Raw genomic sequence first — 120,863 nt, 5'->3', positions numbered from 1 at the left:
AAAGTTGAAGCAGCCCATGGGGGGGGGGGGGGGGGGGGGATCACCTGACAAAAATATGGTACGCTTAATTTTTAATTACAGCAATTTGAACTCAATGAAGTCCCACCCAGACATGGACCACAATGCTCTATGCATGGCTCTTTTCTGTTGTTATGTTAAAAAGAAATATTACTTTTTATTTAATCCAAACATTATCATATAATAATAATAATAATAATATGATACCCTCCCCCCACCGGATGCAGATAATCAGAAATTAAAAGAAATTCTTTCTTTAAAATAAAATCTTTAAGATTTTCTTTATTATAAATAATTGATGAGGGGAATCAGAAACAGATGTGAGGTGAGTTGTAGAGTATAGTACAGAGAGAATCCTCTCTTTCATCATCAAAAACTGACCAGCACCATTATTTACTGTTTTATAGCTCAGACTGTAGTTAAGAGTAAAGACAGTGATTCCCGTGAACTTTATAGCCTGCGTTGGCATCATCATCATCACCACCACCACCTCCTCTTTAACTTTCCCCCCTCAATTCATCAATCTTTTGGTCTCTCTCTTTCTCTGCATTGAAATTAAAAACCTCTGTACTTCCCGACCTTACCCACCTTCTCAATCTCTCTACACAAGGAAGAGCTGACCTTACTGGGTCTTGTCAATTGTCAATCACGAGCTAGGAACAATCCATAATTGATATTTCCGGCTAATATAAAGCACAATTTTAGAAGAAGGGGGGAGTGATAATGCCTTCGTTTTTAAGACAACTGAGTGGTAGAGAAGTTTGGAGATCAACATCGAGGAGGTGGGGTGGGAAGAACAATTACAGTAACGGCGGTTTTAGAGGGGAGAGAAGATTGAGCCAAATGGAGGGGCTTGGTGGTGACAACAACAATGGTGGCTTGGTAATGAAGAAGAGAGTGATGGTTGTTGTGGATGAAGCATCGCATTCTAAGCACGCTATGATGTGGGCATTGACTCATGTGGCTAATAAGGCTGATTTGCTTACTCTTCTGCATGTTATTCATCCTGCACATAATGCCTCCCATGAGACTAGTACTTCTTCGACGCCTAACCTTGCTCACTCGCTTGGCTCGCTTTGCAAGGCTTGTAGACCTGAGGTACGTAAAATATATGCTCATGAGGAAGTGGGTTTTGATGGGTCTTCAATGCTCAACCGCTAAATTTTCTGTTCCTCCCCACGCTTCCCACCAAGTTAAACACTAGTGTTCATGGTTTGCTCTGTTTTTTAGGGGTAATTATACAATTTGCCTACAGAAAACATGCATTTTTTGTTGTGTTTGATAGATCCCAGTTGATCCCTTCTTTCTTTTTTTTTTTTTTGGCGAGAGGCGGTATCTCTGGTTATTTTATGTTTTACTATAGTTTTAACCATTCCTTTTCACCTCATGTTACTGCGATTCTATTCTTTTGAAGGGGGAAGTGGGGAACAACTTTACCAGTTTCAGTTCTTTTGATCGTTTATCTTTTACTTTCCAGAACCCAGATTTATTTTTTTTTTTTTAATTTCTATCTTGCTTTTTTAAAAAGGAGCTATATATATGTATAGTATGATGGTGATGTGGGTGTGCTTAATGAATCTGATTATGTCCTTGACTTCATCTTTTACTTGGGTAATTCAAATGTTCAGGTGGAAGTAGAAGTTTTGGTCATCCAAGGACCAAAGCTGGCGACCGTGATGAGCCAAGTGAAGAAACTGGAGGTGTCTGTACTGGTTCTGGGTCAGAAGAAATCCTCTGCCCTCATCAACTGGTGGGTCTCTCCTCCCTACTTATGCCATCTTGCATTCTCCACCCCTAGATCTTAACTCTCCTTTCATCTTGACCATCATCACTCTCTTAATGCAGCCTCTGTGGGACCAATAGGTCGGAGGAATTTGTACAACAGTGCATCAATGGTGCTGATTGCTTGACAATAGGAGTAAAGAAGCAGAGCAAAGGCATGGGTGGTTACCTTATCAGCACCAGGTGGCAGAAGGATTTCTGGCTGTTGGCTTAGATGGGTTCAAAGCAAAAAGGCTTTGGAAGCATAAGATAGTATTTGGGAAAATGGCCTGTATTATTAGTTTCTAGTCTCATCCCCACCTTTAACTACTAACTACAACTTTCTTCTTTCTATATCATTGATAAGCAGTGTATAATTAATTACGACTGTTACTATTGATAATCCAGATGACTGAAGGCAGTAAATTATAAAGCTGTTACTGTAGCAGCAGGGGTCTGTGGGTAGCAAATTAAAGCTGCCATTAAAGAGTGGCAGAATTCACCTAAGATTTCTTGCAATGAGGTCCCTGCAGTAATTGCCCTGATTGGCAGACAAAAGTTTCACGGGTGCTATTATGGTGTCCCCAAGTAGCATGCGTTGAATTAATTTTCTAATATTTCATAATTATTTAATAAATCTTGGCTTCTAAAACCCAGAAGAGTATTCATAAATTCACAGCATGCTACCGTTGCAGACTATGTTTTGCACTCTTCTAAAGCTGAATATGCTGGATGCTACAAGTGATCCCCAGACCACGGACATGAACAAATTAATCCACAGTTTTTTTAGTAGATTCTATAAAGAAATGTCCAAATATTAAATTATGCATCATAGAGACAATCATTATGGAAAATACGGGCGTTTCATATTACTCGATCAAGTGAATGCTAAGAAGCCAAGGGATTCAGATACCGCCTAGAACTGAATCCAAAGTGTATCACACTGCTGTGCTAAAAGCTATACTCCACCCCTGCTAGCAGTTTGTAATTATCATTTGCTAGTATATATTTGTTAGAAGGCAATCGTGAGTAAGACAAAAAGGACATATATTAGAAAATTTTTGAGTAATCTGATGGAAATTCACACGTAAAGTGGCTCCCTCCTTCACAAGACTCCCCCCCCGTTTAAGATTGTATCAATGACCTCCAACAGCAAAGAACCTCAAGCCTCAGGCACCTCTTAGTTAGACTTTATCATCCAATTTATCATTTACAAGGGGAAGTAGCTCGATCCTATTCTTTGGGGTCCTTGGTGTTCGAGGAGTGCCGGGTGGTTGTTGGGAGAGCATGTGTCTCACATACCCATAGAATGTACATCCTAAAAGTGTGATAGCACATCCAACAGCATTTAAACTTGATATCGGGTTCCGGAATATCAACCAGGACACCAAAACAGCAACTGCAACCTGCACGGAATAAACATAAAGCCAATAAGCAAACCTGATAGACCAGGAAATAGATTAGCCAGATACAATTCCAAAACAGGCTATGAAGTCTGCACAATCTAATAAGATGGGATGGAACCACAAAAATTAAGGGTATAAACATTTTACCCAATTAATTGAAAAAACTGTATGCTCAGTAAAGAAGAGCAGCATAAGTCCAGTCGCATTCAACAATGATAAACATTAACTTAGCATAGTAATAATGCTAAGAATCTGATGTCTCACCTTAAGGTTTCCAGCAACGTTAAAGGTAACTGCAGTTGTGGAATGAATAACATAGAAGATGGAGAAGTTGAGACAGAAAGCCAGCACCCCAGAGCTGAAAATAATGATAAGAGATGACCAAGGAAACGGGTGGGCATGAAACCAATCCAGAACTCCATTGCCTTCGAGTAGCATAGCCGGCACTCCCAATATTAGGGTTGCAAAAGGTGCCATGTAGTATACAGTGTTTATACTACACAAGTACACACCAAAAGGAAAAGAAAACTCAGTGAAGTATGAGGTTATAAGTCATGGTTAAAAGTTTCATCCATGCATGGATGCACATGTTATACAGCATTCATAGGATAAGAGATATACCAAGTAAGGCCCACACTATTCCAGAAGTCAAGCTAAAGCAATTCAATTTCTTGGCATAATTTAAGTTGTTGTAAATGAAAGAATTAGAAAGAGATAGCATCACCTATGTCAATTTTTAATATGGGCTTCATGCTCAAATATTATCACCTCCGCCTTCCTTCTCACAGAATGAAGGCATGTCTACCTCATTAAATATGAGAAAGAAGAACCCAAGGCAAACCCAAGAGAGAGGGGTTATCTTTTTTAGTTCCATGACATCCAGGACAGAATTTAAGGAAACATCTGGTCAAGAACACAGGCATAGAATCAAACATAACGTTTGTTTTAAAATATCACACCGGACTTAAAATCTTAAATACGTCGCTATGGTGTTAGACTTGATGAACATATTAAACCTTAACAGATAAGCACCCATAACCCCGATCAAGTTATCCAAGGCAGTAACCAGAAATTGATAAACAATGGCTCCTATGACAAAACAGGACCAAGAATCCTAGCTGTCCTCCCACACCATAAGCATATTGCATACAATAAGCACAAACATACTTCCCTTTTTCCCTAATCCAAGGTCGTTAGTCTTGTAATATGTGCGAAAACAAAATGGAAATCTAGAGCAAAAGGCAATTCCCAGTCTACACCAAAATATAATTGCCTGACATTAAAAACTCTTGGCAACAATCTTGAACCGCACTCATAAGTCAGAACAACTGGAAACAGTACACTTTATACTTAAAAAAAAAAAAGAACTGGAAACATCCTCAGTGGCCACTAAGAAGATACAAAGTGTAATATACAATTTTAACAAAAAAAAAAACTACTGACCCAAAGGCAACATAAATGGACGAGCCAGATGATCTAGTGCCACAGAACTTTCAGTTCTATTTGTTTAAGGCTTGGTTTAGAACGATTTTGTCAATGTTAAAAGAACAACTTCTATGGAACAAATGCACAATTAAATTTCATTTCATTTGTCGGGAATTGAATCAGAAATTTATTTGCAAAGAAAAATTAATTTTGATGCAAAATGACGATTAGAATATTTCATGGAATACCATTGACTAATCATATTTGGAAAGGAAAATAACTGTCACTAGTTCTTGGAAGGTGAAAAATCCTCCTACATTTAAGGTTTCCATTTGGACTACTATACTAAATTGGATTAAGAGTAAGTATTTGCTGCAAGCTCGCATACTTAATGGAGTGTTATTGCTGAATGTTAGCATGTTGTGTTTCTGGAGTTATGAATCCAATAGCCATTTGTTTGTCTCTTGTAATGTGCCTTAAAAGCTATGGAATTGGCTCTGGTAGTTTTTTCTTCGGAGTTTTTGGATTTGCCCCTCTACCCTAGATGTCTTCACTTGTTCAAATACTTGAGGATTTAGGAGAAGAGGTGAAACTAAAGAGGTTATGGAAAGGGGCTCTCTTTGTTAGGATATGGATTTATGGTTGGAAACAAGTGCAAAAATCTTCCAGATCAACTCCTATAATGCCATTTCACTTTGGGTTAAGAAACATTGTTTGCTTTCAAAGGGGTTTCTTTCGCTTCTTTATAATGGGACTGAATTGCCATGTTGCATTTCAGGACATGTCGCTTTATGTTCCTTTCTTGTCTTTCTTGTTCTGGTTTTTGTAGAGGAGACCTTATTTTCTTCTATATAAATTTGTTCTCTTTTTTCTGTCTAACAATATGTTTGGTAACATGTGATTTTCAAAGTCCACCATGTTTAACAGAATTAAAGATGGACTTCCTCAATTCAAAAAGAATATTTCAAAATAATTTCCATAACTTGGAATGATCTAAAAAAATTGTAATTTACAAATGAACTCCATACTTTTTTGTGGAAATCATTTGTTCCAGATATATGTAAACTAAAGTATCATAATTATGGCCAGGCAAGTTCATACCTTCAGCATTAGCTGATGTAAACAATTATCTGCCTACATAATTTCCCCAAAGCTGCCTATCCTGCTTTACAAACAAGATAGGCTGCCAACCAGGCTATTCTACGACGTTAACAAAGAACCTAATTTGCAAAAACTCATCCATATATAAACTTCAAGCAATAAAAAGTTAAAAATTTAAACATATTGGCTAGATTAAGACTCTTGCCATCCTTTTTATCTGACGTTCACATAATTCTATTGTGGCATTCATAATAATGAAGCAAAGCTATAAGAATAGGTAAAGACAACAACGACGACATAGAAAATACCTATCGAACTTGTATCCATGCAGTAAAGACTCAGCAAGGATAGTCTTTGTAGAAGTAGCCAAACATCCAAACAAGGCAGCACAGAATCCGAACATATTAAAACTAAGCTCTGTAACAGATGTCAGGAGTATTCCTCCAACAATGGGCACCAAAGAAGCCCAAATGCGCCAGTCAAAGTATTTTCTCCAAACAAGCCACTGCAAAACAACTGTCCAAATGCATTGAGGTCAGATACAATTGTGACACTAGAATACAGAATGAAAGAGATAGCTTGTGTTGAGATCCTGAGCCTGACCTGTAGTTGCAGGGGTGAATGACTTTATTGTCTGCATAAAAGAAACTGGAATATATCGTAAGCTTACATTCCCCAACACTATGTTAATACAGAATACAAAAGACATGGGAAATATCCTCCTCCAACGATCTTCTGGATCAACCACGATCAGTGGTTTAAGCTTCAGTACCTTGATTACCATATATGCTCCAATGGATGAGCAGATGAAGTGAACGCATGATACTGACAGAGGAAATTTGAAATCCAATTTCTATGGAAGGTAAACAAAGCAAAATTTCAGAGACTAACCATACCCATGCACATCAAACAACTTCATTTAACAGTAATCAGTTGAAATAAAAATGTGGTGAATGTTTAATCACCAATAGGGAAACAGTTGACAAATGGATGAGCTTAGGTATCAATTGAATAACTTAATAAGAAAGCAACTGCCAAGTTGATATGGGCTAATTATTATTCATCAGCAAATCGTTCAGAATGAAACTACATCATAGAATAGCAAAATAAGTTCAGTCAAAGGTCTCTCACTTTACTGGCACGGAACGCAATGTTTTAGCTCTTGATCAAACTATACCCTTGGAAGCCACTTATCAAAGATCAACAAAACTTTTTCAGAATCACAATTGATAACCCCATGCAGGTGAATCAGGGTTTGCCTGCTATTTAATATATCCAACAAAAACTAAATCAGACCTATCATTTGGGCCTAATGGCAGGTTCCTCCGTAAATAACTAAAATGTCCTAGAAAAATGTAGCTGACTAACAAAAATGATATACATAAAAGACAAAACAAGATACAGTTTGCCCAACATTTTCAAATTTTATTTCCAGGTCCAACAAACAACTAGAATCAAACCCTAAAGCCTTGAGAATTGGAACTTCATCTAAGTTAATACAACTGTAAGTTGAATCAATTTTTTTTTGTAAAAAGCCTTGAAATAGTTAAAAATATCAAGAGAACTAAAAATGGGCATGCTAATCCAGCACTCAATAAATAAAGTTTGATTAAAAGGGCCCTTCTGATTTTTCTTTTTCAAAAGTTAAAAGAAATAAAAAATTTTGTATATCTATTTTTCATCAGATAAACATAACTAAACTACTTATAAAACATATGTAGGAGATCATAAAGGAAAATAAAGCACTTAAGAAGATGCATTCAGCCTCTATGGTTTATTAGTTACACAATAACAAGGCAGCTGCTACATCATTAATAAGATTTTGACCACTTGACAGTCTCAAAAAAAAAACTCTGAACATCTGGGTGACGCATTAAGCCAACTTTGTGATGTGTTAAACTATAAATTCCCAAAAAAAGATTCATAGAACTCAAACAATTTATCTTCAGATCCTCCAAGTTTTCTTAATTAACTGTCATGACACTCAAGCAACCATTACCCCGAAGGCCCTAAGAACATTACAGACTGAAAAACTCAAGGTCTTTCAAATGTCACAGTACAAGGGTCAAGCTATATGTACACATCCGACTTTATATCAGCCCTTACAACCACTAGCTTGCCTTTCCCTTTCATTCATATGAACATTTTACATAAATGAGCTAATGTTATGGGAAGAATCCATCATCTAAACGCTCTCCACAGGCACTAAATGAATTGAGCATCATAAATATCCTTGGAACTTTTTCTTATTTCTCAAACAAGGGGAAACACTACATATAACTGTTTAAAGCCACAAGTATAACAGCTTTTCTATGCATTTCCTTAAACCAGTTCGACCTTAATGTGCTACAGTAGCTTAGTTTACGAAAACGAGGAATCAATTTCAGATTACCCAAAAAGAATGCATAAAAACAAAAAACTGACAGACTGTTACGCCCATCTAACCTGGCAGTCTCCTTATAATAATGTCAGGAAAAAGGGTTAAGCACCATGCATCAGTTGGCGGACACTGAACATTTACATTAATATACATTACTAAATTATTCATCTTTACTGCCGCCACGTGGCCACTGAAGAAAATTCAAATTCGTTAACAGCAAGAATGAGAGGAAGCTACAAATTGAGATTAAAAGAACTGATAATAACCATGGTGTAGATCGGCGTGGCCAGAATTCCTGGCGTTTGAATTACAGCAAAGAAGAAGTAGACTAAATTTGAAATAATAGTACTGGAATTCCCCAGCTAATGAAATCAATTAGATCAATAAAGGAAAACATACACAAAACGACCAAAACATTGTAAAATTGAATTTGCAATACAAAGAAAACGGCATAATTAAGCAAATCACAAATTGCCAACCATAAAAAGAAGAACACACCTGAAAGATCCATTTGTTCATGATGATCACAGTGACGTTAAATCCCCACCACTGGAGAATTGCCAGAAGAGATCTGAACACACTCCATTGACACAACCAACCCTCCTCCATTTCTCTATCTTTCTCTCTCTCCAAATCGCCAAAGGTAACAAATCAAACTAAAAGAAAGGAGAAGGAAAAAAAAACACAAACCCAACTCAAACTTCACGGGTTCTCGAGGACTAAATAGTGAGATAGAGAGAGAGAAAGAGAGAGAAATAGGAGAGAGGACAATTGAATTAGCAGCTAAGCAACAGAGAAAAAAAAAGAAAGAGACTAGAAAACCCTAATTAGAATTAGAATGTGAAGAGGAGAGCGTAACGGAGGGGGCAAACTCTTCTGCCATGTGGTTTGTTTTGTGTGTTTGTGTGAGGTTTGTCTGGTTGAACCTAAACGTCTCTCGTTTTCTCCCGTGCCATTGAAATCATGTGCTTTTCTCCTCTCTCTCTCTCTCTCTCTCTCTCTCTGCAAACTAAAACTAAAAAATGCTCTCGTTTAATTTTCTGTTCTTTTAATTTTGTTTAAACTAAGTGTTTTCCGTGTGCATGAGATAGTACACTAGTTTTTCTCTCTCAAGTGGGCCCCCACCCAACCTAGATTGAACTTCATACTGTTAGAGGCAGCAAAATCGCAGCCATTCAATGAATATACTTTTCTCCGACGTTGACGTTGACCCTAATTTCCTATCCATTTCTTTAAAAAAAAAAAATAGATTTCTGGTTCATTTAGATTTCCAAAGTTCCAGAGTTATATATACATACATACATATAAATAGTACCATAGACGTTCAGTAAATAAGAAATTTTACGGTTACATCGCATTATTGGATTTTGTGGGGTTTAATTTTCTGTTTCTATTCCATGTAAAACTGCTTTCGTACAGTTAAAAAAAAAAAGGTTAATTAATGTTGTAATTAAAAATCAATTAATGTGCATTTAAATTGGTGGGGTAAAAAAAAGATTCTCCTCCAATCCCCCCAGATGGTTTAAAAGTGTTTATTTAATTAAAAAAATAGAAGTAAAATGTAATTATTTAAAATTAGTGTTTAATTATATTTAAAATAGTTAATTATTACTTTTCTTCAATTATAATATTGTAATAATTCTTAATAAACTCATGTTACCAATATTTTAAAGTTGTTAATAATAATAATAATAATGATTAGCTAACAGTGAATCAATTAGACATTAAAGCACCCATCCTATTTCACTGCCGTGGCCCGTGGGTGTTTGAAAATAGGTAGAAAGTGTCCTAACCTAGACGGTAAATTACTCCCTGTTTGGGTTTTTTTAATTAAGGCGAATTAATGAGGTTTACTTGAAATAAAAAAATGTGTTATTTTTGTTTCGGCAAACTGACACCAAAGAATATGCCAAACATATCCTTTTTCTTCGTACGCCACGAAGAGTTTTTAAATTCTTTACTTAGCGAAAAATAAATATCATAAGGTTTTAAATCTCATGATTTTATATTCAACTAATTGTGTAATTAGGAACTAAAATACTTGTTTTATGTTATGTTACAACGTAAGTAAGAATTATATTTTATTATTTTATTTTTTTTAAACTAAACAAAAGTATGATATTTTATAAATTATTATAAACTACCCATCTGATCATTTATTAAAATTTAAAAAAAAAACACCAAATATGTGCTTAAAATGTGGTAATCGTATATATGACTAAAAAATGGGACAAAAATCGATACAACCAATAAGAAAGCAATAAAAAAAAATGATTTTTTTGTTCTCTTGTCAGTGATTATTTGTGTAGCTTTTGGGTAATTTAGGTAATAAATTGAGTGTGCTTTCAAAGAGTAATAATATACGTATGAAGTAAAAAATAATAAAATAAGTAATCGTGTTATAATAGTAAAATGCTTAATAATTTTTGTACACTACACCCTGCTAATTGAATGGAAAATATAATTTAAAAGCTTGGATGTAAATAAATGCATAGGGATCAACATCAAATTTGCGGTATAAGACTTGATTGGTAGTGTCATGAACTAAGAAAGAATTAAGTTATGGGGACATTTCCTTGAATCTAGTGATGCATGTGAGAAAGTATTATACATGTTTAAGCAGAGGTAGAGAAATGGGTTTGGCAAAACATGTTAGCACCACTTTGAGTAGGCATAAAGAGTTGAAGGTAATTTAATGGAAGCCAGAAGTCAAAGAGTAATGAACAAGTTAGTAAGTAATGATTCATCTGTCTTTGCCTTTTTAGGCCAAATGCTGCACAGAAACCAATCAATTAATATACCTTTTAAAATAAGTGCGTACGCCAAATTCCCAGTCACTTTTTGTAATATATATATATATATATTTGACTTTTCTCCTGTTAAGTATAACACTCCAATTAATCAAAATTCAATTATGCAGTTTAGTTTTGAGTCTAATATAACATTAGATGAGATGAAATAATTCAAAATGATATAACTTACACAGCCTTATTTTGTAATAATTTTAACACGAGCATCAACTCTTTAAACACGATCAAACGTGTGCGTGTGCGTATAAAGAACCCGCAAACCTTTGAGTTAAATGCATTTGAAGTAGAAAAACATTATCTGCATGTCAATGTTAAGGCGCCCAAGTTGCATACAAACAAAATGAGTAAGTAGTGGTCCATAAAATTTTTGGTTGATGCAGTGTCTTTTTCCTTTTTCCCAAAAAAGCTGTTAGGTTGGCAGCATGGTTAATGCAAAACCTCATACACTTTCTTTCGAGGTGCATATTTCAAATTAACTGAGACATGGTCCCTGCTGCCACGAAAAAACTAGCCAAAAGTGATTAAAGAAAAGAAAAGTTCTTCCTCTTGTTGAATTCTAAGATAAGGTTTTCTCGTCAGAATAGAAGCAAATTTGATTTATCAACCCACAACAACTCAGTATCACATGATGAATAGAACATATATAATGTAACTTAATTAATTATGGTATTTTTGGTGAATAAAATTTAATGGTGAATCGAACAAGATAAAAATAAAAAAAACTCTTAACTCTAAAAAGTGTTTTATAATGGTGTCTGTTGGTGTCATTTCTTTTCCAACTATTAGCTTTCTGAGTACCTTCCTTTTCAAAAGTAACTTCAACTATGAATCAAAATGCATCCTCTCCCCACCCACCCCCCCAAACAAAGAAATAGCCCAAATCTCCTCCTTCGCCAATCCTGGCCCAACCCAATTAATACCTAGAAACTATAAACCATAGGCCATAATTTATATATGACAGGACACCATAAGAGAAGATGATTGCTCGATTTGCATGAGTAACATGCATTCACCATTACTCTATTCCTTCTCATCAGATTATCAATAGTCAAAATGCACTTCCTCCCTGCCTCCCAGGTGAAGAAAGCAATTCTTGACGGAGCATGGACTTTCCAAATCTATTTATAAGGGAACACCATAGTCTCGTTACCATTAGAATTCATCAGCACATCATAAAATGATTTTACAGTGAATTGTCCATCTTGCTTTGGTTTTCACAACAATGTATTTCTATTCAAGGCCACATGAGCACAGGAGAAAAACTGAAGCAACGCTTCATATTCTCCAAACTCTCAATCATTCAAATTCTGCACCACATCCACATTCCACACCTCCCCTAACCCCTCACCTCTATAAAATTTTAAAATGTGAAATTTTATTTTCTCTCTAACACAACTACTACAACATATTTGTTAAAGAAGATGATATCTTAAGATATTCTGAAAAAACAAAATCAACATCAGGATTTGTAAGATATATGTTAGGATTTTATTCAGGGTCAATTGAATACCGTGAGCCACTGCCTGGGATAGCAATGTAACTATACTAGAGATCCATACTGCATTGGGTCTCAAAAATACGGTTTGAATTGAACCCCAGTTGTTCCTAGAAAATGCATATTAATGCCTCATAGGATACAGATTTTTTTTAAAAAAAAATAGATATAGTTCTACACAATTTCTTGTGTTCAGCTGACTTGAAACAATATATTCTGTACGCAAGAATAATGTGTACTTTTCATAGAAAACAATAAATTTGGTGCATCTACCATTTTGATGCCCATGAAACGGAATTATAGATTTAGAAAACAAAATCATGTTCACTAAACAATATATTCTGTACGCAAGAATAATGTGTACTTTTCATAGAAAACAATAAATTTGGTGCATCTACCATTTTGATGCCCATGAAACGGAATTATAGATTTAGAAAACAAAATCATGTTCACTAGTTAATTAGCAAACCTGATATTATTGCTAACAAAAGTGGCCAAAGTATTGAAGTGCTTACCTGGACTTCAGGAGCAGAACAATCTAGAGAACAAATAACCATGGCAGCCCTGTACAGTGTCAAGCAAAGGAGCTGTTTGGCAAGCATCCTCAGCTACACGGTCCATCCATTTTTTCGTCAGGACTTCAGCGACAAGAGAAATCTGATGCTGCATTACAGCTGCCCCCATTGGTCCTACTAAATTCAATCTTGTTGCAGCAGAAATAACATCTCTCATTGTCACAAACATGTAAGCTCTTTGAGAAGTTCCGCTATCTATCCCAAGAAGCCCACATATGAGTCCAAAGATAGGAGCATGATGAAAAGAAACAGCTCTTGATGTCAGAGACACATCCCTCATGGTTTTGAAGGAGGGGACTTCTGGGAAAACAGTAGCAGCCACTCTCATAAGTGCTGATCCTTGTGAAACTGATGCCTTTCGACTAACTTCATTTGTTAAAGTTGCATCCAACATTCTGTCAAGTTTGTGCCAGGTTTCTAAACTTGGAGACAGAGCCGCAGAGTAGACAAAGGGGAGCAGTAAACTCCCAGTGTTATCTAACACATGAGTCACATAGGTTTGAAGACCCTGAGGACACGAAACTACTCGCGCATGAACTGCTGCTTCCAGACCAAATGAATGAGCAAAACCACCTGTAGGGAGAATAGAATCAAGTAACTGCCACTGGCTCCACTGTAGAAGAGTGTTGGCAGATGCACTTACATCGCTTCCTCCATTCATTTCCATCAATTCCTCTTCAAGAATATGGTCAACACTGTGGTTTTAGCATCAGTGAAGGTTCAGAATCTTATCCTCAAGAAACTCTTTTCACAGAAATTAAAAAAGTACTTATATCCTTTGAATTCACAAAACGATGCAAGAGAACAATGCATAGCAACAAAAGTAAGATGAAACATAATGTTTGAATAAAGTTTAACAATGGTAAAATTCGAGCAGAAAAACCATATATAGAAGGGAGAGTATACAGATAACTCAAGCGCAAAACTGAGCATTCTAGTTTTGAATACTCCCATAACCTTCAGCAGAGTTCCAAAATCTAAACATCCCACCCACCCTTATCTATCCAAATTGTAAATTAATAGTTGCCCTACTAAATGAATATTTTGTACAGTGGGTACATGGATAAAGTATATCATTTCTATTAATAATTTCATAAAAAAATTACGGCATGATTTTTAGTTTTCGAGTCTGATATCTCTCAAACAATTAAATGAAAATGTGATATTATATTAAATAACTAATAAAGAAAGCCAAACAACCATCATAAACGATAAATAAAATATACTTATGATTAGGGATTCAGAGAGAGTGCTTGACAGACCAAAAAACCCAGACTATAGCAATCTTCAATGATCAGCAACAGCAAAGTCCCTAGGAGTTTATCAAATAGACTAAACTGGCAGACTAGTAAGCTAAAGCAGTTTAATATGGACAATCAAATAAAGAGACTGATATAAACAGGAATGAAACAGCATAATTGTGACAGAAAAGCAGACGTTGATTCAATCAGCAGAGGAAATTATTAGAATTATCAGTACCTTCTATTGTGTACGCTCAAAACTCAACTAATCAGGAAGGAGACCCAAAATCCGTCCTCGCTTAGGGAGTAATCTTTAGAAGCTGTAACTAAGCAAGAGAATGCGGAGGCAGACACCTCATCTTGCCCCCATCAAGGTCACCTGATAATCTCCTCCGCGGTCAAAACTGTGAAAAGGGTGTTAGAATCAGTTCGAAAATTGAATCATGAAAAATAAATTGTAAAATATAATAGATAAAAACGATTATTTTTTTCTCTTAATTAGAAAATCATTGCAAAGATTTCAACTGGACTCCGGCCCTCACTTCGTCAGAAGTTTCGGGCATAGTTAGGGCGAAAGCCAAACCACTGGAGAGGCAGCACCTCTTCCGCTGCGAGTATGACTGCTTAGGTTCATGGAGAAGAGCCAGATTCCAGCGTAATCTCGTCAAACCGGCGGACTATGTGAATGTTCGACGAATTATTTGCAGAAAGGTCACACTTTTTTCAATTTGAATTAAAAACCATAATTAGTAGTTAGTGATAAAAAGAGCGCAATTATGAATACTACATATTCTCTATTTCCTTCAAATGATATGAACTAAACTTTTAATATAAAAATTTTTATTCTGTTCTTATTATTTTGATTATCTTTGTAATTAATTGTTTTATTTTTATCAAATTAAACCAAAAATATTATAGCAATCATTTCTTTTCATTTATTATTTAAATAATTATTCAAACAACTGAAGTATTTTCTTCCATTTTCATTTTAAAAACTACTTTTCTCTTTGCATTTTCTTAATTCTTTATTCATTCAATATTGTTATCTAAACATAATGTGCAACTCTCTTAAACCACAAAATTGTTGGAACAACATCAAAGAAATCACTCTACCTATAACTTACCACACGTTTCAGACTAAAAAAAAGTTCATCAATACTTTTTACCATTTTCAAGAACAGTCTCGGTAAGAAACTGAATCACCCCATCATCAAGGTTCTTGCAAGAACAAGAAAAACTGAGGTTCTTTGCATCTTTGCAGAGTCCCACAGAAGGATTATTACTCTACCCCATGCCTGTGTTCCGTTCTGAATGCCGGTTAAGGTGGAGTTAAGATGTATCCCAAGTGCTTTTTCATCTCGCCTGAAATTTTTCTTATATGCAATCTACCATGCAATACTTGTATCTTCAAGAAGTATCAAATGTTCAGACTACAAATCTAGAAGCAGGTGATTTCACATCTTCCTTCCCTGCATCTCCTGGAATGATCATTAAACCCCATTAGATGACCCGTAATCTGGGAAACATATGTGCATAAATGTGTTTTCCCCATCAGTCACAAGCTGACATTCCATCTCAATGTCACTAAGCCAAGGGTCCAAGAGCAGGACTAATTTGTTGCAAAAAAAAAAAAAAAACAAGCTCCACTTGCATTAAGAAAATTGTAGAATTGGAAACCAGTAAGACATGTATTTGTGCCCGTGTGAGTGAGCAAAAATAAGTAAAGATGGAGAGTGTTACGGGCAGAGAATCCATAACATGCACGAAATGAATTAGCACAATAAATATTCTTTAGATCTGTTTCCTATTTCTGAAACAAAGGGAAGCACTATATATAACCATGTCTAAAGCAAACAAGCATAACCACCTTGCTATGAATCCTTTTTTTTTTTGGCAAGTCCCTAATTTTGCCACAATAGCTTAGTTTATGACATTAACGAATTAATTTCAGACTACCCAAAAAAAAAAAAGAAAAATGCATAAAATTTAAAAAAAAAAAACTGACAGACTCTTCCGCAGCTAACCTGGTAGTCTCGTTGTAATAATGTCAAATCGTGTTAACTACCATTGCATCAGTTGGTGAACACCGGACGTGTAAATTAATATAAATTACTAAACTATTTATCTTATTGCTGCCATGCAGCCACTGGGAAAATCCAAATTCATTAACAGCAAGAATGAAGGAAGATACAAAATTGAGATTAAAAAACTGATAATAAACATCAAGGATGGGGGAGGGGCACTTGGATTTAAATGCAAATGAAAGCTCAAAATGATGACTGGCTCAACAGGGCTCCGTGCCAGTCATCGTCACGGTAAGAGCTACTTAAAAATATTGCAATTTCACCTATTAATCCATCCCCCTTATTATTTGTGCAACAGGTAAAACTCAAAGAACCTCAAATACTTCATCATTATGTAGAGTTACTGCACCTATCACTTCAGCATATTTTATCCACAATACTATGCCCATAACACAGTTAGACTGACTTTCATAATCATTAATCACCAACCAAGGGTCAAGCTGCTTAGCATAACCAGAAGAAGCCTCAACCTCATCCATTTTGCTTGAATTATAACTATATTGACATTGTAAGGAAAAACCTCATTATTAGAAGTCAGTGAAAATCATTCTGCTGTGAGAAGTGCATCCTTAGAACAGGCAAACTTCAGCAACAGAGCCAATTAACAATGTCCCATATTAAATGATATTGTTTGGTTCAACTCAATTCTCAACCATTTTCACTCAATTACCATATTATGTTTGAAATTGCAGCATCAACCCATTTTCAGATTGATTCTCCTTTTGCTACCACTCGATTGTTAGATTTTATACAAAAATAGATTAACCAACGGGACAACAAAAACCAGCATCTTACAAACTTCCAACAGCATACCGTGAATGAAAAGCAGATTAGAGAAAAGCCACTCCCCATTTTTAATTTACAAAACCAAAATCAGAAAAGTAATTCTAAGCCTATGATTAAAATAAAATAAATTATAAATTTTAATTAAAATTAAAATAATGCAATTGGAATATTATCAAATTTGATATTCTTTGGTATAAGTATGAATTTCTAAATAGATTAGACAAAGAAAATTCGTCTTTTACAAATATTGCCTAAATGAACAGCACAGTATAAAAAAAAGAAAAAGAAAAGAAAAACAAGCGCATATAAACTAAATCGGCTAACCAATCGTGTGGAAATCTTATAAAACTCTTTGTACTTCTGGAATTACAACGAAAAAGAAAATAGTGCCGCAATTTCTGCTCATTACGCACATCAAAATCCACTTTCAGGACATTAATTACGTATATGTTTGTCTATGGAGAGAGAGAGAGAGAGAGAGAGAGAGGAGTACCAGATTGAGGAGTAGAGGCTTCGCCGTAAATAGCCTTGAGTTTGGATAGAGGAACAAGAGCGTTATCTGCGGCGGCGGTGGCTTCGGCGAACAGCTGCTGTTTCCAGTTCCACATGGCCTCCCTTATGGCCTTGTTGGACTTGATGAGCGATTCCTTTTCTGCTTCTAGGGCTTCGATGTCTTTTTGTTGGTTCAACGATCTCACGCCCAGTGCCAAGAACGATCCGCCCAGGAACACGTTTATCGCCGTTTTATTGTCAATTAATCTCGTTGCCAGTGCTCCAATTTTGTTTGCAGCCTCCATTTTTTCGCTGTTTGTTTTTCGGGTTTTGGAGGCAGATGTTTTGACTGTTGAGGCTTTAAGGATGGAATCGGGACTACAATTGGCTGACCTAACGAACTACCAGCGTAACAGTTTTTCGCAGTTGGTGCAGTCCAGCGAGCGTGAATTCCGCTGCATTTGTTATATATTACCATAAATATTTAAATTAATTTTCAAATGTTTAAATTTGTTATGATTTAATTTGTAATTGTTTTGGGTGAATAATTTTTTTTATTATGTTTTAATATTTTTAATTATTTATTTAAACTAATAATAATAAAAAATATGTTTAATATTATTATTAATTTATTAATTTAATTATTTAGTTAATATTATTTATTCAAACTAATTTAAAAGTATCCGAATATAATTTAATTATTTTAATTTTATTTAATCAATAAATTTAATAAAATTAATAGTAAAAAATAATTAAAAAATATTGAATAGTAAATTATTATGAAAAAATATTAAGAATATAACAACAAATACTAAATATTAAATTATAATAAATACTAAAACTTATGAACTAATTTTATAATTTATCCAACGTATCTAATATTGCATATTTCAAACCTTATCCTCATAAAATTTATGAACTATGTTTTAAAACATTATCACAATATTAGAATAGCTAATAATAATATTTATCTCATATTACATAGGATACTTAATTTTTTTTAATTAATGTAATAGAACATATAATACATAACTTATTCATTTATTATATACAAAAATAATATATTTTAATAAACAATAAATTATAACTGAAATATTTATAAATATAATATTTTATAAATTATTATATATTACTATCATTTGTTTTTTTTTAAATATATATTAAAATATACTTAAATGTAATCATCACGTATAAAAATATAAAATAGAACAAAAATTTATGCAATCAACAATAAATAAATAAAACATAAAATTTTATGTTCTATTATGTAAACATATAATACAATTTGTAAGTAACTTCGTAATTGATGGCATGCATTATTTGGTTTCCACCATAGGTTAGATGTTTTGCTTTCAAATATTATTCAACATATTTTCTCAATCAATAAATTGTTTCTTTTTTGTATTTTACACGGTAAATAGTTTGTAGAGTATAAATTGAATTGAATTTATATATACATATATTATTTAGTGAATATATGTATATAGTTTGTATTCTATATATATATAGATTAATAGGTATTACATGTTAAAATAATATATATATATCACTTGATAACTTAAAAATACATAAATTACTATATAAAACTATGACAATTTATCATAATATTATTTAATGTTTATAAGTAATTATATTTATTATATTAAATAGCTTGTAAAACAAGTAAATGCACGTGGCAACAATGTGCTACATTTAATACAAAAATATGACAAATAAACATCTTTACCTTGTTCTTAACAAATTATTATATAATTTTAGATATTATATCATAAAGTTAACAATATTATTCTTATAGTTTATCATTATTTTGTTAGTATATTATATCTATTACTTATTATTATATTTTTAATAACATAAGTTTACTATTTAAATAAAATAAAATAAAATTTTACTATTTATATTAAATATTTTAAAACATTAAAATAAAAATAAAGGACCGTAAAATTAAATTACCACACATAATTTGACCATTCTATTTGATGGATAAATTATATACAATACACAAAATTTATATTTATTAAATTTAGTTATATCAACAAATTAATTTATATTTATTTAGATAATTACAAAAAATTTCATACAATTTTATACATTATATAAAAATTACATTTAAAAAAAACAAAGAACTCTAAATTTTACAAATCATTACACTTTACATTATCCCATTAAATTTGAGTGTTAAATCTAACAACAATGTAAAAATTACTACCACGTCATCATTTGAAAAATAAAATGGTTGAAATAGCAACTAATATTATTGAAAATTATTTAAGTAATAGAAATATATAAAATATATTAAATAAATCAGGATAATATTAAAAAGGAAGAAAAGGAGCGAAAACATCGGGAGGCAATGATTTAACATTTTAAACATTGAATGATTAATACTTTAATTTTTATTTGTGACTATAAGGGTTCGAAACCGGGTCTACGTGCTCATTATCATCAGAGAAAAAAGGAAAAACAAAACTAGGATTTTAAAGTGGGGGCCGGGGGAGGCTGAAAGCGGGAGTCTCTTTTCTCTTAAAATTTCTGCGCTCTCAGAATCAGGAACTCCGCCCGCTTTTTTTGCCTGTTAGAGATTGTGCAAAAACTACCATCACCACTGAAGAACATCACTCTCTCTTCACTTCAATCGACTGTTTTATCTTTGAAATCATCTATAGATTTTCGCGATCAACCATTATCATCAAATGCAAGAGTCCCCGTTACAACTCGTCTCTGCAATCGGCGGCCAACTTGGCCAACTCACTCGCCCTAACAAGGATCTGCTTCTAAGATCGCTCCGCGTAAGTGAAAAATAAAAGACGGAGTTGAATGTAGTTTTGCGTAAATGTTTCTCTCACGATATTTTTCTTTTAATCTTTGCTTCACTGCAGTTTGGTTAAATGATTTTTCTATCGGTATTTCCTTTTTTCTTTTTCCTTTAAAATTATGAGGGTTAATCTCGAAATGTTTATGGAATTTTGATGTTCTCTTGCGTAATAATGACAATCGTTGGCCCATCTCCTTTGGACTGCACTTTACCTTCGACGCTGTTGTGTTTCATTAGATGGTTCTATTGGGTAAAATGCGAATACATTCATCGGATACTGCTGGGCATTTTCACATTTAGCTGTTACAGTTCAAGGAGGTTAAGGAGGCAGAATTTAAGCCGAAGTTGTATGGGTGGTTTTAGTTGTAACTATTGATTTATGGATAGAAGAATCTCTCTTGCGTTTTAAAGTTTATGATGGAAATCAGGTAGGATGCGCGACAAGAAATTCTAGGTGTTGTAATTTTAGAATCGTCTTATAAATTTACTGTAGTTTTTCTTTTGTTTTTGTTTTTGTTTTTTCCGTGAAGTTGGCCAGTTGACCGGAGGTTTCCATTACATGTTTGTTATGCCAATCTGCTGGAAGCTGTGTATCTATCTTTCCAGCAAATATTTCTGCCGTTTCTTATATTTCATACATTTTCTTTGCAGCAAGCTGCCAGTGCATTGTCACAAATGGAACCACCTTCGCTCCATGAAACTTCCAAGAAGCAAGAAGCTGCAAAAAATATAGAAGATGCTACAAAGCCTCTGAGAAAATCCATTATCAAGAATGGCCTCCATAAGCATGGTGATAAAGAAGTTAGGCTTTTGGTGTCCATATGTGTCAGTGAAGTATTTAGAATTCTGGCACCTGAACCACCTTTTGAAGATAAATATCTGAGGGTAGAGTATATTTATATGTTGACTAGTGGTTGTAGCTCTCACTACCTATTTTCCCACACATATTAAAGCATGGTCATGTGAGAACATGTCCGTATAAGTGTTATATAGATATGTGCATATATTGTAGTTCTTTTCATGTAAGAATACAGGGTGCATCTTTTCATGTAGACCTATGGTTTCATTGCCCATCTCAGATTTCTTTTCTGTAGCATCTAATTGCAAAACCGATTATTTATGAATTTCAGGACATCTTCCGATTGATTCTTAGCGTGTTTGTGGAGCTAGCAGATGCTACGAGCCCATACTTTTCAAAGAGGGTTAAAATTCTAGAGACTGTTGCTCGGTGTAAATGTTTTGTGATAATGCTGGACATTGACTGCCCCGATTTAGTTCTTGAAATGTTCAAAATCTTTTTCTCTGTTGTGAGGTGATGCTCCTTTTCATGCCTGTTATAAGAATATATTTTCGAGTATTCCTCCATGCTTGTTTTTAAACCTACAGTATGCTGTTTTTATATGTGTTTTTGTTAACTTGATCTTCCAAATTTTTTCTATTATCAAGAAAATTGGTTCAGAATGACTGTTAGATCATCAAGAGCTTCTTGTATTTCAATAGTATTTTCTTGATCCAATTATAATTTTATTCTTTGTAGTTTGGCCTTCTCAAATTCAAACCATGTGTTTTTTTGTAATACTTTTATGTCCATATGACAGTTAGTTAATATATATAATAATTACCTTTCTGGAGTATAATCTGCACATAACTGGATTTCTAAAAACATACATTTGAGTTTGCGGTTAAACAAGTCAATACTAGAAAAAAGAAGTTATAAAATAAGAACTTAAAAAAAATAGTAGTGTTGTGTTAAATAACTAATGACCAGATTTCAATACTGAATTGTGAGAAATAGATCTACAAATTTTATATCTGAATAAGGCTAAATTACAGAGGTGAAACTATATAGCTTTCTGTTCTGGCTTGATTAAAGTTGGAGATATTGTAATAAGTGTTGCAGATGTATGTGAACATTCTTGTTTAGACTTCTTTTTATGCTTTAATCCCTGGCTAAAACATAGAGTACTCTTAATTGGTTCAGCAAGAGTGGATAGTTTCTTTACTACTGTTTTTTATTAAAAGAAGTATTGGTAAGAAGAGCAGAAGAAAAAATTTCCAAAAAGAGAGAGGGGATAAGGCATCCTTGTACAGAAGAACAAAAAAGAAAACAATAATAGAAACTGGAAAAGCCTCAGCCAAAAAGAGCCTCCCAATTTCTTTGCAAACTAGAAAATGATATATTTCTGAGAAATCCTGTATTTCTGAGAAATCCATGTGCACAGTTGGTTGAAAGTTAGTCACCTATGATTGGAGCCTCTACTGGATTTTAATCAGTATAGATTTAGATTCAGTTCAGTCATTCTTTATTTTCTTATGGTAGTAAGGTGTTTTAGTTTTGAGCTTCCATTTACTTTGTTATACGTGTAACTAATACTAATAATTTTGCTCTAAAAGGATACTTTGTAATGACTGTATGATGTTATAATTTTCTTCTACAGAGAACATCACCAGCAGAGTTTATTCAATGATATTTCTTCTATAATGAGTGATATTGTAAATGAAGAATCTTCTCAGTCCATTATAGATGTTATTTTGCAGAATCTTGTGAAGGAAGGAAAGGTAAGTGTTTGTGCCAACTGTTCCCATGGATTCATGTTCATATGAAGCTTTAAACAATATTATCTTGCATTATGAATTATTTTAATACGTGAATGATATATAAACATTTATCTTGCATGGTTTAAATGGAAAAGGGTTGCTATTTGGTGCTCTCTTGACTGATATTGAGATTCTGTCTTTCTTCATCTTTCTACATTTGGTTATGCTTTTTTATTGTTTAGTTGATTGGCTCCTAATCATCTTTATGCACCTACTGTGTGATATAGTTACTTTTCCTGTTAGAGGAATTGTGATATTTTTCAAAATGCAAATGCAATGAGATTTGCTTCTTGAATTCAATTTTCTGCATGCATATCTTTTAATGATTTTGATATTGTTAACCATTCATATGCCATAAACTTGGAAAGGATAGACTTGAAGTTTAATCAATTATTATTACTATTATTGTGATTAGACTACATCTTCTTGCTCTCCTTTTCTCCCAATAATTTGTTTTGAAACATTTGTTTCCTAGCCCTGCAAGGTGAGTAGTTCTGTTTCCTCTCAAGTTTTCATGGATTTTGTGCAGTTTCCAGTTAAATTAAACTCTGAATTGTCAAGTTTTTGACTATAGCCTCTGAATGTTTATGGTTCTGCATGAAGTTAGAATCTCTTACTTCATTTTCTCTTAATTCCCGGCTTTTCTTGTGCTTAAATTGCAGAATGCTTCTGCTGCTTCAAACCTTGCTGTTTCCCTCATCCAACAATGTGAAGAAAAACTTGAGCCTTTCGTTTGTGGGTTTTTGACGTCTTGTTTTTTGGACGGAGATGTTGTACAGAGTGAGCTCAAAGAATCTTATCATGATATTACATTTAAAATTTTCCAGTGTGCTCCACAGATGCTTCTTGCAGTCATTCCAAGCTTAACCCAAGAATTGCAGGTATCTATTTATTGGATTTGAATACAACCATACTATTATTGTTCAGAATCTTCTTTTCTTTCTGCTGTTTTCTTTTGGTTGTAAAAGTAATGTCATATATATTTTTCATAGACTGATCAGGTTGATGTTCGAATAAGAGCTATGAATTTAACTGGAAAACTTTTGGCGCTTCCTGACCACCATGTTGTACAAAGATACCCCAATCTTTTTGTGGAATTCTTAAAAAGGTTCTCTGATAAATCTGCGGAAGTAAGAGTTTGTGCTCTACAATGTGCCAAAGCTTGCTATCTAGCCAATCCTTCTGGCACTGAAGCATTTGAAATTCTCAGTAAGTTGTTCTAAAAAAAAAATGTTTTTTTGTGTGTGCCATGCCCCTTGGTTCTGTTAATTCAAAATCTAATTAGTATAATGCTTGTATTCTTCATTTGTAATTGACCAGATGCACTTGAACAACGTCTGTTAGACTTTGATGATAGGGTGCGAATGCAGGCAGTAATTGCTGCTTCTGATATTACCAAATCTAACATGAAATTTGTACCACCAAAACTGATATCAGAAACTAGTGAAAGACTTAGGGATAAGAAGGTAATTCTGCTACAGAGGACTTCTGTTTTGCTTAAATTGTTTCTGCCTGATTCTCAGTCATGGTTTTCTACAAGCAGATTTGTGTTAGGAAAAAGGCACTACAGAAATTGATAGAAGTGTACCGAGATTATTGTAACAAGTGTTCTGAAGGCCACATGACAATATGTGATCATTTTGAGCATATTCCATGTAAAATCTTGATGCTTTGCTTTGACAAAGATTGTAAAGAATTCAGGTGTGCTTACTAACACCTTATAGATTATGAATTCGAAATTGGTATTTTAATAGCAATGAGACCAGTGACTCTTTAATTTTTCAGGTATGCAAATATGGAGCTTGTTTTGGCGGAGGAGTTATTTCCAGTTCATCTTTCATTTGAGGAGAGGACAAAGCATTGGATCCATCTCTTTTATCTTTTCAATCCTCTTCATGTTAAGGCACTGAATACAATTTTATTTCAGAAACACAGGTAATGAAGTATAGTTACGCAAAGATGAGGATTATAATAATTTCTGACAAAGATGAGGATGGTGATTGCTGGTTTCTTATCAGTTACACATGTTTTCAGATTTCAAACCGAAATGCAACTTTATTTGGCCTTGAGGAAGGAGAAGGTACATGCACCAAGTGTTTCTTGCAATTTATAAGAGGATAGTAGACATTCTACATTACTGCTATGTCTATCTGGTCCTTCCATTGATGAGCCACTTATGAAATTTGAGCCTCTTTATGCATCTATTGAGAAAGCATTAGAATGTCTGAGCATATCTAACCCTCGAATGAGCATTGCAGATATGATCTATATTTCTTGGTTATCTAGGACGTTTTCTTTCCATGCATCGTTGCTGTTTCTGGTATTTGACTTTTAGTAATTTCTTTATTTTTTGACATCTTATTTTGGGTATATATTAGAAAAATATATACATAATTACACCTTGGATTTTGTTGTTGATGTAGGACACAAAGAGCTTGAGAAAAAATGTTTGAGAGAAAATTTATTAAGAACCAAAATTGGAGATATTAGTTCCCAGTAATCAAATTAATTCAATATTCAACTAATGATCATGAATAATCTATCAATAATTAAGTTAGAGTGCTTTATTTATAGACACCAATATACAATCAAAACAGGAATTCTAAAGTCTTTATATTAATTCTACAAAATAGAAAAATAAGCTAATTAATTGGAATAACTTAAATAGAGAATACCTAAATACAGGAATTGATAAACTTATACCATTGATAAGTCCATAAATACTAGTCGCTAAATAAACTCAGTACCTCAATAATGCATAAACATTACAATTACGTAAATGTATCTTCTTATTGAAACATGTCCACCTTAGGATCTTCCTACTCTGCATCAGTTGTATTTGGTTTGTATTAGTGTATTGCAGGTACGTTGCTTATGACTTTCTGCTTATTGTTTCTCATATGTGATAATCTTTGATTTATGGCGTAAAAACTTCCTTGTGCAGGAGCATTCTTTGGAAGAGATGCAGAAGAGAATTGGAATTTCATTTACAAAGATGTCATCTTCCTTTCCAGATCCTTCAAAAACTGAAGAGTGCTTTCATAAATTGAACCAAGTTAGAGATAATCGCATTTTCAATTTCTTGGCAGGGATACTAGATGAAAAAACCTTTGCAAATGCCCAAACTGTCAGAGTATGTTGCTTATCAGTTTATTGTAACATCATTTTTTTTAATATTTTTATAATACTTGCACGTGGCTTCTTTAGTATCACTACATCTACAGTGCTGTATGTGGACCTGACATAATTGAATTATCTCTTGAAGTGTTTCATCCAGATCTGATATATTACTGCTTGTAGTAAATTATCAGATTCGGGTAATAATCCTCTTCATCTGACATCTTTCTTGCTCATATCTTATAGCTCTTTTTCTTTTTCAGGATAAATTTTTGAAAATGATAGGTGATAAACATCCACACCTTGAGTTTCTACGGTCACTTTCCTCAAAGTGCATGTGTAATATATTCAGCTCAGAGCATGTAAAATGCATTTTGGATCAGCTTTACACCAACAGCTTAGGAAACAAGTATATTGATGCCTCTTCGATCAAACTTCTTTTGGTGAGAAGAATATCTACTTAATAGTTTAATAAATTCAACAACCTCAAAGCTTAAGGGCTTTAGCCTGTTGGGACTGTAAAATTCTCAACTTTCCTTTTGCTTTTCTTTTTCCTACTTGTTCTCTAACATTTGATAATATCCAGTTCCTCATGATAGAATTGTCAATGAAGAATTGGAGGAAAAGAAAAATGGATAATGGAGATATCATTTGATGGTCTATTCAAATAATCAATAGTGCTCAATAAAAGTAGTTGTACATATGTTAAATTTCTTAAAAATATTTAAGTTGATCTGCTTAAAACCACTCTCGTGCACTGGAATCAGGGTGTTATCAACATTTTCCCCTCATTCTTGAGAGGTTCAGAAGAGCAGTTCCGAAGGTTGTTGGAGAAAAGGGATTCTCTACCTGATAAGCTGATTGAAGTTTTTGCAAAAGCAGGTCCACATATTTCTGTTGACTTTGGGTAATTTCTTTTGCTTCTTTCTGTTTAGTGCTGTTATATAATACTTCTTTCCACATGGTTTCTGGGACTAAGTTGTCTTTGATTTATGGTTATGATCTCAGGACTCTTTAATTCTTATTGAATATCATTATGTTCTCAATAATTTCAACTGTATCTATATCATGGATAGTTTATGTAAATGCTGAAAATAAATTTAGACTAATGGTGAACATATATTTTGCTGGTAATGTTCTTTTTGTTCTATATTGTCATATTTCGTTACCAATTACTTATTTGTCACAAACAGATAAATCTAGTCACCTTCTGATTTGCCTTGTCTCGAATGGGATCAAGTAGGGCCTTCACTCATTCTGATTAAAGACAAATGGTTGAAGATTAATGACTTTTGTGATAAAATTATTGAATAGTGGAGAGGGACAAGGGTGAATAGTAGAGTTAGTTCAGAGTTGCTCAAAAGATGATGGTAATGAAAACTGAAATAAAAAAGTAGAGCAAGGAGGAGAAAGATATTGAGACAATTGATAAGATGGAGGGGCAAAGATGTTTTGTCCATTGAAGAATTGGCTCGCGAGGATTCTTTAAAGTTTGAACTGACAAATAGATTATGAATGGAGGAAATATCATGGAGACGAGAATTGAGAGCTAGGTGGACTAAGGAGGGGAGTGAACATAAAATTCTTTTCTTGGTATGGCAAATTATCATAGGAGAATCAACTATGTAGAGGAAGTGGAGATTGATGGCCAGGTTGTGAAGGATGATGAACAGTCGAGGCAATAAATTAAAAAGTTTTTCTGTAAATTATATAGCAAGGAGTTTGAGTGGAGGCCCAAATTGGGTGGTATTATTGTCAGATCCATGGACGAGATAAGTCATGTCTCACTTGAAAAAGAGTTTGCTGAAGCGAAAATTTTTAAGGTACTCATGTTATGTAAAAAGGATAAAACCTCTGGTATTGATGGTTTCAACATATGTTTTTATTCAAAAATTATGACACGCAATGAAAGAGGGTATTGTAGAGCTCTTTAAGGAATTGTATGAATCTGGATCCTTTATTAAACCCTTAAACTCTTTTTTCTTAGTAATTATTGTTGAGGTGGAGGGGACAGATAATATAAAGAATTTTAGATCTAACAGTTCAGTTGGGTCCATTTACAAGCTTATTGCAAAGGTGTTAGTCAGAAGGATGACCAAAATAATGGATAAAGTGGTCGGCGAGTGTTAACATGCTTTTATGTGAGGACAAATTATGAATTTGACACTGGTAGCTAATGAGGTTGTGGATAATTTGTTATCCTGGAATAGAGAAGGAGCGCTATGTAAGTTGGATATGCAGAAAGTCTATGATTATATTAGTTAGGGATTTCTTGTTGATGCGCTTAGAAGAATGAGTTTCGAGGATAAATGTTGCAAGTGGATTAACTCTTGTATTATCACTACATTATTTGCGGTCTTAGTGAATGGGGGACCATCTTCTTTTTTCAAGGCCTTCGGAAGCTCGAGAAATGTGACCTTTTATCTCCCTTATTTTTATTGTTGTTACACAAGTGGTGAATAAAATGTTGATAAGTTAGGGAGATGGAGTTGTTTGGAGGCCTTTAAGTGGGAACGGGTGAGCATGTGGAGGAAGTAATCTATTTATTCTTTGCTGACGACAATTTTGTATTTTCTGAGCAAAATAAAAGGGGCTTTACTTAATTTTAGATGTGTTTTATTGGGATTCCAAGTGAATTCAGACGTAAATGTCAACCATACAAAGTCAAAATTGGTGAGATTAGAGGATAGGAGTGATGCTGCTAGGCTGGCAAAGTGTATTGGGATGTAAAAGTATGAGCAGCCGATTGAGTACCCAGGGTTGCCGCTGGGGGCCAATTGTAAAGATTTGAAGACGTGGGATCTTGTTGTGGCACGATTCTAGAGCAGGTTGGCGGGATAGAAAAGAAATCTTTTGACCAAAGAGGGGAGAATCACACTCATTAAAAGAATACTAGACAACTTATCCATGTACTATATATCCTTTTGACTACCCCAGTTAGTGTTGCAAAGAAATTGGACTCAATCCACTATAGGTTCGTCTAGGGTGATTCTGAGGAGAGGAAAAAATATCACTTGGTGACTTGAGATGAGGTCAAAAAGCCATTTTCACAAGGTGGTTTTGGTTTGAGGTCACTAGTTGGAAATGAATATGACTTTACAGAATAAATGACTTTTGAGGTTCATGATAGAGAAAGATATTCTATGGTGGAGAGTGATAAAGGCAAAGTTCACGACCGGAGATGGAGAATGGTATTCTAGAGATTTGTCAAGACCACATGAGAAGAGGACATGGAAACAATATGCATGGAAAGGATAAATTTTAGGAATGCATCAGGTGGAAGGTAGGCAATGGGGATAAAATTAGTTTTTGGAAGGACCCTTGACTTAAAAGGGGAGAACCTGAGTTTTAGTTTCTCTAGATCTTTACTATTACACGGCCCAAGGATATCTCAATTCATGAATTGTTCAGAGACGGTGGGAAGAGGGGATAGGGAGTGGCATGCTGAAGTGATAAGAAACTTTAATAATTGGCAAATTAATGAGTATGAGATTTAACTTAATAAACTCTCTGTCTTTATGGACGTGAGTAATAACCAATATATTTGGACCATCAATTCCACCAAAACCTTTTCGGTTAAGTCTTACTATAGTTACTTGGTTAGAAATGGCAAAATTAAGACCGATTTTCATTTTTGGTAATCTGGAAGGTGAATGTTTCATTCAGAATTGCTTTCTATGCGTGGGAGGTAGGGATATGTGTATTCTCACTATTGACAAGTTAATAAGTAGGGGAAAATTATGATGAATGGTTGTTTCCTATGTAAGAGGGAGGTGGACACTTACAACCATATCTTGCTTTTTGGGTGTTTGTTTTCGTACAAGTTATGCACCATGGCATACAAAATACTGATGATTTGTTGCACGATGGTTGGTATAGTAAGAAATGAGATCTGGGCATGAAAAGGTACTAGTGGTGGGATGAAATATGTGGTTCTCATTCCTCTCATTATATTTTGGATAGTATAGAAAGAAAGAAAAAAGAGAGCTTTTGAAGGAGTGGAAGATGAGTTTGAGAGCATTAGAGATAGATGGTTCTAAATCTTGGTTTTTTGGTTACGGATCAACCTCTTTACTATATGGAGGATCTTGGAGATCTTATTGATATTTTGATAGATATATAAATAAATTTTTTACATGGGTTGACATCTCCTTGTTACTTGCAAATTAATGAGACATACCATACTTTTTATTTAAAAAAAAATTGTCATTATCTGTTACTAATGTCAAAAAGCTCTTTTTTCATTTGCACTTGTTTCTGTTCCAATGGTTTATTCTTTCTCTAATGCTTATAAGTGTTTACATGTTTCGGTTGATATAGTGACTTTTACCCATTCCTGGAGAGAATGTGCTTCGTAGGAAGTCGTGCTCAAGCCAAATATGCTGTTTCTGCTATTGCTTCGCTGAGTGGTTCTTCTCAGCAATTTGTTTTTTCAGAATTATGCAAGGTCTATCTATCTTGACTTCACTTATTTGGATTCTCCACACATATTTGAATTTTTAATTCAATCTATATTTTCGATTATCCACTAGGGTTTAATTAAACTTTTCCCCTTCATTTGTTTTTCCTTCTTTGTTTATGGTAAAGTTGCATCTAGAGTATTTGTACTCCTTTCTTCTACCCGTAAGGTATTATGTGTGTGTGTGTAGTTTGGTGACAGTGAGGATGCGAATGGTATTGCATTTTTTTAAATGAATATCATGCCAGTTTTCTTGTACTTGATAGTAGTAAGCAAACTTGACCTTTTCCAAGATGTTAGATAGGACAAAATTGAGTATGAGGACTGGTTGTATGTCTGAAGCGAAGTAATCGGGGCAAAGATTTGGTTGGCTAGTTGCTTTTGTTTGTGAGAATGGATTTGATATTGAGTTTAGAGGTGGTTAAGATGCTGAAAGGAAGTCCACTTAAAGTAATAGGTGCCTATTAAGTTAATTGCTGATTTAGAAAGATAACTAGTTATGTACATAAAGATGGTTATTATAAAAGATAAGTACTTAATTTATGTTTTACAAAAGTAAATATGCTTGGATAAAGAAGTCAACTAAGTATTTTAAGTTGATGCAAAAAAGTTCAGGTTTGGGTGTGTGTTATTTTGCTGGTTAACGCAGCTCTTTGACATTTAATAAGAATCATGCTTATTATACTGCCAAATGGATAGAGTTAAACACGGTTCTTAAAGCTGTTTATTAGCACCAACAAGCAAAGATAAAAACTCCCTTAAGAGTTATTTAGACAGATGAATCCTTTGCGAATCTTTGCTCATTAGCAAGTACTTATATGTGGAGCAATTAATTACTTGCTCTATTTTTTGATTTGGTAGTGAATGTGCAGGCCGAATATACAAGTGATAATCAATTAGGCACATCAAAAAATCTCCCTATGTATGATCATGGGGGGAGGACTATCTTTTAGTTTATGAAGTTTGTATTAACATTAGCTTACATAAGACTTGGATGACAAGTGTTGCAACTATATTAGGCTATTATTTTTAGTTACTACTTACTATTCTTGTTCTTTGACAAGGAAATCCAAACTACATCGCAAATGTTACATTGTATAAAAAAAAAAAAATGTTACATTGTATCATGCTCTAAATTTTCATTCATATATTAGGCTATTATTTTTAGTTACTACTTACTATTCTTGTTCTTTGACAAGGAAGTCCAAACTAGATCGCAAATGTTACATTGTATCAAAAATAAAAAATGTTACATTGCATCATGCTCTAAATTTTCATTCATCTTCAATTGCCAATTTCCTTTTTAGTGCATATCTGTGGCAAGTAATGACTAAGCTTTTTATATATCTTCTCAGGAATTGGTGGATTCTCTGCACAATGGGGAAAACCTTCCAACTGTTTTGCAGTCTCTAGGCTGTATTTCCCAACATTCTGTTTCAGCTTTTGAAACTCAAAATAGAGATATCACCTCATACATATACGAAAAGATATTTAAAGTAATTTGGTTGGAATTGTAAACTTTTTTTATATCTCTATGTAGTTAGATTGTTTTGGATGATCAAGCTAGTTGTTGTATGGTGAATGTGAATTTTATCTGTTCCAGGTGGAATCATCAGATGATCTAATTACTGACGATGAGCCTTTAGCTTGTAGTTGTTCTTGCAAATTAAAGGTAAGTGTTGAATAAGGGAAGTTTGATTTTTTTTCTTTTGTTTATTGGTCAAAGGGAATTTGAGTTTCATGACAAAATCTTTTTTTTTGTAGTTTCTTTCTTGCGAAACAATTTTGTGTATGGTTGGCCTCCTCTTGGTGCACTGTGAATACATATGTATTTTTTCTTTTCAAACAAAATTTCCTCCCTTGCAGATATATGGACTCAAAATGCTTGTCAAGAGTTTTTTGCCATATCAAAGATCCCAGGTTACATGGAAAATTGATGATTTGTTGGACATCTTATCAAAAATGCTGGAAAAGAATGATGCTTTTAGTGCTACCAAATCAAGGTACTCTTTTGGGGATTGTTGGGATTAGATACCTTTGCTTTTAATTATAATATCCTTGGTTAATGTATTTTATTTTCTTACTAATATTAATTCTCCTAAAAAAACAGAGTAAACATTAGGGAGCTAATCCACTAAATTAATAAATTATCCTTTCAACAGACGTAACAATTCCCCTGTTCTTAATTAGAAAGAAATCAGGCCTGTTTGCTTTTCTGAAGGCCTGATAGGCATTTTCATTCAATTATTAGCATTATGTTATAGCATGTATGTGAGTTTAGTTGTTGCTTTCATCACTAAAAGCGAGAAAAGGATTGAAAGTAACAAAAAAAACAATTATGGCTGCATGGTTAGATGGTAGCAGGCCTGAATCTGAGGGTCTTATTGGCTGCATGTATAATTTAAAAATGCTCATGGATTTTAGTTATGCTTATTTGTATTCTGCTTATGATGTAATGAAGTGAAAGGGACAAGGCTCATATCAGATTAGCTGCAGCAAAATCCGTTCTCAAGCTTTCCAGAAGATGGAACTTGCATATTTCTTCTGAGGTTTTCTGCTTAACCATATTGATGGCAAAGGTGAGCAACTTCAATTGTGCTTGACAGAAAAGCTGCTAAGAGAATTCTGAAAAGATAATTTTAAGGGAAATTTGAAGGGAATGTTCTCCCACCTCGCGTGTTTAGGTTATATAGCTGTTATTCATAATGAAACCTAAGCTTTACTGTTGTGAGGAGCGCACATTCTTAATTTAAGTTTGATTGTTGTGAGGAGTGCTAATCCTTAATTTGACAGCATATAGCTGGTGCCTCTGCTGAAGTAACTTAACATGCATTTTTCCTAAGACTAAATTATGCAAATGAGGAATCTGTCTGACCTCTAAGCTGCCCCTCCACTTGTACAAACTTGGATTTTGAACCTATTATATTTCGTCTTCATAGGTGGGCTTCAAAATCGTAGCCTTGATGGTTGTGTTATTCTTGTTTAGGTACTGGCTCATTTTAGTTTTGATTTTTTAATGTTCATATCATATTCTAGGACACCTGCTCTTTTGTTCGGAGATCATTTCTTGATAAAACTCGTAAGCTGTTGAAGGAGCGTGTTATACCCAGTAGATATGCCTGTGTTTTTGCATTTTCTACCTCTGATTGCCTCAAGGATCTACAAGATGATGTATGTCTGTCTGCCTTTCAAGTAATTGTTTCTGATTTCATTTACTCTTTTCTAGTTTCTTTTTCCAATAATGTCCACTGACACTGTTAAGTTCAGTCATTTAAATATATGGCAGAATTTATCAAGGATTATAGTAGAGAAGCTCAAATCCACCAAACTTCTTCTGAGCAAGGAATGGCAATTACAGACTACCCAGCATATATAGTGGTGTTCTTGATCCATGTTCTGGCTCATAGTAAGGACTTTCCGCCTGAGGATTGCAAGGATGAACAAGTATATGCTCAATTCTGTCAGTAAGTGGGATTTATTTCTTCTTGCAGAGATTTATTATCTATTATGGTCAGGATAGTTCTTACTTTCTCTCTCTTTTACAGTCCTCTCTTCTCAATGTTGCAAGCGCTAGTTAATACTAGCATTGTTAATGGCGATGTAGATCTTGTGAATGACACTGTTGCTTCCTTGCTTTGTATTTTTCGTGCCATCAAAAGAGCTGATGATGCTATTGATGCTCAGAAAACACCTGTAAGCGTTGCGTTGTATTTATTTGGTTTGTAGGCTTAGATAGTTGTTAAAATTGACATGTGCTCAAAATGCAGAAGCTGCATCTTCTTGCTGACATGGGGATCTCAGCTGTTGGTGCATTAAATCAAATTGGAATCTCCTCATCACGCACACGTGGGCTGATTTTGCTGCCATCGTCACTCTATAGGATAAGTCTTACTAAGAATAGTGAAGAGGCAAGTTCTCAACAAGATGAAGAATGTCGGTTATATGTAAAACATCATATGATATCTTATATCTTTTTGTTGTCTGCAGGCTAACCTGAAGTGTCATACTCCACTCCCCTTTGAACAAAATTTTTTGGGGAGAATAATAGATATGTTTAAGTATCAGATCTCTTTGGTATGTTTCTAGAGTGTTCTTGTTAATAGTTAACCATATGCTTTGCATCCCTATAGTTCCATTCTTCTGTTAGTTTGTCCTTGACTATCCAAACAGCATTTTCTCTTTTACATTTCAGCCTCCTTCAACTCTTCTTAAACGAAAGCATCAAGAGAATAAAAGACCAGTTATTATCAACACTCAGTTGACTGCAACATGCAAGCAAGATGATGTGCCAATAAGTGGGGCAAATGAAACACATAAAGATGGTCCAAGGAAGGAAATCAGTTCGAGACGCAGCAGAAGACGTGTGTCTCCAACTGATGTTGGATTAGTTGCATTGCCGAAAAAATGTTCTACTGTCAAAAAGCACGTTGATATTCCTTCGAAACTTTCTGAAAAAAATTTGGAGAAGCAACTTTCTTCTGGTAGTTCCATCACTCTAAAAGTTTCTCCAACTGATCCAGAAGTTGTAGCCCAGAAATTGAGAAAAACTACCACTTGTCTGAATGGTATCAGGGCAAGTGGTAGCGTTACAGGTGAAGCTTCCAAAAATTCCACTGCCATGTTCCAAGAACCTTGCAGTTCAAAGGTGGATACGTACTCATATAGAGGATTTCCTTGAGATTGTTAGTTTTTTCTTTCCCAATCTTATGCAACCATAAATTTTTTTAAAGGATTTTTGCTACAAGAGTGAAGTGATGACTGGGAGGCGGATCAAATTACTGTCTCCAGTTGATGGATGGTAAGAATTTGTGTTTGAAGTAGATAATTTTGAGAACACGATGTGGATTTCCACTTAACAATTCTAATGGATTTTCTGCCAGCATCTATTTTGGCTCTGTGGACAGTTTTAACTCTAGAAACAATACTCATAAGGTAAATATGTATAATATGTTGTACTTGATTGTTTTCGTCGTCAGAATTTATATTATATTATAGAGTTCTTTTAGATACTTTCTTTTTTTTTTGAAGATTCTTTGAAACACATAATTGAGGGGTAAGTAGTATTATATTTGCTTTAGTTTTTGGCTATTTGATTTTGCTTTTCGCTAATCATTGTTTTCTTTTTGCTGGGGAAGTTTAGTTTCAGAATGGCACTAATAATAAATAATAACTAAAATGAGCATTTCTTGACTAGTTTCTAATTTATGTACTCTTCTTTCCATTACAGTGAAAATATGCATTTGGACTCATTTTGGAACTTAATTATGCATGTTCGAGATTGGAAATCAGATTTTTGTCTATAGAATCTCTATCAGTCCCCTGATTTTCTTGGATGTCTTACCAGTTATAAATATGTATTTCTTTTTTGTTTTTGTGAGATAAATTAACGGTATTGCTAACAGTAAGTTATAGCTGTCCATCAAACTATTCACTTGTGTATGTCATATACAAGTTCTTTTTGAAAATACATACAAGTTCCTATAAGTCCATTATATGTTGTTTTTTCGTATCTTTCCTGTTCTGCAGTAATGACCTAATGCTTTCAATTCTCTTCTGATTGTAGATAATTTATGACAATGGAGATGTAGAATTAGTATGCTTGGATAGTGAGAGCTGGGAGATCCTGAATGATGGTTCCTTGGAAAGAGTAAGTGGAATACAAAGGTGCCACGCCACATTACGTTTATGTACCAAAAGAATCTCTCAATTATAGATTGGTTAATGTGATTCAGGCTAGGATGAGTTCTATTTGGTCTGCAAGATTTGGCATTTTAGAAAAAATTACAAATAGAATTTCTTTGTTTCATTTCATGATCGCATATTTCTCTGGCACCTTGGGATTTTTTCAAAACTGATTAGCAGATAAGCGGAATAATGAATTTTCTTGCTAAAACAAACTTTTTTTAGGCAAAAGATGGGCAGTAAATTGTAATTCACAACTTTCCATTATTTCCCTCTTGAACTTTGCTCAGTGCTTGTTTTGTTAAAACTTGCATTGTTTAATATTTTGATTCCAATCAAGTTGACTAATGGTTGTTATGTTGCCTACTTTTGAGACCATAATTTTGTAACTGAGTTGTTTTCGTTATATTGGTATTAGGAGGCTATATCAGCAAAGGACTCGAATTCCTTTAGTTTGCAGGCCAGGTGAATTGTCAGTTAGCTAGTAATTTGACACATTGTGGATGATAATATTCTTTTGTTTCAACATTAATGTATGTCTTGTGTATAAATGATTCATACATACAGATGTGCTTGCATGTGTTTCAGGAATGCTTTGCCCACAACTAAATGGAAAACACATTATAAGAAGTTTGGGGAGAACTAAAATTGAGTGGCTGCCTTTTTGTTTATATAAAAAAATTAGATGTGTTTGAAAGAAAGCTTTCTTGGCAATATATAGGGTTGAGGAAATTGGGGTGCAATTCTAATGTCTTGATGAGGGAGCTCGCGTTATGTATTTGCATAGCTATTTTCTATTTTTCTATATAAAAAAGTTCTTGCTTGTCATATGAAGGAACATTTGCATATTAGTTGGCTTTGTTGTTCACAGAAAAAAAAAGCTGGATTTGTTGGTCATATACTCAATATTGCGAAGATGTTAGCTTTCACTCTTTTGTTGATGCCCAAACGTGTTTAAAATCTTTTGCCAAATATGATCTGTAAACTCTGTTTAAATTTATTTTCAGAATATAATGTATCATTAAAAGGAATTCTATTGATGGATTTTTGTATTGAAACTATCTTAGACGTAGTTAAGGGGATATCACTTCTATGTATCATTTGTTCTAATATTTCTGGAGGATTTGTAGCAGTGATCTCATAAAAAAATCTTCTTTTGATAGCTTAGAAGAAACTGAACTTACAAGAGCAAGTGCTGGTGGCCGAAAGCCCGAAACCTTATCAAAGCATGAAACGCAGAAGTTATGCAGCAGAACATTTCCTCTGGCTGGTAAACAATCTGCAAAATTGGTTCTCCTCTTGTTTATTCTATAGGCTGTCTTTGGGTACTGAAGTCAACACGAGCCTGCTTGCGTATTAATGCTTGTTTAGCTAGTATCTCAGCACCATCTTTTCTTTTCTAAGACATATACTCAGGGAAACACTAAAAGACTCCTGGAATTGATAACTCTAGCAGGCGCTATAGTTGGACAGTTAAGGTGTTGCAAGTGAGTCGCTGACATATATAACATATAAAAAAATACTTTGAGGTTAATTGATGGAGAACGAGATCTTTTTTTTTTTTGAGATAAAAGTAAGCAATAATATTAACGAGATTCCAAGGGGACGTATCTCATGTAAAAAAAAGGATTTACAGATCTGTGAGAATATCTACAATAGAACCAAAATCGTCAAAAGAAATAAGATTGTGGCCAAGAACAATGGAGCCAAAAAAATGCAGCCACTTATCCTTGATAGAAGTAAGATTAGTTTCTCTATTTTCAAAGATCCTATAGTCTCTTTCCTTCCAAATAATCCAGAGAATTGATTGAGAACAAGATCTTAATTTGCAATAAATTTTCTGTCAAAGGAACCTTTTGTAATTATTATTAATTTGTACTTTAAAGTTATATAGGTTATCTTAAGTTTATTTAAGCATTAAAATATTTTAGTGCTCTTTTAATAGATCTTAAATGTCATAGAAATTAGAATATGTTGGATATCATCTTTTATGCTTTTCCTTATCAATTGAAGTAATTATAATATTTTAATTTTCTTTTTTATATAGATTTTAAATGTTATAAGAATTAGAATTTTTAGATTTCCTATTTTATAATTTTCCTTATTCCTATTGCCCGAAACTTGGGATGGCCGGAACATCTCTAATGTAACAATAAACCATGTACTGCATGAAAAACCATGTTATTCGAACCAATAATGACAAACTCAGATTTGAGAAATCCTAATGCCTTTTTGGACAGTCTAGACTTCAGATTAGTGGATAAATCGGAAAAGGTGGTTAGGATTGGAATGTCACTCAAAACTTATATGCGACAAAAGAAGAGGGGATAAAGAGAGTAGCAACCACAATTACCCAAGGAGGTCGAGGGAGTCGGGGCGGAGTGACAGGGGGAAGCAGTAAACTATATAAGGATCGTTAGTTAAAATGTTAATGGATTGGGGATTGGTTTTAAGAGGAAGAAAGTAAAGGAAGTATTATCTAGGGCGTGCTCTGACATAGTATTTATACAAGAAATGGAAAAAGAGTCATCAGGTACAATCGTGATCTGCAGTATTTCAGAGTCGCACTTTGAGGATTGCGTGACGATCCTGTCTTTAGTTGCCTCAAGGGATTTTCTCATAATTTGGGATATTAGGACTGCTAGTATAGTGGATATGATTAAATGATCTTTCTCCTTGTCAGTGTTGTTGAAAATAAATGGTAAGGAACCTGGTGGATGATCAGTGTTTATGTGCTGCTGAACCCAAGCTATATGTCCCTCTTCTTGGCGGAGCTATCGTTCTTGTCGGGTATGTGCAATTTATGTTGGTGCTTGGATGGGGACTTCAATGCATTCAGATTTCCCCAGAGAAGTTAGATGGTGGGAGAGAAACAATGACCACACAAGGATTTAATGAATTTATCAGACTGCATGTTGCATAATCTCCTCCTTTCTAATCCCTAATTTACTTGGTAAGTAGAAGGCAAGGAAGATCCTCTTCATGCATTAGTTGCTTCCTGGTTTTGCACTTGTTGGGAGGATCTAGATTCGGTACAAGCGGTTTTACCTCAAGCTGTATCAGATATTTTCCCTCCATTCTAGAATCTTGATTGAATGGAGCCCTGCTCCTTTTAGGTTTGGAAATATGTTTGTACAACAAAGTAAAGGAGTGGTGGCAGGAAGGGCCAATGATATGTTGGCAACGGTAGTAATTTATGAAAAGATTGAGGTATCTAAACGATAGATTGAGGATATAGAATAAGGTGGTATTCGAAGACATGAATGAAGAAGAGGGAGATCCTGGAGGAGATGAAGGGACTAGACAAACTAGCATGAGAGGACAGCTTTGTTGAACCTCAAATCACTCGACTTAGAGTGCTTAAAAATGAGCTTGAGGAGGTCATGCGCGAAGAGGGGCGAACCTTGAGGCAAAAGGTTAGGATGAAATGGGTTCAGGAGGGGGATGCCAGTACTAGCTTGTACCATAGGGTAGGTAACGGTAGGAGGAGAATAATTGAGTTTAAGGAGTTAGAACTAGAGAGAGGGACTGTAGAGCTTGATAGTGATGCAATTGGGCATGAATCACTAACTTTTATCGCAGTTGTACAATGAAGAGGAGGTTTCTAGACCGTCTAAAAAGTATTCATTGGCAACCCATAATATTGTCAAAGCAAAGTATTCAGAGAGACCATTTGAGGAGGTTCAGAAAGCTGTTTGGGTGATGTGCATAGAGAAATCCCTTGGTCAGAATGGACCTGTGGAGCTTTTTCCCAATCATATTGGTGAATCATAAAGGATGATTTGATGAAGTTTTTTGGGGAGTTCCTTTTGAACACATACACATGTATCGAAGTATGAACTCCACATCTACTACTCTCATGCCAAGAAAGATGAATAAAAAATGGTACCGTCCTATTTGTTTGGTAACTAGTGTCTATAAGATAATTATTGAGGTGTTGTCCCTACGCTTTAGTGAGGTCCTACATGATACTTTAGCATCAAATCAAAGTGCCTTTATGAGAGGAAGACAAATTTTGGATGCATCCGTTATAACTAACGAAATTGTTGAATACATGGCCAGAGCAAAAAGGAAAGGGCTAGTTCTGAAGCTAGACTTATGAAAGCTTATGCTAGGGTGAATAGAGATTTCTTGGATGTAGTGATGGATGGAGAAAATTTTGGATATAGGTGGAGGATAAATATAAGGTTGTTTGTTTTCTGTCTCTTTCGAGGTTATAGTAAATGGTAAGGTTATATTTCAAAAAGAAATAGTAAGTGGTAAGGCCCATGATTGGTTTCAGGTTACCTGGTGTACCAGAGAAGGTGATCCTCTCTCTCCTTTTCTTTTTACATTGGCTGTTGATGGATTGAGTAGAATGATGATTTGGGGATTAAAAAAAGGGTTATAGAAAGATGTGTGGTTGGTAATAATAGAGTTTAGGTGTATTACCTCTAAGTCACTGATGACACAGTTTTGTTCTTGTCACATATCTATTATCAATGCGCTCATGTTAATGAATGTATCTAACTATATTTCTGGTTTCTACCTCAACATGAATAAGAGTGGTTTGGCAGGAATAAATATGGCAGATAGTACAGTGAGCAGCCTACCTGAGGCAATAGGGTGCAGGAAACTTGCATCTCCTTAGGTGGCAAATCTAGATGCAAGTCTTCTTGGGACGGGTGGTTTTTTTTTTTTTTTTTTTTTGTGAAGTATCTGGTGGTTAGAGAGTTGGATAGGTGGTCTTTTTTGATGGGGATAAAGTAACATTAATTCAGTCCTGTAGTTTTAGTATCCCTTTATATTACAGGTCTTTGTTGAATGTACCTATGACGGTGATTGAGAGACTAAAGGGGATGATGAGAACATTTTGAACAGGGGTTAGAGAGTAATGGAAATATCATTTGGTGAAATGCAAGGCATGTTGTAAGTCCAAAATTTAGTAATTTGTCATTATAGGTTTAGTGATTATCGCGTTTTCTGTAGGAACCAAATTTCTTGAGCATATAGTGACCAATAGCATCCATGACACTCTATGGAATGGGTGGGATGCAATTGCTGGAAGATCCACGTAGCACCATGGAAGCCGATATCCAGCTTGCTTCGCATTTACACATCTCTAACCCGTTACAATATGAAAGATGGCTTTGAGATCCTTTTCTAAGAGAATCATTGGACGGATGAAGGCCCCTCGTGAACTCTATGTCCTCACCTATTCGAATTTCCTCACTTCACAAAGCTCCAATCAATCAGCTTTTGTCTCTTTCAATGGTAATTTAAGCTTAAATTTTCACTTTTCCCTAACTTGAATGGCAGAGAAATTGAGGAATTTTTACCTTTTTGAGCCTTGTTGAATCTTTCCATCCTAACAATCAGATTGCAGGGTCTAGGACTTTGGAGCCAGCAGATATAAACACTTGTAAATCCTTATTCGACCCCATCACCAAACACCCTTACTGTCACCATAGTCTCATGTCCAGGGCATTCTGGCAAGTCAAGGTTCATTCTAAGGTGATGGTGTTCGCATAGACTGCAGTTCTAAATTGGTTAAACAGCAACTATTTGTTGCAAAACCAAAGGCCAATCATGCTCTATATCCAAACATTTGTGTGATATGCTGTAAAGGAGTGGAAACCCATAATGACCTACTCATTCGATGTGAGATGGTGTGGAGGCTATAGACAAGGTTTTCCGACACATCTCACTTACCTTGGACAATTTGATTATAAAGAAATCATTGTATTTTCCGGTTGATATGTTATGGGAGAAGATGACAATTTTGGTCTCCTTATGAGCCAATATTCATGGAGATTTTTTTGATTTCTCTCTTACTGACTGTAAGAAAACCATTCAAAGTCTACTATAGGAAGAAAGGTAAAATAGGCTAAGACTGGGTGATCAGGAAGTTGTAACTATCTGACTGTGTAACCATAGCCGCTTGCAGGCTGTAACCTCCATGCGGACCAAACAAATGGGCACACTTCTTCTTGCCAACCTTGGCCTATAAAAAGAGGTTCTGGTTTGAATGAAATCATTAAGGAAAAAAATCTCTTATTTCTGTCTTATCCCTCTTGACTAACTCTCCTTTTCCTCTGTTTCTTTTCCAAGGAGAAGTCAGGCTATGAGTAAGGTGTTTGACACTGACCTCCACAGGAGTTAGGAAGTCATAATCATGTGATCACCAGTGATTCCATTTTGTTCTTTGTGCTCTACTTATGTTATTTCTTTTATTTTGAATCATTTTCAACTGAATATGTTATCTGCTTTGTATTTTTTCATTCCTCTCTTAATAAAGATTATTTTTTTATCAGAAAGAAAACCATGAAATTCAGGGGTTTTTCTTGTCATTTTGTGAGTTCCGTTTGAGAGGCATGGAAAATGGCTTAGGAGGCTTCAAGGTGGTAACAGAATTTTATTCTCTGCGGATGACCATATTCTGCTTTACAAGCTGGATATAGGGAAGTGTTGCTGAATGCAAAAGTATTTTGGTGTGTCTTGAAGTAGTTTCTCAGCTGAAAATCAATCTTGGCAAGTCTGAATTAGTCCCATTGATCATTTCAAGGGTCGTGGTCTTACTTGTCTGAGGAACTAGGATATACAGGCGACCCTCCCTTGGTGTCTTATGTTATTTTGTTTGTCTTCCAGGAAAAAGCTTGTAGATTAAATTTTGAAAGACAATGAAGTTACCGTTATTAACAATGAATCGTGATGTCTTTCACAATATATATTCCTGAGGTCTATATCCAGATTTTCACTTGGTTTCTATCCAGTTGCCCTGGATAGGTTATGTCAAGCCTAGGCTTTTCATGGTCACTCTCCTTTCCCAAGAAGTACAGAGTTAGGGTTTGCACCAGTATAGATAGAAATGATACTTTAGGGTCGTGGTCTAAAATCGTTCCCTCAGTTTATGCCATGGTCTAAATCTTTCACTCTGTTTGGGATGGTTTTGAAGTTTATTGTTTTGATTTCTTGGTGCAGGGAAGGCAAAGAAAGGACTGAATGTTTTTGGCGATACGTCAGTGTCAGAACTTATTAACATACATGAAGATGTAAGTTATCTTTCTTTTCTTCTTGTTAGTTTTCTTCTTGCTTAGATAAAATAAAAATTTCACCGGAAAGAATGATTTGAAAAATTATGGTTCGTGAAATTCTGGCAGCAGTTTGCAAAATAAACCTGTCAATGAACACCATTATATCTGTACTCAATTTTACAACGAAAGAAAAATTCATAATTCCAGTATGGTTTTCCTCTTGGATACTACATTACCTTCTTTGCATGTCTTTGGTATCCCCAGAGTAACATAATAGTATATTTTTGCTTCTCAAATACTAATCCAAGTCCTGAAAAGCCAAGTAGAGCCTGAGTGAAAGGTCGCTTTGAGTTACATTTTAGTTTTGCTTGCCACTGGCGTGTACAAATGTTAAGCCTAACGGTTGGGTTGTGAAGGAATTCGATTTCTTGTTCCCACTCTATGTGGTTGGATTGCATGGAATAGGATCTTTCAGTAATACCAGTCTAGTTTTTTGGGGTTGAGTAAAAACATTCAAGTTTGGACTCGGTGACATTCTGGCTTCTAAGATCTTTACTTGATTAAAGGAATGAGGAATTGGGACAAAAGTAAAACGGTTCTTTAGGATTAGGCTCACTTCCCTCCTTACGAACTTGATGGAGTAATGGTTATATGTAAATTCATGCATGCATATGTATGCTAGTGCATATAAATGGAATCTTGGTGAAATAAGTGGACAACCTAATACCTGTGTCTGTATGCCTATGAACAATCCTGGTGACGGCGTATCATGCATGTAAATACACCCGCGTGAACAATCATTTTCAATATTTTTTTTAAAGGTATTACTGCTGTTTCTTTAATGTAATTGTTTTCCACACATTATGTTCAATTTAGGGAGCAACGAGAACTCGGAGTAGGCAGACTCAATTAGCCTCTTAAGGTCAAACGTGGTCACCCACGGTTTCAGACAGGCTGCTTCCAATTTCAGGCTTTTTTGTAAATCATTTATCATTTGTACAGTTTGAATGTTGCTAATTCCTTACAAAAGTATAGAAGGGAAAAAACAAGAATAAATTAGTAAATTAGTATTCCAGATACAATTTTTTTTTTTTTTTACTTTTAATTTATTCTTGTGTTTAAATTTTTTATTTTTTAACAGAAAAAAATTAAAATAGTGAAATTATGTTTGATATTTAAAAATTATTTTAATTAATTAATAAATTAATAATAATAAAAATAGATCTTTATTAATTGATTAATATATTAATTATATTAATTAATTTAAATTATTTTTTAACTGTTTTAAAAATGTTTTAAATTTTTGTCATTATGAAAATATAAGGAATTAACAGTTTGAAATAAGTAAAAAATAATGAGAATTAAATTGTAATAAAAAAAATTATAGATTAAATTAAAACAAGTGTTTAATAATTTATCTAAAAAAACAAATTAGATTGACTTTGAGCCCGATTTAAATTAAAATTCATAAAAAACAAACCTGTGGGTTAAATTAGTCTCTCTCTCCGCCTTCACACCCTCTGAAGACTGACGGCGACGGGACAAGCAACCAGCCTTTTGCTCGCGCTGCCGCCACTGCTCCAGTCTCCTGGAATCAGAGAACCGAACCGATCTGAGCCGGTTTTTGTTAGATTCTGGTCTTTAGGCAAAAAAACCGCCAGACCCGGTCCGGCACCCCTTCCTATAATACGGAACTGAAGCAGTTGTGCTTTTTCGCGAAAGGCGTGATTGTCCCGCAAGAAAGATGGCGGGAATAACTGGCGCCACCAAATCGAAAACACCATTCTTCTTCGCGGGCATTTTTCTATATTAAAACAAGAGTCTCTGCAATTTTTGCTCTCAAATTTTTATCTCCATTTCTTGGAACGCTAGCAATATTTTTCTAACTCGATCTCACAGGCTCCTAAAGATGACGCAATCAGAGGTACAGAACAATGGCATTGAAGTCAAAGAACCATCACCTAAAATCCCCAAGCTCGACCACAATGGCGTCCACGATGTTCCTCAATGCCCTCCGTCTCCACTTCGAGTGAAGAAGCTCTCAGATAAAGCTGTTTTGCCTTCTAGGGCTTCTCTTCTCTCAGCTGGTTACGATCTTTCCAGGTAAATCAATTATAATGCAATTTTCTGTCCGTAGATCGTCCTGAAATTTAGCGCTCAGGTTTTAGGGTTTCCTTTGCTTTGATGTAGTGCGACTGAGACTAAGGTGCCCGCTAGAGGGAAGGCTCTCGTTCCAACAGATCTGAGTATTGGCATCCCTGAAGGAACCTATGCCCGTATAGGTGACTTTCTCTCTCTCTTCCCTCATTTGTCCCCGAAATGAGTTTGGTTTATTCCTCAACTTACAAGAGGTAATTCACATAACTTGCAGCCCCGAGATCAGGTCTGGCATGGAAGCATTCGATTGACGTTGGTGCCGGCGTGATTGACGCAGATTACAGAGGCGCAGTCGGGGTGATACTGTTCAATCATTCTGATGTCGATTTCGAGGTGAAAATAGGTGATAGGATCGCTCAGTTGATCATCGAGAAGATTGTGACGCCCGATGTGGTGCAGGTTGAGGATCTAGATTCGACCAGTAGGGGCGAGGGAGGGTTTGGATCCACCGGCGTTTGAAGTCATGGTTGATCCACTGATTATTGTTACTAATGGGGGCCTTATTACGTGCCTGTGTAATTCCTCTGACTATATGGTAGGCAAGAAGCGGCTGTTTCGTTTATTAGACCTGGAATTTTAATGGCTGAAATCAAGTACTAGGGTTTAGGTGCTTTAAGTTGAAACTCCTCGCTTGCATTTTGGGAATTTCGTCAATATTTTAGATTTCTCAATATCCAATGCGAAGTGTGATTCTTTCCTCAGCATTTTCACTTACACAAGTTCAATTAGGAATTATAAGAATTTAGCGGACTTTTATTAATATTTTGTAGAGGAAGAATTTAATTGTGTTTGATTTAAAATTAGAAGATATTACAGTGACTTTGACTGAAATGCTATAATTAAAACTCATCAATCTATCCTTAGGGTGCGTAATTCGCAAGTGTCTTAATTATTTTGTTAATCAGTACTAGAAAATTTAGTAGTAGCCTCCTTTTTTGTGCAGTACTCCCACTCTGCTAGTTATTAGTGATGATTTGTGTTTTATAATATGGTAGTTGATGGATTTTTGGACCATAAATATATAAAGTAACTTAAAAAAATTTAGGGTGAAAATTTTAGAATTTGTTATAGTTTTAACTTATATCTGTTCGAAATAAGAATGTAGTATTTCTCTAGGTTATTTCAAATGTTACTTAAGCTCATAAATAATTGTTAATTCAAAGTTATTTGTTGAAAAATTTGTTACAGTAGCCGCCCATATAGGAGTCTTTATTAAATATTAGAGTCCACCATAATTTCAACAAAGCTGTTACATGAGATGGAACCACTACTTTATTGCTCAAGGAAGCCAAAATTGCACAATTCAAGTCACTCATATCTGGGGTAGAACTGTGGGAGGATCAGCTGGGACATCTGAACTTGCCTGAAAGATAAAATGACTTTCCAGTCACAGAGCAACACCATAAAACTAAACATCTCATTTAGGAAAAACAATGCTCAGACACATATTGCCATCAACAAATCCTGATGTTCGGATTATACTATCTTGGTTCTTGCCAATTATGGTTGCCAAGTAGAAATCGATAACCAAACCTACCAATTTAAAATTTAAAATCTGGATAAAGTAGTTCAAGTAAAATTGATTATTGTGAAAACCTGGTAATCGGAACATTAATAAGAAATCTAGTCTTTTTTGTGCAGTATTTTTAATGTCGGTTATAGGTATGAATTTCAATTTGTGTATTCAAGGGATATTGAGTTTTAAGAGAAAAAGTTTTAAGCACCACTTCAGTGGAATTTTAAAAGTTTCGATTAATTCTTCAATAATGTTCCTGTTTAGATCAAGAATAAGAGACACTACCGTACCTCCAAGTATCTCTTCAACAATGTTGCCGTGCTGAAGTTGAAGCCCTCAACTGAATCTCCTTTCTTACGAGATGTATGAAGTTGCTTTCTGACTTGAGTAGCCAGCACCTGCATTCACAAAGATTAAATAGATATTCTAGAAATTGACACAGTGATTACAAGGCAAAGCATAGTTTGAACAGCAAAGTTATTATCCTTGAATGGGAAGATTGCATGGCTAGAAATAGCCATCGAGGGGGTTGTTAAGTGAAAATACCTTTCCTAGCTCAACTCCCCACTGGTCAAATGAATTGATGCCCCATATAAAACCTTCTACTGCAATTCTGTGCTCGTAGATTGCCAACAACTGAAAAACACAGGAAAGGTTAATGTTAGGCCTCACAGGCATTGCATATAAAACAATACTGCAAGAAAAAAAAATCCTTTAACATGGTTCATGCCTAAACTTGTCGGCACTTGGGAGTTAGAAGATTTGTAATCAGGACAAAATTAGCATATGACTTGTTCAACAGCCAATTGAGTAAACAAACCAAATCCTTGATCTATTTTAGTCACTGCATCCAACTGGTAACCTCACAAACATGTGACTATTGTTTCAGAATAAATAATTTTGAAATCAGTAAAAAACACTGATGTTAACAGTTGCTACTCATAAGGACCAAGCATGAAGCACATGATATCTCCTAAATGAAACTCAACAACGAAAAATCTAATGGAAACATATAGCTATCAGATAAATACAGATTGCAAACTCCTCAAACAGTTATTTTCCTTTTCTTCTTTCTGCTTAACATATGCTTAAAGACTCAGATGAACAAACTTTTGTAGAAAGGAACTGCAAACCTGTCCAATATTGTAAACATTCAATGATGGAAGCAGGAGGCTAAGAGAAGGTCGGTTCCCAGAGAATGTCTGTGGATGATGTAACAGTTAACATTAGTAACCTGGCCCTAAACCAAACATCTGGTCGAGAGGATCAAAGCAAGTTACCTTGTGAGGAATAAGATGTTGTGGAACATTTTCCTTTTGCAGTTCCAGCGATGTCTGCACAAATACAATATCTAGTTAGATGCCAAAACCTAAAAGCAATAGCTTCATAAACCAGGTCTACAAATAATAATTATCTTTTCAATATAACACCAAAAGCATTTCTTCTTCTTCTATTAAAAGGAGTAATTTAATATCACAAAGTACCAAATAAAAATCATTCTTACAAAAAAAAAATTCCACTCCAAAAAGATCATTCGTAGAAAACAAGAAATTTGTCTCAAGGCTTACCTTTCCATATGCAAGAGCATCTGGCTGTGCGAAAAAGTTGGACATTAGCTCATCATGGTTATTTACCACTTCACCTGCAAAATGAAATGATAAAGCCAACATTAATTAATGAAGAGCACCGAAATCTGAAGCATTAAAGATCAACCTTCAACCATTAAAATAAGAATTTTTACTCAAAAGAATGAAGATATTCACCTTCTAGGTAAACAGGTTGCTGACTCTTCACAACGCCAATGAAGTCACAAGGAATGACACGTCCCTGGAGATTAAAAAGGTGAGTTGAAATACATGCACTTTACAGCACAATATAAAATGAATAAAAGCTTGTCCCAAGCACGATAAAAGATGAATGACATTTACTTTGGTAAAGTTATGAACCGCAAATTTGATAGGACAAATATTTATTATGTAAAGGTTGCCAGTTTCCATTTCCCTTTTTTTTTTGGTGAAGCAACTGAAGTTCCATAAAGCAAAGTCGACAGTCCTTTAAGAGATAAGAGGAAACTGATGTTTCCATTGCATATTTGAATTTCTCTTTACAACTTCAAGAGTACATGTCAACTATTTCTTTGAATCCATTGTACAACTTTGAATTTCTCTGTTACAATTTCAAGAGTATATGTCAACTATTCTCTTCAAAAAAGAATCTGTCAACTATTACCAACCCTTCTGTTTTCCTGACCATGTGTTGAATTAACTATTATACATGTACACACAAACATGTTTATGCACAACCAAAAGAAAAACAAAACTCAGTGACCCTCTATTAGAAATAATGGTTTTTAACTTAACAATGTAGAGTAGATGAGGGCACCCAGTCCAAATGTTAGTGTGCTCGCCTTTCTATATAGGAGGCTCAAGTTCAAGCAATGTATTCAACATTTTCTTCATAAAAGAGAGAGAAAGAGAGAGAGAACCACCAAAGTAAGGTCATGAAATGATTGAGGATCGGTTATGCTGGAATTTAACTACCTAATGCTAGTGCTTGGAGAAGTAACTATCTAGAACTTCAAAGAAGTTTTGAACTGCAGCTTGTCAATCAATTTAAAGTACTACAATCTTATCCTAAACAGAAATAATAACTTACGGATCAAGATTGACCTAATTTTGCTCAAAACTAAATGCATGGCGAGCACACAAGTTACCTGGTGAATTAATTGATAAAAGCTGTGTTGACCATTTGTTCCAGGTTCACCAAAGTCAATTTCTCCAGACTCATAGGGGAGTGGAACGCCATCAATTGAAACCCCCTTACCATTACTCTCCATGCTAACCTAAAGGGAAACAAGGCAAAAGTTTAAGGTACAACTAAACTCAAAAATAAAATTGGAAAAGAAAAGGATAAGTCCTGTAAGCCTGCCTGTTGAATGTGTGGGGCAAATTTCTCCAGAGCTTGGGAATAGGGTAAGATTGCCTGGATAAACATTGAAAGTATCATGAAATGACCAACAAACAAAAAGCATATGATGCATAATATGTAGTAGTTTGATTATAGTCTGGATAATTACTCACTCGTGCTGGATATCCGAAAAATGAGACATTCCACACACTCAACAAACCCAAAAGAACCTGAAGCACCAATGCAAATAATCAAATTTGTCGTCAGGGATCTCATAAAGCATATTCACAAATCAAGAAAGATATTGAGGATGGTCTATTTGAACAAATATTTATTAAATTTACAGGTGAAACTTCAAAGCCATCAATTAGGAATATATCCAAATAGAGAGACTTATGTAAACACAAGCAGAGGAGCACCACCAATGGATTATCGGACACGAACCTGTCAGTGACAAAGCATCATTGCTCATGTTGTTACAATGATTCTGTTTTCTTTTTGCAGAAAAAGTGACACTTACAGGTATATTTTTGTCAAAAGGTGCTGAAATGAAATGCTGATCGATGCTTGAAGCTCCCTTTAAGAATCTTCAAGATACAACATAGAACAAATTACATACAATCAAGCTAGATCAAGCTATAACAAGGAAAAGAAAGGTCAGACCATTTATCTAAATTGAAGGTAGATCAAGCTATAACTCTGATCAAAAGTGTCATATAGCATACAGCAAATAAATTGACATATACTGATGGAAAATTCTGAATGTTTCTTTTAGCCATTATGGATAACAATGTAAAATGTATACAGAGGAGGTCATGACTAACTGATAAGTATCCTAATTTGAAAAAGTAAACAACTAACCATTTATTATCTTAGCCTAAACATACAATGAGGATAAATGTTTCACAGAGATAGCATAACAGGTTTAGAATTCATGTTAAAGTCCATAGAGAAAGGCAAAATTTTCTCTACTCTTATATTCCTAATCCTCTTTAAAATTAATTCTAAATGCAGTATGTTTTTGCTTTTCCAGCTGAAAGCATAAAATTTTTTCAAATATATTAAATCTGCATTGTCCCATTAAACACAGCTCCACTGTGCATATAAGTTTTTTATGTTTTAAAAATGATGTGCTCATAAGTAAAATACTAGTATGAAGTGACCATACTTCTCAACTACTGAGAATCCATATTGGAGAGACAATGGCAACACCCCAACAGCACTGCAAACTGCAATAGCAATTTAATTATGAACTAAACAAGAATTTACCAGTAACTCTTCCCAAAAGACTGGAAAAAGTACTTACCACTATACCGTCCACCAACCCAGTCCCAAAATGCAAATGCATTATTAGGATCAATGCCGAACTTTTCTACAAGCTGTTTACATATAAGAATTTGCAAATGAGAAAAGCTATATCTTGGAGTATAATATTGCATGTATTTGCATTTATTAACTAATCTTTGTTGACCGATATATACATAGATCATATTTTATCAGCTTAAATTTTTAGCAACTTTAGATGTTCAAATAAATTATTCTACAAAGTATCAAAATATCAATGTCAATCAAGTTTAGCTGCTTGTTTATGTCTGAAATAGTAATTCAGTGTAAGATATGGTGGGTTTGTCGTTTATCCACATATTAAACTTGATGGACTTGTGCATAGGAGGCATGTTGAAGTATATAAAAAATTTTGTGCGTGTTGAGGGGGAGTGTTAACTATAAGAGGATGTTTTCCTCTATGGTATTTTCTCATAGAGTACTACTATTTTCTTATATAAATTTGTTTCCTACATAAGTTAGTAATATGGATATAAAAATATCCACACATACCTTTGCCACAAAATATATAACAAAGTCACGATATTCTACTCAATAGCTTCAAAACTTGAACTTTTTTCGTAGAGAAGAAATTTCAAAAACTAAATTCACTCAAAGATATAAAAGTCTCCAAATTAAGGAGAATAGAAAGAAAAAAGAAACACTTTATTGCCGTTAAACGAGGAGTTGAATTATGGTGAGCCAAAAGTCATCCCTAGGCCAGTCAATAGCAAGAAACAAATAGAACACAAAGCTAAAGAATGAGAGAACAGAAATCCTAAGAATATGCTACAGAAGAAAAAATGTGTCCATTTTAGACAATCTCAGATGCGCTCATTAATTACACCTGAACTAATTGTCAAAGGAAATAGTTTTTACACAATGCAAGATGATAATACCAAATATTAAGAGAAATAGATAATGTACCAACTAACTGAGTTTTCCCAATCGATATCGAACTTAGGAGAAGAAAATGCTAGAATATGAATGCAACAATAATACTTTTGCTCCTCTAACATAGCTGCCCAGGGCCCTTTCATAAGGCGTGGTAATTGTTCTATATTTATTTGACATTGTGTGTCAGGCTAAAATCTTTAAGGATCTGAGCTCCTATTCGTTAGTAAAGAGGTTCTTCCCTTTACTACAGCAAATAAAGGCATAAAGTGAAGAGTGACCAACACAAACTCTTCTCTACTTATTCATTATCTAGATAGCTAGAAAAATATTGAAGTAAACAAAAAAATTTACAATTAACTGCTTATTAATGAAAATTATAAGAGAAATAAACAATACCGCAAGATTAGTACTGACTGCCACCATGTGCTTTGCAACTGCAGAAGGCCTAAAAAAAAATCTTCTCGTGAATTCATGACCACAAACAAATGCATATTCTCACTACTTTCATTCTCCTATCCACAAGGATTTTCAGTTCCGATCACAAATATTAAACGATGCAATATCAATAATTCCAGCACTGAAACTACCATTGGACTCATATCGTGGAATGATTAGAAGTAATAGTACTAACCCGAGAGCAGAAGTGATCCATGCTCTCACTGTCCGGGCATTCAGCATGGTCTCAGCCGTTGTAAAAGTTTTTGAAACCACCACAACTACAATTAGAATCAAACAAAATCATAAATATCAAAATGATAATAAATAAGAAGTTTTCATGTCAAAAATCAGTGATACTCAGTGAAAAGAAATGCGTTACCTAGGGTAGTTTCGGGATTGAGTCCAGTGATATTTCTAGCCACATCAATTGGATCAACATTTGCAAGACTGCAGGAGATGCAAATTGGAGATCAGGATATTTACTCCCGAAAGAGATCAGATGAAATTTGAGAATGATAAGTTGCAACATCATTTGATAGAATCAATATATTGAGGGTTGTAACTAAAACTAAGACAACACTCTAGGCGAACCCTCAAACCAGGTGCCATGTGGTGGCTGACCAGATGAACAATATATATTTCCACGCTCTTCTAATATAAACAAAAGAAGAAGCATTTTGAGAAGAAACAAAGAAAAATTTCCTATATCCTCTCTTCTCTTCCATGCATCATGTAGTGAGATTCTTTGATAAAACCGGTTTCATTGTACCAAGCACATGTATCTATGTCAAAGAGATGGTAGAATGTTAATTAGTCTTCTTTTGAATGTTTGGAACAAGGTTGAAAACCATGGCAATGAATTATCAACAATTATTTATGCATGTATAGTTAGCATCCTGCTATTACAATACTGATATTAAAAATTAACTATGAAGGATGCAGTGGTGGATAAGCACTTACAAGCGTAGCTGGCGCCCTTTAGCACATTCACTAGCCTCAGGATCTGTGAATTGCCAACAATGCAATATTAGTTGTGTAATGAAGTTGAAATAAAATCACTCTAGAGAACAGTAGATTAAGTAATTTAGCATAATAACCTGTTTGAAGAGCGGTATGTACAAATAGGGGACCTAAGAAACTGCCACCAATACCAATTGCAATTACATCCTTCAAAACTTTTCCAGTGGCTCCAACCTACCAACATTTGCTGATAATTCAAGAACTCTGGCATAAGACAAACAAATACAGATTCATTAAGGAACTATATATTACCCAGGAACCACTGCGAACTTTCTCAGAAAATTCCCGGATCTTGTCCAGAACATTCCAAACATCTGGAACAACGTTCTTCCCGTCACTGTTTATGACGGCATCCCTTGGAGCACGGAGAGCAACATGAAGCACTGACCTATTTTCTGTGCTGTTTATCTGAAGGTGCCAGACATGCATTATGCAAAATAATCATGCATCAGTAAGCAACATCAAAACTATGCTATTCATATTCTGTTATTATTACAAAATGAGGACAAATCAGAGAAAACATTTTATAATAAAGGAGACTTGATTTCTGGGAGCACCGCAGGGCCGAAATAGAAGTTTAAGAGGTCATCATCATTGTCTCCAATTTACACAAAATAACTGGTGTCCTTAACATATATGAAGCATTTCCCAAAAAAATGTGTTCTGTTGAAGTCAATTTCAGTATTTGATATGCCTTCTCAAAACTCGATTAATAAAGACTTACATGCTCCCCGGCATACATGCTGCCAATTTTTTGTTTGAGATGTGCCGCCTGCATTTGGACACAACACAAGCAAGGTTTGTCAGGGAATTATGGCATCCATAAGGGCAAAGTCACTATAAAAACAAAGCAACTTTCTACTCTCTCAGTTCCCAAAATAGAAAAGATCAATATTCACCTCTGCTAATACATAGAGCTTATCCATGGTTGCAAGAGTGGCACGCTGCCGTGAGTAATCTAACAGCATCCCATCAAACTCCCTATAGAAAATCCAACCACAGAATTATTTTTAACATTTCCTTTAGAACTAACAGCCATCCCAACTAATTATATAATATCTGCCAAAATCTATGGTTTACACAATTAAACGGGGAGGATAAAATTTCATACACCATCATTGACTGGCATCGGCTCGTATCAGCCATGAGATCGCGTAAATGGGTGTGTTTGATTTCTTCCAGATGGCCCTGCACAAAAATGCGGCATTAGACCAAATTGGCGAGTTGCTACAAAATCAATACAAAAAAGTAGTTAGCGAGTTACCTTCAGGTCCTTCCAGGCCTCTGTATCGCAGATTAGAGTCGACGAAGCCATATTTGACTGAAACAAATTAGCTAACGGTTAAAATTTGTTCGGCAACAAACAATATAACCAGGAAACAACTGCGTAAGTGAACAATATTTTAGAAAGAAATTCCCTCTTTGGAATGGATTTAATCCTTACTGTGATTATTAATAAGATCAAGAATTACAAGAAGCAAGGAAATAACTGAGTCATAGGTTATAAATCAAGTTATATTGAGAAGAGATGAAGAAGGCAACTTCTGTGTTGAGAGAGGTATTGAAGAGATATACCTTTAGATAGGTTGACGAGGAGATTGAGAATCTTGATGGATAGAGAGAACTACTGGAAGTCCTTGATGGGGAAAGTGCGAAAGGAGAGACACTCACGTGAGTTGCGAGGTAAGGCCACGTGTTGAAGAAAGAGGGAAAGATCAGAGGAGGGCACGTCCAGGTCGAGTGATGCGGATGATCGGATGTGCTGGTGGTTTGGCGTTTTAACGGCTTTTCAGATTTGACTTTTGTCCTTTTGTTTTGTTTGACGGGGTGAATTCTGTGGGCTGGTGGTGGCATGCGCAGCCAGTGGATTCCTCGTAGTTCTAACGCGAGGTAGTCATCCGTCGAGTCAGAACCCAAAAAGGAAAATCACAAGGGAAAATATATTTAAAAATAATTCCGTTGCCGGGAATCGAACCCGGGTCTCCTGGGTGAAAGCCAGATATCCTAACCGCTGGACGACAACGGATTTGTTGTTTCATTCTCATAGTTTAATATATCATGATATTTCGAAAGAGAAATTAAAAAATTTCCGTTGCCGGGAATCGAACCCGGGTCTCCTGGGTGAAAGCCAGACATCCTAACCGCTGGACGACAACGGATTTGATATTCTGCACGCTATTACAAAAAATTCCATAAAGGTTTCCGACGGAACAGGCCAACAATGCTGACCGAAAATTTATTTTCTGATGAGACTGATCATGAATTTGATTGTTGTACATTGTTGGAATTAGAAAAAGTAATTTTCCCTAGTTGGTGTGCTGGTAAGCAAAAAAATTCAAGGGTGATTTGAGTCATATACTTAAATTGTATTAGAATATTTATAATTTCCGTTTGTATATTCATTATTTAAAAAAAAACTAAAAATAAAATCAAATCAAATGATTAAATAATTAAGTTTAATATATAAATTTGATATAATTATGCAAAAAAACATTATAATGCACTATAGATAGATTAAGGAGTTTAGTTGTTCACGTTTATTGATATTAAATTGTTTGTAATTAGAAGTTTTGGTTTTAAAATTTTAACAAGCTGATTAAATATTTCAATTATGTTATTCTAAATATGTTGAATTTTAGAATTTTCTTAGATTTATGTGTAAATGATTTAATCTAATTAATTATCGATTAACTACTAAAAGTAACACTTAATTAGCTATCACTCAGTAACAAATGCAAACAATGAACCGAGAAAAAACACCATTAAAGCAAACCACATGCAAATCTGTATAAGCTAATCTTACAATTATGTGTACTTTAAAAGATACACATATATATAGTTAAATTAATTACAGATATATAATAAATATGAAAAGGAAACAGAAGGCTGAATCTGATGCTAAAGGCAATAACTGAGAATAAAGTAGAGCCGCCCGATGCTTTTTATTCAAGTACTCCCAGCTGGATAGCTGCAACCGTCGTAGCCTTTAAGAGTTGAGAGAAAAAAGCTTAGTGTGCAATGACCAATAAACATACACTTCACATGTAGCATTAGGCTTAAATCTTGATATGGAAATTAGACTTACTGGGATTGTTAGATGAGAGAGTAGCTGTCTGAGAGAAATCGCAGTCCCATGGATTCCGACCAGCAGTTTGATAAAGCAGATTCATGGCAAATGCTGCATGTGATGCTATCGTGTTTGGCTCGAAACAAGCTCCGCCCGGTTGAATTGGACTGCAATCAAGGCCTCGCCCGCAAACATAATCCAGATTTGCCTGCAATTGGGCATTTGATACATCTGCCTTTGGCACGCACCATACAGGATTTTTCGGACTAGGTGATGGATTTGTTGGTGCTTTGGGACTAGCCGGGGTCTTCAAGTAAAAAGGTTCTCGTTAACACATGAAATCTAAAAAGTGTACTGCGAACCATGAGTAATGGGTAATTTCATATTTTATGAAGTTTTTGAGTTCGAGTTAGATTGAGTGTTTCCGAGTTTTTTTCCCAAAAGTTTGTGCTAATATAGATATTTACATGTCAAATTGATAAAATATATATTTTACCTGGCTGCTGCCACCTTTGGTCATGAGACCAACATCGTATGTCATTGTGAGATCAGGCTTAAAAAGCCCAAACGCTCGCTCAGAAGTAGGTCCTGGTTTCAGGTCCTCATCATATAAAGCAAACAGGTAAGTGTCAACTGGTTTTCCTGGCATCAATGGAGTTCCTGCCATTGACCGAAGGTGCGCAATCAAATTCCCATTATAAGCCTTGGCGTTCTCAACACTTGGCCCTACTTCATTGCTGTCTCCTTTGTAAGGCCACCCGGTCTCCGCCACCACAATTTCCACGTCCTTAAACCCCATTGAACTCAACGCAGAGTGCACAGCATCCACCTTCGAAACAAACCCATGATTCGTCAACACACAGGAAAACGAAAAAAAAAAAAAGAGAATTATTAAAACTTTGAGTTAAAGATTCAAATTAGAAACCCACTTGAGCGTCGAACATGTTCATGTAATTGATCTTGGTGTTGGAGTCGAACCGCCCTGCATTCGGTTGAAATAGACAGAAGGCGAGAGTTTCAGGTCTCGGGTCGCTCCGGTAGGCGAAGTAAGGGTATGGGTTGATGGCGAAAGGTGAACCGGTGTTCTTGTTGAACCCCAACAGTCCCTTCATCACGTCGGCAAAGCTAGGGTCGAATGATCCAGAAGACGGAGGTTCGGACTGCTTGAGCACCGCCATGGAATGGACGGTGGATACTTTAATCTTGCCACCGAGAGACACCGAGTCGAGGGCGTTTTGCATATTTTGCATAGCTGGCAAAAGCTGGTTCATGAGATTCTGGTCACCGGAGGTCATGACCTCGTTGCCGACGGTGATGAGGATGATCTTGCTCGCCGGATAGAACGGGGCTACGTTGGTATTAACCCAGTTCTTGGCGAAGTTCAGGTCGGAAGCCAGTGCAGGAATGGCGCCGTTGGCTGCTCCGATGACTATTCCGATTCCGGTGTTCGCCAATGCTTTGATGACAGCCGGGTCAGATCCGTACAATCGGACCTTCTGTATGGTGGTAGACTGGAGCAGTTTCACAGTCGCTGACGTTGGAGGGAGGTTGTCGGCGACTTGGCCGTAGTTAACGCCAATGAATGACTGGGAATCTACAAAACAAGGAAACGTATTTTTAGCTATTTAACTTAATTAATGCTACTAAAAAATCCTTGAATTAAAAAAAGAAAAGAAGAAGAAGAAAACAATTTTTCGTTTCTGTTCTTGTGGGTTAATTTCCCTCGTATTTTCTCAGCAGTCAAACTATTTTCTCTCTCCGAACGATTACGCACTACGGTGGAAAACGCTCGAAATCGTTATGTCAGAAAAGGTTACCAATATAATAATAGCAAAGCTATCTTTCTTCTCTAGCAATTCAGCAGTAGTGTACAACCGGAAAAATTTACAGAGGCCAGAAGAAATGAAACACAGAGAAAAATTATCAACATCTACCTTCGATTTGCATATAAAATAAGCAAAATTCACAGCAGACCTGAGTAAACTTACTTGCTAGGTTTACAGCGTGTAAGGCGGTGAGGATGAAGAGGAGGAAAACTGCATTATAAGGAAGCACCGCCATATCCAAAGACCTCACTCTGCTCTGTTTCCTCTGCATATATATTTATACGTACAGAGTTCTTTCTGATGGTGGTGCCAATAAATAGATGGGGCAAATGGGAAGGATGGCAAAAGCGTAAAAAGAAAACTTTGGGCGAGCAAATTTTCTTTTTTATAAATAGTACGAACATCAGACAAAGCTTATCCAGTGAAGTGAAAGCTGGAAGCTGGAGAGTGGGAATCTGGTACTCCTACTTCCTCACATGCAAGTGGAGCGTCGATATAATTCTTCACTTCGCATTATAAATCTTTTCTTTATACGGACAGATGAATTGACACGATCGCCCTCCCTCATGACCGTTGAGCTTGTTCTGTGGGGAGTGTGTCCTGATCCGAATTCAAAAATCTCCACACACTTCCCCAACTTCCAAGCCGATAATTAATCTGCCAAGCTTTCTTAGTGTCGTTGTAAATATTGCATGACTGTAGGCAAATGATCTACAGGATATACATCAAGTACCGACAAATTCACCTGCAATGTAGACAAAGAATCACAAACTTGCTGGAACTTACGAGTAGAAGTATTAGTTTGATGATCGTGTCTCTCTTAGTGTCTTTTGTTTTACTTTAACATGATACTATAATAATTAAAAATTTTTACGTTTTACTTGTAAATTTTGAATTTAAAATTTATTAAAATAAAATTTATTAATTTTTAAATATATATAAATTAAGCGTAATTGATTTATAATATTTAATTTAATTAAAAAATTATAAAAAAACATACGACTCTTTATAATTATTAGAAGATATTTTTATTGAGTGGATGATTAGAAAAGATTGGAACTAATACAAAGAGCTTTTCCTTCTCTACTAAGAAATAACCAGAGTTGGCATTGAACAAAAAAAGAGCTTATAGCTTTTGACTTAAAACAAATTGAGAAAGTAAAGCATATTCAAATATTAAAGGCAAACGCGATAAAAGAGCTTATTGCATAACATTAGAATATTGGTACTTGAGGGCAGAAAAGCACAAAAGCTTTGCCAACTTTAACAAGGTGGGTATAATTGCCTGCCCAAGCAACAACAAAAAAAAAAAAGATGTCTAGTGATTGCATGGTAGCCCGAGTTGGAATAAAATTTTGCATTATTTCTATTGTTCATTATTTCATTAGATATTCTAAAATTAACTTAACATTTATATTTCACAATTTTTTAAAATATATTAAAGAGCTTATTATAAACTTTGAAAAGTATTACATACGTTGATTCAACTTATATGTGTTTACCCATACATTAGCATCAAATCAACCTCAAAAAACTAGGCTCTAGAAATTAGTATTTGGGGAGAGTTTTATTTTCACGGTAGGGCGAGACCAATTTGCGCTTGAAAGAGCTGCTAATTAGGCCCAAGTTTCAGTCTACTTGTTGGTATTTAGGAGACTAGAAGACCCGCGAAGGCCCAAAAAGGGCCTGCCAATGAGGGGAGAGAGAGGGAGGAGATTTTTGAATCTCTTGTTTACGGTTTCATTGCGTTTCCACCTCTCTCAGCAGCCGGACACCAACTCATTAGTCATTGATCGTCGGTTGGAATTCATCTTTTGCCTTCTGGTTCTTGAGAATCTGCTGTAGACTGTTTGAACTTTTTCGAGCAATTAAATGATTGCGAATCCAATTCTAAGGCTCTACAACATGTCAACAGGTATGCCTTTGGCAATTATTGATTGGAAATGATTTCGGCCGTTTTTGTCTCACAATTCTCATAATTTTGGTATATGTGGGAATTAGATTATATCGAGTGAGGTTCAGAGTTGTTTAAATACATATCTACAGATGAGTCTACTTGCTACATTTTGTACAGACGGTAGAGGATCGTGTTTGGAATTGGCAGATGTCTTTAGTTTCTTTTTTGGAGTACAATTCAGTTTTTCCACTTGTTTGAATCAGAAAGAACTTTACAAAAGAAAGAAGCAGTGTTGGAAAAAGAAGCAAAAACAATTATATTTTTATGACAAAATCTTTACAAAGCAATGAAGCCAATAATCAAGCATTGAAACTCAGTTAAACTCCCCAACTACCTCGGTTGTACAACCTGTAACATAGAAACTTAGTAGATTCAGCAGTGTTCTTGTTCAATAAAATGAAAAATGCTTATATGCATGAAAGATCCTTGGCTAACTCATCTAGAAGCGCGTTGAAGATATGCCTCTCAACATCTCTCATAACATCATCTTTCTCAATGAATGCAAACACCTTATTGTTCCAACCCAAGTCCCACATGCAATTCACATCTGGCTCCATATCATGAACATCAATGTCAAGCATTTTAGGCAGGTAGGCTTCAATGACAGATTCAAGATTACCATTCCTACCATAAAGTTTCAACTTCTCAAACTCTTTATGTAATTGCTTAACCAAGTCGTCCAAGGATATTACCTTCACAAAAGTAATGGATAGCTTCATGAAAGGATGAACACTTAGCTCTTGTCGTTTACCCTTTCGTTTCGCAACTTCATACCCACAGGCTAATATGAGTTTGCTGTCTTTATCATGATAATCATGCTCACCAGCACGTGGAATGCCTATAGGAATGTTCAGTTTGAATAGTGCCTCTACGGTGTTAAGGAATAGTTGGCTTGTAATCAGGATCTGCTTGAGATGCTCTTCACTTTCTGTTAGTGGCTCTGGTTTCTCTGATTCAGAAATCGTCTGATGCTCCAACTGTGAGAGATGAAGAATTTCTTGGCTGCCTTCCCCACTTCCTGAAATATTTTAAGTAATGAAGTATGATTTTGAGTTCTTTCCCTCTTTACTATCTGGCAAACTTTCTTAAAATTGATGTTTTGTCAACATGCATTTCAGTGTAATTTTAGGCCAGGATGGGTGTATTAGGTTCTGATAAAGTTCAGACTCTATTTACTTATGCATGCCATCTATCCCTGCCATGGCATGTAGAATGTTTAGATAATTTTCACTACAAATGTCTCAATGACAATCCTTTAGGAAGACAGAACTATTTGGCAGATTTAAAACGAGGTAATTTACTGTAGTTGGAGGATGCCTGAGGTTGTATTAATTTGGGATATGATGATTGACTTTATTTACATCTTTAACTCTTCCAACAAGACAATAATTTGTGCTTTGCAAAGATAAGAAATAGAATAGAAAATGCAATCTTGGACTCACCAATTTGTGCATCAGATGAAATATTAAGAGATTTGAGTTCTTGATCTCTGCTGCAAGATGAATCTTGAAGTTTCTGATCATTTGTAGGTATTAGAATTTCCTTTTGACACTGCATAATGTTTGAATAACAACTTGAGCTCTTTATTTGGAAGTATTAACAAATTTCAATAGAGAATGATTATTTGTGTGAATTATCTTTTTTTTATAAATAATATCATTTATGATTCAGTTAGGATAACTTACACTGTCTATTGAAGCTGGAGTTGGTAGTTCTTTGAGGCTTTGGCATTTATCCTCTCTAGGGATGTTAACAGTTTGATCTTCAGGCATTCCTCTTCGAAGTTGTTTTATCATGGTTGAAGGTTGGATGGTTTCTTCTGATTTATGGGACTTGATGTTGCACACTTCTGCTTCTTTCAACCTGTTGGTTTTCCATTTATCAGCTTCTTCAGAACCATCAATTTTTTCCTGCCTTCTCTGTTTCACTTGCAAAATCAAATTCTGATATTTCAACGGCCTGGTTAAGTTCTCCAAACCATCATTTCGCCTGGTCATCACCTCATTTATTTTTTGAGGGATCTCAGTTTTGTGCACCTTTTCTTTTATCTTCTTCACAGCTTGTATATGAACAGGTTTCTCTTTCATAGATGACATAGTTTCAGTTTGTGCCAACCCAGGTTCTATTTTTTTCAGAGATGAATATTGGTGTGTGTTCTTCTTTGTGGAATCTTTCTGTTTGACATTTGAATTGGTTGCCTGTTCATCCCTGACAAAAGTTTCTTGGTTTCTCACATCAGGAGATCCCTTGGATTTAAGTGAATCACTAAATTCTACAGAGCTTTTCCTGCTAATAGCAGCTTGCTTCACATGTAGCTGCTTCTTCTTCACATTAACTGAATCATGGATGGGTTTTGATAAACGAACGATTAAATCACTTCTTTTTTGTTTCTTTACCTGCAACTTCTGTATCACACTCGTCTGACTCCTCTCTTCTGCTTGTCTATTGGTCTGTTGAGACTGAGTTCTTTCAACAAGGAGTGATTGTTGGGATCCAAGATTGTTTTGAATTTTACCTTGGTTTGTAATCATGAGCTTGTTTTTGTATCTGTTTTCTATCTGAAAGGTGTCTTTATCGTACTCTGATTCTTCTTGAGATGTTTGTCTTTTACGCCTCTGTGGTGCTATCGAGTGTGTCTCATTATTAAATAACTGTTCCTTGGCTTCAGCTTTTTCTATGCCTCTTTTCTCCCTGTGCTTTGTAGTATCATGTTTGCTTTCTTTTCCATGAAGATCTTTTTGGTTTCCAGTGTCATCATTCACATTTATCATGGTGCCGTCTTGCCTCTCTATTCTGATGGACTTTTGTGGCGAACCTGTCACTTGCTTCATATGTTCAAAGTCCTTCCAACCTAGTGCTTCATTATGGATTGCCACCTCAGTAGTGACATTTCTAGGAGGCAGGTTGTTTCCTGTGTGCAGCATACTGCCTTCTCGACTTGCTGAAGTCTTGCTGGCTTGTATTGCCTTCTGTTTAACTGTTGAAAATGCTATATGCTCTATATCTTCCGTCTTCTGTTCAGTCTTCTTGATGCTTGACTTTGCAGTTCTTTTTGAATCTATCCCTTCCATTTTCGGCTTGGAAGTAGAGTCTTTCTGTTTGTTGTGCTTTGAATCTACATTTTCAGGAAGTTCATCCAGACCCATAAGTTTTGCAATCACATTTGGAATTCTTGGTTTCTCTGCTTTTGATAATGGCGAACATGCACTGTTGGTTCTTTCCGAGAACGTGGCAAGAACTTTTACATTTGGGCCATAACTAATTGATCGCTTGTGAGAACTTGAATTTGAGTTTGGGAGAGTAAGAGCTGCTAGCCTTGCCTTGAGATCAGTCCTTGCAACTTCTTGGACATCATGATATTTTTTTGAGAGCTTGTCAAAGGAAAATCTTGGTCTATCCATTTTCTTTTGTTCAGCTATCTTAGCTGTGTTAGTATCATCATCTTCATCATTCTCAAGCACTGTGATCCTACTCTTTCTCTGTGGGCTGGTCAAGTAGTCTGATGCTTCTTGCAGGCTTACAAGCATCCGTAAAGAATCTTCCAAATCCATGGCACCTTTCAACAGTTCCTTTCCAATTTCTATTGAATACCTATCAAAGTTAAGACCACCAGAGCAGGCTCTCAAGATCTGATATAATTTTTGTGCCCCCTTCGATATTTCTCTTAGCTGCAGATAAGACATTGCTGGGAAGCTGCTGTTTGAAAGCTGATACCTATCTATACTACTATCCATATTTCCGTAGTCCATTGATCTCCTACCAAACTGATGGAGGAAACTTAACATTGAATTAGTGCCTGAGGATGCTATTCTTGTGAGTTTTGCTTCATTCTCGAAGGCAAATGCCAGAGCCATTGAAAGATCTCTAAACTTGTTTGAACTCTGGCCTTGCTCAAAAGGAATCAGCTGATTTGACACTTCTGCATTGTTATTACCTCCACTGAAGTTGGTTTTAGTTTTCCCATTTTGATTAGCAGTCTGCAGCAAATGAACTATTTTAATTTAATAAATTTTGTGTACTCCAATCTAACTGTTATTTTAGTGTATGATAGATAGACCCTGAAAACTTACCATATCAGGTGTTTTTATTTCCTTCAATCCTTTGTAAGTCCTCTTGGAGTATGTATATGCATCTGTAGAGCACATGACGAGCAAATACAAATGAGTATAAATATAAAAATTGTTCATGAGCTTGAAAGACCCATGTTGCTAGATAGCTGAACTTGTGTTTTATTGGATTCTGGATTCATACCAAATATGTGATGCAGAAATTCCAAATACCCAATTCAAATTGTTTATAATTTTCAGAATATAAGGTGGGGTTGGTGATAGATCAACCAAAAGAAGATATGTTTTTATTATATTAAGACGTGCATTGAAATGAAAATAGGAATTGTTGAGAAACTGGATGGGAAATGCGCAACAACCAGATGAGCGACAATCTAAATAGGGTGATATTTCTAGCAAACAGTCACTAGAGCATTTTAATTTGAGTGAAACTAGTTTTTGCCTGGTCTATAATATTTTGTGTTCCTAAATTGTAACTTGTAAGCATGCTATGTAAGATTTTGTGGGCTACCATTTAAGTGAGAAATTGTTATTAAGAGCAGAAAACTAATGAGACTAAAGCTAATTTATGGTCTAAATTTATTAAGGTCTACACAGACATTTTATTATATTAGATATGTACCAACAACTTAGTATAGACTTGTATGTACCTCATTAAAGGAAAGATCTTATTTGAGATTTAACCTAGAGTTAAGTCCTTCCCTTGACTGCTATAAATATAACTTGTTCTATTGATAATTGTCATTCTGAAAAGTGGAGGAGAGAAAGAACTAGCCTCAACTCTACAGAATTGGAAACACGTATTCCTAAATCTATGATTTTTCATTTAGATACATGTGTTCTATAGATCTTTATCTGATTTATTTGTATTTTAGATTTACGTAACCGATCGTAAGACTTTCGTATCATACTTCTGATCATGGCATCTTTGAATGAAAATGAGATGACGCGAAAGTAATATTTTTTGGTTCATTCATGCTTGCTTTTACAATATACGTTAGTGCTTGTACATGATTTCCTTACATGTCTATAATGTGACCTTATAAAAGTATGTAAAAGAGTTGCTTCTGTAAAAAAAACAGCTGATGCTTTTGCTTTTGTAATTACTTGAATTTGTTGAGTAAGAATTATAATCTAAAAAAAGGTCCAGTCTGAGTTAAAACGCTGATAACTTCAACAAGAAACTGGTAGCCGTCCCCTCCATTTCTTTTAACAGTTTCTAAGCTGGCTGTGTTTAATGCAGAGTTTTAAACAAATGCTTACCTGCAACCTTGGGGTTTGTCCTGTTTGAGCTCTGAGATGCAGCTAGCCGTTCCTTTCGCAGTCGTAGATCATCTAACAGCTTCTGTGCAAAATCTGATCTCTTTGCCATGTCTGTCCTGAAACAAAGGTTTGATCCCCAAACTTGTTTCAACTAGGAGGAAAATGTTAATGTCTTCAGATCATGTTTAGCCAGGCTTCTTTTCCAGATAAGAGAAAGGAGTATGTTCTTTTTTCTTTTCTGGTTGGGAGGGTTCTTTCCAAGTTGGGTGAGGTGGGAAGTATAGTCCATGGCACTAATAATCAAAATGACATTTGAAATTTTTACCCATCAAGTTTGTCGTGAACGTTAGCTCTCTCTCCTTTTCTCTCTCTTTCTTATAGAAGGTCTTAGGAGTTTGTAACATTTGGGGGTATCCTGACTTTGATTCTAATCCAAGTAATGGCAGAGGTTTGAAAGTGCTTTCCTTCCAAGCTTTCTTCACTGCCAGCATCTATCTCACTTTTCTTAATTTTTTTTTTTCTTAAATCAATAACTAAAACGCAATATATTAGTTTACAGATGAACTATCTTTGTACTTTTAATGTAATAAATCCAATTATTACAGCATATATATTAATTCCATTATGCTTTCATGATAGTTTTTGAGTGATGAGAGAATGGTGAACAGTGGTGATGCACATGGCTGGCTCGAAACTGTAGGTTGCAAGAAAGAAATCTAGCGAGGTGGCAATTGGGGAATGTAAGGACTAAAGTTACAAGCATATCATTTTGAGGTGCGACAGAAATCTCCATTTCAAACACACGTGCACTTGTCTATATATCTTTTTGTCATAAATTTCTTAAATATATATCTTTTTCTAAAATCTATTTCTTAATAAATTTAATAGTCAATAAAATCTAAAGTTCTATAACAAAACGTAATAAAAATTTATCATTCATAATATATTACAATAATAGAATGGTTTCAATCCACTTATTATTATTATTATTTCTTTGTAAAAAAAATTAATAATTTATATTTATTATTAGTATACAACAACATTCACTTATAAGGGTTAGACGAAAAATTATACTTTGCTTACCAAGTATACTTTTTGCAGAATAAAAATTTTGATATTACAATAGTCGATATGTTGGCGGAATCTCAAAGTAATAAAATCAAATGTCCAGATCATCTTACGTTATTTTAAATAAAGTAATTTTCGTAATATAAATTTTGACTAAACAATATTTAGTAAAAATTAAAGTTACGTTGACGTAATTGCAAAAATTCGATTATACTACAAGATTGAACATTTATTGGGAATTAATCTTTGTAAGTTTTTCTAGAGAAATTAATGTTTTTAATATTAAAAAATAATAAAGTGTTTGATTATAAAAAGAGATAAGGTAGAGGAATATTAATCTTATATTTTATAAAAATAAGGTAGATGAGAATACAATATCAAACTATCAAATCAAACAGAAAAATGAAGACTTAGAACTCCATATGGTAATTTCTATCCCCTTTCTTGGATTTAGTATGAAAAATGGGGACAAAGTGTATAAGTAGCAAATGCATGACATTGAGGAAAACTTTGATCCTTCCTTTCTAACTTCTACTGCTTTATTTATTGTCAATGATGTGTGTCTGCCACCAGTTTTTCCAACTATTCAACTTAAAACCTTCCAAAAGCAATTACTTGTGCTCATCCATAATTTCCTACTAGTCCGATATGTATAGCACAATGGGGCCTTCTGATCTCAAGTTGGAGACTTCGTATTTCATGTCTTTATTAAGCAAAGAAGAACTAACTAATGTATGTATGTATAAACCTCTTTCCCAAGTGTGGTTATGCAATACTAGAGAATATAAAATTCTTGTATTTTTATGTTTACCATAAAACATAATTTTATATTTTGAAATTTTATTAGAATATAATTTGATCGAATTTAATTATTCAAGATGTCAAAATTAACATTCAATTTTAAAATTTTAAGTGATGTATTGAATAAAAGATGATAAGTAGCACGGGATATAGAAAGGGTATGGAACAAGGAGTAAAAAAAGATATTTGGTAGTTAAGTTAATTAGGAATTCAACAATCATAATTAACCACAAATTCTGGTTTCATCCTACAATTACTAAATATTTAGATGTTAATTCACTCCCCAAATCATTATTATCAGATGTTAAAATTATTTACCTTGTTTTTTTTATATAGTGTGTTAAGGTTATACTATATAATTTTTAATACTCTCTATTAACTCTTTAAACTATTTTAAAATATTATAAATGTTATGTTCCTTCAACTATCAGTTACATTTCATTAAATTTGAAATTTATTATTTTTTTAATTATCTTAACAGTTGAAGTGTCTGATATAATAAATTTATAATTATATTTTATTCATTTTGATAATTTAGTTAACGTAAGACAATTTCATTTATTAATCATTCATAATCAAACTTAACTGATTCTTATGAAACAAATCTCGTTATAAATAACACTTATCATATTTTATGGCCTTAATTAAAATTTTCAAAATTAATCAATCTACTAAATTATTATAAATTATAGTATTAATAGACTATACAGGTAACGTAGATCTAATGTAATTATAATAATAATTATAAATGAAAAAATAAACTATAAATTTGTTTTATTTTTATAATTAAAATCTACTATATAGGTAATTATAACTATGATTCTCATAATCTCCATCAAAATATTGATACACAAAAAAATAATAATAATAAATAAACATCAAGAAGGAATTGAACTTTTACCTTTAGGATGCAAAGGATCTATGAAACTCTTGTACACGTATAATAAGCAAACATTTCAATCCATGCATTGCACTAAAAGGAGTAAATTCAATTCACGAAAAGGAAATTTCATAGTGAAAATTTTTAATCAGTCAAAAACCAAGTAAAAATTTGAGTATGAACATAAAATATGAAAATAAAATTATATTTTTATATAATTTATTTTTTAGTTAATTAGAAATTATAATTGAAACTAATAATTTGTATGTATGATAGTATATTATTTAAAATAAAATAACATATGTATTAAATAAATAATAATAAAAATTATAATTTATGAAATTACATATATATATATATATAATTTTCGTAAATAATTTACAATAAGACTTTATGATTTTATTTGGTTTCATATTTCTACTAAAATTATTACAAAATATTCAACTCCAAAATGTGTAATTTGAAAATTATGTATTGGAATTCTTTCAATGATGTGTTATTCTTAATTTAAAATTAAAACAAGTGTATATAAATGCACAAAAAGGAGATAATGAATAAACGTCTTTAAAGAAAATAAAAATTATTAATATCGAACAAAAAAATATGTGAACGTATATGTATTTAAAAGTTTCATACTTTGTATGTAAATATATTCTATTAATATTAAAATTATTTAATGCTGATTATTCTACATTAACAATAAATTTAGTTGTCTTCTAATTATATGAAAATTAACTTTTTATCTTGTGTTAAACATAAATTATAAGTTTTATTGATATTTTTAATTAATTGTATAATTTTATTAGATAACTGATAAATTTTTTTGGTTAAGTTAAAAATAATAAAACTATAATTAATAAACAATTAAACATATATAATGAATAAAGAGATTGAAAAAGAAAATTTGTATATAAATAATAATTTTATCAATTGGATAATAGAGTTATCTCATTTTAATAATATATGCACTTTAAAAAATTATAACATAAATATTAAAATAATATAAAAATTTTGTTATTTTTATATTTAAAAATACCTAATAAAAGCGCCCTTCTTTCTCTTTTAGGCGGCAACAAGCGCGCACATATATGTATATATGTATATATATATATATCTTCAACCTCTGTTTTCCCTTCGACGCTCCCTTCTCTTTCTTGTTCTGTCTTCTTGCACGGGCGCACCGCGTTTATCTTTCTCCTCTTTCTTTCCTTTAAGGAGAGGATTCCGAAGCAGATTGCCTCACAAAGAATTTAAACCCAACACGACGAAGACGAAGAATGTTTTCAACTATCACCGACAATATATTCTCTCCGAGAGCCTGCCTATGGCGGTATCTCTTTATCCGGAAAACATTATCGGCGTTCATGTACTCAACATCTCTCTCTCCTTTGCTGATTGCACAAAATTTCCTGAAAATCCTCGATCTGTTCTTTCAGAAGCGCGGTGTAATATCCCGAGAAAAAAAAAAGGGAATAGAAGAACCAAGTCGAAGGAATCTTGAAAGGAAATAAGAAATCGAGGGGTCCAGATCTCATCCCGTAATGGGGCTATGATTTAATTCCACCATCTATATAAAGGGCACTGTTTTTACGCCAAAAAAAAAAGAGAAGAAGAAACCCTAAGAGAGAGAGAGAGAGGCCGCCGACGGATGGAGAGGGAGCAAAATAGAAAGAAATTCGGGAAGAGAGGAGAGCACCCTAGCAGAGAAGCATCGTCGGAACTAAAGAGAGGAAGAGAGTCAACGCGATTATTTCCGTATCGCCAATCCGAGAGGTAAGTTCATTTCTGCCCCTTTTTCGACTTGAATCTGAATTATAGTGCATGTAAATTCATTAATCGAACGAGTAGGATTGAAATGAAAGTTCGGAAGACGGAGGGAAGCATGCTGTAAGTGAATTTAGCAGTGAATGTAAAATGCATACACGTGCATTGGCATGCGTTATAATGTCTGGTTTTCAATATAATCTTGGGTGAATGATAGTTGGAGGGAGAGAGCTCGGATGAGGCTGACAGAATGGGGTTCTGGGTGTAAATTCTGGGTAGAGATAATCATAATATAGAAGTGGATTTTTGAGGTGAATAACAGCCAGGGAAGGGGAAATATGGGGATGAACAGAGTAAGCACCGAATGAGAGATGGGTACCGCTGAGAGGAAAGAAAGAACAATAAAATAAAAAAGGGGTTCCGGGTAGACTTATTTATGAACAAAATCTGATAGCTGATACAGATGAGAGACTTGCTGGATAATAGGTTTAGCGGAGATTGAATAGAGATGAGCTGAAAAATTTTCAGGTGAATCTTACTTCTGTTAAGTGATCCAAACAGTAAATGAGAGTGAGGACAGAGTAGAAACAATCACAAATGGGCATGAAAAGAGCGGAATATGGAGTCATAAATGGCATGGATGGTAGTGTGGGATAATGAGGACGTTGGTGACAGAAGCTAGAGAGTAAATATTAATCAATATTAAACTGACGCTAATTCACATTTTTATGTATGCTGTTTCTTATTATGTGGTGTTTGTGTGTGTGGCCTGTGCTGGCCGGAGTGATGTGAACCAGCTGACTAATGATCAGTCAGCGGAGTGGACAACAAAGGGTCCGAAGGGGAGTGAATCTCCCGGATAAGTTTTAAAAGCAAGTTAATAAATAACAAATTGTCTGATACCTTAAAGCAATTGCTGTTTTGAAGACTTGAGCAAGTCTCGTGATTATCAGCCCTATTTTTATTAGTCTTAGTCAATGCATTACCTTTATAATTTTCCAAGTGTCTATGATAGCTAACGTTCTTGGACCCGTTGGATAACTAATTATCAATAGGGTGTCTTGGTTCATTATTTTGAAAGTTCAATTTTCTTATCCTTTGATATGAAAGAATCTCTTCTTGATGGCTTGTAATGAAAGTAACAATATCTGATTTCACCGTTACGAAAGAGAACTTGTTTGTTCAACTTAAACACATTTTGTCGCTAATGCAAATGTTTTTTAATTTCTGGGGCCAAAAGAAAATGGTGCGCATGTTAAAAGTGTTTTAGTTTCAAAATTGAGGCTACTTGATTCATAGTTTTGAATAGTAAAAGTTTATAATATTTTGCTATAAAAGTGAGTATGTTGATTTATTGTTTTAAAATAAATGTATTTGATCTTTTAAATTATTGTCCCTTGGCACCTAAGTAAATGCTCCTTCGGCTTAGTGGAGCAAAATAAAACTGCTTTAGTTCATGTGGTTGTCCCCTGTAAATTGTTTGTTGGTCGAGGAATATGGATGTCTTGGTTCATGATTTCAAAAGTTCATCTCATCTCGTTCGTTGTGAAATAATAGTTTTTCAGTATCCCATATTGGAAGTATGTTACTCTCGGAACTGAGAATGGATCAATTTATTATCCTTTGATATGAAAGAATCTCTTCTTGATGGCTTGTAATGAAAGTAACAATATCTGATTTCACCGTTACGAAAGAGAACTTGTTTGTTCAACTTAAACATATTTTGTAGCTAATGCAAATGTTTTTTAATTTCTGGGGCCAAAAGAAAATGGTGCACATGTTAAAAGTGTTTTAGTTTCAAAATTGAGGCTACTTGATTCATAGTTTTGAATAGTAAAAGTTTATAATATTTTGCTATAAAAGTGAGTATGTTGATTTATTGTTTTAAAATAAATGTATTTGATCTTTTAAATTATTGTCCCTTGGCACCTAAGTAAACGCTCCTTTGGCTTAGTGGAGCAAAATAAAACTGCTTTAGTTCATGTGGTTATCCCCTGTAAATTGTTTGTTGGTCAAGGAATATGGATGTCTTGGTTCATGATTTCAAAAGTTCTAGTCTCATCTCGTTCGCTGTGAAATAATAGTTTTTCAATGTCCCATATTGGAAGTATGTTACTCTCGGAACTAAGAATGGATCAATTTATTATCATTTGATTTGAAAGAATCTCTTCTTGATGGCTTGTAATGAAAGTAACAATATCTGATTTCACCGTTACGAAAGAGAACTTGTTTGTTCAACTTAAACACATTTTGTAGCTAATGCAAATGTTTTTTAATTTCTGGGGCCAAAAGAAAATGGTGCGCATGTTAAAAGTGTTTTAGTTTCAAAATTGAGGCTACTTGATTCATAGTTTGGAATAGTAAAAGTTTATAATATTTTGCTATAAAAGTGAGTATGTTGATTTATCGTTTTAAAATAAATGTATTTGATCTTTTAAATTATTGTCCCTTGGCACCTAAGTCATCGCTCCTTTGGCTTAGTGGAGCAAAATAAAACTGCTTTAGTTCATGTAGTTGTCCCCTGTAAATTGTTTGTTGGTCGAGGAATATGGATGTCTTGGTTCATGATTTCAAAAGTTCGTCTCATCTCGTTCATTGTGAAATAATAGTTTTTCAATGTCCCATATTGGAAGTATGTTACTCTCGGAACTGAGAATGGATCAATTTATTGTTTGGAGGGAGATATCACTTGATCCATTAATGCAAAGTAAGTTGGTTGTTTCCTTTCAAATTAAATGTATTTTTGCAGATAAGTAAGTGTTCCTCAATTTCATGAGTCGAAATAAAATTGTTCTACTTCCCTAGACAGCATGTATTAGCATGTTTTTCTTTCCAAAATAGAAGTTCTTTGGTTTATTGTTTTGAATATAAAAGCTTCACAAGATTTTGGTTGGAAGGACTTGGCTTTTGATGCCTTATATTGGAAGAATTTTCGTTTGGAGTTAAAAGTTTGTCCATTCAATGTGTTAAAACCGAAAGTGTTATGATTTATTTTTTCGGGATGAATGTCCATTTTTTTTAAATTAATGAGCCATGACATCTGAGCAAATTTCGTTGATTCCGGGGCAAATAAATCCTATTTGTTCATTTGAATTGTCCTATGCTAGTAGTTTCTTGGTTCCAAAATAGGTTGTCTTGGCTCATAGCTTTGAAAGCTCAATTTTCTTATTCTTTGATATGCAAGAATCTCCCCTTGTTGGCTTATAATGAAATTATCTTAATTATGAAAGTAAAAATATCTGATTTTATTGTTACAAAAGAGAACTTGTTTGTTCAACTTAGATTTATTTCGTCGTCTAAGCAAATGTTCCTTAATTTTTTGGGCCAAAAGAAAATGACACCCATGTTAAAAATGTTTGTCTCAAAATAGAGGTTTCTTGATTCATACTTTTGAATGCTAGAAGTTCATAATATTTTGGTATAAAAGTGAGTGTCTTTATTTATTGTGTATTTATTTATTGTGTCAAATTAAATGTACTTGATTTTTTAAAATTATTATTCCTTGGCACCTAGGCAAATGCTCCTTTGGTTTGGTGGGGCAAAATAAAACTGTTTTGGTCCCTTGGGTTGTTCACTGTAAATTGTTTGTCGGTCCACAAATATGGGTGTTTTGGTTCATAGTTTTAAAAGTTCAAGTTTCTTCTCGTTTGGTGTGAAATAATAGTTTTTCAGTGTCCCATATTGAAGTGTGTTACTTTCAGAATTGAAAATGGATAAATTTACTGTTTGAAGGGAGATGTCACTTGATCCATCTCTACAAGGTAAATTGGTCTTTTCTTTTAAATTTAAATGTATTTTTGCAGCTAAGCAAGTGTTCCTCAGTTTCTTGGTACATAATAAAACTGCTCTAGTTCAGGGCAACATATATTAGCAGTTTTTTCTTCCCAAAGTATGAGTTCTTTGGTTTATTGTTTTGAATACAAAAGTTTCACAAGATTTTGGTAGGAAAGACTTGGCTTTTGGTGTCTTATTTTAAAAGAACTTTAGTTTTGAGTTAAAAATTCATCCATGCAATATCTTGAAAGTGAAAGTATCATGATTTATTCTCAAATGATAAATGTTCTTATTTTTTCAAAATGAATGTGCCATGATATCCAAACATATTTCATTGATTCTGGGACAAATAAATCCTCTTTGGTCATTCGGATTGTTGCATGCTAGTAGTTTCTTGGCTTTAAAATAGGGTGTCCTGGTTCATTGTTTTGAAAGTTCGAGCTTCTTTATCCTTTGATAGGAAAGAATCTCTTATTGATGGCTCATAATGAATCTATTTTAATTATGAAAGTAAAAATATATGATTTCATCGTTACGAAAGAGAACTTGTTTGTTCAACTTAGATGTATTTCGTCGTCTAAGCAAATGTTTTTTAATTTCTTGATCCAAAAAAAAATTGTGCCAATGCTGAAAGTGTTTTAGGCTCAAAATAGCGGCTTTTGATTCATAGTTTTAAATGTTACAACTTCTTAATATTTTTGTATAAAAGCAAGTGACTTGATTTATTATGTCAAAATAAATGTACGTGCTCCTTTGGCACAGTGGGCAAAATAAAACGCTTTGGTCCTCGGGTTGTCCCATGTAAATTGTTTGTCGGTCGAGAAATATGGGTGTTTTGGTTCATGATTTTAAAAGTTCAAATCTCTTCTCGTTTGGTGTGAAAAAATGGTTTTTTAGCGTTCCATAGTGGAGATGTGTTACTTTCATATTTGAGAATGGATCAAGTTATTATTTGGAGGGAGATATTAGTTAATCAATTATTGGAAAGTAATTGGTCTTTTCCTTTTAACTTAAACGTATTTTTGCATTTAAGAAAGTGTTACTCAATTTCTTGGATTGAAATAAAACTGTTTTGGCTCTTCAGACATCATATATTAGCAGGTTTTTCTTTCCAAAATAAGCGTTCTTTGGTTTCTTGTTTTGAATATATAAGTTTCACAAGATTTTGGTATGTAAAACTTGGCTCTTGGTGTTTTATATTATAAGAACTTAAGTTTGGAGTTAAAAATTCCATCAATTCAATCTATTGAAAGCGAAAGTATCATGATTTATTGTCTTAGGATAAATGTTCTTAGTTTTTTCAAAATTAATGCGTCATGACATGTAAACAGATTTTGTTGATTCTGGAGCAAATAAATCCTCTTTGGTAATTTGGATTGTCCTATGCTAGTAGTTTCTTAGTTCCAAAATAGTGTGGGCTGGTTCATGGTTTTGAAAACTCAATTTTCTTATAATTTGATATGCAAGAATCTTCTCTTGATGGCCAATAATAAAACTATCTTAATTTTGAGGGTAAAAATATATGATTTTATCGTTACAAGCGAGAACTTTTTTGTTCAACTTAGACATATTTCGTTGTCTAAGCAAATTTTCCTTAATTTCTTGGGTCAAAAGAAAACGGCTGCTATGTTAAAAGTGTGTTAGTCTCAAAATAGAGGTTCCTTGATTCATAGTTTTGAATGCTAAAAGTTCATAATATTTTGGTATAAAAGGGAGTCTCTTTATTTATTGTGTAAAAATAAATGTACTTGATCTTTTAAAATTATTGTTTCTTGGCACCTAGGTAAATGCTCATTTGGCTTGGTGGGGCAAAATAAAACTGCTTTGATCCCTCAGGTTTTCTCCTGTAAATTGTTTGTCGGTCGACAAGTATGGGTGCCTTGATTCATGGTTTTAAAAGTTCAAATCTCTTCTCGTTTTGTGTGAAATAATAGTTTTTCAGTGTCCCATACTGAAGTATGTTACTTTCAAAATTGAGAATGGATCAATTTATTGTTTGGAGGAAGATATCACTTGATCCGTTACTGCAATGTAAATTGCTGTTTTCCTTTAAATTGAAATGTATTTTTGCAGCTAAGTAAATGTTCCTCAATTTCTTGGGTAGAAATAAAATCGCTCTAGTTCTTCGGACAACATATATTAGCCGTCTTTTCTTCCCAAAATAGGAGTTGTTTTGTTTTTGTTTTTTTTTTTGAATATAAAAGTTTCACAAGATTTTGGTCGAAAAGACATGACTTTTGGTGTCTTATATTGTAAGGACTTTAGTTTGGAGTTAAAAGCTCATCCATTCAATATGTTGAAAGTGAAAATGTTATGATTTATTGTCTCAGGATGAATGTTCTTATTTTTTCAAAATTAATGTGCTATGACATCTAAGCATATTTCGTTGATTCCGGGTCAAATAAATTCTCTTTGGTTATTCAGATCGTCTTACACTAGTAGTTTCTAGGTTCCAAAATAGTATGTTTTGAAAGCTCAATTTTCTTATCCTTTGATATGGAAGAATCTCCTCTTGATGGTTCATAAAGAAACTATCTTAAATATGAAAATAACAATATTTGATTTCATCGTTACGAAAGAGAACTTGTTTATTCAACTTAGACATATTTTATCGCTAAGCAAATGTTTTTTAATTTCTTGGGCCAAAAGAAAATGGCGCTCATGTTAAAAGTGTTCTAGTCTCAAAATAGAGGCTACTTGATTTATAATTTTTAATTGTAAAAGTTTTTAATATTTTGGTATAAAAGCGAGTGTCTTGATTTATCGTCTTAAAATAAATGTACTTGATCTTTTAAAATTATTGTTCCTTAGCACTTAGTTGAACCCTCCTTTGGCTTAGTGGAGCAAAGTAAAATACTTTAGTCTATCGGGTTGTCCCTTGTAAATTGTTTGTTGGTCGAGAAATATGGGTGCCTTGGTTTATGGTTTTAAAAGTTAAAGTCTCTTTTCGTTTGATATGAAATAATGGTTTTTCAGTGTACCATACTGGAAGTTTGTTACTTTCATATTTGAGAATGGATCAATTTATTATTTGGAGGGAGATATTACTTGATCCATTATTACAAAGTAAATTGGTTTTGTCCTTTCAACTTAAACGTATTTTTGCATCTAAGAAAGTGTTCCTCAATTTCTTGGGTCGAAATAAAATCGTTCTACTTCTTCAGACAGCATATATTAGCAGGTTTTTCTTCCCAAAATTGGAGTTCTTTAGTTTATTATTTTAAATATAAAAGTTTCACAAGATTTTGGTAGGTAGAACTTGGCTCTTGATTTATAATTTTTAATTGTAAAAGTTTTTAATATTTTGGTATAAAAGCGAGTTTTTTGATTTATCGTTTTAAAATAAATGTACTTGATCTTTTAAAATGATTGTTGCTTGGCACTTAGTTAAACCCTCCTTTGGCTTAGTGGGGCAAAATAAAATTACTTTAGCCTATTGGGTTGTCCCGTGTAAATTGCTTGTTGGTCGAGAAATATGGGTGCCTTGGTTCATGGTTTTAAAAGTTCAAGTCTTTTTTCGTTTGGTATGAAATAATGGTTTTTCAGTGTCTCATACTGGAAGTTTGTTACTTTCGTATTTGAGAATATGGGACAATTTATTATTTGGAGGGAGATATCACTTGATCCATTATTGCAAAGTAAATTGGTTTTTTCTTTTCAACTTAAACGTATTTTTGCATCTAAGAAAGTGTTCCTCAATTTCTTGGGTCGAAATAAAACCGTTCTACTTCGTCGGACAACATATATTAGCAGGTTTTTCTTCTCGAAATTGGAGTTCTTTGGTTTATTATTTTGAATATAAAAGTTTCACAAGATTTTGGTAGGTAAAACTTGGCTCTTGATTTATAATTTTTAATTGTAAAAGTTTTTAATATTTTGGTAAAAACGAGTTTTTTGATTTATCATTTTAAAATAAATGTACTTGATCTTTTAAAATGATTGTTCCTTGGCACTTAGTTAAACCCTCATTTGGCTTAGTGGAGCAAAATAAAACTACTTTAGTCTATCGGGTTGTCCCGTGTAATTTGTTTGTTGGTCGAGAAATATGGATGCCTTGGGTCATGGTCTTAAAAGTTCAAGTCTCTTTTTGTTTGGTGTGAAATAATGCTTTTTCAGTGTTCCATACTGGAAGTTTGTTATTTTTGTATTTGAGAATGGGTCAATTTATTATTTGGAGGGAGATATCACTTGATCCATTATTGCAAAGTAAATTGGTTTTGTCCTTTCAACTTAAACGTATTTTTGCATCTAAGAAAGTTTTCCTCAATTTCCTGGGTCAAAATAAAACCGTTCTACTTCTTCGGACAGCATATATTAGCAGGTTTTTCTTCCCAAGATTGGAGTTCTTTGGTTTATTATTTTGATATAAAGGTTTCACAAGATTTTGGTAGGTAAAACTTGGCTCTTGATTTATAATTTTTAACTGTAAAAGTTTTTAATATTTTTGTATAAAAGCGAGTGTTTTGATTTATCGTTTTAAAATAAATGTACTTGATCTTTTAAAATTATTGTTCCTTAGCACTTAGTTAAACCCTCCTTTGGCTTGGAGCAAAATAAAACTACTTTAGTCTATTGGGTTGTCCCGTGTAAATTGTTTGTTGGTCGAGAACTATGGGTGTCTTGGCTCATGGCTTTAAAAGTTCAAGTCTTTTTTTGTTTGGTATGAAATAATGCTTTTTCAGTATCCCATATTGGAAGTTTGTTACTTTCGTATTTGAGAATGGGACAATTTATTATTTGGAGGGAGATATCACTTGACCCATTATTGCCAAGTAAATTAGTTTTTTCTTTTCAACTTAAACGTATTTTTGCATCTAAGAAAGTGTTCCTCAATTTCTTGGGTCGAAATAAAACCGTTCTACTTCTTCAGACAGCATATATTAGTAGGTTTTTCTTCTTGAAATTGGAGTTCTTTGGTTTATTATTTTGAATATAAAAATTTCACAAGATTTTGGTAGGTAAAACTTGGCTCTTGATTTATAATTTTTAATTGTAAAAGTTTTTAATATTTTAGTATAAAAGCGAGTGTCTTGATTTATCGTTTTAAAATAAATGTACTTGATCTTTTAAAATGATTGTTCCTTGGCACTTAGTTAAACCCTGCTTTGGCTTAGTGGAGCAAAATAAAACTACTTTAGTCTATCGTGTTGTCCCGTGTAAATTGCTTGTTGGTCGAGAAATATGGGTGCCTTGGTTCATGATTTTAAAAGTTCAAGTCTCTTTTCGTTTGATATAAAATAATGTTTTTTCATGAAATAATGTTTTTTCAGTGTCCCATACTGGAAGTTTGTTACTTTCTTTTTTGAGAATAGGTCAATTTATTATTTGGAGGGAGATATCATTTCATCCATTATTGCAAAGTAAATTGGTTTTTTCTTTTCAACTTAAACGTATTTTTGCATCTAAGAAAGTGTTCCTCAATTTCTTGGGTCGAAATAAAATCGTTCTACTTCTTCAGACAGCATATATTAGCAGTTTTTCTTCTCGAAATTGGAGTTCTTTGGTTTATTATTTTGAATATAAAGGTTTCACAAGATTTTGGTAGGTAAAACTTGGCTCTTGATTTATAATTTTAAATTGTAAAAGTTTTTAATATTTTGGTATAAAAGCTGAGTGCCTTGATTTATCGTTTTAAAATAAATGTACTTGATCTTTTAAAATTATTGTTCCTTCACACTTAGTTAAACCCTCCTTTGACTTAGTGGAGCAAAATAAAACTATTTTAGTCTATCAGGTTGTCCCGTGTAAATTGCTTGTTGGTCGAGAAATATGGGTGCCTTGGTTCATGGTTTTAAAAGTTCAAGTATCTTTTCGTTTGGTATAAAATAATGCTTTTTCAGTATCCCATACTGGAAGATTGTTACTTTCGTATTTGAGAATGGGTCAATTTATTATTTAGAGGGAAATATCACTTGATCCATTATTGCAAAGTAAATTAGTTTTTTCTTTTCAACTTAAACGTATTTTTGCATCTAAGAAAGTGTTCCTCAATTTCTTGGGTCGAAATAAAACCGTTCTACTTCTTCGGACAGCATATATTAGTAGGTTTTTCTTCTTGAAATTGGAGTTCTTTGGTTTATTATTTTGAATATAAAAGTTTCACAAGATTTTGGTAGGTAAAACTTGGCTCTTGATTTATAATTTTTAATTGTAAAAGTTTTTAATATTTTGGTATAAAAGCGAGTGTCTTGATTTATCGTTTTAAAATAAATGTACTTGATCTCTTAAAATGATTGTTCCTTGGCACTTAGTTAAACCCTGCTTTGGCTTAGTGGAGCAAAATAAAACTACTTTAGTCTATCGTGTTGTCTCGTGTAAATTGCTTGTTGGTCGAGAAATATGGGTGCCTTGGTTCATGATTTTAAAAGTTCAAGTCTCTTTTCGTTTGGTATAAAATAATGTTTTTTTTCATGAAATAATGTTTTTTTAATGTCCCATACTGGAAGTTTGTTACTTTTTTTTTTTGAGAATGGGTCAATTTATTATTTGGAGGGAGATATCACTACATCCATTATTGCAAAGTAAATTGGTTTTTTCTTTTCAACTTAAACGTATTTTTGCATCTAAGAAAGTGTTCCTCAATTTCTTAGGTCAAAATAAAATCGTTCTACTTCTTCGTACAGCATATATTAGTAGTTTTTCTTCTCGAAATTGGAGTTCTTTGGTTTATTATTTTGAATATAAAGGTTTCACAAGATTTTGGTAGGTAAAACTTGGCTCTTGATTTATAATTTTAAATTGTAAAAGTTTTTAATATTTTGGTATAAAAGCTGAGTGTTTTGATTTATCGTTTTAAAATAAATGTACTTGATCTTTTAAAATTATTGTTCCTTCGCACTTAGTTAAACCCTCCTTTGACTTAGTGGAGCAAAATAAAACTATTTTAGTCTATTAGGTTGTCCCGTGTAAATTGCTTGTTGGTCGAGAAATATGGGTGCCTTGGTTCATGGTTTTAAAAGTTCAAGTATCTTTTCGTTTGGTATAAAATAATGCTTTTTCAGTATCCCATACTGGAAGTTTGTTACTTTCGTATTTGAGAATGGGTCAATTTATTATTTAGAGGGAAATATCACTTGATCCATTATTGCAAAGTAAATTGTTTTTTTCTTTTCAACTTAAACGTATTTTTGCATCTAAGAAAGTTTTCCTCAATTTCCTTGGTCGAAATAAAACTGTTCTACTTCTTCGGACAACATATATTAGCAGATTTTTCTTCTCAAAATTGGAGTCCTTTGGTTTATTATTTTGAATATAAAAGTTTCACAAGATTTTGGTAGGTAAAATTTTGCTCTTGATTTATAATTTTTAATTGTAAAAGTTTTTAATATTTTGGTATAAAAGCTGAGTGTCTTGATTTATCGTTTTAAAATAAATGTACGTGATCTTTTAAAATTATTGTTCATTGGCACTTAGTTAAACCCTCATTTGGCTTAGTGGAGCAAAATAAAACTACTTTAATCTATCGGGTTGTCCCGTGTAAATTGTTTTGTTGGTCGAGAAATATGGGTGCCTTGGTTCATAGTTTTAAAAGTCCAAGTCTCTTTTCATTTGGTATCAAATAATGTTTTTCAGTGTCCCATATTGGAAGTTTGTTACTTTCGTATATGAGAATGAGTCAATTTATTATTTGGAGGGAGATATCACTTGATCCATTATTGCAAAGTAAATTGGTTTTGTCCTTTCAACTTAAACGTATTTTTGCATCTAAGAAAGTGTTCCTCAATTTTTTTAATCAAAATAAAATCGTTCCACTTCTTCAGACAGCATATATTAGCAGGTTTTTCTTCCCATACTTTGAGTTCTTTGATTTATTATTTTGAATATAAAAGTTTCACAAGAATTTGGTAGGTAAAACTTCTCTCGTGATTTATAATTTTGAACTGTAAAAGTTTTTAATATTTTGGTATAAAAGCGAGTGTCTTGATTTATCGTTTTAAAATAAATGTACTTGATCTTTTAAAATTATTGTTCCTTGGCACTTAGTTAAACCCTCCTTTGGCTTATTGGAGCAAAATAAAACTACTTTAGTCTATCGAGTTGTCCCGTGTAAATTGTTTGTTGGTCGAGAAATATGGGTGCCTTGGTTCATGGTTTTAAAAGTTCAAGTCTTTTTTCGTTTGGTATGAAATAATGGTTTTTCAGTGTCTCATACTGGAAGTTTGTTACTTTTGTATTTGAGAATGGGTCAATTTATTATTTGGAGGGAGATATTACTTGATCCATTGTTGTAAAGTAAATTGGTTTTGTCCTTTCAACTTAAACATATTTTTGCATCTAAGAAAGTGTTTCTCAATTTCTTGGGTCGAAATAAAATCGTTCTACTTCTTCAGACAACATATATATATTAGTAGGTTTTTCTTCCCAAAATTGGAGTTCTTTGGTTTATTATTTTGAATATAAAAGTTTCTCAAGATTTTGGTAGGTAAAACTTGGCTCTTGATTTATAATTTTTAATTGTAAAAGTTTTTAATATTTTGATATAAAAGCGAGTGTCTTGATTTATCGTTTTAAAATAAATGTACTTGATCTTTTAAAATGATTGTTCCTTGGCACTTAGTTAAACCCTCTTTTGGCTTGGTGGAGCAAAATAAAACTACTTTAGCCTATCGAGTTGTCCCGTGTAAATTGTTTGTTGGTCGAGAAATATGGGTGCCTTGGTTCATAATTTTAAAAGTTCAAGTCTTTTTTTGTTTGGTATGAAATAATGCTTTTTCAGTGTCTCATACTGGAAGTATGTTATTTTTGTATTTGAGAATGGGACAATTTATTATTTGGAGGGAGATCTCACTTGATCCATTATTGCAAAGTAAATTGGTTTTTTCTTTTCAACTTAAACGTTTTTTTGCATCTAAGAAAGTGTTCCTCAATTTCTTGGGTCGAAATAAAACCGTTTTGCTTCTTCGGACAACATATATTAGCAGGTTTTTCTTCCCAAAATTGGAGTTCTTTGGTTTATTATTTTGAATATAAATGTTTCACAAGATTTTGGTAGGTAAAACTTGGCTCTTGATTTATAATTTTTAGTTGTAAAATTTTTTAATATTTTGGTATAAAAGCGAGTATCTTGATTTATCATTTTAAAATAAATGTATTTGATCTTTTAAAATGATTGTTCCTTGGCACTTAGTTAAACCCTCCTTTGGCTTGGTGGAGCAAAATAAAACTACTTTAGCCTATCGAGTTGTCCCGTGTAAATTGTTTGTTGGTCGAGAAATATAGGTGCCTTGGTTCATGATTTTAAAAGTTCAAGTCTTTTTTCGTTTGGTATGAAATAATTCTTTTTCAGTGTCTCATACTGGAAGTATGTTATTTTTGTATTTGAGAATGGGACAATTTATTATTTGGAGGGAGATATCACTTGATCCATTATTGCAAAGTAAATTTGTTTTTTCTTTTCAACTTAAACGTTTTTTTGCATCTAAGAAAGTGTTCCTCAATTTCGTGGGTCGAAATAAAACCGTTTTACTTCTTCGGACAACATATATTAGCAGGTTTTTCTTCCCATAATTGGAGTTCTTTGGTTTATTATTTTGAATATAAAAGTTTCACAAGATTTTGGTAGGTAAAACTTGGCTCTTGATTGATAATTTTTAATTGTAAAAGTTTTTAATATTTTGGTATAAAGGCGAGTGTCTTGATTTATCGTTTTAAAATAAATGTATTTGATCTTTTAAAATGATTGTTCCTTGGCACTTAGTTAAACCCTCATTTGGCTTGGTGGAGCAAAATAAAACTACTTTAGCCTATCGAGTTGTCCCATGTAAATTGTTTGTTGGTGGAGAAATATGGGTGCCTTGGTTCATGATTTTAAAAGTTCAAGTCTTTTTTCGTTTGGTATGAAATAATGCTTTTTCAGTGTCTCATACTGGAAGTATGTTATTTTTGTATTTGAGAATGGGACAATTTATTATTTGGAGGGAGATATCACTTGATCCATTATTGCAAAGTAAATTTGTTTTTTCTTTTCAACTTAAACGTTTTTTTGCATCTAAGAAAGTGTTCCTCAATTTCTTGGGTCGAAATAAAACCGTTTTACTTCTTCGGACAACATATATTAGCAGGTTTTTCTTCCCAAAATTTGATTTCTTTAGTTTATTATATTGAATATAAAAGTTTCACAAGATTTTGGTAGGTAAAACTTGACTCTTGATTTATAATTTTTAATTGTAAAAGTTTTTAATATTTCTGTATAAGAGTAAGTGTCTTGATTTTTTGTATTAAAATAAATATACTTGATCTTTTAAAATTATTGTTCCCTGTCACTTAGTTAAACCCTCTTTGGCTTAGTGGAGCAAAATAAAACTACTTTAGCCTATTGGGTTGTCCTGTGTAAATTGTTTGTTGGTCGAGAAATATAGGTGCCTTGGTTCATGGTTTTAAAAGTTCAAGTCTCTTTTCGTTTGATATGAAATAATGCTTTTTCAATGTCCCATACTGGAAGTTTGTTACTTTTGTATTTGAGAATGGGACAATTTATTATTTGGAGGGAGATATCACTTGATCCATTATTGCATAGTAAATTGGTTTTTTCTTTTCAACTTAAACGTTTTTTTGCATCTAAGAAAGTGTTCCTCAATTTCTTGGGTCGAAAGAAAACCGTTCTACTTATTCGGACAACATATATTAGCAGGTTTTTCTTCTCATAATTGGAGTTCTTTGGTTTATTATTTTGAATATAAAAGTTTCACAAGATTTTGGTAGGTAAAACTTGGCTCTTGATTTATAATTTTTAATTGTAAAAGTTTTTAATATTTTGATATAAAAGCGAGTGTCTTGATTTATCGTTTTAAAATAAATGTATTTGATCTTTTAAAATGATTGTTCCTTGGCACTTAGTTAAACCCTCATTTGGCTTGGTGGAGCAAAATAAAACTACTTTAGCCTATCGAGTTGTCCCGTATAAATTGTTTGTTGGTCGAGAAATATGGGTGCCTTGGTTCATGATTTTAAAAGTTTAAGTCTTTTTTCGTTTGATATGAAATAATGCTTTTTCAGTGTCTCATACTGGAAGTTTGTTACTTTCGTATTTGAGAATGGGTCAATTTATTATTTGGTTGAAGATATCACTTGATCCATTATTGCAAAATAAATTGGTTTTTTCCTTTCAACTTAAACGTATTTTTGCATCTAAGAAAGTGTTCCTCAATTTCTTGGGTCGAAATAAAACCGCTCTACTTCTTCGGACAACATATATTAGCAGGTTTTTCTTCCCAAAATTTAAGTTCTTTAGTTTATTATTTTGAATATAAAAGTTTCACAAGATTTTGGTAGGTAAACCTTGGCTCTTGATTTATAATTTTTAATTGTAAAAGTTTTTAATATTTTGGTATAAAAGCGAGTGTCTTGATTTATCGTTTCAAAATATGTACTTGATGTTTTAAAATTATTGTTCCTTGGCACTTAGTTAAACCCTCTTTTGGCTTAGTTGAGCAAAATAAAACTGCTTTAGTCTATTGGGTTGTCACGTGTAAATTGTTTGTTGGTCAAGATATGTGGGTGCCTTAGTTCATTGTTTTAAAAGTTCAAGTCTCTTTTCGTTTGGTATGAAATAATTCTTTTTCATTGTCCCATACTGGAAGTTCGTTACTTTCGTATTGGAGAATGGGTCAATTTCTTATTTGGTTGAAGATATCACTTGATCCATTATTGCAAAGTAAATTGGTTTTTTCCTTTCAACTTAAACGTATTTTTGTATCTAAGAAAGTGTTCCTCAATTTCTTGGGTCGAAATAAGACCGCTCTACTTCTTCGGATAACATATATTAGCAAGTTTTTCTTCTTGAAATTGGAGTTCTTTGGTTTATTAAAGTTTCACAAGATTTTTGTAGGTAACACTTTGCTCTTGGTGTCTTATATTATAAGAATTTTAGTTTGGAGTTAAAAGTTTGTCAATGCAATGTGTTGAAAGCAAAAGTGTCATGATTTATTATTTCAGCATAAATGTCCTTGATTTTTTCAAAATTAATGCGCCCTGACATGTAAACAGATTTCATTGATTTGGGGCAAATAAATACTCTTTGGTCATTCGGATTGTCCCATGCTAGTTTCTTGGTTTCAAAATAGGGTGTGCTGGTTCACAGTTTTGAAAGCTCAATTTTCTTATAATTTGATTTGCAAGAATCTTCTTTTGATTGCTGATAATGAAACTATCTTAATTTTGAGAGTGAAAATATCTGATTTTATCATTAAAAGCGAGAGTTTTTTTGTTCAACTTAGACATATTTCGTCGTCTAAGCAAATGTTCTTTTATTTCTTGGGTTAAAAGAAAATGACGCCCATGTTAAAAGTGTTTTAATATCAAAATAGACTCCTTAATTCATAATTTTGAACGCTAAAAGTTCTTAATATTTTGGTATAAAAATGAATGTCTTTATTTATTGTGTCAAAATAAACGTACTTGATCTTTTAAAATTATTGTTCCTTGACAACTAGGTAAATGCTCCTTTGGCTTGGTGGGGCAAAATAAAATTGTTTTGGTCTCTCGGGTTGTCCCTGTAAATTGTTTGTTGGTAGACAAGTATGGATGCCTTGGTTCACGGTTTTAAAAGTTTAAGTTTTTTTACGTTTGGTGTGAAATAATGGTTTTTCAGTATCTCATAATAGAAGTATGTTACTTTCGGAATTGAGAGGATCATTTTATTGTTTGGAGGGAGCCATTACTACAAAGTAAATTGGTCTTTGTTTTAAATGTAAATGTATTTTTGCAGTTAAGCAAGTGTTCTTCAATTTCTTGGGACATAATAAAACTGCTTTGGTTCATCAGACAACGTATATTAGCAGTCTTTTCTTTCCCAAAATAGGAGTTCTTTAGTTTATTGTTTTGAATACAAAAATTTCACAAGATTTTGGTTGGAAAGACTTGGCTTTTGGTGTCTTATTTTACAAGAACTTTAGTTTGGAATTAAAATATCATCCATTCAATATGTTGAAAGTGAATGTCATGATTTATTCTCTCATGATAAATGTTCTTATTTTTTCAAAATTAATGTGTCATGACATTCAAACATATTTCGTTGATTGTGGGGTAAATAAATCCTCTTTGCTTGTTTGGATTTTTGCATACTAATAGTTTCTTGGTTTTAAAATAGGGTGTCCTGGTTCATTGTTTTGAACGCTCAAGTTTCTTTATCTTTTGATATGAAAGAATTTATTCTTTGATGGCCCATAATGAACCTATCTTAATTATGAAAGTAAAAATATCTGATTTCATCGTTACAAAAAAGAACTTGTTTGTTCAACTTAGATGTATTTCGTTGTCTAAACAAATATTCCTTAATTTCTTGATAAAAAAAAAATGTGTCCATGCTGAAAGTGTTTTAGACTCAAAATAGCGGTTATTGATTCATAGTTTTGAACATTAAAACTTCTTAATATTTTTGTATAAAAGCGAATGTTTTGATTTATTATGTCAAAATAAATGTACGTGATCTCTTAAAATTATTGTTCCTTGTCACCTAGACAAATGCTCCTTTGGCATGGTGGGGCAAAATAAAACTGTTTTGGTTACTTGGGTTGTCCCATGTAAATTGTTTGTCAGTCGAGAAATATGGGTGCTTTGGTGTCTTGTATTACAAGAACTTCAGTTTGGAGTTAAAAGTTCATCAATTCAATGTGTTGAAAGCGAAAGGTCTCAGGATAAATGTCGTTGGTTTTTTCAAAATTAATGTGTCATGACATGTAAATAGATTTTATTTATTCCGAGACAAATAAATCCTCTTCGGTCATTCGGATTGTCCCAAAATAAAATGTCTCATTTCATGGTTTTCAAAGCTCAATTTTCTTATCATTTGATATGCAAGAATCTCCTCTTGATGACTTATAATGAAACTATCTTAATTTTGAGAGTAAAAATATATGATTTCATTGATACAAAAGAGTACTTGTTTGTTCAACTTAAATGTATTTCGTCGTCTAAGCAGATGTTCCTTAATTTCTTGATTAAAAAAAAAAAATTGCGCCCATGCTGAAAGTGTTTGACTCAAAATAGTGGCTCCTGATTCATAATTTTGAATGTTAAAAGTTCTTAATATTTTTGTATGAAAGTGAGTGTCTTGATTTATTATTTCAAAATAAATATAGGTAATTTTTTAAAACTATTGTTCCTTGGCCACCTAGACAAATGCTCCTTTGGCACGATGAGGCAAAATAAAACCGTTTTGGTCTCTCGGATTGTCCCATGTAAATTGTTTGTTGGTTGAGAAATATGCGTGCTTTGGTTCTTGGTTTTAATCCAAGTTTCTTCTTGTTTGGTTTGAAATAATGATTTTTCAGTGTCCCATACTGGAAATATATTACTTTTGGACTTGAGAATGAATCAATTTATTAGTTGGAGAGAGATATCACTTGATCCATTATTGTAAATTAAATTGGACTTTTCTTTTCAACTTAAATATATTTTTGCATCTAAAAAATTGTTCCTCAATTTCTTGTGTGGAAATAAATCCGCTCTGTTTCCTCGGACAACATATATTAGCAGGTTTTTCTTCCCAAAATTGGAGTTCTTTGGTTTATTGTTTTGAATATAAAAGTTTCACAAGATTTTTGGTTGGAAAGACTTAGCTTTTGGTGTCTTATATTATAAGAACTTTAGTTTGGAGTTAGAAGTTCATCAATTCAATGTGTTGAAATCGAAAATGTCATGATTTATTGTTTTAGGATAAATGTCTTTGGTTTTTTCAAAATTAATGTGTCATGACATGTAAACAAATTTCGTTGATTCTGCGGCAAATAAATCCTCTTTGGTCATTCGGATTGTTCCATGCTAGTAGTTTCTTGGTTCCAAAATAGGGTGTGCCGGTTCATAGTTTTGAAAGCTCAATTTTCTTATCATTTGATATGCAAGAATTCCCTTAATTGCTGATAATGAAACTATCTTAATTTTGAGAGTAAAAATATCTGATTTCATCGTTACAAGCGAGAACTTGTTTGTTCAATTTAGGCATATTTTGTCGTCTAAGCAAATATTTCTTAATTTCTTGGTCCAAAAGAAAATGGCGCCCATGTTTAAAGTGTTTTAAACTCAAAATAGAGGTTTCTTGATTCATAGTTTTGAATGCTAAAAGTTCTTAATCTTTTGGTATAAAACGAGTGTTTATTTATTATATCAAAATAAATGTACTTCATCTTTTAAAATTATTGTTCCTTGGCACCTAGGCAAATGCTCATTTGGCTTGGTTGAGCAAAATAAAACTGTTTTGGTCCATCAGGTTGTCCCCTGTAAATTGTTTGTTGGTAGGCAAGTATGGATGCCTTGGTTCATGGTTTTAAAAGTTCATGTCTCTTCTCATTCAGTGTGAAATAATAGTTTTTTAGTGTTCCATAAATGAATTATGTTACTTTCAGAATTGAGAATGGATCAATTTATTGTTTGGAGGGAGATATCACTTGATCTATTACTGAAGTAAATTGGCCTTTTCCTTTAAATTTAAATGTATTTTTACAGCTAAGTAAGTGTTCCTCAGTTTCTTTGGTGGAAATAAAACTGCTCTAGTTCATCGGATAACATATATTATCAATCTTTTGTTCCCAAAATAGGAGTTATTTGGTTTATTTGTTTTGAATATAAAAGTTTCACAAGATTTTGATAGAAAAGACATGACTTTTGGTGTCTTATATTGTAAGAACTTTGGTTTGAAGTTAAAAGTTCAATTCAATATGTTGAAAATGAAAATGTCATGATTTATTGTCTCAGAATAAATGTTTTTGTTTTTTCAAAATTAATGTGTCATGACATTCAAGCATATTTTGTTGATTCTGGATCAAATAAATCATATTTTGTCATTCGGATTGTCTCATACTAATAGTTTCTTTGTTCCAAAATAGGGTGTCCTGATTAATAGTTTTGAAAGCTCAATTTTCTTATCCTTTGATATGCAATAATCTCCTTTTAATGGCTCGTAATGAAACAATTTTAATTATGGAAGTTAAATGGTGAGTTAATATTATGAAGTCCGAGTTATTTTAACGTTGAGAAGTTTAAAAGATTTGAGGTTTTGATTGATGCATCAGACCTTCTTTATCCTGGTAGCTGATGCTTGGTTGGTCAAAAAATCTAGTAAAGCTTGCATTTTCTTGGAAAAATTCTAATTATATCAATTTACTTCTTCTGAGTTTGCTGGAGTGAAATTATAATCTTTACTTGAAGATATATGAGCAAAGACTTAGAGTACTATGGCTCGTTGTCCTAGTATGCACTGTTAGCAAATTAGTTATAGTGTTTATATTTCATTGATATATGTTCCGGAAGAATTTTTGTTTTTCCATTGCATTGGTTTTCTGTGGGGCATTCTTCACTTGTTTATGTGGATTTTTGGGATCCATGTTTCATTTTGAGTAAATCCATTAGTCTAAACAGAATGTAATAATGTCAAGGTTTCTATTTATATAGTTCTTCTTAGACCCTATACTTCTCTATTGCAACAAGGAAAACCAAATCCCTTGCTCCAACTAGTCCCTCCGAGCCTCTGAGATTTTTTTCTAGAGATCCAACGACCTAATACCTTCTTGATAATTTCTCTACTGAAACTCTCTCCTCACTAGATCAAATCTTGCTCTTTGTTTCTTCTTTCCATGCAACATTTTTAACTATTTTTGCTTGCTGATTTTCAAGCACGAGAATGATGGATTCAGTTTTAAATGCTCTATCCAATGAAAGAAATAGAAAAGCACATAAGAAAATTAGGGTTTGACTCGTTTGCTTGTAAATCATGATTCCATAAGATAAACGCAGCAACTGATACCGAGTCTTGCAATACCACAACTTTTTTTTTACATGCCTAACAGATTTCTTTGGTTGGATTGATGTTCATTCCCAATAAACATGTTGTGGACTTTATCCTGGGACAATTACTTGTGACAATTCGAGTAGTTAGATAGGCTCACCGCAATCGCTTTGGCAATGAAGTTGCTTGGCGTCTTGTGTATTAAATTATGCTTTTGCTCTTGGGCTCGCTGATATTTTACTTGAAGGTGGTCTACTAAACCTAAACTCTTCTTTAGACTAGTAAGCCTTATCTTCACCAAAATGAAGTGGAAGTTGGAATGGGCTTTTGTCAAAACTAATATGTTCTAACCAGAATTGAAAAAGTACATCCTTAACTTTATTAAAACTAGTAGAATTTTTATCCTCTTACTGCGTCAAGTACGGATTTTCAAATGAATTCTACTAATGTTGTCTTGTTTTATTTGTTTGGATTTTTGTGCCCAAACAAGGTATTGCCAAAAATCAGAATTGTTGGCAGAACAGTTTGCCAAAAACAAAGCAGAACATTTTTTGATAATGTCAAAAAATGAATTCCTATTTGTCAAAAGTCAAATTTATCATTGCATTCATTTTGTATCATTAACATGAAATTGTTAGGAGAATCCTATATCTATCTCCCTTTTTCTCTCTTTTCATCTCTAATGTTATCGACTTTGTGTTTCTTCACATCTCAGAGAAAGTAATTGATTTTGGTTCTTTTATATGCTGTTAGAGTAGGTATGTGAATATTTTCTTTTCTTTTCAAATTTATCATTATTTTGTTTTGTTTAGTACCATTGAGATAGAATGATTCATTGAATCCTAACGTATCTATATCCGTTTTTTCTCTTTCTCCCACTCTGATGTTATTACTGTAGGTACGTGAATTTTTTTCTTTTCTTTAAGGCTTATTGTCTTATTTTTGTTTTGTGTCATTGACGTAAAATTGTTTGTTGAGCACTTGTGTAATTCTCCTTTCCTCTATCTCATTTCCACTACAATGTCATTAACTTCGAATTTCTCCATATCTTAATAACAGTCTTTGATTTGGTTCTTTCATATACTCTTCCCACACACACGTGAATTTTTTTCTTTTTTTTTTTTTAAATTTATCATTGTCTTGTTTTGTTTTGTATTTTTTAGATTAAATTGTTTATTGAATATTGATGTGTCTATCTCCCTTTTTTCTTTTTTCTCTTCTCCACTCTAATGTCTTCAACTTCGAGTCTCCACACACTTTAATAAGAGTTTTTCATTTGGTTCTTTCTTATGTATCATTGAGATGGAATTGTTTCTTGAGTATCTGTCTCTCTTTCTCTTTTCTCTTTTCTACTCTTATGACATCAAATTCGAGTTTCTTCACATCTCAAGAATATTTTCTAGTTTCTTTGGTTCATATCTTGTTATGGTTGGTAAGTGAATCTTCATTTTCTTTTCAAATTTATTATTGTCTGTTTTTGTTTTGTACCATTGAAATGGAATTGTTTTCTGAATCTTGAGTTATTTATCTCCCTTTTACTCTTTCTCTTGTCCACTTCAATGTCATCAACTTCAAGCTTATCCACATCTTAAGAACTATCCCTTATTTATTTATTTCATATGTTACTATCGTAAATACGTGGTCTTTATCTTTTCTTTTTGAATTTGTCATTCTATTGTTTTGTTTTGTTTTGTATTTATCGAGATGGAATTGTTCATTGAATCCTAATTTATCTATCTCTTGTTTTTTCTTTCTCATTTTGAGTTTATTCTTGTAAAATCTCTTTGAGCATATTCACTCTGATTTGGTTCTTTTAAGAAGCTTGCTACCTCAGACATTATATGGTTTGTTTAACTTTTTGCAATATGTTATTTTGATTTTTTTCTTTCCTTTTCAAATTTATCTTTATTTTGCTATATATTGTATCATTGAGATAGAATTGTTCATTGGATCCTAACATATCTATATCCTTTGTTCTCTTTCTCTTTTCATCTCTTATGCCATCGACTTTGAATTTCTCCAAATCTCAAGAATAGTATCTGATTTGGTTCATTTATATGCTTTTATCACTTCTCTCTTTCTCTTTCCTGCATTAGCTATTTCATTTTGATTCATTTCATATATTCTTGATTAAAATTGTATGTACCAGATCTTGAATTTTTTTTTTTCTTTTCAAATTTATCATTGTCTTGTTTTGTTTGTATTATATCATCCTTCATCATAACATATCTATCTCCTTTTTTATCTTTCTCTTTTTCTATTGGAGGCCATCAACTTCGTCATACTTGACCACTTTTTGTTTGCATTTGATGTTATTATATGAGTTTTTTTCTGGCCTTTCATTGATCACTTACATTATTACATTATCATGTGTGTTTGCATGCTCCATTGAGTCTATCTAATAGGTGTGCAGGCAACTCAAAAGTGTGTGAGTTGGTTTGAATGTGTTCTAAGTTACTGGAAAATCTGCCTACGCAAAGGCTAAATACCTTTAGGCCTTTTGGTTGCTAGTTGATTATGTTTTGGACTGTTAGAATGCATGCTTAATGCCTCACTTTTTGTTCCTAGGAAAGCAAGAGCATGCAAAAAAGGCCAGGTGAAAGACTGATTAAAGATCCTCATTTGCTGGATGACTTTGGTTTCTAAAAAGAACCTCTTTGTTGGTTCTTGGTCATGATTGTTCTAACAATATCTTCTCATTTGGCTGTTTAGTAGATATTAAACAGCATTTTGCAGCTTGCTCCCTCATCCATTTTGTGGTTTGTTTAACTTTTTGCAATGTGTTATGTTGATTTTTTCTTTCCTTTTCAAATTTATCATTATTTTGCTATGTATTGTATGGTTGAGATAAAATTGTTCATTGGATCCTAATGTATATGTCTCCTTTGTTCTCTTTCTCTTTTCATCTCCTACATCATCGACTTCAAATTTCTCCAAATCTCAAGAATAGTATCTGATTTGGTTCTTTTATTTGCTGTTTTTAGTATCTTGTTCTATTGCTGATAATGGAGCATCTTGCAATGGAAGATTGTTTTTAGGCAAGTTGAAGGAATAAGAGTTAAGTGGTGAGGTTTCTTAAAAAAAACTTTTAAAAACTGATCTATCATTCTTGTTTCTAGTACTTTCTTAATGATCTATCATTCTTGTGTATTTTGAAATCAAAAACTGGATAAATTAATTGGTCCAGTCTATAAATGACTTATAAATGTATTCCGCTGCCAAAGCAAGTATTCCTTAATTTTTTGGAGCAAAAGAAAATGGCCTTTGCCATGTGAGATGAAGGAATGAGAGTGAGATGTGCGGAAACAATGTGAGATGAGAACAAATATTTGTTGTTAGAATTGACAAGATCGAAAGTTGTAATTTACATGTCTGACCTTTGCCATGACGGGTGCGCTCACTTGGTAGATCAAGAAGTGTAATAAAATCTATGTTTTTTTGGTTTTGGGGAGATTGGGAGATGATATGGGATATTAATATATTATTTTTTGGCCTGACACTCCCTATCTCACATTTGTCTGCCTGTCTGCCTCTTTCTCTTTCCTGTCTCTTATATTTATTTTCTATCCAGCAGCATAAATTATATATGTGTTTTAACTCAAGTGAAGAATACGAACATGGATTATGTCTCAAGCGAAGAATTTAATTTGATTGTAAGTTATGGGTTTCCAGAGAAATTAAAGCGTGACTGCCTGTGTACCTCTTTCTCTTTCCTGTCTCTTATATTTATTTTCTAACCAGTGGCATAAATTATACATGCATTTTAACTCATGCGAAGAATGCAGACATTGATAGTGTCTCAAGCGAGGAATTTAATTTGATTATAAGTTATCGGTTTCTAGTGAAATCAAAGCATGATGATGTTTAGAAGGGTTGGCTTCTCCTAATGACCTCCAATGAGAAAATGAAGGAAATCCAATTCTTGTTGAACATAATCGGGTTTAAGAAGGAAATGTTAGTCAAAAACCTGCCTGCTTGATATACCACTTCGAAAATAGAATCTTTCTTTGTTACAGGGTTTTGCAGGTTTTGAGGTTTAAAGTTTATAGAAGAGAAGACTTGAGTTTTTCGGAGGTGGTGCTTTTGACAGAAAAGGAGTTCATGTAGAAGTTTATATCAAGATCTGGGGATAATGTGGAGGGATTGTTGGTATACTACAAATCTCATCTTTTGAATTTTTCTTCTTCTTCTTCTGAGAAGGAAGGCCCTTAATTACCTTACTCTCTATGCTCTTGAACTCTAATCTGCATTCTTATTCTGCTGTAATGTCATTGTCGGACATAAACTTAAAATCAAATGGTTAGTAGCAATTGTCTGTTTGTTGCTTTTGTGCTTGGTTATTACTGGTGATTAAGCTTGTAGGTATATTTATTTGCATCAATCTATAGGTATTGTTGGTTGTTCCTGTAATATTTTCTTTAGTTTAACATGAAAATTTTAAGGAAACAAGAGAAATGTGTGAAAAGCAGTAGAGCATCTTTTGCCCAGTTTTCTTTTCCTGCTCACATTTTGATTTTTTCCTTTTTGCCAGTTTTCTTTTGTAATTTCACCCTGCGTCATGTAATTGTTACTCACGATTGGTTGGTGAGGCAGTAGTTTTTGTTGGTTGATGTGTAACTTTAGTATACATGCATGCTTATACTTGAACAATCTATCCATTTGTTGTACATTAATACCTAATTTGAACAGTCTATCAAGATGCATGTTGGTATGCCTTGACCATTTTTTGTTTGCATTTGATATTATTATATTAGTTCTTTTCTTGCTTTTCATTGATTACCTACATTATCCATTGTGTTTGCGTGCTCCATTCATTGAGTCTATCTAATAGGAGTATAGCAAACTCAAAGTGTGTGAGTTGATTTGCAAACGTATTCTGAGTTACTGGTAAATCTGCCTATGCGAAGGCTAATATACCTTAAGCAAGAGCATGCAAAAAAAGCCAGGTGAAAGACTGTTTAATGATCCTTATTTGCTGGAAGATTTGTTTTCCAAAAAGTACCTCTTTCTTGGTTCTTGATCATGATCTGTTCTAACAACTTCTCATCATTTGACTGTTTAGTGGATATTAAATGGCATTTTGCAACTTGCTACCTCAGCCACTATATGGTTTGTTTAACTTTTTGTAATGTTCTATTGTGATTTTTTTCTTTCCTTTTCAAATTAATTATTATTTTGCTTTATATTTAAATTGAGATAGAATTGTTCATTGAATCTTAACGTATCTATCTCCTTTTTTCTCTTTCTCTTTTCATCTCTGATATCCTCGACTTCGAATTTCTCAAAATCTCAAGAATACTATCTGATTTGGTTCTTACATCTGCTGTTATCACTCTCTTTCTTTTTCCCGCATTGGCTATTTCATTTTGATTCGATTCATATATTTTCTTAATTAAGATTGCTGGTACCAGATCTTGAATCTTTTTCTTTTCAAATTTATCATTGTCTTGTTTTATTTTGTATTATATCATCTCTTGTCATAGGGTATTTATGTCTCATTTTATCATTTTCTTTTTCCTATTGGATGTCATCAACTTAGAGTTGCTGCACATCTCAAGAATAGTCTCTGATTCGGATATATAATATGTTGTTACCACTTTTTGCTCTCTCCTTCCTGCGTTCTGTTCCGTTATGATTCCTCTCAAATCTTTTCGGATATATAATATGTTCTGATCTTGAATCACAATTACTGATTTTATTTTTCCAAATTTTATTAATGTTTTGTTTTGTTTTTGTATCACTGAGATGGAATTTTTTGTTGAGTTCTAATGTATCTAGCTCTAAAAATCCTCTTAAGCACGTTTTATTTCTTCTGTTGACTGTTTTGTTTTGATTCATTTCATATATTATCTTGATAAAGTCTGCAGGTACTTTTTCTTTTTTTTTTTTTCATATATATTTTTTCTCTTTAAAATTAAAGTCAAACAAGCATTGTATTAGAATTGAAGGTTTAGACTTTAAATTTCTAGAGCTAAGCCAGAAGAGAAGTTTAGATATGTATCAACAGTCTCTTTCTCTTTCTTTTTTGTGTTTGCCGGCATGTGTTTTTTTCTTCAGGTTTTTGTACCATATTCCGTTCTTGTCGCCATACCACGTTTTCAGTAAACCATAGTTTGTATTATCCTGTTAGTTATTACAATGTAGCTTGTGACTGCTGTACTTAAAAATTGACACTATAATATTGGTTTTTAGTATATAGCTGTTAGATTGATTTTGCAGTTCCTGGAGAGGTTTGATATATGGTTTAAGAATGATAGAGGAGAATTTTATTTCTAAATATTCAAGTTGAACTTTTGTTGATCAGGTTAGGGACCTTTTGAGATCTATCCTTTTGTTACTGTCTCCCATGGATCGGTAACGATTTAATTCCAATGAGATCCAGTGTTATAGAGCGTGTATGGTCATATGGCGCTAGGGGAAAGGTCATATGTGGCAGTATATGCCTGATTGGTTGTGTTGAAGGAATGAGAGTGAGATGTGTGGAAACAATGTGAGATAAGAGACAATATTTGTTGTTAGAAATGACAAGATCGAATGTTGTAATTTACGTGTTTGATCTTTGCCATGGCGGGTGTGCTCACTTGGCAGGTCAAAAAATGCAATAAAATTAATATTTTTTTTTGTTTTGGGGGGATAAGGAGATGGCACGGGATATTACTGTATTATTTTGGTCCGGCTCTTCCAATCTCTCATTTGTTTGCCTGTGTATCTCTCTCTTTCCTGTTTCTTATATTTATTTTCTGACCAGAGACATAAATTATGCATGCGTTCAAGCGAAAAATGCAAACATAGTTAATGTCTCAGGCGAAGAATTTGATTTGATTAATAAGTTATGGGTTTCCAGAGAAATTAAAGTGTGATTGTCTGTGTACCTCTTTCTCTTTCCTGTCTCTTATTTTATTTTCTAACCAGCAGCATAAAATATACATGCGTTTTAACTCAAGCGAAGAATGCAAACATAGATAGTGTTTCAAGTGAGGAATTTGATTTGATTATAAGTTATGGGTTTCCAGAGAAATTAAAGCGCGATGATGTCTAGAAGGGTTGGCTTCTCCTAATGACCTCCAAGGAGAAGTTGAAGATGGAAATCCAATTCTTGTTTAACATAGTTAAGGAGGAAATGTTGGTCGAAAACCTGCCTGCTTGATATAATGTTTCGAAAATAGAATCTTTCCTTGTTACAGGGTTTTGCAGGTTTTGAGGTTGAAAGTTTGTAGAAGAGAGGACTTGAGTTTTTTGGAGGTGGTGCTTTTGACAGAAAAGGAATTCGTGTAGAAGTTTATATTAAGATCTGGGGATAATGTGGAAGGATTGTTGGTATACAACAAATCTCATCTTTTGAATTTATCTTCTTCTTCTTCTTCTTTTTCTTCTTCTTTTTCTTCTTCTTCTTCTTCTTGTGAGAAAGGCCCTTAATGACCTTACTCTCTATGCTCTTGAACTCTAATCTGCATTCTTATTCTGCTGTAATGTCGTTGTCGGACATAAACTTAAAATCGAACGGTTAGTAGCAATTGTACTGTTTGTTGCTTTTGTGCTTTGTTATTACTGGTGATTAAGCTGGTAGGTATATTTATTTGCATCAATCTATAGGTATTGTTTTGGTTGTTCCTGGAATATTTTTTTTGTTTGTTTAACATTAAAACGTGAAGGAAACAAGAGTTTTTGCCAGTTTTCTTTTGTAATTTCACCCTGCTTCATTTCATTGTTACTCGTAATTGGTTGGTGAGGCAGTAATTTTTGTTGGTTGTGTGATTTTAGTATACATGCGTGCTTATACTTGAACAATCTATCAATATTTGTTATACATGAATACCTAATTTGAACAGTCTATTAAAATGCATGTTGGTATGCCTTGACCATTTTTTGTTTGCATTTGATGTTACTAATTAAGTTCTTTTCTTGCTTTTCATTGATCACTTACATTTTTTGTGTGACTTTGTCTTTCATGTGTTGGCTGTTTTGTTTTGATTCATTTCATATATTTACTTGATCAATTCTTCAGGTACCTTTGTCCTTTTTTTTTTTTAATATATCTTTTTCTTTTTAAAATTAAAACATCAAATAAACATTCTATCATAATTCAAGGTTAAGACTATAAAATCTTTTGAGCCAAGCCAGATGAGAAATTCAGATAAGTGTACCAACTTCTTTCTCTTTCTTTTTTGTTTTTGCTGTCATGTATTTTTTCCTTCAAGTTTCTATATCATATTCCCTGCGTGTACCCTTACCACATTTTGTAGGTACCCTGTTTTTGGTAAACCATGGTTTGAATATCCTGTTGGTTATTACAATGTAGCTTCCGATTGTTTTATTTGAATTGCGCACTAATATTGGTTTTCAGTATATAGCTATTAATTGATTGTGTAATCCCTGGAAATATTTGATATGTGATTTAAAAATGATAAAGAATGACTTGATTTCTGAATATTCAAATTGAATTTATCTTGTTGATTGCTATGCGGGATTCTGTTGGATGGCTGTCCCTATTGCTCTTATCGATTTCATGGTTATCTTCTAGAAGATACATATTTCACTTGGCCTATAAATGACAGGTTATTGGATAATTCCTTGATATTATTTGTTGATTTATATTCTTTATTAGAGATTACAATTTGTTATTGTTAAATATAGTGTAGAAATTAGTAATTCACATGTTTTCTTTATTTAGTTATGTGCTCTTTTATGTTTTTAATTATCTAAATTAATTGTCCTAATCTTATGGTTGTAGGTGAATGGTAGATATTTTAGGGATGTGGTTATCATGGGTATTTAATTGCTGAATTTGTGTATTAATTTGCTGGCTGGGAATATTAAAATCAGATCAGTTCTTCAGCATTACTTAACCTGTTTGGTAAAAGTCCTGAGTGAGGTTTTTGGGTTGTTGTTCTGCTTCTTTTGATTTTGCAGTCAAAGCAGAGAAGTTCCTTTGTTTATTCCTAACCAGAATTTTAATCTATCAGTTATTGTGCATTAATTAGTGACTATATACATTTATGTGAAACCCATTTATTTGACTATATTAGGCCTGCGAAAAAGCAAATTAACATTATTATTAAAGTTGCTGGTCTGATAAAGATTCACTATTATAAGTGACATTTTGTTGAAACATATTAATTCTCTTCCTAGAGTTTGAGGTGATTTTTGTTTGCTACTTCATTGGAATTTTTCTGGACATCAAGGAAAAACTAAAGACTTCCTTGATTAACTACGATGTTTCTTGCTGCCACTACTGTTCAATTCTTTCTGCATTTATAGAGACTCGCTTATATTTGTAGAGTTACAGTAGTAAAAATATTATGAATGCGTAGTAGAATAATTTACGGATGAAGTAAAATAGTATCTTATCTTATTCATGTTTTAGTATTTTTATCCTATTAATATATGTCTAACAAGCGCTTGCTTGCTCTTTCTATTGGTGCTTGTTTCTATGAGGAAAACAAGTTTAGGAGGTATTGGGATCTGAACAAATCAAGTTAAGAAAGACTTCAATGTCAAAATCATCATGAGAAAGGTAGTATGGGTTTATATCAAGACTTCCCAAAACTTTTCCTTTCGCTACCCTTTTTGAAGTATACTAAAATTATATGCTCTAATGGAGTCAACTGCTGGTATTTAACAGATTTCAATTGCTTCATTCCATTAGGACAGTTTAATTTTTCATTATTTTCTGTATTGCGTTGTTTTAGGCATCTTGTTCTATTAATGTATAACAGTACATCGATAATGGAGCATCTTGCAATAAAAGATTATCTTTAGGCAAGTTTAAGGATTAAGAGTTAAGTGGTGAGTTAATATTACAAAGTCAAGAGTAATTTAAACAGTGAGGAGTTTAAAAGATTTGAGGTTTTGATTGATGTATCAGACCTTTGCCATCCTAGTAGCTGGTCAAGAAGTCTGGTAAAGCTTGCATTTTCTGGGAGAAATTAGAAATATATCAATGTACTTCTTAGAGTTTGATGGAGTGAAATTATAATCTTTACTTGAAGAAATATGAGCAAAAACAAGTACTATGACTCTTTGTCCTTATCAGTACTGGCAGCAAATTAGTTATAGTGTTTACACTTTATTGATATGATGTTTGGGAAGAGTTTTTTTTTTTGTTGCATTAGTTTTTTGTGGGGGCATTCTTCACTTGTTTTTGTTTGATTTTTAGGATTCTTGGTTCTTGTATGTTTTGAGTAAATCAACTAGTTTAAGAACAATGTAAAAATGTTGAGGACTCTCTTTATATAGCTCTTTCTAGACTCTATAGTTCTCTGTTGCAACAAAGAAAACCAAATCCCTTGCTCCAGCTAGTCTCTTTGAGCCTTTGCGATCTTTTTATAGAGATTCGAGCACCTAATATTTTGTTGATAATTCCAGTACTGAAACTCTCTCCTCACTAGATCAAATATCGCCCTTTGTTTCTTCTTCCCATGCAACATTTTTAACTAAAGAGCTTCTATTTTGTTTTTACTTGCTGATTTTCAAGCATAGGAATGATGGATTCAATTTTAAACGCTCTATCCAAGAAAAGAAATGAAAAAGCACATAAGAAAAATAGGGTTTGACTCTTTTGCTTGTAAATCATGGTTCCATAAGATTAATGCATCAAATGATACCAAGTCTTGCGATACCACTACTTTTTTACATGCCCGGCAAATTTCTTTGGTTGGATTGATGTACATTTCCAATAGATTTCTTTGGTTGGATTGACGTACATTTTCAATAAACGCGTTATCCCCGGATAATTACACGTGACAATTCGAGTAATTAACCAGACTTACTGCAACTGCTTTGGCAGTGAAATTGCTTGGCAGCTTGTGTATTAAATTATGTTTTTGCTCTTGAACTCCATGATATTTTACTTGAAGGTGGTCTACTAAGCTAAACACATCTTTAGATTAGTAAGCCTTAGTTTCACCAAAATGAAGTAGAGGTTGGGATAGGCTTTTGTTAAAATTAATATGTTCTTACTTATTTTGTTCTATTGAGATATAATTATTCTTTGAATCCGAAAGTATCTATCTCCATCTTTCCCTTTCTCTTTTCCACTGGTTCTTGCATATGTTATTACTGCATGTACATATTCTTGTATATGTTATTGTCTTTCTTATTTTTGTTGTGTCGTTAAGATAAAATTGTTTGTGAGTACTAACTTATTAATCTCTCTTTTTCTCTGTCTCATTTTTACTACAATGTCATTAACTTCGAGTTTTTCCTTTACCATTGAAATCGAATTATTCTTTGAATCCTGAGGTATTTATCTCCCTTTTTCTATTTCTCTTATCCACTTTGATGTCATCAACTTCAAGCTTATCCACATCTTAAGAACTATCTCTGATCTGATTTATTTTTGTCATATGTTACTATCTTCCACATCTTAAGAACTATCTCTTATCTGATTTATTTTTTTCATATGTTACTATCTTTAAGTACGTGAGTTTTTATTTTTATTTTTTAAATTTTTCATTTTTTGTTTTGGTTTGTATCATTGAGATGGAATTATTTATTGAATCCTTATTTATCTATCTCCCTCTACCTCTTTCTCATTCTCTGAATTTATTTTCTCTTGTAAAATCTCTTTGAAAACACTCACTCTAATGTGGTTCTTTTAAGAACCTCAGTTTTCGTTTTAGCTAGATTCAATCCACTTTGCATGTTGGTCCCAGAATCTTACTTTTCAACATTGGTGAGACGCGTATGAAGGATCCAATTCCTTTTTGGTCTTCTGGGTTCTCTTCTTGCAATTAATGCCCTTTACTAATGGGAATTGAATTAAGGTTGATCCATGAAGTTATAAATACACACACACACACACATATATTGTTTCAAGTGCTGAAATTCAAGAAGTTATAAATACACACACACACATTGTTTCGAGTGCTGAAATTCAAGAATTTATATGGTTGCAATTTATGTCGTATAAAATAATATGACATTAATGTCAAACGGTAAGAATAAAAATATATAATTTAGGTTTAGAATATTATTATTTTGATGCTTGTAAATTTTGAAGTGAATCTCAGAGCTGTATTAAGAAAACACTGTTGTCTTTATTGGCCCTCCAATTGGAGACTTACATCTTGTTCCTGCCGCTTTCCTCCTTGTAGTGTTCGAATCTGATGCCTCTTCCTACTCCATCAAATCTTATTCGCATCATAATATCTTTTTATTTTTTTCTCAGAGTATTATTTTTACCTAAAAATATAACAAATCTTTGAAGTAAATTCTTAGGTTGATTATTATTTCCACTTTTGAGCATGAATGAGTTGGACTCAATGAAAACTTTTTTTCTTTTCCCATTTTAATCATCACCTGTTAAAAAGTAACTTTTTTCTAGTACTAAATCATTTTATAATTTGTATATTTGTTTATCTTCACATTCTTTTATAATAATAAATTTAATTTATTATTTGATCCATATAAGTGTATTCTATTAAAATTTATTTTAATGTCATTAACCAACATGGTTGGTGTATCATTTTGATGACGTTAAATAAATCTCCAAATTAAAGTGTATTTAAATATTGACTATAAAATATAATTTTAAGTTTGTCATAATTTGAAATTGTAATACCTGGTCCAAATAAAGAAAAAATAATAATAACACAATTATTTTAAAAGACCAATTTTAATACAATAAGTAAGAATGTCATTTCATAAATAAAGAAAGAGTATATTAAGGTTTTGTTAAAACGTGAAGAACCACTTTTTATACCTATAAATTAATTTAGAAAAATTATGAAATTCCAACAAGAATTCGAGTCTCCTTAACCCTAAATTAAAATTTGATCTGCTATGATTTAGATTATAATTAAAATTTTATTCGTGTTATTTTTAATAAACTTTTTTTGTACATCAAAATTATATGATTTAAATAAAAATTAAAAAAAATTATGAATTTTTCAAAAATTATAGTTACAAAAAATTACGAACTGCACAACATTAAGTTTTCCAGCCGTATTGTGATTCTTCGAGCTAATTCTTAAGCTACTAGACTAATTCATTTATAATTTATACATAGTAAATTTTTCATATATACTAAAGGTACATTATTTGATGATACGATAACTAGGGATATGAAATATTGATTTTATGTTCAAATTTTGTCAATTTGTTATTGCATTTTTAATGAATTAGTAAATTTAGTTTGTACTTTTTTAGGTAATTAATAAATTAATTTTCTTGAAGGAAAAACTTATCCTGACAAAGTTCACCTTTTTACTTTACTCTTTGGAAACTATATAATGTATATTGGAGAAAAATTAATAGTTCATAATTAATTTCTTGAAAATAATTCTATGTAACTTTTCATACACAGAAAATGAGAAAAATTAAATAAATACAGAAAAATTTTAATTTTTTTTTTAAAAAAAATCGATATTATTGAGATTCTCGGAAGCAAAATCAACAGGGATGCTTACCAGGAACTCAATCCGTCTCTCTTGAAATTAATTATCGACAGCAAAAATTTTTAAACCAAGTTCGAGAAAAATTTATGTGACTTTCATTTTGTACTTAGTTACTCAATTAATATATATATATATAAATACATTTAAAATACACACACACACATATATATATATAAATAAATTTTATGTTGTATTGAATAATGGGTATTTATCGATTTGTAGTATACATATTGAACTTAAAATTTTTTGGAGCGATTTTGTTGTGTTTATATTGACTAATTGTGTGTAACTGTAATTCAGTTTGACTTATATTGAGAAATAAGAAAACAAAAAATTTTTGTAGCTAAACTAAAATTCTCTGTATTCCTGCACAACTGGGGAACAAAGGGATGCTTGAAAAGGCTGATGAGAATTGAGAACAGAGATAAGAGAATTGAATTAAGTGGAAATATATATTATATATATATATAAAGAGTTTTTTGGGTAATCGTAATTTTACACAGAGGATCTCGAAGTGAAAGAATCCGTAGGACTGCACGTGTACAGGGCGGATTACGAGTATTCAATTGCAAAGAAGGAAAGAACTGTTCGGTAATGCTGGCGGTCTGCCCTAAATGCTGATACAAGACGTACGACTCCTGCAACATTGCCAATGAATAATAATATATATATATATAACGCAATCACATACGTCCACACGATAAAAGTACACTAGGTGGAGACGCATATAAGAGCCAACAACACAACTTTTAACTCCTCCTTTCGTTTTCTTTCTTTCATGGCTTTTGCCATTCTCTCTCTCCTTCCTCCCTTTTCCTGATCACCTTCTTTCCCTCCAGTAGGGGTTCAGTGTCTGCGGGCGTTTTCTCTCGCTCGCTTTTAACTGGGTATGCTCGTCTGTTAATAAATTTTCAGCTAAGTCCTTTGCTTTCTTTCGCTGTTTCATTAGATTCATTTCAAGGCTCCACTCTGTGATTTACTCTATACTAATGTGTTCAATCTGTATAGTTTTTTTTTTCTTTCAAGTTCCGGGAATACACACACACACACACACACACACACATATAGGGAGGTTGAAAGGGTCCATTTGTTGTTCTGCGTCTTCTCTAAGGGACTCGTAAGGTAACGATTCTACTTGTTTACAAGAAACAAGTCTTTTCTTTTTTAGAGCGGTTTACGCATTGACCGCTTTTGGTTTATTCTACCCTTTTGTATTACAGTGCAGATATTGAGCAAATTTACTTGCAAATGAACTCTGGAATTTCCCCTTGATGTGAAATTAGACTTTTCTTGTGGGGAGGGGGGTGTATTCTCCCTTTGGGCTACTCCCTTGTCATCTTAGTTAATTTTGTAGTCATGCTTTCTTGGTGAGTAGGATGGTTGTTTGTTGGTAGTTGAATTTTCATCATCTTCTGATTGATGGAACAATAAATTTGCGTGATACCCATTTCTATTTATTTCCACTTTTATGGCAAACCTGTTGGTGGATATTGAGGAAATAGCAAGACTTGTGCTTAATTAAAGACAAAAAAGCATGTAGGGGGATGTGATATCAGGAGATTTATAGTGATATTTAGTTGTATGAAAGTGGATTCTATGAATCCAGGTTCAGTTCTACATGGCTCCAAATCAGGAGCTTGGGCTTGTTAGCATCTTTTATTTGCAAGTGAATCAATTGAGTATAAATTCTACTATGTTGGGACTGTAATTCGTCATCTTCAAGCTTCTAGTCATGTTATTTTACCAAAATATTCAGACTTCATTGCTTGAAAAACCTTTGCTTGCTGCAATTTTTTCTTTTTGCAACTTTTTCCTTGTTACGCCACTTTTAGCAGTTGAGTCTAACATGCTTGAAATTATGTTTTATTGCCTGCTTATGATATAGTCTTTTGGATTGAACTTAGTACTATCTTTGGTTTCTTTTACACCCTATTGAAAATGGACTCAGTAATTAGAGTAATAATCACTATTTGTAGGTAATGTATCGGAACTCACCCGAGTAGAATAATTTTTACAGTTATAGGTTTTCCCGTGCGTATGCATTTTTATAAAAGCAGTAATTTGTGTCATCAGTAATGAGAAAAAATGACTGAGATGTTGCTGCGCAATATTTAGTATTTAAGGTTGCTTGTGGCGGCAAGAGACTGTGATATCATTCATGATGTTTCGTCTTCGGAGTAATTCTCATCACGATCAGAAGAATGATCAAGTGCAATCAAAGGTAATTAGTTGAGAGATGCTGTATAAAAATTTTACTTTTGATTGCATCAGTTTCCCCCTTCAAGTTTATCTGGATCTCTCTATTTCACCAACCATTTCATCCTGATTAGGACCGTGAATCAATGACAAAGATGTGTTTAGGATAAAATAGATAGTTGTAGTTAAGATATGTGACCATTGTCTGTTGTACTTCGCTAGCAGATCAAAGAGCTTAGGCCTGCAATGGGACCACTATCTGGGCGTGCTTTACAATACTGTACAGACGCATGCCTGAGGAGATATTTGGAAGCTCGTAACTGGAATATGGACAAATCAAAGAAGATGTTGGAAGAGACACTTAAATGGAGATCAGCCTATAAGCCTGAGGAAATCCGCTGGGTAGGTTGGATAAAATGCTCCTCCATATTCTGCTGAAAAATGAAATTTCACTCTGTTGGGTTTCTTTTTTAAATTTGGAAGTTAGAAATCTTTCGGGGTTTGGTGAGTGAAATTCTCATGAAAATTGTTGATATTCTGTTTTCAGCATGAAGTTGCAGTTGAAGGAGAGACAGGAAAATTATACAGAGCAAGCTTCCGTGACCGAAATGGAAGGACTGTTCTTATCTTGAAACCAGGGCTGCAGGTTCTATCTTTAGTTCAGTCCTGTTTTCGATTCTTTCAACTTTATCAGTTTTATAATTAACACTGTTACTTCTCCTTTATCTTGGGGTGTCAATGTCATCGAAATGGCATGATCACACAAATATTTCAGAACACAAAATCCATAGACAATCAAATGAGACATCTGGTTTACCTCATAGAGAATGCTATCCTAAATCTTCCAGAAGGTCAAGAACAGATGTCATGGTTGATAGACTTCAGTGGATGGACATTGAGCACCAGTGTACCCGTCAAATCAGCTAAAGATACTGTCAATATTTTACAAAGTCACTACCCTGAGAGGCTAGCCGTAGCATTTTTGTACAACCCCCCTCGGATTTTTGAAGCATTCTGGAAGGTTTGCGTTCTTCTTTTTCAGCCTGCAATTTGATTCATAAATGCACACAAGAGATTAGTGGATCGTTTTCCTGCTGAGTGGTTAATAATGATTGAACATACTGAATCTTACTCTCTAATCCTTACGTAATGGTATATGCAATGATTCTCAAATCTTTTAGCATGATATGCCGCTACTATCAGTTCACCCTTTGGGACTACTAGCTTCTATAATAATTTGCTATACTCATATCTCGGTTAACATTTTAATGTCCTTCATCTCTTCAATCTTTTGTAAGAGTCTATTCAATATGATTTTCACTTTCAAAGAGTTATGGTTGAGCTACATTAATCTGCTCTGTTCATACAACTGCAGATTGTCAAGTATTTCCTTGATACTAAAACTTTCCAGAAGGTGAAATTTGTGTATCCAAAGAACAAAGACAGTATGGAGGTGATGAGATCATATTTTGACGAGCAGAATCTTCCAACCGAATTTGGAGGAAAAGCCAATTTACAGTATGATCACGAAGAGTTCTCCAAGTTAATGGTTGAAGATGATATAAAAGCTGCAAAATTGTGGGGATTTGACGACAAATGCCAGTGCGAGAGTAATGAGTATTCAAAGGATGAGGTTGGTCCCGAGCGAATTAGCATTGCACCACCAGCTGGTTGAGGTAGAAACCCTTTTAGTTTCTTCTACTAGCTCCTGGTAAATAATTGTAATAACTAATACAACCTTATAGGGTTACTTATGAGGCTTCGGAACTATGATCAAGGGCTGATTTAACCTATTTTCTGGGCTAGAAGGAGCATCTGTGTTGCTACTTTTCTTCAACTACTCTTTAAAATCATATGGGAACAGGAACATTAATTACTTCTTATAGCCATGCAGTACACAGGACTTTTCTTGTGTGGCTTTAAAGCCGAAGTTGTCTTGGTAAAGAAAAATAAAGGAGAAGGAAATGAGTCTTAAGCAATATTATATGAATGTGATAAAAGTTTAAATGCAATACTAGTTTAAATTCAAATTAATTATATATCTAATTAAGGTTTAAGTATTTTTGTTGCCTTTTACTTAGTAAATAAGATACAAAGTAAGTATTGTTATTTTTTAAGTTAATTATCACATCGGAGGATCGAGGAATTCTCCATTTACATAATTGGTCGAACTTGCGATGTTCTGATTCAATAAATATCTGTACTTAAAAAACATAGTTACTTCAAATCAGAACCCTAATTTTAAGAAGTTGTTACTCATTGAAATATTTTCTTAATAGAGCTAGCAGTTTTGTATATATACTTACACAGATTGAAGATAAGAAAAATATATTTATTAATTATTTTTTAGTAGATATATAAATTACAACCAGATTTTTTATAACTAAAATCTAAAGGGGAAATAAGAATATAATAAAATCAAAACTAAACCTTCAAAATAACGCCATCAACAGAGCTGAGCCACAGAATGAATTCCTCGAATATTCCTCTTCTTTCATGCCTGCTATCCCCACACTTGAGGCAGCTGGGAGCACTAATTAGTTAAAACAATGCTTTCCAGAAATATTTTATACTTGAAATTTTTTAAAGTTACACAGGGGAAAGAAAAATTTGCCCTACATCATAATATATTGAATGGTATAAAACATGGGTTTGATTTTTATATGATGGCAGAGTTTTAGTTAACCATGAAACACTAACATACTCTAGATACAGTAAGTTTTTCTTATTTATTATAGTATTTTATATAATTTTGATACCATCATCCAAAAATATGTTATAAACTAATATTATATTTAGAACTTAAGCAGTGAGGTTGCGAAGTCGGCCCGGCAACCAAAAATTTCTTTGCTTGTGATTAGGATTACCATTTAAAAAAAGAATGTGTATCTGTATGAAGATAAGCATGAAGCAGCTTAAGTCAATGTGAAGGAGAAAAGAAAAGCAGGATCTTATAAGTTGATGAGGAGGAGCGGTAGATCATTGGATACTTTTCATTTTTTTTTTTTAAATATATATATGTATATATAGTAAACAGTTATATAAAAAAAAATGTTCTTTCATTATTTGAATTTAGATTTTTGTAAGTAACACTTGACAATTGAAAATTTTAATTTATTTACAGAACTAATACAAGCCATACAAGCAGAGATCCATGATTAACATCCCTTATCATTTACCAGTATCTGCTCACTATTAGATAGTCTCTTATCCCCTTCTAAACCAAAGAAAAAAAAAACATGCAGATTACGTAACAAGTTCAAAAAGGATATATAGGAAAACATATCAAATTTCTGTTAGCTAAACACACATCTATACCCTCAAAATCTGCAGTCATATATACATATCCATCTTGTAGACCAGATCAAATTCACTGCCTTTCACCTTTATGCTTAGACAATTCACAGCCACGAAAACAACTCATATCAGCCGCCTTTTGAAGTTCCTCGTTGTTGCTTGGTAAGTGCGAACCAGTATGCCAACCCCGATCCCAACTCCAAGACAGATTCCGAGGCCTATCCCTACACCAACCCTCACACCCGCATTGAACCACGATAGCTCACCATCTTCGCCATCTATGTATTCAGTTCTCCTCCAGTACATGTTGCTGTAATCTTCATCATTTTCTTGCTTGTAGTTTGTGTATTCGGCTGGCTGCAGATCATACAATGGGGGTTATAATAAGTTATAACCAGAAGCCTACCTAATTTTAAACCAGATAAAATGAAGAAATAATAATCTATAGAGCTAGTGATCAATATTTGATTACTAGCATTTATTGGAGAATCTCATTTATCAAATTGATCAGCAACATCTATCCAAGGTCTCATAGACTATGGACAAAATTCTTATAAGAAAAACTTGATACAAGTCATGAAGAAAACATTTAAATCAAATGGTCATGCCTGCCATAAAGATGTAAAAAGTTCTATCTAGCAAAGAGATGATTTCGGACTCATGAACACATAGCATGTCATGGACGCCATGGACAATACTACTAATCAACTGCTTTCTACTATAAATGAGAACCATTAATGCTGCTAAAGATATAAAAAAAATAAGGTTATGTAATTTCTTATTATTTTAAACTTTTAAAATAAGTATTTGTTTAACTAATTAATTAACAATAAGTAAGGACCACAGTCACTGAGTGAAAATATGGTACGGAAGATCAGAATTTAACCTATTGTTGGAAAAAGTTATTCCTTCAATTCCAGTCTTAGTACAATCAAACAGAAGATTTTTCCAACTTAATATGTTTCAAAGGCCTAACATTGTCTTACTCTGATGAATAAGTAGGAAGTGTTCTGTCCCCATTTAAGTCCAAGAGCAAATTATATAAGCGCTGACATGATAAGGACCAGAATCAGTGGGCCTCATGTATGGACACCAACCCTCCATGTGCCTCGGGGTAAGGCCATACGCAAATCAAGTTCTGGCACAGGGTGGATATATTATAGAATACAACAAAAAGGATAAAAGGGAAAAGGGAAAATGAGTACTACCCTATCACTTGAAAACGCTGTCCACCCGGCCCATACTTCACATGTCACTTTAAGATAAAAGGTTACGTTTTATTGTAGTCTGATGCCCTAAAACATTATTCTCTCGTAAGTATCTTTAGTTTCTGGTACCAAAAACATGTTTCAGGACTGGGAGCATATTAAAATGGAAGTGGGAATAAAATCTTGTATGTCACAGCGTTTTTGATCTTAGGAATTTCAAGTGAAGACTAGTTAATTAGTCAATAAGCTGAAAAAAAGTTGGCCCTTCAAGTTGTTCTCTTAACTGTGCTAAAGTGAAGGTGAACTGCCCTTATCTCACATGAAAGCTATGTAATAAAGTTTAGAAATGAAATTTTACATATAGAAAAACCATCAATGTATTGTTACCTGCAGATCAAGTCCATGGGAGACATCTTTTGGGGACTCAGTTGTCTCGTACTCCGGGATTGCATCCAAGGCACTCTTCCTATTTTGCTTCTTCCTGAAACTGAGCTGCAGAGTCTTGGTTAAGATGATTGGACTTCCAGAGAAGCAACCGGCAACATACACTTCGATTGTTGGTAATGTTAATTCAGAGCTTGTAATTTGTTTTCCCTTCAAGAATCCAGTCCCAGCCGTGATCTCCGATTCACAATTCATATTCCATCGTTTCATATTGTTCTTAGATTCTCCCGTTAAACCTTTACTATTGGACATCTCCAAAAACCCAGAAAGAATAACATCGTCCTTATCATAAACCTCAAATTTCACACTCCCTGTTAATCTAATACTGTCTGTGCTTACAAATGTTGCTTCTTCTGATTGCTTATCTGCTCGATCCCTCCGAAGAAGCGAGGAAACCCCATCGGAGTAAATGCTACTTCTAACACCATTAACTTCCAAAAGGGTGTCAGGGCTAAGAGGAATATGACTGAGAGTGAGGAACTCAGGAGTAGAATCATCTACCTTGACATTGCTGACCCTCACATAGAACACTCTCAAATCAAACCAGGGTGATGGTAGCTTGGCGCAGGGTTGGTAAGGAGAGTATCTAATAATCTGAAGGCATGGATCAGCCACCTCACCGTTGTTTGTTGTTCTGCAAGGACTCTCCATAGCCGTACTTAGGAGCTAAACTTCACCAGGAACACTCAACAAAGATTGGAAGAAGCATTTCATCAAGCAGTTTACAGATACGAAACTGGTCCAAAGCAAAACAGAGTTAGAATGCTCAAGTTGTGAATCTTTTGAATCTTTTCATAATAAGGAAAGCCAGAAAAACACAATTCAGCAAATCAAAGTGTAACTTTTCCAAGTGTTAAACCAAGCTATTTTAAAGGAACAAAAAAATAAATAAAAAAAGACCTTGAATAAGGAAAGAAAAACCATAAGAGGAAAAATATGGAAGCAACTTCGCTAATTGCTATCTGTCCAAAAGAGAATATTAAAAAGAACACGTCTCGGCAGATATCTATTCCCAGTATGAGAAACGGAAGTTGAAATTTCAAGAGGAAAACAGAGAAGGAAGGCCAGAGAGAGCATCCAAGATTCCCTGAACTTGACCTCTTAATCGAAAAATAACAAATTACCAGGTTAAAAAAAGAACTCCGCAAGAACGATTAATAACCCACGTCTGAAATATGGCAAGAAAATTTATTGGGATGAATAAACATAGAATTCATCGAAACAAGGAAAAATTAACTTAAGGGTTGAAGAAATGTGAAGAGAAGACACTGCTCTGACGCAGAAACTGGGAATTTATTAATGCAGGAAAACAGTCAGATAAGCGTAATAGATGCAAATGATAAGAAAAGAAAAAAGAAAAAAAAGAACAGAGAGGAACCCACCAGGGATCTGCAGAAGGAAGGCAAACGAAATTCAGTTCTCGATCTCCACACCATCCAACTTCATCAAAATTACCAGAGAAAATCGGTTAAGTTTTATACTCTATTATCATCATCATCTTGTCAAAGAAAAACGAAACAGAAAATTTAGAAAAAAGATGGCGGCATAATCCAACAAAATTACCAGAAATTAACAGATAATAGAAACCCAAGTCATAGAACCGGTCCGCTCTCTGTTCTCTCTCTTTTGAATTGCATCAGAACCACAGAAGAATTTTTCTTTTTACCCAAAAAAAAATAATAATAATAAGCAACTTACCAAGAAAACCTTGCGTCCAGGATCAAAAGTTAACAGAGTAGTGATATATATATATATATATTATTACATATGTATATAATCAAAATACTATAGGAAGCGGCTCATGTTATCGCTTTCAATCTCGGCAAAGGCCTAAAGCATTTGATCCGCGTGAGCAAAATTAGTGGCCAACAGTATTAATGACCCCGCCCCTACGAACACTAGAGCTCGTTAAAACGAATGCACACGTACTAATTACCGTCGCTATAAAATTGTTTTTCCATGAATAATATCACCTTATGTTTTAAAGTTCAATTTTATATTTTTATGTTGTTTTAGAAGGAAACGTAATATTGTAGGAAAATGGCGGAAAAGGGAAGGTCGATGGGACGCAGAGGAGAATGGTGGGGTGGTATCATTATATCAATCATCACAATCACAATGGGTTCATCTGACGGATCTTATCCGATTATTTCCGTTTACGAGGTCTGAAAATGATGTTCAGAAATTTAACGGCCGTTAAATCAAGCCCCTTCCTGCTCTTCCCTTCATCTCATCTCATCGCATCATTCACCACCCGCCCATTTTTTTATACAAGTTTTATTTTAGACCGTTTACATTTTCACAACATATATATATATATATTACCACTATTATATTTATCTACTGTAAATCTCTTAATAATTTATTTAACTATTACGAATTAAAATTTATTGAATAAATAGAATTTAATTACTATTGCAGAATTTATTAATATATAAATAAAAATTTATTGATTAAATTTTAAAATTTTTTTTAAAAGAAATTAATTAGATCAGTTGAGATAATCACGATAAATTAATATTAATTTTTTAGTTAAACAGCCAACATTTTTATTTTTATTGGGATATAAGTTTGACTTTTAAATTAGATAATTAAAATTTTTATTATCTAAATTATTTAATTAAATAATTAATATTTTATCAATACAAATTAATTTTTAGTTAAATAATTATTACTTTCAATTTTAGAAGTATAATATTGAAGCGACCATCTTTGTCTTGGGCAGCGTATTAAAAAAAAGAAATTCAGAACTTGAGAAGGAGAGAGAGCTTTGTTTTATGGAATCGAGTCGATCAAATTTTCTAGCAACACGCTAAAGTAGGAAACAATGTTCCAAAATTACAAATTCTAATCAAAACTCCTAAGAATATCCTTTGTAGGGTTCGGGATTCATTCTCTCACTGCTCTTTATAGTTGATTTCAGTAACATGTGGTATCAATCGCATGCTACAGTGTTATTACCTTTCTCCCAAAGACCATACTTCAAATCAAATAAATTTCTTTTTCTTTTTCTTGTCAGCGCAAGAAATACCTGTTTGAAACCCTAGGTAGACTAGAAAGAGAGGGGAGGAAGAAGAAAGGATGTAAAGTTGGGGAAGAAATAGACGCGTCTCCTATTTGAGTTCACAGGGAACAGTGTAAGTTTTCTTTAGCTTTACTTTCCTTAGTTTTGCCTTTAACAGATGATGATGTAAATCTGGATTTGATTCGAGATGGAAGAGTTTTGGTTTAGTTTCCTGTTTGGGACGTGTGTTGTTCGATGAAATGCCAAAGTGAGCCTTCATTTATATGCGTGCATTGTGCTATTCTTACACGTTTGTTAATATTTTTTATTATATTAATTTAAGTTATCAGACTTTTTGGGTTTTTAAAGAAAATTATTTATGTTTTCTATTGATTAATATTTTACAATCATCACCTTATTAAACAATAAATTATTTTTCAGTTTAAAAAATTTTCGTGAATTGATGAAAGGAAGAACTTCAGTCAAAGATTCATGTCTGCTCAATTAGTGTAACCTTAATGAGGGGAGATGGCGGAAAGATTGAATTACAATTTTACCCTTGATTACTGACCGTCGAATGAGGTCAAAACTAAATTAGTGGCTGTTTGTATTTAAAGAGTGACTCTGTTGGTACTTTTCCTTCATTTGTCCCTAGTACTCTGCTTGTTTAAGCGGATTTGCTCGTCTCTGCGAACGCCTAAACGATACCTTCTCTTTCTCTTCTCCTTTCTGGCTTTACCAATTCTCTGTAGCTTCATCTCTACCAAAACCTTGGTGAGCAAAGCCGCATCTTGTAGTTTTTTCGCTTCTAGTAGAATAGGTTTTCGCTATCGAATTGTACTTTTCAGGCTGAATTTTTTGGGTTCTTGTTTTCCCGCGAGATTAAGCTTAATTTTGCTGTTTGATTGTTCAGTAAGGATTTCTGTGATCGTAGCTATTATAATAGGTTAAAACTTTGATAACTTTGATATGGAGATTTTGATTTTCTAGTTTTCTTGTGTGTGGCCTTTTGAATTATCAATCAGTATATCCTCTACGGTTTACTTGAATTTTTGCGGGAGGAATGGATTATGATCTGCAGTTTCATTTCTCTTTCGGCTTTAGAGATCAAATGCAAAAATTGATGGGATTTTGCTGAAATGGTTGATTGTGGGTGAAGTTCGTGTTACTGTGCGTGGATTGGTGGTCATGTGTTCGTGGGATTTGATTTTTTTTTTTTTATTGTGGACTTGTAAAAAGACATGAATGGCGTTCTTCTTAATAGGTTATGGCACATGAAGAGCTTACGACCACAGACAGGGAAGAAAAACAAGTGAATTCTGAAGGAAGAAAACCTCGGGTTTTACTTGCTGCAAGCGGAAGTGTAGCGGCAATAAAGTTTGGAAATCTGTGCCATTGTTTCTCCGAATGGGCAGAAGTACGAGCCGTGGCGACCAGATCTTCTTTGCATTTTATTGATAGAGGATCAATTCCCAGTGATGTCATTTTCTATACTGACAATGAAGAGTGGTCTAGTTGGAAAAAATTAGGTGATGATGTACTTCACATTGATCTCCGGCGATGGGCTGATGTTATGGTCATAGCCCCTTTGTCAGCAAATACACTTGCCAAGGTAATGTATGATAGATTTTTGGAATATTTGGTTTTTTTGCCTACCTATTTTAACTGGCTTCATGGTTAACATTGTTTAGTACATGGGGCTTGTAGAATGTTTGCCCCTTTTTGGGTGAGACTGATGGAGTGAAAGAACACTTAAAGATGGCTTCTTTTTCTGATTTTTTTGAGCATTTTTTTTTATTTGCAGAGAGGAACAGAGAACCAAACATAATAAAAATATTTGGTTTCATGGTTTGCTAGTACAGAAGCTCAAATGATTAGGGATGAGAAAGAAAAATGAATCACTTAGTACTATTTTCTTTAAATAAAGCATTTGATCTTTGAGTATTAGTGTCTTTTCTTTATGTAAAGCCTTTGATCTTTAGGTGTCTATGTTCTGTCATGTTGTTTTGTTTACTAATAAAATGATGAGCTAAAACTCCATTTAAGTTTACTTTAAAAGGTCTTTATAAACTTGCATGATCATCTGGATCTCGAGCTGTTGTTAGATCTTATTGGATGTAAATGAAGTTTGTTGGACTTTTTCGGAATTTTCTTTTTCTGCTTAGGCTGCATGCTATTGGATATAAGCTGTACTGTAATCGTTGTATGAAACTTGTTTCCTAAATCAGTTTCAGTCTGCTTTGTTGATCACAAGCCACGTGTACATTGTTTCTTTTGTTTTTAAACTATTTACGCTTACACTTGGTGACTTTTCGGTTATCCTTAACACTTTCTCTGACTACCATATCGATCAAGTTATCCTGTCATAAATGCATGAACCAATCATTAGGCTACAAAACTATACAGCACGATCATCGTCCAATTCCATTTTGGGCAGAAATGACGTGCTAAATTATCTCATTCTAATTAGTATTAGTACGAGTCTTGTTGAACTAAGATCCTTGATGCTAAGTGGAAACTAAAAATGATATCTTTGGAAAATTATAGTAATTAGGTTTGCTGATATTCCTAGTCTATTAAATGCTACCACATACACCGTTTGACTCAATTTGATATAATCGGTTATCTCAAAGGTTTTCGATTATTTTGCATGTGAGGGGTTATTTGCTGTTTTCAACCGGTCATTAATATAACTTGATTATCTTACATGTCAAACCATCTAGAACTCTCTTTCTCTTCTTTTTTAGATAGTATCTTCTATTCATTTATGCATTATCCTTCTTGGTATAATCAAAGATTAGACTCAATTCAGTATTCAAGCTTGTCATACTTGTATCTGAATATTTGAGTTGTCCACCCATTTTTCTTCCCCATTTGGGGGGTTGTATGATTGAGTTATGCTTATGACTGGATGTTTAGGTTCTGCACCCATTTTTCTCCCTCATTTTATGTTGATATGGTTGGGCAACTCTTTATCAAGCAATAAATGAATCATGTAGTGAAAGTACTCAAGCTCATTTGTTTCATACATGAGCTTTGCATGACTAGAATTTGCCAATGACAAACCCAACAGTTAGGAAAATGATTTGTTTTGCCGTTATCTTTCTTTTTGCCTCTTCACTAAGTTTGTGCATTTTATTCATGCTCTTGGACTTGATCTTGAGCATCTTCTAAATCCTTTGATGTCTTTCTAGTAGATTGCTGGAGGGTTGTCTGACAATCTGCTGACATGCATTGTCCGAGCATGGGATAACAGCAAGCCACTCTTTGTTGCACCAGCTATGAACACCTTCATGTGGAACAATCCTTTCACAGAGCGACACCTTTTGTCAATCGATGAGCTTGGGATTTCTCTCATACCACCTGTTACAAAGAAACTGGCCTGTGGAGATTATGGGAATGGTGCAATGGCTGAGCCTTCTCTTATCAACACCTCAGTAAGACTGCTCTTGGAGTCACAGGCTTCACCTAAATGATGGAACTGTTGTGTGATTCGGTATGTATAGAATGATAATTTGTGTTTGCGGCCTGTTGCTTGATTTTGTATAGGCCGTTTGATTTTCTCTTTTCTAGGTTGGAGGCTATATAGTTAAGCCGCTTTATGTGTGCGAGAGGCACCTCACCTGCCAGAAGCAGTGAGCAAGAATTTAATTTGTTTTGCAGGATGTAATTTATAGCAGTTCTGTTTGTGTGTATCTAATATGTTGTGCAATCCTCTGCTGAATTAATAGTTTGATATGCTCCATTAGTATTCACTGGATCTTTAGGGTCCTTTTTTTTTTTTTTTTTTTTTTACCATTTCTGATCAAATATCTAAGCAAAACCAGTGATGGTTAGTCTAGTAGCTCTATTTACAAGATGTTAGCAGAGAAGAATAGAATAGGTGCCGGTTCGACTCACTTCAAACGTCATAGAGATCATCTCCTGATGCCTGCATCACTGCGAGCTCTTTTTGCCCGGTCTTCGTAATTCACCTAAACTCTGTTCAAGTGTGGAGGCTTGTCATCCCTAACTCTTCCCGTGGTCAATTCTTTTGCCTCAGATAAAAACTGGGTAAATGTGATACCATGATCCGAGAATGAGATGCATAGTTTATATTGAAGTTTCCTTTTTTTGCCTCTCTGATTTAGGTTCATTACTTGTAACAACGTATTTGTTGAACATGTCACGGGATAGGTTTTCATATGAGTTTCATATGACATTTTCAGAAAAATTATTGGGTGATACTAGAGAGTATGCCTGAAGTGATTCATATTTTGACTACATTGAATCATCTTATAAAGTTACATTAAAGTTTGTAGTTGAAAACCACTTTGATTTTCTGAACTACAAATAGTTTTCCAACAAAATTCGCAAGTGATTCCATAAATTAGGTATCTTATTGGTCTGCGTAGTAATTTATCTATTTAGAAAGCATTCTCCCCCACGTCTTTACTGTCCTCAAGGTTCATATTGGATAATTGAATTGTTAATGGTGATTAAGCTCAACAAAGTTCTTTTTGGAGTTTTATCCAAGTTGAAGATGCAGAGGGTGACTTGACCTGGGGGGCATTTAGTTTCAAAATGAGATAAACGACACGAAGTCACCGAAAGCATGTGTTTATGTGTCAGCTTGACCTTAATTTCTTGTATTAGGCTTTAGCTTCCTCTTTTTGGCATACATACATTCTTCACTCAAACCTTCACTACCTTCCATTGTATTAATTCCCAAGAAACAAGCTCACAACTACTCCCATTCATTTCTTAATAGGAAAAACAAAACAAAAAACAAAAAACCCAAATAAAATGCATGTTTGTAATACTTAATTTTTTTATGATTAATGTGAAAATTAATAGGACTAATTATAATTTTAATTAATCATGTCATTTTTGGAATATCTCTTGAATTACTCTCTATTTTTTGAATATCTAATCATTCTTTTTCTTACACATATATTTAAAATGATTAATTAATTACTCACTAAGTTTAACACATTCAAAAACAAAACAAAATCTTTCTCTTTCTTATTTTAATAAAATTATTATTTGGAAACTTCTCTTATAGTTGAAGGAACTTGTTAGAAAAAAAAGTCAAAATAATGAATTCTTATGGTATAAAATCTCGTCCTCTTTCTCCTCATTCTAAAATATTAGAGGGTGAAATGGAGGAGAAAATTCTTTGACGGGTCAAATCAGTAAAGATAAAAATGAAATTTGTTCTCCAAGGAAAAAAAGCCAAGTATATATGTATTATTATATATCCATCTATGGGGATGATTTTGCTATATCGATCTTGGTCTTTCTTACAAAAATATGATCCCTGTAGGAGTAAGGCTCTGTATATGTGCATACATACATATATATATATATATATATATATATTTGTGTTCATATCTTGTTATAATATGATGGTTGACATGCATTCATGACATGATACCTCATACAAGACAGGTCATTAATCAACTATAGTTGGGAGAGTATTTTGTCAGATAAATATAAACTATATATTATTTATAATCATTTATTAAAATTTTATCTTAAAAAATTAGATAAATACCCAAAAAAACTAAATTAAATATGGAAGAAACAATTCACAAACTTTTTTTTGGGTTGCGATTTATTGGAAATAATTTTTTTCCCCCAAACAGTCGTACGGGAAACTCATACGCCTCACATTCACAACTGAACACAGGCGCGAAACCCAGCGAAAGGACAACAAATGGTCAGACTGAGACACTGAGTCATACAGTACACAAACTCACCCACGTAAAATAAGAACACATGCCCGTCTTCTCTATGGCTCCATTGCAAATTACAAAAAGATATCTACATATATCATGTATATTCGCAACCCTAATCATGGTTAAGGCCGAATCCAAAACTCTTTAATAAGCTCTTACTATTTCATCTCATAATAACTTGTCTTTTCTTCACCCAAAAACGAAAAAAATAAAAGTAAAAAAGAAGAATGTATGGATGTAGGGATGTATACAGAGAGAGAGAGAGAGATGAAAAGGGGTGGTACGTGATATAATAGAGACAAAAGAGAGGGAAAGATTATTTTAGTGGCTTTTGAGATTTAGGGCATTTGTTTATTCTGCTTGCTATGCAATAGGATGCGTGTATTAGGTATTGGTCCTCTCATAGCTAGCTGCTTGATTACATATAAAGAGAAAAAAGAGAGTATGGTCATAAGAGAAGGGTATTATGGGGTTTCCAGAATTTGGATACTCTGGTCAAAGATTTTAACTCCAGTTTCTTTAAAATCTTAATTTAGAGATACACAGAGAGAAAGAGAGAGAGAGAGAGAGAGGATTCAGAAAGTACTTGGTACTTCCTCTTTGTTTTCCTTTTCTTTTCTTCTGGGGATACATGAGTTTTCTGGGTGCAAAAGGGTTTGTAGAACAGGCAAAAGGATATTGAAAGATTTAATCTTGATGGTGTTTCTGGCTCGGAAGATACTCACTTCAGCTGATTCCTTGTTTGTAATTCTATACAGAATATATAGGCATCCTACTTGTTGATACCATATACACAGAAGATTATATATATATATATATATATGGGTAAGAAGAAGCCACAGAAAACAAAGGAACTATCAGTAGCAATAGCAGAAGCTTCAGCAACCGGAGATG

General features: G+C 33.5%; 12 protein-coding genes, 1 long non-coding RNA gene and 2 other non-coding genes across 24 annotated transcripts; 6 read left to right on the top strand and 9 right to left on the bottom strand.

Annotated features, from left to right (window-relative positions):
- Positions 1-355: 355 nt before the first annotated feature.
- Positions 356-2,212, top strand: LOC110816692 (Adenine nucleotide alpha hydrolases-like superfamily protein). Its single transcript, XM_022044986.2, has 3 exons — positions 356-1,116; positions 1,647-1,768; positions 1,864-2,212. Exons 1-3 carry the CDS (start codon positions 742-744, stop codon positions 2,012-2,014), a joined length of 648 nt encoding a protein of 215 aa, XP_021900678.1. The 5' UTR covers positions 356-741; the 3' UTR covers positions 2,015-2,212.
- Positions 2,213-2,809: 597 nt separating this feature from the next.
- LOC110816661 (UDP-galactose transporter 1) lies at positions 2,810-9,139 on the bottom strand. The gene is made up of 5 exons (XM_022044945.2): positions 8,590-9,139; positions 6,315-6,564; positions 6,020-6,227; positions 3,450-3,681; positions 2,810-3,185 (listed from the first exon to the last, which is right to left on the bottom strand). The coding sequence occupies exons 1-5, from the start codon at positions 8,698-8,700 to the stop codon at positions 2,964-2,966; spliced, it is 1,023 nt and encodes a 340-aa protein (XP_021900637.1). The 5' UTR covers positions 8,701-9,139; the 3' UTR covers positions 2,810-2,963.
- Positions 9,140-12,719: 3,580 nt separating this feature from the next.
- On the bottom strand, positions 12,720-15,085 carry UREF (urease accessory protein F). Its single transcript, XM_022044991.2, has 2 exons — positions 14,451-15,085; positions 12,720-13,666 (listed from the first exon to the last, which is right to left on the bottom strand). The coding sequence occupies exon 2, from the start codon at positions 13,636-13,638 to the stop codon at positions 12,919-12,921; it is 720 nt and encodes a 239-aa protein (XP_021900683.1). The 5' UTR covers positions 13,639-13,666; positions 14,451-15,085; the 3' UTR covers positions 12,720-12,918.
- Positions 15,086-15,350: 265 nt separating this feature from the next.
- LOC110816699 (uncharacterized) lies at positions 15,351-18,026 on the bottom strand. The gene is made up of 2 exons (XM_022044993.2): positions 17,576-18,026; positions 15,351-15,690 (listed from the first exon to the last, which is right to left on the bottom strand). The coding sequence occupies exons 1-2, from the start codon at positions 17,877-17,879 to the stop codon at positions 15,638-15,640; spliced, it is 357 nt and encodes a 118-aa protein (XP_021900685.1). The 5' UTR covers positions 17,880-18,026; the 3' UTR covers positions 15,351-15,637.
- A 2,020-nt stretch (positions 18,027-20,046) lies between these two features.
- LOC110816785 (ARM repeat superfamily protein) lies at positions 20,047-44,340 on the top strand. Of its 5 annotated transcripts, none has more exons than XM_088222379.1 (31): positions 20,048-20,363; positions 21,041-21,274; positions 21,520-21,701; positions 22,828-22,948; positions 23,650-23,868; positions 23,980-24,196; positions 24,308-24,453; positions 24,531-24,688; positions 24,773-24,922; positions 25,022-25,067; positions 25,932-26,120; positions 26,368-26,547; positions 26,872-27,011; positions 30,425-30,551; positions 31,919-32,059; positions 32,167-32,235; positions 32,430-32,566; positions 33,025-33,142; positions 33,600-33,755; positions 33,831-34,027; positions 34,109-34,256; positions 34,331-34,471; positions 34,551-34,637; positions 34,756-35,208; positions 35,294-35,361; positions 35,444-35,495; positions 36,127-36,210; positions 36,664-36,710; positions 37,409-37,515; positions 43,206-43,276; positions 44,135-44,340. In XM_088222379.1, exons 1-31 carry the CDS (start codon positions 20,268-20,270, stop codon positions 44,177-44,179), a joined length of 4,326 nt encoding a protein of 1,441 aa, XP_088078505.1. In that variant the 5' UTR covers positions 20,048-20,267; the 3' UTR covers positions 44,180-44,340. The 5 variants fall into 5 exon arrangements, 2 of the variants coding, with proteins under 2 accessions (XP_088078505.1, XP_088078507.1); XM_088222381.1 differs by having other exon boundaries at positions 20,049-20,363; positions 33,600-33,734; positions 36,127-36,211; positions 36,662-36,710; XR_015821424.1 differs by lacking the exons at positions 36,664-36,710; positions 44,135-44,340.
- A 555-nt stretch (positions 44,341-44,895) lies between these two features.
- On the top strand, positions 44,896-46,116 carry DUT1 (DUTP-PYROPHOSPHATASE-LIKE 1). Its single transcript, XM_022044997.2, has 3 exons — positions 44,896-45,361; positions 45,449-45,540; positions 45,630-46,116. The coding sequence occupies exons 1-3, from the start codon at positions 45,168-45,170 to the stop codon at positions 45,872-45,874; spliced, it is 531 nt and encodes a 176-aa protein (XP_021900689.1). The 5' UTR covers positions 44,896-45,167; the 3' UTR covers positions 45,875-46,116.
- A 416-nt stretch (positions 46,117-46,532) lies between these two features.
- On the bottom strand, positions 46,533-55,398 carry LOC110816641 (Sugar isomerase (SIS) family protein). 2 transcript variants are annotated; one of them, XM_022044909.2, is made up of 24 exons: positions 55,092-55,398; positions 54,781-54,837; positions 54,628-54,704; positions 54,416-54,497; positions 54,241-54,288; positions 53,769-53,924; positions 53,594-53,690; positions 53,457-53,499; positions 52,876-52,943; positions 52,690-52,774; positions 52,455-52,503; positions 51,145-51,217; positions 51,007-51,067; positions 50,359-50,425; positions 50,012-50,068; positions 49,860-49,913; positions 49,645-49,773; positions 48,695-48,758; positions 48,500-48,573; positions 48,212-48,265; positions 48,065-48,133; positions 47,478-47,567; positions 47,222-47,329; positions 46,533-46,778 (listed from the first exon to the last, which is right to left on the bottom strand). In XM_022044909.2, exons 1-24 carry the CDS (start codon positions 55,368-55,370, stop codon positions 46,728-46,730), a joined length of 1,992 nt encoding a protein of 663 aa, XP_021900601.1. In that variant the 5' UTR covers positions 55,371-55,398; the 3' UTR covers positions 46,533-46,727. The 2 variants fall into 2 exon arrangements, with proteins under 2 accessions (XP_021900601.1, XP_021900602.1); XM_022044910.2 differs by having other exon boundaries at positions 54,961-55,094.
- A 72-nt stretch (positions 55,399-55,470) lies between these two features.
- On the bottom strand, positions 55,471-55,542 carry TRNAE-UUC (transfer RNA glutamic acid (anticodon UUC)). Its single transcript has one exon. It is a non-coding gene; the product is annotated as a tRNA-Glu (tRNA).
- A 61-nt stretch (positions 55,543-55,603) lies between these two features.
- TRNAE-UUC (transfer RNA glutamic acid (anticodon UUC)) lies at positions 55,604-55,675 on the bottom strand. Its single transcript has one exon. It is a non-coding gene; the product is annotated as a tRNA-Glu (tRNA).
- Positions 55,676-56,278: 603 nt separating this feature from the next.
- On the bottom strand, positions 56,279-58,960 carry LOC110816786 (Glycosyl hydrolase family 17 protein). The gene is made up of 5 exons (XM_022045103.2): positions 58,572-58,960; positions 57,513-58,177; positions 57,080-57,412; positions 56,602-56,890; positions 56,279-56,500 (listed from the first exon to the last, which is right to left on the bottom strand). The coding sequence occupies exons 1-5, from the start codon at positions 58,678-58,680 to the stop codon at positions 56,463-56,465; spliced, it is 1,434 nt and encodes a 477-aa protein (XP_021900795.1). The 5' UTR covers positions 58,681-58,960; the 3' UTR covers positions 56,279-56,462.
- A 942-nt stretch (positions 58,961-59,902) lies between these two features.
- LOC148270469 (uncharacterized) lies at positions 59,903-66,608 on the top strand. Of its 2 annotated transcripts, XR_015821421.1 has the most exons (3): positions 59,918-60,324; positions 65,677-65,823; positions 66,336-66,608. It is a non-coding gene; the product is annotated as an uncharacterized LOC148270469 (long non-coding RNA). The 2 variants fall into 2 exon arrangements; XR_015821420.1 differs by lacking the exon at positions 66,336-66,608 and having other exon boundaries at positions 59,903-60,324; positions 65,677-66,303.
- LOC110816799 (uncharacterized) lies at positions 60,557-65,829 on the bottom strand. The gene is made up of 5 exons (XM_022045122.2): positions 65,697-65,829; positions 64,437-64,498; positions 62,052-64,343; positions 61,809-61,917; positions 60,557-61,384 (listed from the first exon to the last, which is right to left on the bottom strand). Exons 1-5 carry the CDS (start codon positions 65,803-65,805, stop codon positions 60,774-60,776), a joined length of 3,183 nt encoding a protein of 1,060 aa, XP_021900814.1. The 5' UTR covers positions 65,806-65,829; the 3' UTR covers positions 60,557-60,773.
- A 38,203-nt stretch (positions 66,609-104,811) lies between the features above and the next one.
- Positions 104,812-108,172, top strand: LOC110816793 (Sec14p-like phosphatidylinositol transfer family protein). 2 transcript variants are annotated; one of them, XM_022045114.2, is made up of 6 exons: positions 104,812-104,987; positions 106,216-106,321; positions 106,522-106,698; positions 106,844-106,942; positions 107,072-107,317; positions 107,672-108,172. In XM_022045114.2, exons 2-6 carry the CDS (start codon positions 106,259-106,261, stop codon positions 107,969-107,971), a joined length of 885 nt encoding a protein of 294 aa, XP_021900806.1. In that variant the 5' UTR covers positions 104,812-104,987; positions 106,216-106,258; the 3' UTR covers positions 107,972-108,172. The 2 variants fall into 2 exon arrangements, with proteins under 2 accessions (XP_021900806.1, XP_021900808.1); XM_022045116.2 differs by lacking the exon at positions 104,812-104,987 and adding an exon at positions 105,005-105,222.
- A 1,224-nt stretch (positions 108,173-109,396) lies between these two features.
- LOC110816748 (Erythronate-4-phosphate dehydrogenase family protein) lies at positions 109,397-112,950 on the bottom strand. Its single transcript, XM_088222353.1, has 4 exons — positions 112,809-112,950; positions 112,628-112,685; positions 111,189-111,981; positions 109,397-109,950 (listed from the first exon to the last, which is right to left on the bottom strand). The coding sequence occupies exons 3-4, from the start codon at positions 111,894-111,896 to the stop codon at positions 109,717-109,719; spliced, it is 942 nt and encodes a 313-aa protein (XP_088078479.1). The 5' UTR covers positions 111,897-111,981; positions 112,628-112,685; positions 112,809-112,950; the 3' UTR covers positions 109,397-109,716.
- Positions 112,951-113,962: 1,012 nt separating this feature from the next.
- LOC110816792 (phosphopantothenoylcysteine decarboxylase HAL3a-like) lies at positions 113,963-118,009 on the top strand. 3 transcript variants are annotated; one of them, XM_088222345.1, is made up of 4 exons: positions 113,963-114,177; positions 114,265-114,382; positions 115,514-115,861; positions 117,447-118,009. In XM_088222345.1, the coding sequence occupies exons 3-4, from the start codon at positions 115,517-115,519 to the stop codon at positions 117,723-117,725; spliced, it is 624 nt and encodes a 207-aa protein (XP_088078471.1). In that variant the 5' UTR covers positions 113,963-114,177; positions 114,265-114,382; positions 115,514-115,516; the 3' UTR covers positions 117,726-118,009. The 3 variants fall into 3 exon arrangements, with proteins under 3 accessions (XP_088078471.1, XP_021900802.1, XP_021900803.1); XM_022045110.2 differs by having other exon boundaries at positions 113,963-114,382; XM_022045111.2 differs by lacking the exons at positions 113,963-114,177; positions 114,265-114,382 and adding an exon at positions 114,858-115,023.
- The last annotated feature ends 2,854 nt before the right edge of the window (positions 118,010-120,863 follow it).

The sequence above is a fragment of the Carica papaya genome, chromosome 1, assembly GCF_054855325.1.
Source record: "Carica papaya isolate Zhongbai chromosome 1, ASM5485532v1, whole genome shotgun sequence".
Taxonomy (NCBI): domain Eukaryota; kingdom Viridiplantae; phylum Streptophyta; class Magnoliopsida; order Brassicales; family Caricaceae; genus Carica; species Carica papaya.
Note: the sequence above shows the minus strand (reverse complement) of the source record. Positions and strands in the feature narration are given on the sequence as shown.

Excerpts from the sequence above, each read along its gene's own strand:
- LOC110816692 (XM_022044986.2), top strand. The coding sequence starts at position 742 with ATGCCTTCGTTTTTAAGACAACTGAGTGGTAGAGAAGTTTGGAGATCA. Across the intron at positions 1,117-1,646 it reads GCAAGGCTTGTAGACCTGAG|GTGGAAGTAGAAGTTTTGGT; the intron begins GTACGTAAAATA and ends TCAAATGTTCAG. Across the intron at positions 1,769-1,863 it reads TCCTCTGCCCTCATCAACTG|CCTCTGTGGGACCAATAGGT; the intron begins GTGGGTCTCTCC and ends CTCTTAATGCAG.
- LOC110816661 (XM_022044945.2), bottom strand. The coding sequence starts at position 8,700 with ATGGAGGAGGGTTGGTTGTGTCAATGGAGTGTGTTCAGATCTCTTCTG. Across the intron at positions 6,565-8,589 it reads TGAACAAATGGATCTTTCAG|AAATTGGATTTCAAATTTCC; the intron begins GTGTGTTCTTCT and ends TACCTTCCATAG. Across the intron at positions 3,682-6,019 it reads CATGGATACAAGTTCGATAG|TATAAACACTGTATACTACA; the intron begins GTATTTTCTATG and ends GTACTTGTGTAG.
- UREF (XM_022044991.2), bottom strand. The coding sequence starts at position 13,638 with ATGGAAATGAATGGAGGAAGCGATGTAAGTGCATCTGCCAACACTCTT.
- LOC110816699 (XM_022044993.2), bottom strand. The coding sequence starts at position 17,879 with ATGGAGGCTGCAAACAAAATTGGAGCACTGGCAACGAGATTAATTGAC. Across the intron at positions 15,691-17,575 it reads AGCCTCTACTCCTCAATCTG|GAGATGCAGGGAAGGAAGAT; the intron begins GTACTCCTCTCT and ends TGATCATTCCAG.
- LOC110816785 (XM_088222379.1), top strand. The coding sequence starts at position 20,268 with ATGCAAGAGTCCCCGTTACAACTCGTCTCTGCAATCGGCGGCCAACTT. Across the intron at positions 26,121-26,367 it reads CAAATGCCCAAACTGTCAGA|GATAAATTTTTGAAAATGAT; the intron begins GTATGTTGCTTA and ends TTTCTTTTTCAG. Across the intron at positions 30,552-31,918 it reads TTTTTTCAGAATTATGCAAG|GAATTGGTGGATTCTCTGCA; the intron begins GTCTATCTATCT and ends ATATCTTCTCAG.
- DUT1 (XM_022044997.2), top strand. The coding sequence starts at position 45,168 with ATGACGCAATCAGAGGTACAGAACAATGGCATTGAAGTCAAAGAACCA. Across the intron at positions 45,362-45,448 it reads GCTGGTTACGATCTTTCCAG|TGCGACTGAGACTAAGGTGC; the intron begins GTAAATCAATTA and ends GCTTTGATGTAG. Across the intron at positions 45,541-45,629 it reads AGGAACCTATGCCCGTATAG|CCCCGAGATCAGGTCTGGCA; the intron begins GTGACTTTCTCT and ends CATAACTTGCAG.
- LOC110816641 (XM_022044909.2), bottom strand. The coding sequence starts at position 55,370 with ATGCCACCACCAGCCCACAGAATTCACCCCGTCAAACAAAACAAAAGG. Across the intron at positions 54,289-54,415 it reads AGCTCTATGTATTAGCAGAG|GCGGCACATCTCAAACAAAA; the intron begins GTGAATATTGAT and ends GTCCAAATGCAG. Across the intron at positions 48,759-49,644 it reads TTTATCAATTAATTCACCAG|GGACGTGTCATTCCTTGTGA; the intron begins GTAACTTGTGTG and ends TTTAATCTCCAG.
- LOC110816786 (XM_022045103.2), bottom strand. The coding sequence starts at position 58,680 with ATGCAGAGGAAACAGAGCAGAGTGAGGTCTTTGGATATGGCGGTGCTT. Across the intron at positions 58,178-58,571 it reads ACACGCTGTAAACCTAGCAA|ATTCCCAGTCATTCATTGGC; the intron begins GTAAGTTTACTC and ends CTTGTTTTGTAG. Across the intron at positions 57,413-57,512 it reads TGAACATGTTCGACGCTCAA|GTGGATGCTGTGCACTCTGC; the intron begins GTGGGTTTCTAA and ends TTTGTTTCGAAG.
- LOC110816799 (XM_022045122.2), bottom strand. The coding sequence starts at position 65,805 with ATGGCAAAGAGATCAGATTTTGCACAGAAGCTGTTAGATGATCTACGA. Across the intron at positions 64,344-64,436 it reads AAATAAAAACACCTGATATG|ACTGCTAATCAAAATGGGAA; the intron begins GTAAGTTTTCAG and ends CATTTGCTGCAG. Across the intron at positions 61,918-62,051 it reads CTCCAGCTTCAATAGACAGT|TGTCAAAAGGAAATTCTAAT; the intron begins GTAAGTTATCCT and ends AACATTATGCAG.
- LOC110816793 (XM_022045114.2), top strand. The coding sequence starts at position 106,259 with ATGATGTTTCGTCTTCGGAGTAATTCTCATCACGATCAGAAGAATGAT. Across the intron at positions 106,322-106,521 it reads ATGATCAAGTGCAATCAAAG|ATCAAAGAGCTTAGGCCTGC; the intron begins GTAATTAGTTGA and ends CTTCGCTAGCAG. Across the intron at positions 106,699-106,843 it reads AGCCTGAGGAAATCCGCTGG|CATGAAGTTGCAGTTGAAGG; the intron begins GTAGGTTGGATA and ends TTCTGTTTTCAG.
- LOC110816748 (XM_088222353.1), bottom strand. The coding sequence starts at position 111,896 with ATGGAGAGTCCTTGCAGAACAACAAACAACGGTGAGGTGGCTGATCCA. Across the intron at positions 109,951-111,188 it reads CCCATGGACTTGATCTGCAG|CCAGCCGAATACACAAACTA; the intron begins GTAACAATACAT and ends TATGATCTGCAG.
- LOC110816792 (XM_088222345.1), top strand. The coding sequence starts at position 115,517 with ATGGCACATGAAGAGCTTACGACCACAGACAGGGAAGAAAAACAAGTG. Across the intron at positions 115,862-117,446 it reads CAGCAAATACACTTGCCAAG|ATTGCTGGAGGGTTGTCTGA; the intron begins GTAATGTATGAT and ends TCTTTCTAGTAG.